At 47.1% G+C, this 125,227-nt stretch overlaps 2 protein-coding genes and 1 long non-coding RNA gene across 6 annotated transcripts; 1 reads left to right on the plus strand and 2 right to left on the minus strand.

Moving 5' to 3' along the window:
* The first annotated feature begins 20,299 nt into the window (after window positions 1-20,299).
* ACSBG1 (acyl-CoA synthetase bubblegum family member 1) lies at window positions 20,300-85,834 on the plus strand. Of its 2 annotated transcripts, none has more exons than XM_003901263.5 (14): window positions 20,300-21,440; window positions 47,780-47,880; window positions 61,779-61,999; window positions 62,486-62,574; window positions 62,880-63,000; window positions 73,746-73,826; window positions 73,916-74,065; window positions 74,382-74,558; window positions 75,566-75,747; window positions 76,712-76,942; window positions 77,674-77,891; window positions 82,173-82,312; window positions 82,855-83,098; window positions 85,148-85,834. In XM_003901263.5, the coding sequence occupies exons 1-14, from the start codon at window positions 21,310-21,312 to the stop codon at window positions 85,231-85,233; spliced, it is 2,172 nt and encodes a 723-aa protein (XP_003901312.3). In that variant the 5' UTR covers window positions 20,300-21,309; the 3' UTR covers window positions 85,234-85,834. The 2 variants fall into 2 exon arrangements, with proteins under 2 accessions (XP_003901312.3, XP_021796488.1); XM_021940796.2 differs by lacking the exon at window positions 20,300-21,440 and adding an exon at window positions 45,312-46,763.
* A 305-nt stretch (window positions 85,835-86,139) lies between these two features.
* Window positions 86,140-108,987, minus strand: IDH3A (isocitrate dehydrogenase (NAD(+)) 3 catalytic subunit alpha). 3 transcript variants are annotated; one of them, XM_021940797.2, is made up of 11 exons: window positions 108,946-108,987; window positions 101,673-101,735; window positions 99,298-99,381; window positions 96,515-96,629; window positions 94,948-95,135; window positions 94,353-94,486; window positions 93,109-93,211; window positions 92,940-93,004; window positions 91,519-91,603; window positions 90,318-90,470; window positions 86,140-87,742 (listed from the first exon to the last, which is right to left on the minus strand). In XM_021940797.2, exons 1-11 carry the CDS (start codon window positions 108,970-108,972, stop codon window positions 87,659-87,661), a joined length of 1,101 nt encoding a protein of 366 aa, XP_021796489.1. In that variant the 5' UTR covers window positions 108,973-108,987; the 3' UTR covers window positions 86,140-87,658. The 3 variants fall into 3 exon arrangements, with proteins under 3 accessions (XP_021796489.1, XP_009208974.1, XP_021796490.1); XM_009210710.4 differs by lacking the exon at window positions 108,946-108,987 and adding an exon at window positions 107,893-107,988; XM_021940798.2 differs by lacking the exon at window positions 108,946-108,987 and adding an exon at window positions 107,408-107,471.
* LOC116275785 lies at window positions 105,391-106,352 on the minus strand. Its single transcript, XR_004185088.1, has 2 exons — window positions 105,802-106,352; window positions 105,391-105,739 (listed from the first exon to the last, which is right to left on the minus strand). It is a non-coding gene; the product is annotated as an uncharacterized LOC116275785 (long non-coding RNA).
* Window positions 108,988-125,227: the final 16,240 nt, after the last annotated feature.

The raw sequence follows: 125,227 nt of genomic DNA on the forward strand, positions 1-125,227 counted from the left end.
TGCCTCCCAACTTCAAGTGATTCTCCTGTCTCAGCCTCCCAAGTAGCCGAGATTACAGGAGTGCATCACCACACCCAGCTAATTTTCTTTGAATTTTTAGTAGAGACAGGGTTTCACCATGTTGGTCAGGCTGGTCTCGAACTCCTGACCTCAAATGATGTGCCCACCTCAGCCTCCAAAGTGCTGGGATTAGAGGCGTGAGCCACCGTGCCCAGTCACTCTTCTCCATCTTTAAAGTCAGCAATGTGGCATCTCCAAATCTCCCTCTCTAACTCTGTGTTCATTGTCACATCTTCTCTCACTCTGAGCCTCCTGCCTCTGTTTTGTAAGGACTCTAGTGATTACCTTGTGCCCCACTGACAATCTAGGATACTCTTCCCGTATCAAAATCTTTAATCATACCTGCAAAATCTCTTTTGACACAAGCTAACACATGCTCGAGTTTCTTCTTTTCCTTTCTTTCTCTTTTTTTTTTTTTTTTTTTTTTTTTTGAGACAGGGTCTCACTCTATCACCCAGGCTGGAGTGCAGTGGGGTGACCGTGGCTCAAGCGATCCTCCCACCTCACCCTTCCAAATACCTGGGACTACAGGTGTGCGCTATCACACCCAGCTCATTTTCTTTTCAAATTTTTTTGTTAAGACAGGGTCTCACTATATTTCCCCGCCTGGTCTTTAATTCCTGGGCTCAATCAATCTTCCCACCCTGGCCTCCCAAAGTGCTGGGATTACAGGTGTGAGCCACTGCACCCAGCCAAACATGGACATCTTTGGGGCCATAATTCTGCCTACCACAAGCCCCAAACTTCAGCCTGGCAGCAAGGCCTCAAGCCTATGAAACTGCGTTTCCCTCCACTCAATCCAGGTCTACACCCTCCTCTCCTGGCCTGGCACTGTCCTCCTTAGTCACTCTATGTGCCTTGCACTTTTCTACCTTTTCTCCTGAGTCCGCAGAGAGGGCTGATCAAAGCTAGAATTATCATGGCCCAAAACTCAGTGCCTTCAGTCTTGGCACCACTGACAAGTCACCTTCACCAGGAAGCCACTCCCAATCCTGCTGGTGAGAGTGGCCTCTTCTCAGTCCCACACACGGCTGGTGGCTCTGACAGGTGGTGGTGCTTGGGTGCAAAGCCTGGCTCTGTCATTTGCTGCCCCTGTGGCCACCTTAGGCAAGTTAATATCTGTGTGTCTTAGTGTCCTGGTCTATAAAAAATGATAATAGTAGTTTTGATAAGGTTGCATGAGGATTGAATGAGAGAATGTGTATAAAATGCTTTAGCACAGAGCCTGGGACACAAGAAAAACTTGATTTACAAAACAGTATTGTTTCATTCGCTGTTGATGTCTAAGGCTCACTTCCTAGCTGGAGTTCCTAGTAACTGCTTATAAGTACACCTGTATTATTCATCCCTGTGCCCCCAAGGTGTTCCCTGCAAATCATAGGTGCTTGTTAATTTGTGTTGGAGGGATGGAGAGATGGATGCATGGTCACATTTATTCATGCTCATCTATCTGAGTGTGGTCAGACCACGAGGTCAGCAGAGAAGCCAGGCTCCTGTGGCCCCAAGCTGAGCAGAAGTGGCAGTTTAGCTGAGAGTAGCAGGCAGTGAGGGGGTCTCCATGGACTATGTGAGGAAGTTGGGGGATGCAGGGGTGTCTAGAAAGGCTTCCCAGAGGAGATAAATGTGGGAAGTTGGAGTGGGAGGAGGCAGTGGGGCGTCTGCCATCTCTACCTGGGCCTAGCCCTCAACAGTAGCAACTCAAGGGCTCTCCCCACCCCCTCTCTCTCTCTGTGTCGCTCTCTTCAGCCTCCATGGCCCTGCAGTGTGAATGCTCTTTAACCGAGGTGGTGAGGCCCTGAAGGACGTCAGTTAGAGATGCTGATGGTTCCTGGGGATGGGACGACTCTTCTTGCCAAGGACCCTCCTGAGTCCGCAGAGAGGGCTGATCAAAGCTGACCCCAGCTGTTCCCAAGCAGCCAGGATGGCCGCTCTTCTCCCACCTGTGATAAGGGTTTTGCTCTACCTTCCTGGGAGTGGGGGCAAGGTCTGTCTGGGTTCTGCCTGAGAGAGACCCTCATAAAGAATGAAGCTCCCAAAGTCCTACCAGGCAAGGGTGGTCTATTGAAGTGATCAGATTCCTGTTTGGGAAAAGGGAAAAAAAAAAAAAAAAAAGCTTTTTTAGAGCCTTGGGTAACATGACAGAAAAGAGCACGAATTCATTCAGCTGTAACTGTGCCCTGCACAATGAGTTCCTCTGGGCTCCTCGAGAACAAGCAGAGAAAGCCCCATTCCCACGGTCAATGCAACCACCATGCACTCATCACCCTACGGCTGCACAGCCCTCCTCTGAGCTCCTGCCCCACCCTTGGCCCTGGAGGTAGAGGCCTGGGTCAGAAATCAGCCTGTGTAGGTTCTGAAACTGACTTACTACGGGACATTGGCATGCCCCAGCCCTCTCAGTGTCCCTGTTTGCACAATGGAGGGTTATAATAATGCCTCCTGGCAGGACTGTCATGAAGCACACATGAAGCCTTGGAGGTGAATGTCTGGCATGGCTCTGGACACCAGTGTCACCTCCTTCCCCTCTCCTCCTTTGTTTTGGAAGTCCAGGAAGCAGCTCTCACACCTGAGTGCAAACTCACCTGGACACTCCTTTCTTCCCAGCAATTGCTCTCTGGACATCAACAAGGAGGGTGAGGGGAACACTCAGCTAGAATCTCAGAGGGCCCCATCCTGGCTCAGCTGAAGATGCTCCCCTAGCCTCCCATTTCCTGGCCTTAGAAGTCTGTCATTAAGACATGGGGTTTGAGCAGGGGATCAAGTTCTCCATGTTTGGCTGTTCAGCCCCTCAGTGAGCAGCACTGATCTGCCCCAGCCTGTGCTGGCCCTGGCTTCTGGCTGTCTGGGCCATTTGCCAGGACTCCTGGGCCTTGGCTCCCCATTTCTAGCCACATCCGCTGCCCCAGGCAGAGGCTGGAGGGGTCCCCAGACTCAGAAAAGATACTGCTTTCTGAGGTTCCTGATGTTGGGTGTCTGTGCCAGAGGAAGCTATTCCCAGGTGTTCCCAGGCCAGCTCTCAGGCGCTGAGAAAGGAATTTGCATATCCCCTCCCCCTGCCACACCTCCTCTGTCCCTGTCTAATCCACAAGCCCTCTCCCTCGCCCTGGCCAAGTTATTTCCTCTCTCAGGGCCCCAGTTTTCTCATGTGTAAAAGGAAGGCAGAAGGCTAGAATTGTCTCTAAGCCCTTCCAGGTGTGATATTCACAGATCCCATCTGGGCTAAGTGCTCACTGGGTTTGTGTTCAATCAATGTAGTCATTTGCAGGTGAGGAGACTGGGCTTCTGAGATGTGGAGGCCTCCCCCAGGGTCATGCAAGCTGGAACCAAGTCCTGTTGACTCTCAATCCAGTGTTCCTTCCCCAGCCTCAGGCCACTGCCCCAAGGTCAGGGGCAGCCAGCATGGGAGGTGCAGCCTGGGTAGCTGCATGGCTCTGTCATTGATGAGAACCCTGGAGAAAGTCATTCAAATCTCCATTTTTTTCCCGATGAGCTGCCTCTGTCCCGATGTCCAGAACATTCTCAGGCCCCAGGGTACTAAAAACAGTGAATACTTTTTTTTTTTCTTTTCTTTCTTTTCTTTTTCTTTTCCTTTTTTTTTTTTTTGAAATGGGGTCTTACTCTGTCATCCAGGCTGAGTGCAGTGGCACAGTCTTGGCTCACTGCAGCCTAAAACTCCCAGGCTCAAGCAATCCTTCTTCTTTCAACCTCCTGAGTAGCTGGGATTATTGGCACATGAAACCATGCCCAACTAATTTTTTTTTTTTTTTTTTTTTGGTAGAAGCGAGGTCTCACTATGCTGCCTAGGCTGGTCTCAAGTTCCTGGACTCAAGGAAGTGCCAGGCCTCCCAAAGTGCCAGGATTACAGGTGTGAGCTACTGCACCCGACAATGAATTCTAACTTAATGCTTACCTACTGCTCTAAGTACCTTCAGTAGACTTAACTCACTGCAACCTCATGAGCTAGGAATCATTATGACTCCATTTTACAAATGAGAAAACTAAAGCACAGAGAGGTTAAGTCATGTATCCAAGGTCAAACAGCTTCTAAGCGTCTATCTCATCCCAGATGCTCTAGAAAACAGAGCCCAAGGCAAAGCTTATGTCCTAAGGCTTTACTGGAAGTGGAATTCTAGGGCACAAGAGTCAGGAAAAAAAAAAAGGAAATGAGGCAGAAAAGGAAGGAAAGCAAATAGAAGCTAGTTGCATTTCTGAGCTGTTCACAGTTGCACAAGGAAACATAGCTCTTTTCTATGTCATGTAGGTGACCCAGACAGGTCCTGTGCGCTGAACTTTGGACGATTCTGTTGAGGGGAGAAAGCCGAGGAACTTACTGGCTGTCTCCTTCCTATCCCCGGTCTCTCCACAGGAGGGAGCCAGTGCAGAGTGAGCTGTGAGATTCACTCCCTCATAAGGGAGGTGGAGAGAGGGTATCCTTCCCAGTGGCAGAGCACCCCGCCCCTTCCTATTTAGTTGTTAACCCTGTCCTGCATTGCACCCGTCATCTCATGGTCCGTTTTGTCTCTGCTGGTTTCAGTTAGGAGTTCTGCCCCCTGGCAATCGTGACTCTCCATTTTATAGAGGAGGAAACTGAGACTCAGGTGACTTGGCCTGGGTCATGGAGCTAATCCAAAAACGAGTGTGTTCCACCCCTGCCCTATATGGTGCAGATCTGGAGAATACGTGTCACATGGCCCTTGATCCAGGTCTTTCCAAGTAAGAAAAGAAGGTGCCTCCTCTGCAGAGGTTGCCCAGACATCTGGGTTCCCTCCCTTCCTCCTTCTTCCCTAATGCTCCAAAGGGCTCCATCCTCCGTGATTTCCATTGCCCACTCCCAGTTCAGTCCTGGCACGTTAGACTCCTCTATGTGCTACATTCTTCTGCCCCCGCGCTCAGGAAAGCTCTGCCCTGGTGACCTATAGCTCAGAGAATCTGAGTCCCTGGGAGAAGAGTTTGAATCTCCAAAAATCTCTGGGTTTTACCTATTTTATTTTATTTTATTTATTTTTGAGACAGAGTCTCACTCTGTCACCCAGGCTGGAGTGCAGTGGCGTAACCTTGGCTCACTGCAATCTCCGCCCCCCGGGGTTCAAGCGATTCTCCTGCCTCAGCCTCCCAAGTAGCTTGGACTACAGGCACCCACCACCATGCCCAGCTAATTTTTGTATTTTTAGTAGACACAGGGCTTAACCACGTTGGTCAGACTGGCCTCGAACTCCTGACCTCAGGTTATCCTCCCACCTTGGCCTCCCAAAGTCGGGTTTTATCTAGAGCTGGTGGACACTCTGATCCCAGGACTCAAACCCCACCCACTCAATGTAGACAGGGCTGGAGGGGACACAAATGCAGCCCAGAGCCTCAGCGCCTTCCGGAGCACAAGGGTCTCCCAACCAGGCCCCAGACCCCATGTCCAGAGCACACTGCAGTGGCTGACAGAGGCCTTCTAGGGGCAGAGGAGGAAGGATGGCTGTTTCTGGGGATGGAGGTGGTGGCGCAAGACCCCCGTCCTGTGGAGACCAGGGCGGGTGGGAGGCACTGCGGCCAGCAGGGGTCAGCAGAGGCCCATTGTTCTCCTGCTCCTCCTGCACCCAGAGACGACTGCAAGGCCTCAAGCCAGAGCCCCGGGTGCCCTATTTCGTAATTTAAAAAGAAAAAAAAAATTGTCTCCTGGTAATACATACATATGATAACAATAAAGTGGCCCAGAAAAGCTGATGCTGAAAACATACAGCAATGACGCTCCCACCCAAGCCTCCGGGATTTTTTTTTTTTTTTTTTTTTTTTGAGACAGGAGTCTCGCTCTGTCGCCCAGGCCTGGAGTGCAGTGGCGCGATCTCGGCTCACTGCAAACTCCGCCTCCCGAGTTCACGCTCACGGCACATTTTAAAAACAAAAACAAAACACTTAATATCTCTTTGTTGTGGGAGGCAGGCTAATTGCTTGCCCTCAGGAGTTGAAGACCAGCCCCAGAAACAAGATGAGCGCCAGCCAATCTCAGAAAGAAAGACAGGAAGGAAGGAAGGGAGGGAGGGAGGAAGGAAGGGAAGAAAAGGTAGTTTCATATTAATTTTGACATGCATTGGGAAATATCTATATTTATATAACAAGTCCTTCAATTGCTTAGAATAAAGGCTATTTCATTTTTAAATTATAAAAGGGAGTTGAAAAATAGTAAATAATGTACAATACCCCAGAGGAAAGCAAATATGGCAAAACTCATGAAGGTGATAAAGAAATTGATTGGAAAATAGTGGTCTTGATTCTTTTTTTTTTTTTTTTTTTTTAAAGAGATGGAGTCTTACGCTGTTGCCCAGGCTGGATCACAGTGGCGTGATCTTGGCTCACTGCAACCTCCACCTCCTGGGTTCTAGCAATTCTCCTGCCTCAGCCTCCCGAGTAGCTAGGATTACAGGTGCACAGCACCATACCGGCTAATTTTTTGTATTTTAGTAGAGATGGGGTTTCACCGTGTTGCCCAGGCTGGCGTCAAATTCCTGAGCTCAGGCAGTCAACCTGCCTCGGCCTCCCAAAGTGCTAGGTGTGAGCCACTGCACCCGGCCAATTCTTGAAGTTGAAAACCAGTGAGGGTAGCAATCACTTCTATGATGGTAGAGGCTGGTGCAGAGGCATTTGGCCTTACACGCATAACAGGCACAAACTTCCACAATGAACAAACTCAGGTGGGCAAAACTGCAGTTTTATTTTCTGTAACTCAATGAAAAAAATTTTTTTTACAGCTCTCCACCCTTCCTCCTAATGGCAGGACATTTAATCTGTTCATTTTGAGAGACAGGACCTGCTGGATTTCCTAGGCCGACTAAGAATCCCTAAATCTAGCTGGGAAGGTGACCACATCCACTGTTAAGCACAGGGCTTGCAACTTAACTCACACCCCACCAATCAGGTAATAAAGAGAGCTCACTAAAATGCTAATTAGACAAAAACAGGAGGTAAAGAAATAGCCAATCATCTATTGCCTGAGAGCACAGCAGGAGGGACAATGATCGGGATATAAACCCAGGCATTGGAGCCAACAACAGCTACCCTCTTTGGGTCCCCTCCCTTTGTATGGGAGCTCTGTTTTCACTCTATTAAATTTTGCAATTGCACTCTCTTCTAGTCCGTGTTTGTTAGGGCCGTCCATGCCATCCCTCTGGATCCGGCAGGGTGTCCGCTGTGCTCCTGATCCAGCAAGGTGCTCATTGCCACCCCCGATAGGGCTAAAGGCTTGCTATTGTTTCTGCATGGCTAAGTGTCCAGGTTCGTCCTAATTGAGCTGAACACTAGTCAGTGGGTTCCATGGTTCTCTTCCATGACCCACAGCTTCTAATAGAGCTATAACCCTCACCGCATGGCCCCAGATTCCATTCCTTGGAATCCGTGAGGCCGAGAACACCAGGTCAGAAAACACGAGGCTTGCCACCATCTTCGAAGCTCTGGGAGCAAGGACTCCTGGCCCCCACCATAACCTTTTGGCGACCACAAAGGGACCCCCAAAGCGGTGAGTAATATTGGACCACTTTCACTTGCTATTCTGTCATATCCTTCCTTAGAATTTGGAGGAGAATACCAGGCACATGTCGGCCGGTTAAAAATGATTATTGTGGCCACCAGACTTAAGACTCTGTTGTGAGGCTATCTGGGGAAGGGCTTTCTAACAACCCCCAATCCTTCTGGGATGGGAACGTTGGTCTGCCTGGAGCAAGCTTCCACTTTCAATTTTCTTGGGGAAGCCGAGGGCCGACTAGAGGCAGAAAGCTGTCGTCCTGAACTCCCGGCATTAGCCAGTTGAGATCATGGCGCAGCCAGAAGTCTATTTGACAGTCACCCATGAGTGCACCCCTACCTTTTCTTCTGACCCATACCTCCTGGGTCCCCACCACAACTTTCTTGAAAGTGTAGCCCCAAAATTCTCCTTACCTCTGAATCTACTTCCTCTGATCCCTGCCTCTTAGGTAGTAATGGTCCAGGCTTTCATTTCCCTCTAGCAAGTTGTATCTCCAAAGGGATCTAAGGAAGCTCTATGCTGCATCCTTAGGCATCTAGGCTATAAACCCAGGGAGTCTTATCCCTGGTGTCCCTCCCGATTTAGGTATACAGCTCTCAACATGGGCAGTTATGTGGTACCCATTCCCCACCACCCTTGCCAGGGCCCCAAGTTTGTAATGGCTAAGAAGAGGAGAGAGAGAGAGACAGAAGAGAGAGAGAGAGAAACACAGAGGAGAGAGAGACACACACATGGAGGAGAGAGAGGCACGGAGGAGAGAGAGAGAGATAACAAGGAAGTCAAAGAGAAAAAGATAGAAATAGTAAAAAAAAAAAAAAAAAAAAAAGTGCCCTATTCCTTTAAAAGCCAGGGTAAATTTAAAACCTACAACTGATAATGAAGGTCCTCTCCGTTACCCTATAACACTCCAATACTACCTTGTTCTCACTGTAAACAAGGGCATAACCTAAAAACGCTGAGAGCACTGACAACCCATAGCTTTCCTATCAAAAATCCTTAACCCAGTAACCAGCAGATGCATTCAATCTGTAGCGGCAACTGCTCTGCTAACAAAAGAAAGTAAAAAAGTAACTTTTAGAGGAAACCTCGTTGTGAGCATACCGCACCAGCTCAGAATTATTCTAAGTCAAAAAAGCAAAAAGGTAGCTTACTAACTCAAAAATCTTAAAGTGTGGGGCTATTCTGTTAGAAAAAGGTAATTTAATACCAACCACTGATAATTCCCTTAACCCAGCAGATTTCCTAACAGGGGATTTAAATCTTATTTACCATACAGAGGTCCAACCAGACCTAGGAGGAACTCCCTTCAGGACAGGACCATAGATGGTTCCTCCCAGGTGATTGAGGAAAAAAACCACAATGGGTATTCAGTAATTGATACGGAGACTCCTGTGGAAGCAGAGTTAGAAAAATTGCCTAATAATTGGTCTGCTCAAAAGTGCGAGCTGTTGGCACTCAGCCAAGCCTTAAAGTACTTATAAAATCAAAAAGACTATCTCAACCTTGACTCAAAAAGTTACCTACACCCTTTCTGAAATGAATTTCCATCAGAACTGTTTATGGGAATGCATCTTGATGGGGCAGCTGGGTTGTTATGAAATACTCAGGAACCCAGCCCAGCTCTAGGACTCACCCCTGAGCACAAAGGCAATGTTGGGTACTCTGGTAAAGGACCACTGGAATCCAGCAGCCTGGACCACTTTCTTTGTGGTCAAATAAGGTGGGAAAAGGGGTGCAGGACTGCTACATCGGTGAGTGTAACTAATCCGATAAGCAGAGGTCCACAGGTGGTTACATACCCTGGAAAGAAATAAGCATTAGGACCATAGAGGACGCTCTAGGAGTAATGCTCATTGGAAAATGACTAGGGGTGCTGGCATCCCTATGTTCTTTTTTCAGATGGGAAATGTTCTCCCCAAGGCAAAAACACCCCTAGAATTGGGACCAATTTGACCCTCAGACGCTAAGAAACGACTTATATTCTTCTGCAGTACTGCCTGGCCACGATATCCTCTTCAAGGGGGAGAAACCTGGCCTCCTGAGGGAAGTATAAATTAATAACACCATCTTACAACTAGACCTCTTTTGTAGAAAAGAAGGCAAATGGATTGAAGTGCCATATGTACAATCTTTCTTTTCATTAAGAGACAACTTGCAATTATGTAAAAATGTGATTTATGCCCTACAGGAAGCCCTCAGAGTCTACCTCCCTACCATAGCGCCCCCCTGACTCCTTCCCCAACTAATAAGGACCCCCCTTCAACCCAAACGGTCCAAAAGGAGATAGTCAAAGGGGTAAACAGTGAACCCAAGAGTGCCAATATTCCCCGATTATGCCCCCTCCAAGCAGTGGGAGGAGGAGAATTCGGCCCAGCCAGAGTGCCTGTACCTTTTTCTCTCTCAAACTTAAAGCAAATTAAAATAGGCCTAGGTAAATTATCAGCTAACCCTGAGGACTATATTGATGTTTCACAAGGGTTAGGACAATCCTGTGATCTGACATGGAGAGATACAACGTTACTGCTAGATCAGACACTAACCCCAAATGAGAGAAGTGCCGCCATAACTGCAGCCTGAGAGTTTGGCGATCTCTGGTATCTCAGTCAGGTCAATGACAGGATGACAACAGAGGAAAGAGAACAGTTCCCCACAGGCCAGGAGGCAGTTCCCAGTGTAGATCCTCACTGGGACACAGAATCAGAACATGGAGATTGGTGCCGCAGACATTTGCTAAGTTGCGTGCTAGAAGGACTAAGGAAAACTAGGAAGAAGCCTATGAATTATTCAGTGATGTCCACTGTAACACAGGGAAAGGAAGAAAATCCTACTGCCTTTCTGGAGAGACTAAGGAAGCTACTGAGGAAGCATACCTCCCTGTCACCTGACTCTACTGAAGGCCAACAAATCTTAAAGGTAAATTTATCACCCAGTCAGCTGCAGACATTAGAAAAACACTTCAAAAGTCCGCCTTAGGCCCAGAGCAAAACTTAGGAACCCTATTGAACTTGGCAACCTCGGTTTTTTATAATAGAGATTAGGAGGAGCAGGCAGAACGGGACAAACGGGATAAGAAAAGGCCACCGCTTTAGTCATGGCCCTCAGGCAAGCAGACTTTGGAGGCTCTGGAAAAGGGAAAAGCTGGGCAAATCAAATGCCTAATAGGACTTGCTTCCAGTGCAGTCTACAAGGACACTTTTAAAAAAGGGTTGTCCAAGTAGAAGTAAGCTGTACCCTTATCCATGCCCCTTATGTCAAGGGAATCACTGGAAGGCCCACTGCCCCAGGGGATGAAGGTCCTCTGAGCCAGAAGTCACTAAAAGTCCAGCAGCAGGACTGAGGGTGCCCAGGGCAAGTGCCAGCCCATGCCATCACCCTTACAGAGCCCCAGGTATGCTTGACCATTGAGGACCAGGAGGTTAACTGTCTCCTGGACACTGGCGTGGCCTTTTCAGTCCTACTCTCCTGTCCCGGACAACTGTGCTCCAGATCTGTCACTATCCGAGGAGTCCTATGACAGCCAGTCACTAGATACTTCTCCCAGACACTAAGGTGTGACTGGGGAACTTTACTCTTCTCACATGCTTTTCTAATTATTTCTGAAAGCATGTTTAGAAATGTCACTCCCTTGTTAGGGAGAGACATTCTAGCAAAAGCAGAGGCCATTGTACAACTGAACATAGGAGAAGGAACATCCATTTGTTGTCCCCTGTTTGAGGAAGAAATTAATCCTGAAGTCTGGGCAACAGAAGGACAATATGGACAAGCAAAGAATGCCCATCCTGTTCAAGTTAAACCAAAAGATTCTGCCTCCTTTCCCTACCAAAGGCAGTACCCCCTTAGACCTGAGGCCCAATAAAGACTCCAAAAGACTGTTAAGGACCTAAAAGCCCAAGGCCTAGTAAAACCATGCAATAGCCCCTGCAATACTCCAATATTAGGAGTACAGAAACCCAATGGACAGTGGAGGTTAGTGCAAGATCTCAGGACTATCAATGAGGCCGTTGTCCCTCTATACCCAGCTGTATCTAACCCTTATGTTCTGCTTTCCCAAATACCAGAGGAAGCAGAGTGGTTTACAGTCCTGGACCTTAAGGATGCCTTTTTCTGCATCCCTGTACATCCTGACTCTCAATTCTTGTTTGCCTTTGAAGATCCTTCGAACCCAACGTCTCAACTCACCTGGACTGTTTTACCCCAAGGGTTCAGGGATAGCCCCCATCTGTTTGGCCAGGCATTAGCCCAACACTTGAGCCAATTTTCATACCTGGACACTCTTGTCCTTCGGTACACGGATGATTTACTTTTCGCCACCCGTTCAGAAACCTTGTGCCATCAAGCCACCCAAGCACTCTTAAATTTCCTCGCTACCTGTGGCTACAAGGTTTCCAAACCAAAGGCTCAGCTCTGCTCACAGCAGGTTAAATGCTTAGGGCTAAAATTATCCAAAGGTACCAGGGCCCTCAGTGAGGAACGTATCCAGCCTATACTGGCTTATCCTTATCCCAAAACTCTAAAGCAACTAAGAGGGTTCCTTGACATAACAGGTTTCTGCCGAATATGGGTTCCCAGGTACAGCGAAATAGCCATGCCATTATATACACTGGTTAAGAAAACTCAGAAAGGCCGGGCGCGGTGGCTCAAGCCTGTAATCCCAGCACTTTGGGAGGCGAGATGAAGCGGATCACCCAGGAGTCAGGAGATGAGACCATCTGTAGCTAACCACGGTGAAACCCGTCTCTACTAGAAATACAAAAAATAGCGAGGCGGTGGCGAGCGCCTGTAGTCCCAGCTTCTCGGGAGGCTGTGAGGCGGAGAATGGGGAACCAGGGCCGGAGCTTGCAGTGAGCTGAGATCCAGCCTGCACTCAGCCTGAGCTGGGCCAGACCCGTCTCAAAAAAACTCAAGCCAATGCCCATTTAGTAAGAAGGACACCTGAAGCAGAAGCAGCTTTCCAGGCCCTAAAGAAGGCCCTAACCCAAGCCCCAGTGTTAAGCTTGCCAATGGGGCAAGACTTTTCTTTATATGTCACACAAAAAAAAACCAAAAACAAAAAAAACAGGAATAGCTCTAGGAGTCCTTACACAGGTCCAAGGGATGAGCTTGCAACCCGTGGCATACCTGAGTAAGGAAATTGATGTAGTGGCAAAGGGTGGCCTCACTGTTTATGGGTAGTGGTGGCAGTAGCAGTCTTAGTATCTGAAGCAGTTAAAATAATACAGGGAAGAGATCTTACTGTGTGGACATCTCATGATGTAAACGGCATACTCACTGCTAAAGGAGACTTGTGGCTGTCAGACAACCGTTTACTTAAATATCAGGCTCTATTACTTGAAGGGTCAGTGCTGTGACTGTGCACTTGTGCAACTCTTTTTTTTTTTTTTGAAATGGAGTCTCACTCTGTCGCCCAGGCTGGAGTCCACTGGCACGATCTCGGCTCACTGCAAGCTCCATCTCCCAGGTTCATGCCATTCTCCTGCCTCAGCCTCTCGAGTAGCTGGCAATTCTTAACCCAACCACATTTCTTCCAGACAATAAAGAAAAGATAGAACATAACTGTCAACAGGTAGTTGCTCAAAACTATGGCACTCGAAGGGACCTTTTAGAGGTTCCCTTGACTGATCCCGACCTCAACTTGTATACTGACGAAAGTTCCTTTGTAGAAAAAAGACTTCAAGAAACGGGGTAGGCAGTGGTCAGTGATAATGAAATACTTGAAAGTAATCCCCTTACTCCAGGAACTAGTGCTTAGCTGTCTGAACTAATAGCCCTCACTCGGGCACCAAAATTAGGAAAAGGAAAAAGGGTAAATATATATACAGACTCTAAGTATGCTTACCTAGTCCTCCATGCCCATGCAGCAATATGGAGAGAGAGGGAATTCCTAACTTCCGAGGAAACACCTATCAAACATCAGGAAGCCATTAGGAGATTATTATTGGCTGTACAGAAACCTAAAGAGGTGGCAGTCTTACACTGCGGGGTCATCAGAAAGGAAAGGGAAATAGAAGGGAACCGCCAAGTGGATATTGAAGCAAAAAGAGCCACAAGGCAGGACCTTCCATTAGAAATGCTTATAGAAGGACCCCTAGAATGGAGTAATCCCCTCTGGGAAACCAGGCCCCAGTACTCAGAAGAAGAAATAGAATGGGGAACCTCATGAGGACATAGTTTCCTCCTCTCAGGATGGCTAGCCACCGAGGAAGGAAAAATACTTTTGCCTGCAGCTAAACAATGAAGATTACTTAAAACTCTTCACCAAACCTTTCACTTAGGCATAAATAGCACCCATCAGATGGCCAAATCATTATTTACTGGACCAGGCCTTTTCAGAACTATCAAGCAGAGAGTCAGGGCCTGTGAAGTGTGCCAAAACAATAACCCCCTGCCTTATTGCCAAGCTCCTTCAGGAGAACAAAGAACAGGCATTACCCAGGAGAAGACTGACAACTCGATTTTACCCACATGCCCAAATCTCAGGGATTTCAGTATCTACTAGTTTGGGTAGATACTTTCACTGGTTGGGCAGAGGCCTTCCCCTGTAGGACAGAAAAGGCCCAAGAGGTAATAAAGGCACTAGTTCATGAAATAATTCCCAGATTCGGACTTCCCCGAGGCTTACAGAGTGTCAATGGCCTCGCTTTCAAGGCTACAGTAACCCAGGGAGTATCCCAGACATTAGGTATACAATATCACTTACACTGGACCTAGAGGCCACAGTCCTCAGGGAAGGACAAAAAAATGAACAAAACACTCAAACGACATCTAAAAAAGCTAACTCAGGAAACCCACCTTGCATGGCCTGCTCTGTTGCCTATAGCCTTTACTAAGAATACAAAACTCTCCCCAAAAAGCAGGACTTAGCCCATACAAAATGCCATATGGATGGCCCTTCCTAACCCATGACCTGGTGCTTGACTGAGAGATGGCCAACTTAGTTGCAGACATCACCTCCTTAGCTAAATATCAACAAGTTCTTGAAACATTACAAGGAACCTGTCCCTGAGAAGAGGGAAAGGAACTATTCCACCCTGGTGACATGGTATGAGTCAAGTCCCTTCCCTCTAATTCCCCATCCCTAAATACATCCTGGGAAGGACCCTACCCAGTCATTTTATCTACCCAAACCATGGTTAAAAAGGCTGGAGTGGAGTCTTGGATACATCACACTGGGGTCAAATCCTGGATACTGCCAAAGAAACCCAAAAACCAGGAGACGATGCTAGCTTTTCCTGTGAACCTCTAGAGGATCTGCGCCTGCTCTTCAAGCAACAACCGGGAGGAAAGTAACTAAAATCATAAATCCCCATGGCCCTCCCTTATATTTTTCTCTATACTGTTCTCTTACCCCCTTTCACTCTCACTGCACCCCCTCCAGGCCGCTGTATGACCAGTAGCTCTCCTTACCAAGAATTTCTATGGAAAATGTGGCTTCCAGAAAATATTAATGCCCCATATATCTAAGGGAACCCCCACCTTCACTGCCCACACCCATATGCCCCACAGCTGCTATAACTCTGCCACTCTATACATGCATGCAAATACTCACTATTGGACAGGAAAAAGGATTAATCTTAGTTGTCCTGGAGGACTTGGAGCCACCGTCTGTTGGACTTACTTCACCCATACCGGTATGTCTGATGGGAGTGGAGTTCAAGATCAGGCAAGAGAAAAACACGTAAAGGAAGTACTCTCCCAACTGACCTGGGTACACAGCACGCCTAGCCCCTACAAAGGACTAGATCTCTCAAAACTACATGAAACCCTCCGTACCCGTACTTGCCCGGTGAGCCTATTTAATACCACCTTCACTGGGCTCCATGAGGTCTCGGCCCAAAACCCTACTTACTGTTGGATGTGCCTCTCCCTGCTCTTCAGGCCATATATTTCAATCCCTGTACCTAAACAATGGAACAATTTCAGCACAAAAATAAACACCACTTCCGTTTCAGTAGGACCTCTTGTTTCCAATCTGGAAATAACCCATACCTCAAACCTCACCTGTGTAAAATTTAGCAATACTATAGACACAGCCAACTCCCAATACATCAGGTGGCTGACTCCTCCCACACAAATAGTCTGCCTACCCTCAGGAATATTTTTTGTCTGTGGTACCTCAGCCTATCATTGTTTGAATGGCTCTTCAGAATCTATGTGCTTCCCCTCGTTCTTAGTGCCACCTATGATCATCTACACTGGACAAGATTTATACAATCATGTTGTACCTAAGCCCTGCAACAAAAGAGTACCCATTCTTCCTTTTGTTATCAGAGCAGGAGTGCTAGGTGGACTAGGTACTGGCATTGGTGGTATCACAACCTCTACTCAGTTCTACTACAAACTATCTCAAGAACTAAACGGTGACATGGAATGGGTCGCCGACCCCTCCAGAGGAAATCTTAGCTACACAACCCCTACTATGCCCTAGTTCAGCAGGAGCAGTTAGAGTGGTAGTCGGCCACCTCCCCAACAGCACTTGGGTTTTCCTGTTGAGAGGGGGGACTGGGAGACAGGACTAGCTGGAGTTCCTAGGCCGACTAAGAATCTCTAAGCCTAGCTGGGAAGGTGACTGAATCCACCTTTAAACACGGGGCTTGCAACTTAGCTCACACCCGAACAATCAGGTAATAAAGAGAGCTCGCTAAAATGCTAATTAGACAAAAACAGGAGGTAAAGAAATAGCCAATCATCTATCGCCTGAGAGCACAGCAGGAGGGACAATGATCGGGATATAAACCCAGGCATTGGAACCAGCAACAGCTACCCTCTTTGGGTCCCCTCCCTTTGCATGGGAGCTCTGTTTTCATTCTATTAAATCTTGCAACTGCACTCTCTTCTGGTCTGTGTTTGTTATGGCTCAAGCTGAGCTTTCACTCACCATCCACCACTGCTGTTTGTCGCAGTCACAGACCCGCCACTGACTGCCATCCCTCCGGATCCAGCAGGGTGTCCACTGTGCTCCGGATCCAGCTAGGTGCCCTTTGCTGCTCCTGATCGGGCTAAAAGCTGCCATTATTCCTGCACGGCTAAGTGCCCGAGTTCGTCCTAATTGAGCTGAACACTAGTCACTGGTTCTCTTCCGTGACCCACAGCTTCTAATAGAGCTATAACACTCACCACATGGCCCCAGATTCCATTCCTTGGAATCCGTGAGGCCAAGAACCCCAGGTCAGAGAACATGAGGCTTGCCACCATCTTGGAAGGGGCCCACCGCCATCTTAGGAGCTCTGGGAGCAAGAAGCCCCCGGGTAACAGTTTCACAAAAGCTCTGTCATTTTCAAGTTTAAACTTAGTCAAGTCGTAGTGTCCCATTTCTAGGAATTTATCCTAGAGATAGACTAGCTCAAGTACGAACCACACAAGGATAAGATTATTCATCGCAGCTTCATCTGTAACAGCAAAAGACTGAAAACAACCTAAATGTTCATCCTACAGAGCTGTTGAAATGCATCTCGGGCCAGCCCTTCCATGGAATGCTATACATACCCCCTAAAAAGAGAACCAGGAAGCTCTCCAGGCAAAAATATGAAAAGTTCTCCAGCAAATGTTGTCAAGCATAAGAAGATACGAAACTGTGTATGCCATATGTTAGCATTTGTATATATCCAAGATATTTCTAGAATGATGCAAAAAAATATTTTAACAGTGGTGGCTCTGGAGAAAAGAAATGAGTGAAGAATGGTGAGGAGAGGGACAGAAAAGTGGGAGGAAAATTTAATTTTTACTGTGAAGCCTTTTGTACCTTTCAAAACATTTTATTGAGGTAAAAATCACGTAACATTAAATTCACTGTTTTAAAATGTAGGATTCATGGCTGGGCATGGTGGCTCACACCTATAATCCCAGTACCTTGGGAGGCTGAGACAGGAGGATCCTTTGAGGCCAAGAGTTCAAGACTATCCTGGGAAATATAGCAAGACCTTGTCTCTACAAAAAAATTTAAAAATTAGCCAGGCATGGTGATACATGCCTGTAGTCCCAGTCACTTAGGAGGCTGAAGTGGGAGGATCACTGGACCCTGGGAGTTTGAGGCTGCAGCGAGCTACAGTCACACCACCGCATTCCAGCCTGAGCAACAGAATGAGATCCTGTCTCAAAATAAAAAAAAGAAAATGTACAATTCAGTGACATTTAGTACATTCACAGTGTTGGGCAACCATCATCTCTATCTAGATTCAAAACATGTTCATCACCCCAAAAGGAGACCCCATACTCATCAAGCAGTTAGTCCCCTTTGTACATTTTCATGTTCCACTGTATCAGTCAGGGTTCTGCAAGAAACAGATGGCCCCCTTAAAAGGGGCAGGTGAAGAACTTAATGAAGGGACAAAGAGGTGAGGACAGTGTTAAGGGAACCACAGGGGATGGTGAGGCAGCTGCAGGGAGCTAGACACTTCTGACCTGAAGGAGCTGGGGAGGAACTGTTCCCCCTGAGGCCAGAGCTGGCTGGAGGGGCTGCTGCTAGAAGGACAAGGATGCACCTGCTGCCAAAAGTGTGGCCAGCCAGGAGGGAAGGAGGGGAATAAAAACTCCAACCTTTCTTTCTCTCCACCTTCTGTCCTGCCACCACCTGGCGTTGGCCTGACAACCAGAGGCCAGAGGCTGGGAGCCCAAGGGATGCTCACACAGGGCAGCTCTGGGGACAGAGCAAGGGGAGAGAGTAGAGAGGGAATCTGGGGCAAACAGAATAACTGGCATGTTGCTTGTCTTTATTTTTCAAAATGAAATGAGCCATTCAAAAAGTTCAGCTGAATCAGACTCCACTACGGCCTGACCTTTTCAGTACCATGTCCCAGCCTTGAACTTCTGTTGCTATGTTCCCTTTATCCTGGTTGCCAGGTGGGGTCAGCCCTGTTCTCAGTGACTGCAGAATGACCATGTTCCCATCAGCCTCTGTTGCCAGCCCACCAACTTTCTCCTCCAGCAGCCACTTGACCCTCAGTTCACTGACTGCCCTGGCAAGGGGGTCTGCTGGGCCTTTTTGCTCTTAGTTCCTTGAAGCCATCTTTTCTCTGTGGCCTGTGCTGAGCACTCTGGGGGCCCTGTCGCTTTCTTGGGCCACCTCAGGTCCTTGTTATGCTCAGACCTGGAAGATCTGAGCCCAAGGAAGGTCTTCTTAAGGCCCTCCCCAGGGCCTTGCCTCTGTTTGAACTATCTTCCCCTTCTTGGTTCCCTGGATCTATAAGAATCTGAGGGAAGGGGAAGGAAGGAGTGTTGGGAATAAAAAACTTACACATTTTTCCAAACCTTCCCAGGCTTTCATCTTGACCCAGGCTTTTGAACTTCAGAGCTGAGCATTCTATGTCTTTTTCTCTGATTATGGTTCTCCTCGGGTGGGGAGACACTGACTTGTCACTTACAGTGGTGTCTCACTGGATCCCTCCAATCAGCCCATGAGCAAAGGGCTCCCCATCACCTTCTCACGTCCAGCTGGAGCTGGTGGCCACTTTGGCCCACCCCAGGCCATCACCCTCATGATTCAAGCAGTTAAAACTGAGGCCAGGAGAGGGCAGAGATCTGCCCAAGATCATGGTGGAGGGCGAGTCAGTGGGAGATTCAGGCCTTGCAGCCGGACCCCAGACCTCCCGCTCAGTGTACCTTCAACAGCATTAGGAAGGTAGCATTTGGGGGCCTATGGCCTGAGACCGCGAGTTTGATAGAAGGCAGCCCAGCTTTTTCTCAGTTACCTGCCTTCACCAGACAGCATCACCTGTGGCCCAGCTGGACCTATTTCTTCTTGGGGACATCTCATATGTATCCTCACTAACACCTCCTGTACACAATGTATATGGAATTGAATTGTGTCCCCAAGCAAATTCATGTCTACCCAGAGCCTCCGAATGTGATCTTTTTTGAAAATAGGGTCTCTGCAGATACAGTTAGTTAAGATGAAGTTCTATGGCATCAGGGAAGGCCCTACTCCAATGACCGGTGTCCATGTAAGAAGAGAAAATAGGAACATAGACTCCTATGGTTGGAAAATTTCCAACAGATTTCATATGTTGGAAACTTAACCTCAAAATTCTTATGTTGATTGGAGGTGAGGCCCTTGGGAGGTAATTAGGATTAGGTAAGGTCATCAGGGTGGGGTCCCATGTTGAAACTGGAAACTACAAGAGGAAGAGAGACCTGAGCTGGCACCACACTCTTGCCCTCTCACCATGTGATGCCCTCCACATTATGATATAGCAAGAAAACCCTCACCAGATGCCAGCACCTTAATATTGGACTTCCAGCCTCCAGAGCTTTAAGAAATCAATTTTGTGTGTGTGTGTGTGTGTGTGTGTGTGTGTGTGTTTTGGTGTTTTTTTAAATTGTTTGTTTTGTTTTTTGAGGCAAGGTCTCACTCTGGTTGCCCAGGCTGGAGTGCAGTGGTGCAATCATGGCTCACTACAGTCTCAACCTCCCAGACTTGAGTGATCATCCCACCTCAGCCTCCCAAGTGGCTGGGGCCACTGGCGCACACCACGGCGTGGAATCCAGCTACTTTTGTTTTATTTTTTGAAGATACAAAGTCTCACTATGTTGCTCAGGATGGTCTTGAACTCCTAGGCTCGAGCGATCCTCCCACCTTGGCTTTCCAAAGTGCTGAGATTAAAGGCATGAGCTTCCATACCCAGCCTATTTTCATTATGAATTACCCAGTCTGAGGTATTCAGTGACAGCAACAGAAAATGGACCAAGGCATTGACACAGAGGAAAGACAGCCATGTGAGGACAGAGGCAGAGGCTGGAGAGATGCACATGCAAGCCAAGGAACACCCAGGATGGCCAGTGACCACCAGCAGCTGGGAGAGAGGCAAAGAAGAGTCTGCCCACAGCCCCTAGACGGAGTGTGGCCCTGTGCACATCTTCATTTCCAACATCTGGCCTCCAGAGCCATGAGAGAATATATTTCTGTTGTTGGAAGCCATCCAACTTGTGGAACTTTCTTACAGCAGCCCTGGGGAATGAATACACGGTCTTAGAGGTGAGACTTTTGGTATTCAGAAAAAGGCCTTGTCCTATGTGAATTTCCCATCTCTTTATGGCTGCCTGAAAACCCACCCGTAACATGCTTCCTTCCTTTAAAAGAAGGCGCAGGTCCCGGCTTCTATTCAGATGTCCCTGGAAAGTCACATTCCTCGGTTGCCTCTATCATGTCTTCAGTGCAAATGCTTCTATAGACCATGTGACAGTTCTCAGTGTTGGAAATGTCTCCTTCCTTCCGCCGGGGTGGGCTCCCTCCTCAGATCTCCAGCCTCCACGCAGGACCTGGGGGAGGTGGACTGAGTGGGTGAGATCCCTCCCAGGGCAGCATTCGGCAGACTGCAAGTCAAGAGTGCAGAGTGTATGCAGCCAGGGGTAGCAGCCACTTCAGGATATGGGTCTGGATTTGTGCTGAGAACCACTATGGCCTTTTAAAGCCAGTGAGGAGGTTTTCTGGGGGCCCAGAAGCCCTGAGCCCATTGGCCAGACCTCCTGGGAGAAGCGGAGCAGATTTGCATCAAAAAGAACACTGGCTTCATTGAAATTCTCCTCATCTTGAGTGAAACAAAACCACAAAGAAGAGGAAAGTTTTAATTCTGAGAAACTTCACTGAGGAGCTTTTTTTTTTTTTTTTAACTTCTAAAAATAGAGAGGAAATGAGCCTCTTTGGGTCACTCTAGTTGCCGCCTCCCCCCGCCCCATGCCTGCCCCCGCTGCCCACTCAAGGCCAGCCTCTCACAGTGGGTGACTGAGCTGTCTTCAGTGGAAGCCCGAGGCAGATGCCACGTAATTCTGGAGCTGGATACGGCTGCCCACACGGGGACCCCAGCATGCTGGACAGCAGAGAGACCCCACAGGAGAGCCGGCAGGACATGACTGTGGGGACCACCCAAGAAAAATTGAAAACCAGGTAAGTCGGTGGTTGGGTTTCTGCACACTGCACCTGTGGGCCGAGTTCTAGACTTTACTCTGCTGTGTGAACTTGGGCAAGTTGCTTCTCTCTCTGAGCCTCAGTTTCTTCACCTGGGAAATGAAGGGAAGGATCTGGGCAATCCGTAAGATGGAAGAAGAACCAGTCATTTGGAGGGTTACTTTGCATAGCCAAGAAAGGCTCATCAAAGAATGAGGCACATCCCAGGGGTATGAGCTGGGGCTGCAGTGGGAGACCCGTTGGATCTCAATTGGATGGAGGAGGAATTTTTTAGTCAAGAAGAACATTTCCCTGTCTTCTCAAGGGGGCCTTTTGCCTGCAGGTGTCAAAGACAGACAAGTTTTGTTGGGGAGCCAGAGGTTCTCGCTCCGGTTTGCTGTGTGACCTTGGCAAGTCCCTTTGCCCCTCTGGGCTGTAGCTTCCCTGTCTGAATATGAGTGCAGTGGCTGAGGTTTCCCTAAAGCCCTTCCACTGTGTATATTCCAGTGATCTGTGATTCAGAGGAAGCTGATTCAATGTGTCAGGCATTCACCAATGCCCACCCTGGCCCAGGCCCTATCCATCCAGGGAGTAGGGGATCCTGAGAAGATGGGACTCAGTCCCAGCCCTGGGATGCCCTGGTCAGGAGGCAGGAAGAAGGCAGGCACGTGCGCGCACACACACACACACACACACAAACACACACACTGTGATTTGTGTCCAGAAGGGGCACAGGCTAAGGGGCAGAGAGAGGGAGGCTTCTAACTGGGGCGCCTGAGATGGACCTTGACAGTCAGAGTGGAGACAAGAGCAGTCGGCAGAGAGAACGACCTAGCAAAGCAAGATAGGAAGTATGGGGATGGGAGAAGTCTGGATGGTGGGCGCATAGAACCGGGGAGGACAGGAGCTAAATGCCAGGGCCCGAGCCCTCTGTAGTAATGGGGAGGAAATGCCAGTGTCTGAGCTTCCAAGACTATGGCCACTGTCCTGATGGGAGGTTATGGGGAAGGAAGATAGAGGGAAATGGGAACAAATGTTAACACACCTCAGAGATGCAGAGGCCCCTCCAAGGGCTGGCAGCTGGGCCGTGCCCTGGGTCTCCGGAGGACCTTGCTAAGCCAAAGTGGACTCCCGTTCTCCCAGAAGCAAGGACTCCTCCCTGCAAAGCCTCCAGGAGCATGAGGGCCAGCCCATCCCTGGGCATAGGTCAGACGCACAGAGGGTCAAGGGCCCCTGGAGGAAAGTTGGACTGACTTCCTCACCCTAGGGCAGATTCAGGATCTCCTCTGGGCCCTGGTATCCTGGCACTTCCACTCCTCCCTGGGGCTTGTGGGCTCAGAGAGCAGGAAGGCCAGGCGAGATGCTCAGAGGAGCACATCGAAATGTGTCCAGAGACCAGGCACAATGGCTCACGCCTGTAATCCCAGCACTTTGGGATGCTGAGTCGGGTGGATTGCCCGGGGTCAGGAGTTCGAGACCAGCTTGCCCAATGTGATGAAACTCCGTCTCTACTAAAAATACAAAAATTAGCCAGGTGGTGTTACATGCCTGTAATCCCAGCTACTCAGGAGGCTGAGGCAGAAGAATCGCTTGAACCCGGGAGGTGCAGATTGCAGTGAGCCAAGACCGTGCCACTGCACTCCAGCCTGGGCCACAAGAGCAAAACTCCATCTCATAAAAAAAAAAAAAAGGAAACAAATGTGTCCAGAGCAGGGGTAGACAGGCATGAGGACAGCCAGGGCCAGGGGAGCCCTTGTTAACAAAAATCAAGGTCTGCAGGATCTCAGGGTCTTCTGCTCGCTATGAGTGAGGGGCCAAGTGGGGCTCAGGAGCCCAGTGGCTTTGACGTCCATGTCTCAGGCCTATGGTGAATAGGGGTGGCAGAGGGTCCTGTGTGCCCTGCAAGGCTCACAGAGGCCCGGGCTTGTTTTGCAGACATCACTGAAGGAAGGTAGGCAAACTTGAGGCAGAACCCTAGGCTTGTGCAGAGGAGGACTCCCTCCTGAAAGGGTAAATGGGTCTTGGGACCCTGTAGGGAAAGAGAAAGGCTAAAAACCCAAGAGTTGGAGTGCCAGTTCGACTACTTTGTTGCTGAGTGACTTTGGATACATTGTTTAACCTCTCTGGGCCTCAATAGCATCCTCTGTGCAAATAAACATAAAATGCCTGAACGTCATTGACACTGCAGAAAAATTGGGTGGATTCCACCAACTGATGTGTATGAAAATGTTTTCAAAGCACAAGAGTTACCCATCACAGGCATAGTAACCCTTATAGCGATATCCTGGAATGCTCTTAGCAGCAGGCTGGAGGGCATATGCCTTGGGTTCCAGTCCAGCTCTGCTCCTAACCCATTCTGTGACCCTTGGCAAGACACCTTCTCTGAGCCTCAGTTTCCCCATCTGTCAAACAGGGAAGCCAAACCTGCTCTGACATTCTTGCAGAGCAGCTGTGAGGAAAGAACTTAATTCTTGTTAAACATTGTTCTAAAGTCAGAGAGAGCCAGGTGCAGTGGCTCATACCTGTAATTCTAGCACTTTGGAAGGCCAAGGAAGGAAGATTGCTTGAGTGCAGGAGTTCAAGACCAGTCTGGGCAACAAAGCAAGACCTTGTCTCTGCTAAAAATTTAAAAATTGGCCAGGCATGATGGTGTGCATCTGTAGTCCCAGCTACTCAGGAGGCTGAGGTGGGAGGATCACTGGAGCTCAGGAGTGTGAGGCTGCAATGAGCTATGGCCACTGCACTCTAGCCTGGACTACAGAGCAAGACTCTGTCTCAAAAAAAACAATAAAAATAAAAAATAGGCTGGGCACAGTGGCTCACACCTGTAATTCCAGCACTTTGGTAGGGCGAAACGGGTGGATTGTTTAAGCCCAGAAGTTTAAGACCAGCCTGGGTAACATGGCGAAACCCCGTCTCTACGAAAAATACAAAAATTTGCTTAAAAAAATAAAAAAAAGGCCGAGCACAGTGGCTCATGCCTGTAATCCCAGCACTTTGGGAGGCCAAGGTGGGCAGATCACCTGAGGTCGGGAGTTCGAGACCAGCCTGACCAACATGGAGAAACTCCATCTCTACTAAAAAAATACAAAAAAAAAACTTAGCCAAGCCTGGTGGCGCATGCCTGTAATCCGAGCTACTCGAGAGGCTGAGGCAGGAGAACTGCTTGAACCTCGGAGGCGGAGGTTGTGGTGAGCTGAGATTGCACCATTGCACTCCAGCCTGGGCAACAAGAGTGAAACTCCATCTCAAAAAAAGAAAAAAAAAAATTAGCCAGATGTAGTGGCACATACCTGTGGTCCCAGCTACTCAGGAGGCTGACGTGGGAGAATCAGTTGAGCCCAGGAGGTCAGGCTATGATGGCACCACTGCACTCCACTTGGGTGACACAGCAAGACCCTGTCTCAAAAAATAGGTAAATAAATAAGGCAGAGAGATCGTTGTTCTTGCCACCACTGTGATGCCCCTTTCTGCTTCTCTGCTCCTCCAGGCCAACTCCAGGAGGGAAGGTGTATTAGTCTGTTTTCCCGCTGCTGATAAAGACATACCGGAGACAGGGAAGTTTACAAAAGAAAGAGGTTTATCGGACTTACAGTTCCATGTGGCTGGGGCGGCCTCACAATCATGGCAGAAGATGAAAGGCACGTCTCATATGGCACCAGACAAGACAAGAGAGCTTGAGCAGAAAAACTCCCCCTTATAATGACCATCAGATCTCGTGTGACTTACTATAATGCGAACAGCATGGGAAAGACCTGCCCCCATGATGCAATTACCTCCCACCTGTTCTCTCTCACAACACATGGGAATTCAAGACGAGATTTGGGTGGGGACACAGCCAGACCATATCAGAAGGGCTCTATCTCAGACCTGCCCATTTGCCCTGACCTTGTGGCCATGGCAGCTGCTCCTTGGGAAAGGCGGGTCTGCATTCCTCCATAGCCCGAGAGGGGCTTATCTTCCCCCCGATTCCCAGTGTTGCAGAGGGGAAGACAGAAGGTGGAAGAAAGGGGAGGCTGAGAGCCAGAGGAGAGCTTGCACCCTGCCCTGACCACGAGAGTTCCCTTTCCTGCCACACCAGTTGCAGGGCTGGATCCGAGTGATTGGGGCAGGTGTCTGGAGGAAACAGCCAGGCCGGGGCCAGGAGAGGCAAAACCAATGGGGCCTGAGCTGACACTGGCCCTGCTTCTGGCAGCTTGTGTTCTGTGCCCTTGAGGCTGTGGCTGTAGACCATGTCCTCCATCAGGGACACGCCTTGAGCCTGCCCAGGGCATGGGTCCCGACCCTGGGAAGCCCTCTGTCCAGTGGAGACACCAGTCTCCCTGAGCCTAAGGAAGCCCATTGTGGAGGAAGGGCTTGGGAAGGAACCTAAGAAGAGGACAGTCCATCCTGGGTTTGAAAGGCTGTGGATGCCCGGATGGCAAGCAGGGCACTGTGCTGACCAAAGGCATGATTGTGGAGATGTTACGAGTGGCCATCAGACTGGTCAGGTTGGGGCCCGGCTAACTCTTGCGCCTAGAGAGGTTGACGTGGCCAGACTAAGGGCAGCCAGGCCCAAAGGAGGAGGCACTCAGGAGCTCTGGGAGGGGTGCAAGCAGCAGAAGCCCAGGGAGAGCCTGGTTTGGGGTTTGTGAATCTAGCAGCAGTGAGTACAGGCTGGACTAGGGGTGAGGTGGAGGCAGGAGGCCAGGACTTGGGAGCTCCAAGGGTCCCATCTGGCCCAGGGAGGGCTGTCAGGCTCTGAACTGACCACACTCACTCTGGGCTCCTAGCTGACTCTCCCGGCACTGCCTACCCAAAGACTGGGTGCAGAGAGGAGCCCCCTAAGAGCCAGGGATGTGGAACAGTCGCAGGAGGCAGCTACAAGCTGCGTGAGCAAGGCTGTTCCCATGGACAGAGTTTTCCCAGGATGACAGGGAGTGAGCTCTGCCTCTCTGGCGTGTGCTAGCCTAGGAGGGGCAATCGCAAGGCGAATGTCACTGAAAGAACACAGGTGTCCTTAAACATGGACTATCTGGGCTTTCTAGTGCTGAAATTCTTCCCATTCCCACTGCCCACTTCCCGTGATATTGAAACACAGTTGTTGTTTCATGTTTTGGTTTCTTTATTGTTTTTCTCTCTTTTTGATAAGAATACCTTCATTTATTCAAAATTATTTATTGTAGAATAATCGGGCATTGTGCTAAGCACTGAAGAATATAACAGAAAACAAAAACAAGTTTGTACCTTAAGGAGTTTTCATGCTCACAGGGAAGACAGACATTAACAAATAATTGTTCAATTACACTGTAATTGTGACAGGTGCCATGAAGGAATAAAAAAAAAAAGGGGGAATATAATCAATGCCACTGAATTATACACTTAAAAATATTTCAAATGGAAAATTTTATGTTATATGTATTTTACCACAATAAAAACATTTTTAAAAAATGTTGATAATTAAAAACACAAAAAAAGACAGAGGGAATATAACGAAGATCTGACTTGGTCTTGAGGGTTGGTGCAGGCTCTCCTGGTAAAGCAATATTTAAACTGAGACCTGAAACAGGAGTAGGAGTTGGTTAGGGGAAGAACTTTCTAGGAAATGGGTGCAGCATGTGCAAAGCCCCCAAGGTGGGATAGAGCTTGTAGTGTTCAAGAAACTAAAAGGCAGTGGGAACAGGGCAGATTTGGGACTATCATGTAAAAGCCACAGGAAATCAAAGTGCTGGTGTCAAGAGCCCAAGATCAAAGGGTCAGGCACATCCGTGGAAAGCGTGAGTCTCTAGGGCAAACGAACACTGGTCCTAGACTTCTGAGTACAGATCTGGATAACTTCCGGATGCAAGTCAGCCCAAGCCAGCTCTAGTCCTTGCAGGAGCTGCAGAGATTTTAGCCAGGGGCAGCAGAGCTCAAACTGACCTGAAATCAGGATCTGGGCCCAAAGCTAAATCACTGTCTCCAGGCAAGCCCCTGAATGGCAGAGTACTAGGCAAGCAGGTTTTTTAGGTCACTAAGTCCAACCCACTGTATTAGAGTATTCACATATTATCAATCTACTCTGACTTGATTACCTCCAGGGAAGGGGAACTCACTACTTACCTCTTCATCCCTGCAAAATCACAGTTTCATCTAGGGCCAGTGGTGGTAGAAAAAAAATCCTATCTCACACTGGGTCCTATAAGAGACCCCTGGTCCCAGCTCTGGCCTCCTACCCAGACAATTCTGGCTTCTTGCAAGGGAGCCTGTGAGGAACACTTTAGAACAGGGCTGGGAAGGTCCTTTGGAAACTGTAAAGGTTGTGACCATGTGAAGGCTATCTAGGGCCTAGCTCAAACTCTGGTCCCAAACAGCTGTAAAATAAGAATTTAGATGTTAGCTGGGTGTGGAGGTGCGTGCATCTATAGTCCCAGCTACTCAGGAGGCTAAGGCAGGAGATCAGTCAATTAATCAGTCTTCACCCTCCTTTTCCCATAAGTAACCACTGTTCTGAACAGCCAGCGTTCCAGCTGTTCTTGAGGATGGCATGCATGGGATCACACAGAACATTACTTGTCTGACTCCTTGCACTCATCGAAATGTTTGTGAGATTGATCAGTATTGCTAAGTATCTCAGTAGTTCATTCATCTGTACGTTTAAGTAGAATTCCATTGTATGGCTATACTACAATTTTTTTATCCATTAATCTATTGATGGGCATTTGAGTTGTTTCCAGTTTGAAGATTTTGTGAATAAAGCTGCTATGAAATTCTTGTATAAGGTGTTTTTTTTTTTTTCCTTTGAGACTGAGTCTCGCTCTGTCACCCAGGCTGGGGTGCTCACTGCAAGCTCCGCCTCCCAGGTTTACGCCATTCTCCTGCCTCAGCCTCCCGAGTAGCTGGGACTACAGGCGCCCACCACCTCGCCCGGCTAGTTTTTTGTATTTTTTAGTAGAGACGGGGTTTCACCGTGTTAGCCAGGATGGTCTCAATCTCCTGACCTCGTGATCCACCCGTCTTGGCCTCCCAAAGTGCTGGGATTACAGGCTTGAGCCACCGCGCCTGGCCTGTATAAGGTGTTTTTGTGGGCGTATGTTCTCATTTTCTTGGCTAAATCCCTAGGAATAGACTTACTGGGTCAGAAGATAGGTGTGTGCTTAAAGAAGCTGCCAGAAGTTTCCACATCTTTGTCAACACTGGGTATTGTTACTCTTTTTAGTTTCCTTCTGGTGGGTGGATAGTGACATCTTGCTGTGGTTTTAACTTACATTTCCCTGATGGTCAGTGACATTGAGCATATTTTCATGTGCTTATTGGTTATTTCCATGTCTTCTTTTGTAAATTATCTTTTCAAATCTGTAGCTCATTTTGTAATTGGGTCCTTAATCCTTTTATTATTGATTTGTAGGCATTCTTTATATATTCTGGTTATATTTTGTCAGATACATGTATTACAAATATTTTTTCCCAGTTTGTGGCTTATCTTCATTTTCTAAATTGTGTGCCTTTTTTTTTTTTTTCTGAGACAGGGTCTCGCTCTGTTGCCCAGGCTAGAGTGCAGTGGTGTGATATTGGCTCACTGCAGCCTCCGCCTCCTGGGTTCAAGCAATTCTCGTGCCTCAGCCTTTGAGCAGCTGGTTCTAAAGGCGTGTGGCACCATGCCCAGCTAAGTTTTGTATTTTTAGTAGAGACCGGGTTTCACCATGTTGCCCAGTCTGGTCTTGAACTCCTGACCTCAAGTGATCCACCCACCTCAACCTCCCAAAGTGCTGGGATTACAGGTGTGAGCCACCACCCCCGGCCAATGGTGTGTCTTTTGATGAGCAAATTTTTTTTTTATTTAATAAAGCCCAATTTACCTAGTTTTTTTCTTCTATGGTTAGTGCTATTGTGCCCTCTCTAAGAAATCTTTGCTATTTCAAGGTCATATATACATGTGTATGTGTATATATATATATATATATATTTTTTTTTTTTTCTATGTGTTCTACTATTTCCCACATGAAATTGCTTGGCTCCTTTATCTAAAATTTACCACATTTGTGTCAGCCTATTTCTGGATTTTCTTCCATTTAGCAATTATTTCTCTATATAATACCATACTGTCTTCATTCTATAGCTTTTTAAAAGTTTTTTTTTTTTTTAAGAGATGGGGTCTTGCTACATTGCCCAGGCTGGTCTTGAACTCCTGGCCTGAAGTGATCTTCCCACCTTGGCCTTCCAAAGTGCTGGGATGAACAGGCCAGAGCCACTGCACCTGGCCCACTACTACAGTCTTATACTAAATCTTGAAATCAGGTAGTGTTGGTCCTCTAACTTTGTGAATTGTTTCCCCCTACAAGATTGTTTTATCTATGCTAGGTGCAGTATGCAGCCTCTAAGATATTGCTCAATGATTCTTGCCCTCTGATATTCTTGACTTTTGAATTCTTGTGTAATCATCTACCCTAGAACATGGGCTGGATCTAGTGATTCATTTCTAACATAGAATATGGCAGAAGTGGTGGGATTTCTTTTTTTTTATTTCTATGTAATTTTTATTATGACCATAAAAATAACCCTGTAGTCAATAACAATTTAATTTTACATTTTAAAAGAACTAAAAGTGTATAATTACAAAAAGTGATGGGATTTCACTTCAGAGATTAGACTACAAAAATACTGTGGCTTTCATTTTGATTGCTCTCTTTCATTTTCTTTCTTGCTCACTCTAAGACAGACTTATGTGGTAAGGACCTAAGGGAGACCTCTGGCCAACATTCAGGGAGGGATTGACAACAACCTGCAAAGAACTGAATCCTGCCAACAATCACGAGTCTGCTTTTGGAAGCTTATTCTCCTCCACTGAGCCTTCATATGAAGACTGCAGCCCTGGTTGACAGTTTGACAGTAACCCTAGGAGACACTTTGAGCCAGAGCTAGCCTATACCTAGATTCCTAACCCATAGAAATTGTGAGATAGTGTTTGTTTTTTTTTAAGCCACTACATTTTGGGATATTTGTTACATAATAATAGATTCCTAATATACTAGATCCTTTGTACTTCTATGTAAAATGTAGAATCATCTTGTCAGTTTACTAAAAAAAGACTGTTTGAAATTTGACTGGGAATAAATTGACTCTATATTTCAAATTGGATGAATCATCTGATCCATGAACATGGTATGCATTTCCATTAATTTAGGTCTTTGATTTGTCTCAACCATGTTTTATACCTTTCGGTGTAGATATCTTGCACATTTTTTTCTTAAACATTTCTAGAAATTTTATGTTTTTGTTGCTATGAAAACTAATTTATTTTATTTTTAAATTTATTTTTATTTATTTATTTATTTATTTTTTGAGACAGAGTTTCACTCTTGTTGCCCAGGTTGTAGTACAATGGTGTGATCTTGGCTCACTGCAACCTCTGCCTCCTAGGTTCAAGAAATTCTCATGCCTCAGCCTCCCAAGCAGCTGAAGTTACAGGTGCCCACCAACATGCCAGGCTAATTTTTTTGTAATTTTAGTAGAGACGGGGTTTCACCATGTTGGCCAGGTTGGTCTCAAACTCCTGACTTCAGGTGATCCACCCGCCTTGGCCTCCCAAAGTGCTGGGATTACAGGTGTGTGCCACCGTGCCTAGCTAAAACTGTATTTTAAATTTAATTTTCTAGTCAGTTGCTGTTAGTATAAATATAACTGATTTTTAAATATTGACCATATATCCTGCAACCATACCAAATTTATTTATTAATTCAAACACTTTTTTTGGTAGATTCCCCTAAGACTTTTATGTTCAAAATTTTGGTATCTGTTAATAAAAAGTTTTACTTCTTCCTTTCCAGTATTTTCCCTTTTAATTCTTGCCTTATTGCATCTTTTAGGATCTCCAAATGTAATGTTGAGTAGAGACAGTAAGAGTGGAGATTCTTCTTTTATTCCCAATATATTTAGCATTTACAGTGATCACCATTCCTTTCTGTAGATTCATGTTTCCATCAGGGCCAAGTCCCTTCAGCCTGAATACATTTCTTTTTTTTCTTTAAAAAAAAAAAAAAGGAGCAACTTAGCTGAGTGGTTCTGGCTCAGGTCTCTCATGATGTTTCAGTCCAGGTGTCAGCCAGGGTAACAGCCATCTGGAGTGGTAAGACCTGCTTTCAATCTCACTCATGAAGTTGTTGACAAACCTGTTTCTCACCGGATGTGTGAGTTTCCCACTGCACTATAACAATTACCACAAACTTGGTGGCTTAAGACAACAGATATATATATATATATATATATATATATTATTTTTTTTTTTTTTTTTGAGGCAGAGTCTCGCTTAGTCGCCCAGGCTGGAGTGCAGTGGCGCGATCTCGGCTCACTGCAAGCTCCGCCTCCCGGGTTCACGCCATTCTCCTGCCTCAGCCTCCCGAGTAGCTGGGACTACAGGCGCCCGCCGCCTCGCCCGGCTAATTTTTTGCATTTTTAGTAGAGACGGGGTTTCACCGTGTTAGCCAGGATGGGACAACAGATATTTATTCTTTCCCAGTTCTGGAAGACAGAAGTTCAAAATTGGTTTCAGTGGGCTAAAGTCAAGGTGTCAGGAGGACTGCTTTTCCTCCAGAGGCTCTACGGCAGAATCTGCTCCCTGCCTCTTCCAGCTCCTGGTGCTCCAGCATTCCACTCTTGTCTTGTAGTTGCATCACTCCCATCTCTGCCTCTGTGGTCACATTGTTTCTCTTCTGTGCATGTCAAATCTCTCTCTGCTCCCACTTGCAAGAATACATGTGATTGAATTTAGAGCCCAACTGGATAACACGAGGTAATCTTTCGGTCTCAAGATCCTTCATTTAATTACATCTTCAAATCTTTTCCAAGTTTTTGCCATTTAAGTTAATTTTAACAGCTTTCAACTTGCTGGGTCACATGGTAACACTATGTGGATAACTTTTGAGGGACATTTTCAATTTACCACACTGGCTGTTAGCCAGAGACCTTAGTTCTTTACCAATGGGCCTCTCCATAAGCTCTTTGAGTGTCTGTGACATGGCAGCTGGTGGCTGAGGCTAGGGACAGGTCAAAGTCTTCTTTATCACATCTGGTGCCTGAAATAGGAAGACTCATTAAACTAGGATTTGGAATAGCTGGGCCCTTCAGTGTCTCTATTTTTTTTTAAATTTATTTTAATTTTTGGTTCTGTGGTACATGCGCAGATGTGCAGGTTTGTTACATAGGTAAATGTGTGCCGTGGTGGTTTGCTGTACCTATCAAACCAATACTTAAAACCTAGGTATTAAGCCCAGCATGCATTAGCTATTTTTCCTGATGTTGTTTCTCCCCCCACCCCACCCCCTAATAGGCCCCAGTGCGTGTTGTTCCCCTCCCTACGTCCATGTGCTCTCATTGTCCAGCGCCTCTATTTCTGTGTGGTTTCTTCACATGCTTGTTCATGTAGCATCACTCCAACATCACTCCAACATCACTTGTTCAAGGTAGCCAGACTTCTGATATGGTAGATCAGGGATCCAAAAAGCACGTGCCCTGAGAGAGTCAGGTGGCAACTGCATTGCTTTTTATGACTTAGCCTTAGAAGTCATATAGGTTACTTCCCGTACATTGTGTTAGTTAGAAGCCAGTGATAAGGCCAGCCCAGATTCTAAGAGAGGGAAATGAGATTCTACCTATTGTTGGGACAAGTGTTAAATAATTTGCAGGTAAGATTTCAAGCAACCTCACCAGTTTCCTGGTGACAAATCCTCCCATCTTCTATTTAAATAAAAATGTCATTTTTTCACCTTATTTTTTGAGGATATATTTACTGGAAAAGAATTCTGGTTTGATCATTTACTTATTTTAGCACTTTAAAATACTGTTACAATATCTTTTGGTCTTCATTGTTTCTTATGAAAAGTCAGTTATCATTTCTATCAGTTTCCTTTTATGTAATGTGTCCTCCCCACTCCATCTCACCTCACCTCTGCTTTGGTTGCTTTTAAAATATTATCTTTTTTAGATTATTATTTTGAGACAGGATCTCGCTGGGTCACCCAGGCTAGAGTGCAGTGGCATAAACCTGGCTCACTGCCTGGGCTCAAGTGATCTTCCTGCCTCAGCCTCCCAAGTAACTGTGACCACAGGCACCTGCCACCATGTCTGGCTAATTTGTTTTATGATTTGTAGAGACAAGGTTTCACTATGTTTCCCAGACTGGTCTTGAACTCCTGCCCTCAAGTGATTCTCCCACTTCAGCTTCCCAAAGTGCTGGAATTACAGGCGTGAGCCACCGCATCCAGCCTAACAACCAATTTTAGAATATTTTCATTATCTTAAAAAAGGAACCCTATACCCATTAGTAGTTACTTCCTGTTTCTCCTCAATCCCCCCAGCTCTAAGAAACCACAAACCTACTACAGCTTGTCTCTATAGATTCACTTTTAAGACATTTCATTTAAGTGGACTAATACAATATATGATCTACTGTGACTGACTTCTTTCTCTTAACATAATGTTTTCAAGATTCATCCATGTCGTAGCGTGTATCAGTACTTCATTCTTTGTATGACCAAATAATATTCTATTATGTGGACATACCACATTTTGTTTACCCATTCCTCAATTGATGGACATTTGGGTTGTGTGGGTGGAAAAGAAAGAGATATCAGATTGTTACTGTGTCTGTGTAGAAAAGGTAGACATAAGAAACTCCATTTTGCCCTGTGCTCACAGAAACATGTGCTGTATTGAATCAAGGTTTAAGGGATTTAAGGCTGTGCAGGATGTGACTTGTTAACAATATGTTTGCAGACAGTATGCTTGGCAAAAGTCATCACCATTCTCCATTCTTTATTAACCAGGGACACGATGCTCTGTGGAAAACCGCAGGCACCTCTGCCCAAGAAAGCCTGGGTATTGTCCAGGGTTTCCCCCCATTGAGACAGCCTGAGATATGGCCTCGTGGGAACGGAAAGACCTAACCGTCCCCCAGCCCAACACACGTAAAGGGTCTGTGCTGAGGAGATAGTAGAAGAGGAAGACCTCTCGCAGTTGAGATAAGAGGAAGGCCTCTGTTTCCCGCACATCCCTGGGAACGGAATGTCTCGTGTAAAGTCGACTGTTCCTTCTATTCTGAGATAGGAGAAAACCGCCGAGTGGCTGGAGGAGAGATATGCTGGCAGCAATACTGTTCTGTTACTCTTTGCTACACTGAGATGTTTGGGTAAAGAGAAACATAAATCTAGCCTAAGTGCACATCTGGGCACAGTACCTTCCCTCGAACTTATTTATGACTATTTATGACGCAGATTCTGTTACTCACATGTTTTCCTGCTGATCTTCTCCCCACTATCACCCTATTCACCCCATTCTGCCGCACTCCCCTTGCCTAGATAGTGAAAATAGTAATCAATAAATACTGAGGGAACTCAGAGACCGGTGCTGGTGCAGGTCCTTGCATGCTGAGTGTACGGGTCCCCTGGGCCCACTGTTCTTTCTCTATACTTTGTCTCTGTGTCTTATTTCTTTTCTCAGTCTCTTATCCCTCCTGAGGAGAAATACTCACAGGTGTGGAGGGGCAGGCCCCCTTCAGGGTTGTTTTAATGTTTAGGCTATTATGAAAAGTGCTGCTGTGAACATTTATGTACAAGTTTTTTGGGTTTTGTTTTTGTTTGTTTTTGTTTTTTTGAGGTGGAGTCTCACTCTGTGGCCCAGGCTGTAGAGTGCAGTGGCACGATCTCAGCTTACCACAAGCTCCGCCTCCCGGGTTCACGCCATTCTCCTGCTTCAGCCTCCCCAGTAGCTGGGACTACAGGCACCCGCCACCACGCCCCGCTAATTTTTTGTATTTTTAGTAGAGACGGGGTTTCACCGTGTTAGTCAGGATGGTCTCGATCTCCCAACTTTGTGATCCACCCGTCTCGGCCTCCCAAAGTGCTGGGATTACAGGCGTGAGCCACCGCACCGGGCTATGTACAAGTTTTTGTGTGAACATCTGTTTTCATTTCTCTTGGGTATATACAAAGGAGTGGAATTGCTGGATCATATGGTAACTCTATGCGTAACCTTTCGAGGAACTGCCAGATGGTATTCCAAAGTATCTGCATTCCCACCAGTAGTATAGGAGGGTTCTAATTTCTCCACATTCTTGCCAACACTGTTATTATCTTCTTATTCATAGCCATCCTACCAAGTATGAAGTGCTATCTAACTGTGATTTTTGATTTGCATTTCACGGTGGCTGATGATGTCAGGCATCTTTTAATGTGCTTGTTGTACATTTGCATATCTTCTTTGGAGAAATGTCTATTCAAATCCTTTGCTCAGTTTTAATTGGATTATTTGTCTTCTTATTGATTTGTATGAGTTCTTTATATATTCTAGATATAATTTCCTTATCACATGTATGATTTGCAAATGTTTTCTCCAATTCTGTGGGTTAACTTTTCACTTTCTTGGTGATATCCTTTGAAGCACATCAGGTTTTAATTTTGATGAAGGCTAATTATTTGTTTTGTTTGTGTGCTTTTTCACCTTATCTAAAAAAGCTCGCCTAACACAAGGTCACAAAGATTTATTAATATTTTCTTTTAATATTTTTACAGTTCTAGCATTTACGTTTACATCTTTGCTACATCTAAGTTAATTTTGTCTGTGGTATGAGGAAAGAATCGAACTTTATTTATTTATTTTTGGCATGTGTCCCAGCATTATTTGTTGAAAAGACAACTTTTTTCCCATTGGATTGTCTTGGTAGCCTTCTTGAAAATCTGTTCACTGTAAATGTGAATTGATTTCTGAATTCTTAATTCTATTTCATTCACCTATATGTCTGTCCTTATGCCAGTACCTTATTGTCTTAATTACTGTAAGTTTTCAATATGTTTTCAAATCAGGAAGTGCAAATCCTTCAACTTTGTTCTTTTTCAAGAATGTTTTGACTATTTTAGGTCTCTTGAATCTTTTGTTTGTTTTTTGAGACAGAGTCTCACTCTGTTACCCAGATTCTGGAGTGCAGTGGCGTGATCTCAGCTCACTGCAAGCTCCGCCTTCCGGGTTCACGCCATTCTCCTGCCTCAACCTTCTGAGTAGCTGGGACTACAGGCCCCCGCCACCACGCCCGGCTAATTTTTTGTATTTTTAGTAGAGACAGAGTTTCACCGCGTTATCCAGGAATGGTCTTGATCTCCTGACCTCGTGATCCACCTGCCTTAGCTTCCCAAAGTGCTGGGATTACAGGCATCAGCCATGGCGCCCAGCCAGGTCTCTTGAATTTTTATACAAATTTTAGGACTAGCTTGTCAATTTCTGCAAAGAAGCCAGCTAGGATTTTGATAAGAATTGTGTTGACCTGTGGATAAATTTGGAGAGCATTATCATCTTAACAATATTAAGTCTCTTGATCATGAGACATCTTTCCATTTATTTAGGTCTTCCTTAATTTCGTTCAACAATGTTTTGTGCTGTTCAAGTTAAAAACAGTTTTTTCTCTCTACCTTTTGGATTGAATAATTTCTACTATTTTGTCTTCAAGTTCACTTTTTTTTTTTTTTTTTGAGACAAAGCCTTACTCTGTCACCCAGACTGGAATGTAGTGGCACAATCTCGGCTCACTGCAACCTCCCCTCCCAGGTTCAAGCGATTCTCCTTCCTCAGCCTCCCAAGTAGCTGGGATCACAGGTACACATCACCATGCACAATAACCAAGTAAAAATACATGCACAATAACCAAGTATCTTAGCCACTCTGCTAAGCAATTCCAGTCAATTGCTTCCTAGGAAATCCTGTGTTGCTGAGCTGTGTGGAGAGGTGCCAAGGACCTCGTAGAGCTTCACCTAAGTTTAGGCAGTGCATATGGTAGTGGTTAAGAAGATGCGGCTCGGTGCAGTGGCTCATGCCTGTAATCCCAGCACTTTGGGAGGCCGAGATGGGCAGATCACCTGAGGTCAGGAGTTCGAGACCAGCCTGGCCAACGTGGTGAAACCCCACCTGTACTAAAAATACAAAAATTAGCCAGTCATGATGGTGGGCACCTGTGATCCCAGCTATTTGGGAGGCTGAGGCAGGAGAATTGCTTAAACCTGGGAGGCAGAGGTTGCAGTGAGCTGAGATCGCGCCACTGCACTCCAGCCTAGGCAACAGAGCGATACTCCATCTCAAAAAAAAAAAAGGAGATGCAATCTGAAGTTAGATTGCCTCGATTTGAAACTCAACCATCCCCATTACTAACTGTATAACCTTTAGCAAGTTAGTTCATATCTCTATGCTTCCATTTCCCCATAAAATAGGGATTATAATTCAGCACCCACTTGATAGAGATAATCAAATGAATTAATTTGTGTAAAGCAATTGAAACAGCGCCTGGCACATACTAAGTGCTCATCAAATGTTAGTTCTCACTTTTTAAAAAGTGAAATAATATTCCCCTAAAAGGCCAGGCTCCTTCTGCTCTGTGTCCCCACTGCCTGACCCCTTTGCCTGCCATGTTCAGAGCTGCCTCTTACTTATACAGGCTGTGGATGTGTTTCTTTATCTTCCTCTTTAAACCCTGGGCTCCTCCATGGCAGGGAGCAAGTCTGTGAGCCAGAACTAGCCCACTGCAGAGCACAATGCCCCTACTGGCGGAAGCCTCACCCCAGCTTCACCCCTACCCTCACCCTCACCCCCATAAAGTTCCTCTGGAGTCTGAGGAATAGGCAGGGTTCTTTCTTCTTCTCATCTCCCTGGAAGAAAGGTAGAGAATCACCTATCATGAGAGCTGGGACTTATAGGCCATCCCATCCACCCTTCCCCCATTTTACAGATGGGTTAAGTAAGGCCCTCCTAGGAGAGGAGTACCTAAAGTCACACTTGCGGTACTTCAAATAAAAATGACAAGCAATGGGGAGATGGTAATTTTCTAGTAGCCTTTGCTTTGGGCTGGAATTATGTCAGCTTTGAGCATCACACTGCCCTTCTTGTGGTGACCAAAACCACCAACTGGCCATTCTCTGTGTCTGTCATCAATACAACATATGAAAACACCTGGATTATGATTTAATATATGCACATTGTTTATATAAAACATTTTCCAAAAGGGTCTGATGGATGAATGGTTGGATGCAGGGGTTTAGAGGACCCTGAAGTGCCTCACTCTCTATACCTCTCCATTCTTTGTCCCTATCCTGCTCCACCCCAGTCACCCAATAGGCCTGAGACTATTGGGTATGGCTGGCTTATTAGGAGCATAAACTCTGGAACCCACTTGCCCAAGTTTATATTCTGACTCTGCTAACCAAAGGACCTTGGCAATTTCCATAATTTTTCTGTATCTCAGTTTCCTCATCTGTAAATCGAGGGTGGTGATAGTACCTCATTGGGCTGTTACAAAGATTGCATGTGTAAGCTGCATGAAACATTGCCTGACACGCAGTGCTGGGTATGTGTTAGTTACTAGCTAGTACTGTGATTATTCCTGTCTGGTTTTCTTCTGCCCCCTTGGGCCTGGGAGCCTGGCAATACCCAACTTTGCAGCCTTGTCCCTACCTGATGCAGCAGGATTCCAGCCTAGAGCCCTAGATGACCAGTCACAGATAGAAAATGACAAGGCCCTTTATCTGTGACATCTGACGAAACAGAGTCCTGGAAAGAACCAGGGACTTGCCCAAGGTCACAAAACTGAAACAGAGCCTGGGCTAGAAGCCAGATGTTCTGATGTTCTGGTGCCCAGAGAACTTTGTCTTGGGTACAGCCAGGCTGCTTACCAACTCCTTTAGGGCTCTGGAGTGGAACTTGATGTCTGACACATTTATTTGTATACAGCAGACTGTGGGATTTGGCATGACAGAGTTGGACACTATGAGCACTGCCAATTGGGTAAGAGGTGAGCTGGCTGGGCTGCCCCACCCACCCAGGCAGGAGCCAAGGTGGAGCTGAGATGAGCCTTGGGGACTGAGGCCTCTCAGCAAACACACTTCCATTGGGGTCTTGGGCTGGGGGCTTCAGTCAGTCAAGGGCTCCAGGGTACCTGCTCCAAATATGTTCTTTCTGGTGGATTCAAGGGGATATATCTTAAACCACCCCTGCCCTCAACCTTTCTGAAAGATTATACGTCCCTAGCAGATCTCTGCTCGCCCAAAACCCCACCCATATGAGCTGGAAAACCAAGACTGGGGATGGTCTACAGCCCACGTCTATCACCTTGGCCTTGACTCCTCTCCTCCGCACTAGCCTCCCACACTGTCTCCCATGAAATAATCAGACCCTTACTCCTTGCTAGCTTTCTTCCTTTAACATCATTATACCCCCTCCCCAAGCCTGGGCCCAGCAACCCTGCAAAGAATGCATCTTTGTTAATCGATCCCATCATCTCTAAATCTTTGAAGCAGGGACCATTTCCATTTTTGTCACTTTACCCCTTCGTCCCATGCAACATCTGGCACAGAAGAGGTGCTAAATCAATACTCATAGAAGGAGGGAGGATCCTCAGGGAACTGTCAGTCACTGGGGCAGGGAGAAATCAATTCCAACTTTGGGAATAAGGGCTTAATTAATATTTTTATTTCATGACAGGCCATTATGTTTTTTAAAAAAACAATATCCAGTTTCTAAATGCTAAGTGCTTTGGGAGGAGATCAGCCAGGGCAGCTCCAGGAAGAAGCATGAGGGCTGAGGTCCCTCCCAGAGGAGGTGAGGTCTGAAGAGTGTCATAGGCGGCTCTACCACAGCAGGTCAGCTACTGGGTTTTGTAAGGAGACGAAAAGAGTAGATAACACATTTCCCAAGCCTTTCTAACCTTGGAATGAGCCATGTGCTGGCGTAATAACTGTTGAGGTTTCCTTCCTTTTTTCTTTCTTTTCTTTATTTCTTTCTGTCTTTCTGTCTTTCTTTCGAGTTTCGCTCTTTTTGCCCAGGCTGGAGTGCAATGGTACAATTTCGGCTCACTGGAACCTCTGCCTCCCAGGTTCAAGCAATTTTCCTGCCTCAGCCTCCCAAGTGGCAGGGATTACAGGCATGCACCACCACGCCCAGCTAATTTTGTATTTTTAGTAAAGACAAGGTTTCACCATGTTGGCCAGGCTGGCCTCAAACTCTTGACCTCAGGTGATCTGCCCGCCTCGGCCTCCCAAAATGCTGGGATTATAAGCATGAGCCACCAAGCCCGGCCACTGTTGAGATTTTCAAACCTCATCAATTTGGACACTGTGATTCCAGAGCTAGCCGTGAAGGACATTTGAGGACATTTCTGTTGTCATTCTCTACCAACGTCAAGTATCAGTGACAACTCCATTCATTAACATCATGGCTCAGCCCTCACCAGAAGAGAGGGAGGGGGAGAAGAGAAACAAGTTCATCTTTAACTCTTCAGGACAAAGGAGAGGTCTGAATTCCTTCCTGGGATTCAGTAGGATTGGGGTTGTTAGTATAGCATGGGCTTCCAAAGTCCCGTGAGAACATAAAACAGCAAGAGAGCATTGGGGGTACAAAATGCCTTGATGCGGGTCTATGGGAGGGCTCCCAGCAGCTTCTCAAAAGGGTTCCTAATGCATCAGAGGCTCAGGACCAGTACTTGAGTCAAACTGTCAGGGTGTCTTGAAGTGGCAACAGGCAAGAATTGCTGAGACGGAATTGAAATTTGGTGAAGGGTAGAATTCTCTTGAAGTTAGAGTGCTGGCATTGACCTACCAGTTTAGGGTAGCAATATGACAGTCATTTGCCATCTGACAGGTGGAGGACCTTGAACAACCCCTGTCCCAATTGCTGCCTCTGTGCCCTGCCCCTTAGCCTTAAAATTAGGGCTGAGGCTGGGTGTGGTGACTCACGCCTGTAATCCCAGAACTTTGGGAGGCCGAGGTGGGCAGATCTCTTGAGGTCAGGAGTTCCAGACCAGCCTAACCAACATGGCCAAAATCCCATCTCTACTAAAAATACAAAAATTAGCCAAGTGTGGTGGTGCACACCTGTAATCTCAGCTACTCAGGAGGCTGAGGCAGGAGAATCATTTAAACCTGGGAGACGGAGTCTGAAAGAAGCCGAGATTGGGTCACTGCACTCCAGCCTAGGCAACCGAGTGAGACTTTGTCTCAAATAATAATAATAATAATAATTAGGGCTTAAAATTTCCCCCTAACACTGACTAGGGCTGCCTCCATTTGTTCACCTCACCTAACCCCCCCTCATGCCAGAGGCAGTTTGGAATTTGGGAGTTGTAGCTTGCAGGTAATAATTAAAGATGAGGGAGTATGTGAGCTCCGTAAGGGGGAAAGGGGGCTGAGAGGTGGGCAGATCACCAGGGACAGCCCCCAGGAAACTCCAGGAAGCAGGAAGGTGCTGGTGGGGGCTGGCTGCTGCCACAGACTGGCTAGTCCCTATAGTGAAGGAGGAGGTGGAGGGTGAAGGGGGTATTAGAAGGCACAGGGCAAGATGCAGGGATATTTGTAACCATGGAATAGGGGCTCTCCAGAGGGAATGGGGGGAGCTGGGGTGGTTAGCTGAGTTTTATGACATGCACATACTGGGTAAACCTTGTGTACATAGCATCTTGGCTTCAGAGCTGGCCATGGAGACCCCTGTTCACAATGCTGGCTCTGCCTTTTGCTGCCTGGGCAACACTGAGCAAGTTTAGTGTTCTGTCACCTCTTTTGGAAAATGTGACTATTAATAAAACCTACATTGCAGGGCCATGGAGAGAATGGGAGAAGCCAACCCAAGGCACTCAGCATAGTACATGTGCTTAGTAAAGAAAAGTAAAGAACCAAACCAAACAAAAAGACGCACTTCTCGCCCAGCCCTGGGGGACCCAGTGGCAGGAGCCATGTCTCCCAAGGCTCTGCCAAGGATGGCCGCCAAAAAACTGTGTCTCTTGCCTGCAATGGCAGGTCCTTCTCCTGCCTCCCGCCCTTCTTTTGTAAGAGCCACACAGGTGGGCAGCTGGGTCCCTTGCCATGTAGGTCAGAGGTATCTGGGGCCACACCTCGACTGCAGCCCTAAGGCAGGCTGGGGCGGGTCCCCACTCATGCCCAACCCCACTGCCTCATCACCCGGAACCTGGGGCACCCACAGCCTCTGGCTCCCATACTCAGCATGCTTTAGCTGAGGGAGCAGAAGGGATGCTGAGCCCTGTGCCTGCCAGGTGCAAGAAGGAGGAAGGTGAGCACCCTGGGGCAGCCAGACCCCCAGGCACACCCTCTACCGTGAGTCCTCTATGGGGGTCCTCAGGCTGGGAATTGGGAATTAGGAGAGAGCTGCCAGAGGCCCGATCTTTGAGGTGAGGCAGTCCATGCAGACTAAAGAGAAGCAGGCGACGCGGAGTCCGCCACACAGGGTGATGGGGAAGCCAGCGTGAATCGCCATTGCAGACTATATTGTTGCTATTGGGAGCACCAGGCTGTTCACAGGCCTGTGTGACTAGCACTATGGGGTTTGGAGGAGGCGTTGTTCTTCTCCCTGTTTGGGGTTGTTAGGATATGGGGAACTAGTTAGGCAACACCTGCCATGGAGAACATTCTCCAGCCATTGGGGAGTCAGTTCTGCTTTGCCCACCGAGCAGAGAGAGGTGAGAACTACCAGAAGTGACAGGAAGGCTGGTGAATGGTAGCCAGAAGCCTCTGCAAAGCAGGAGTCCTGGAGATTTTAGCTATTTGTTAATTAGTTGGCCATGGGGAATGGAGACCACATCCCCAAGGCAGCCACCTGCTATAAGGTTTTCTCCTTTGAATCTGAAAGTGTGGGCTTACGAGGCCAGGCTGTAAATTACAGCCAGGTGTCCCACCCCAGGAGCAGATGAGTCATGGCCAGGAAAGAGGGCAGCTGTCCCCTCGCCTAGCCAGGCTGCCAGCAGTGACTCACGCTGTATCTCTGTTGCAGGGCGGTCCGGTGGAGCTGGGCCTCTCTGGGGCTGCTGTGGCTCTCCCGGGGGGACTCCGTGACACGTTCTCTGAGGTTCTGGCTCTCTCCTGGGCGAGCTCACAGATTGCAGCCACCCCCCAGGCACCATGCCAGAGGTGTTCCTGCTCAGGTCTGCCAGCTCCATTATGAGGACCGTGTAAGGAACAAGGAGCCCACCTTCCCCCGCCTCCCGGCCCCCAGCCAGTCTCCCAGCGAAAGTAGTTGGCACGGAACCTGGCCCCCCAGACTTGGGTTTAGGGTTTTTTCATTCTGTCGGTCACCCTCTCAATCTTGCCAGGTTATCTTTTTCTTCTTGTGCCCCCAAAGGTCCATGAAAGCTCATGAGTAATAATGATGAGAGCTGACTACGTACTAAGCACTTCTTATATATCACCTTCTTGCAATAGCCACAGGATATGGGCAGAAAACCGAGGGCCAGAGAGGATCTGTGACTCGGCCACACAGCTAGTAAAGTGAGTTGTGCCCGAGTAGGCAGACAGACTGGTGAACTTTGATGCTATCCTGTTTCAAGAAAGCATTCATTGAGCACCTACTTCATACACAACAGTGGCCTGGCTGCTAAGGGCTGAGCGAGAAGAAAGGGCAACAGAAATAAATAGGAAACGGATCCTCATCCATGAAGTGTTCACATGGGAAATGAGGGCCCTCCTCAATTTATGTGTCTCACAAATAGCGACAACTTGAGAAGGTTTAGGTCCAACCAATATGTGCTGAGCTCCAACAGTGAGTACTCATGGCCAGAGGACAGAGCTGAATCAGAAGTGGCCCCAGCTCTCAAGCCGTGTGTGACCGTCGAAACCCAAACCTGAGTGTCCAAGGTCCATAGGGGTGAGAGGGTGTTGGGGAAATCTCGGAGGGCTTCCTGGAAGAGGAGCTGAAGGAGGCTTGGAAGGCTCTGTGCGCAAATGGTTCCCATCCGCTCCTCTGGCAAGGTAGGAGTAAGGAGACACCAATCCACCAAGAGATGGTTAAGAGAAAGGCACGTGCAGACGCTTCCAGGCTCTTCTGCCCCCGACACACATCTTACATCATATTTGCTCAAACACGCCCTTTGTTTTCTTGTTCCCATGCTGCTGGGTAGGTGCTCATAAAGCGTTTTTGTTTTCTGTGAAAGAAAGGAGAGCAAGGCAATGAGCTTAAAGTGTGCTTATGTGAGCTGAGGTCAGAGAATGAATCCTTGTTCTCATCCGGGTGAAAGAGGGCCACCCTTGTAGGCTCTTCTTCCTCTTGGAAATTCAAAATGCAAACAGAAGCCAGTCAGCCTCCTCAGGCCATTCTCCCACCATTATTGTCATTCAATCATGTTAGGTGACTTTTGCCAACCTCTGGAGTACCGCCTTCCAGAAGGAGCATAATTTTCCAGAATGACAGGAATAATATGTTAATCACCTTCGGCATGCTTATGATGATCATGATGACAGTAATATCAACTCACCTGTAGAATCATTTATGGCCACCTGTCGTTCCTGGAATAGCAGCAAGAATTAGGAGTAGGGCCCAAAATGTTTTTGAGGAGTCAAGATAGAGTAGGGGCAGATCCCCAAACCTCAGCTTCTTTTCTTCAAGGAAAACGTGATAGGTTCCATTGTGGAACATGTCCCCCGATATAACCTACAGTTCTAACGAGCTTGGCTGTTTTCTATTCTGCTACAAAAAGAAATGGCAATGTAGGAGTGAGATGAATTGCTAGAAGCCAGCATACTGAAAGTAGCAAGAAGTGACTGCTAGTCACAGAGGAGAGGATGAAAAACTAAAAAATGGCCGAGCATGGTGGCTCGCGCCTGTAATCCCAGTATTTTAGGAAGCCAAGGCGGGAGGATTGCTTGAGCCCAGGAGTTGGAGACCAGCCTTGGCAACATAACAAGACCCTGTCTCTACAAAAAATACAAAAATTAGCCAGGTTTGGTGGTGCGGGCCTGTAGTCCCAGCTACTCAGGAAGCTGAGATGAGAGGACTGCTTGAGCCTAGGAGTTTGAGGTTGCAGTGAGTGGTGACTGTGCCCCTGCACTCCAGCCTGGGCAACAGAGCAAGACCCTGTCTGCAAAATATAAATAAATACATACATACAAAACAAAAACTGAAAGACGACCATTACCAACAACAACGAGGGTGAGACAGCAGTCACAATGAGGAGAGGCAGATGGCCTGAGCAGTTTCACTTGTTTCTGTGTGGCAGGTCAGGTCAGGAAAGCCTGTTACTGGTTATAACCCTGAGTGAGCAGGAAGTTACTGGAGGTTTAGCATATTCTATTGTGGATGACATCTCCTCAAAGGGACTACCTCTCAAGGCCCCCATTAAGGAAAAGATCAGGCTTAATTCATTTGGAAAATTAGGTTTTGACATTCTCTTAATCATGCGCCCCAAATTCTGCAAGCATAGGGCATAGAGAGTTGAATCAGTGCCTTGGACCAGCCACAGGGATAAGCAAGATGTTCTTGTTAAACTGATACTGGCAGAGGGCCAGGGTCCACCCTCTCATTGACCATGGCTGCTGGACAAGATCAGTGTCTGAGCAACAAGAAATTTGACACTGCACTGGGTGCTGGACCTCCAGGAAAAGGCACCCACTCGCAGCAAGAAGGTGCTGCCAACAGCCTCAACCTCCCTATAAACAGAAGGTTCTAATCACAATAAGTCCGCTTGACCCTTGACTTCCTTCGGTGGCTGTCTTTTCATTTAGTCTTTGTGTAGCTATTTTAAAATCAGAACCAGTTTACACTAATTTTCTGTGGGGAGAGAAGTGCTGCTCATACCTTTTGATTAGGAGGATTTAAAAACAGGTTTGTTTGTGAGGAAGCAGTTCAGATGGTGGGACATTACAGCCAAGGACAGCCTCCTGCCTGGCTAATGTGGAGGTGGCTGCCCAGCTGGTGATCTCAGAGGCTAATTAGAGCTGCTAACTCTAACCTGGGGTGCTGTCCACCGTCTTCTGAGGACACAGGCCGAGATGGGGCAGGGACATCAACCAAGTTCACAGTCTTCCCCAGATGATCACAGTGTGGGCCCCTGAGCCTAGCAGTGTACGTGTCCCTCGTTTGCCTGAACCCAGAGCTCAGGGGCCGTTTGGTAACATTGCAGCCCAAAGTGGAGGCAGCTTCTATCTGGCTATCCCAGAGAGCTGTAACCAAGGATCCAAAGTCAGGAGGACGAGTTCTGCAGCATTCAGGCGCCTCTGTCTGCCCAGCACAGGAGACCTCGCCCCGGAAGCACGCGTTGCCATCTCTTCAGTTTTTCCACAACCTCCCTGGAGCGGGTCGCCATAGCAATGGAAGGGCTGCTCCAGCCCTGTGGCCCAGGCCTTGCTCACAAATATCCCAAGAGCGGCGCCACCTCGGTTCCCCAATCATCCCCCTTCTCCCCATTCCCCTCCCTTCCTAACCTTCTGATATCTTTCACTTTAAAACCTATCTCAGGTTCTTAAACAGACTGCTGCCAGGTGGGCCTGGGTGTGTTCACAAACTTAGTTTTGTTCGGAACCTGCAGTGCCGACAAGGAGTAAGGCTGAATGTGAGAAGCAGGTAATTGGCCCAGCTTCCTGGGAACTGGGCAGGTACGGGGCTGGCCCCACCCTGACTGACAGACAGACAGGACTCCCTGGAGCCAGGGTCCTTCCCTCAGGGACACCATGACCAGCTGCACAGGTTGCATGCTGCACAACTCCAGTGGATTCTGTTTACATATTTGTTGACTGTGAAATATGTCTCTGGAGTTGTGTAATCTTGCTGCAGTCCTGAAGTGTGTACTGAAATCCATCTGCTCAGCCATGTAGGAGGTTGAGGTCTGGCCAGGTGAGCCCTGAGGAAAAATGATGCTGAAGGGGCAGTCAGGCTGAAATGCTAATGAAAGCCCAGAAACCCATGAAACTCGGGCTGGCCAGAAGGTTAGACCCTTTAGCCAGGGTCACTGAGCCTGGGAGGCAAAGGGGATCTGGGTCAGGGGTGAAGGTACAAATCCCTGGGCCTCAGGTCTCCCTGGACCTGTTCCTGTCTTCTCCATGGAAGAGGGGAGGCCCTCACTGGGGGCCGGAATAGGGACCCCTGAGAGCACTATGAGCACCTGCAGCCCCACTTAGAGTTTCTGGGCATGGGTGGGGACTGGTGGGTCCAGGGAGTGACAGGTGGGGGCAGCCCCACCCCAAAAGTCTGCCCTCTCCAGGAGTGGTGTTCAGAATCCTCCAGTGCAGACCTCAGCCCCTTCCTCAACCAGATGGGGGCGCTGAGACCCCGAGAGAGGCATGAACTTGCCCAGGGTCACACCAGGAAGTAGAGCACAGAAGGCCTTGAATTCCCTTTCTCCCGAGCCCTCAGAGCCTACAGGGAGGCTGGGTGGGGGAAGGGTTAGCCCCTACAACCACTGAGGTCTTGTCCCTTGACCTACTGGGGTCTCCTCTGTGGATGGCCCCAGCATTTGTGGGAGACAGAGGTGCCAGTGTCCCCCTGGGTGTGCTGAGATGTGTGCCAGGCTAGAGTCCCTGAGCCCAGGCCAGTCCCCCACGTTCTAATGAATGTTTTTCCTGGTCCCCTCACCACCCCAGCTCACTGACTGACAGGCAGCCACTCTCCGAAGAGTCCCTGAACCATGCTCTCAAGCTCTCAGTGCCAGAGAAGGTGAATAATGCCCAGTGGGATGCTCCAGGTAAGCCAGCTGGGGGTTGCCGGGAGGGGCAGGGCGGGAAACTGCACTGTGCTGGGTCTGTTGGAGGGGTGGGTGGTGTGGGGGACCACCACACAGAACCGCGGGAAGGGGCAGCTGGGGATCTTACTGGTCTCCACGCTCCCAGGGACTCCACCAAGCCCCTTCCTTCATGGCCACCATCAGGGCCAGGTGTGATGGAAAGGAAAGGGGACGGGGGGAGATTTCTTCTTCAAGAAAGTTGGGAAGAAGAGAGGCCAGAGATAGAGACGGGTAGGACATCATCTGGGGCCAGGCCTTGGGAACTTGGATCTCTAGCACAGGGTTGCTGAGGGACAGGAGAAAGCCCAGATAAGCAATGCCTTGGGATTTTTGGCCTGGTTAACTGGGGCAAGGGGCAGGCAGACAGGTGCAGACTAGAAAGGTTTGTTTTGGAGGCTTGAAACATTACATATTATTTTCTTGATCTTCACCATCAAATAATGGTGCCTTCAGGAAGGCAGAGTTATTTACTCTGACTCTGAAGAGTCATCAAAATGATAACAATAATATAGCTTTTGTGCACTTTTATTGGCTGCACAACAACATTGTAACAACAACAGAAATTTAAAACAAAAAGAAAACAATAGGTACCCAGCACAGAGGGTCAGTGCCGCCAGGTCAGCTGCCCCTCTCCCAGGCCGAGTGTCTTGGGTGGCTTTGGCAGGGATCTGGCCTGAACTGTAGGGGTGGGTGTTTCCTCTCATGCCCCCCACCCTCGCCTCAGAGATAAAGGAGAAGGGACTGGGCCAAGAAGAGGATCAACTGGTTTCTGAGAATGGTTTGAAAGACACTGGGGAGAGGCCAGGAACAGGGCCAGCTGGGTCCAGGGAGCCTCCCACGCTCATCCTCCCAGGATTCCAAGGCATCTCGCTGACTTGCTGAGCCACGTGGAGCAGGTCCCACCAGCTCGCTTAGGCTCAGACACCCCAGACTTTATAATCCCTTCTCTGGGGTGCTCAAAGAGCAGGTGTTGGCACCAGGGGCCTGGGCCACAGAAAAACCCTGGGGCTCAGCAAGTCCTGAGCATGAGTGATGGCACTGGCATTCCTGCAATTCAAGGGGCAGGAAGAGAGCCAGCGTGGGGGAGGCTCCGTGTCCCTTGGAGCCCCAGAAAAGCATCTGGCATCCCCAGGGAGAAACACACAATCCCCAGCCCTGTGGGCCTCAATGCCTTCATCTGAATGGCTGTCGTCTGGCAGCCTTGCAGCAGCAGACACGCAGCATGGGCAGGTTTTAAACAAGCAGGGGAGGGAGTCCCAGAGAGGGTGCCTTCAGACAGGGCTGGAGTAGAGGCATCTGAGCAGCCAGAGGCCAGATGGGGGGCAGGGAGAAGGCCCTGAGTTTAATGGCGAGGCAGGGCCTGGGTGGGCAACTGCAGGCGAGGCGACAAGGCCATCACGATCTAGTGTATCAGGAATTTGGGAAGCTGACAGGGACGGCCAAGGTAGACATGCCCCAGGATCCTCCATCCTGTGTGCTGGGCTGTGAGGGAGACTGAGATGGACAATCTTCTTTCCTGCCCTCAAAGAACCGCCAGTCTGAGGGCAGACAGGTCCTCTGTAAAGGGCAGGGACAGGCTGAGGAAGGAGGGCTGCTCTCTGGGAGCTGTGGGGGCAAAGTGGGCCTCCTGCATTAGAAGGACCTCCAGCTGTCCTCAGAACCGCAAGCTCCCTCTAGGCCTAGAGGTCTGGACTGAGTGCTCTGCCTTTGGGAGTTCAGCTTCCAGGGCTGGTGACAAGGAGAAAGGGGCGGTTTGGGAGGGGCTAAGAAGGAACCATGGTTGTCAGCAGGCCCCCAGAGCGGAGGCCACCGAGGGATCCCAGGTGCTTCCCAGGGCAGTGCTGAGCAGGCATCATGGGCTCCCACAGACCTGGCTCGGGGGCCATGCTCTGCCCAGCACCCTCTCCTGCAGCCCTGGTGTCCTTGGGGGTGGAGGAGGAGCCTTTGCGCTAGAGTGTGGATGAGTTCCAGTTTCTCATGGATGGAGTGTCCACCGCGTGCCAGGCCTGGAGCGGAGCTTGGACTCTTTCTCATTGACTCCCCAGAAGCTTGGGAGCCCTGGGCTCTAGTCTCTGTGCAAGAAGGGGGATTGGGCACAGATTGGGAGGGGTCTTGAAGCTGCCCTTTCACAAAGCACTTTTGATAAGATTGAGAAAAGGCAACTATCCCTATCAAAGACTGTTGGGGAGGAGGGATTCGTGGGATTAGGAGAGCTGAAAGTCCTCCTTCCCCACACAGTTGTGCCCTGAATAAGAGCCAAGTCCTGTGCTAAGAGACTTTCTTGTATTCTTTCATTTTATCTTCATATCAGCAGCAGGGAAAGCATATGTATCATTCCCATTTGGTAGAGGAAATGGAGCTCAGAGAGGGTTAGTGATTTTCTCAGAGTCTTACAACCGGTAAGAGGCGGAACTCTTAACTGGCCACACTGCCTCTTTGGGACCTAGATGGCATCACACAGTCTGGTCTTCCAGGTCTGGCCCTCCCAGGTCTGGCCAGCCCCTGCCTCCCTTCCATCTAACTGCAGCCCCTGGCAGCCCCTCTGGGGAGCTCTTGGAGTCTTGTACACAGGAATCAGGGTTCACTCTGGAGCCCTCGGAGGCTCCCAGATCTCTTTGAGCTCCCAAAAAGTTTGAAGTCCTGAGCTCTGGTCCCCAGGCTGTGCTCTGAGCTGCCCTGATGGCTGTACTCACAGGGAGCAGCTGCACAAAGTCCGGCCACAGAGACACTGGAATCTGACCTTCACACAAAGGCAGCCTTGTGCTGGGCCCTGGAGGCACATTACTTTTTACTTGCTAGGCCTCTCTATATTAAGCATGAAGCCCAGCTGGAGAAGGGCAGCATCAAGACCAAAGAGAGGGAAGGGCACCCGGGGTGAGCAGTTGCTGGGGATGAAACTACTGGAGGTGCTGGCCAGGGCTGGCTCCCCACCTGCTTTCTCCCTAGGAAACTCCCACACACACTAAGGAGATTTTGAGATTGGGAAGCTAGGTGCTCAGCCCCACTTGTCTCCAGTCCAGTGAAGCCCTTTGTGGGTCAAGGGATTTGCTGGACCTCCCTCGGTTTGTCACTCCCACCCTTCTCAAACGTCGCAAGGGGTGGTGTTTCAGGCTGGAGCTATGAGCTGGGGAGCCGGAAAGAAGCCCGATACAACCCTTGTCCTCAAGAAGCTCACAGTTTGAGGCCGGGTAGCAGGAGGAGGCCGTTGGGATAGTGGAAGGCAGAGGACCTACCTGTCCCGGCAGCCTCTGGGTCCATCTTGGGTCCCTTACCCTGGTGGTCCAGGCCTGGACAAGTGGAATCCTAGAGGCAGGATTAAAAAGCTAAAATAATGACCATGGAGGAGCGTATAGAGAATATCTTGTCCACCCCAATTGTAATTCAGATGGGGAAACTGAGGCCCAGGGAGACCAGGGGTCTGCCCAGGGTTACTCTGCTGTGGTGGCCAGAACTCAGAGCTCTTGAGTCCCCGTCGAGAAGGCTGGGAGTGGCAGCTGCAGGGACCCTCTCCCCTCGGGCACAGAGGAACTGCCGAACAGCTGACAGACCCTTCTGTGATAGGTCTTGTCCTCATCTCTCTGCATGTCCTGGGGCCAATGTGGCCTCTTCCTCTTCTGTATCCCCAAGAGTGTCTTGCACTGGGCTGGCCCTCAGCTCAGGGTCCCGTGTTGGAGAGAGGGCCCCTCCTGGGGCTGGTCTCTGCCTGGCCTTTGGAGGAAGGCCTTTGGGGTCGGTGCCCTGCAGGACCATTCTCGGAGAGAGATCTGTTCGAGGTCTGAGATCCACCTCTTCCTCAGGACCAGTTATTCCTCCATCTGCACAATAAGCTACTTTTCTGCAGCCTTTCCCACAGACCACAGAAAACAGCCCCAGCCTCCTGCTCTCTGCTGTTGTGTTGTTCTCCTTCCCGGCTAATTGAGTGACTGCCTTTGCTCTTTAGACGCCTTTATTCCAGAACCCCAGAGAACACAGCTCCCTGCCTGCCCAGTGGCCCCCAGCATAAAGGGTGGATGGATAAGATACAAGCCAGGGTCAGGCCAAGACAAGTGGCAGAGGGAGGAAGGGGGAGAGGGAGAGGGAGGTGGCAGAGAGAGTACCAGCCTTGCCTGGGAAAGCCCACCCCCGGCTCTCAGCTGACTTGGCACTTGGTGGGCGGGCAGTGTGCTGGTGGTGCTGCCTTGGCAGCAGGCTGTGAGCTTTCTGGGGTCTCCACTGTGCTCTGGATCTAGTCATTGGTTGCCTTTTGGAGTCAGCTGCTGCTGGGATCTGGATGCCTTGCCGGGCAACAGAGACCTTGATTGTGTCCTGGCCTCATTCTTGGCTGATAGTGAAGCAGTGATCTTAGTTTGGGACAGAGCTGATAGTTGCACCCCTGTTGATGGGGCACAAAGGGGAGATGAGGACTATGTTAAGGACTGGCAATCATCCTGATTTCCTAAGTCCCTCCTACCCACAGGAAACCACCTTCAGAGAGGCAGGCTGAGAGGTGCCACAGCAGACCTGGGCCCACTCATATCCCTCCCTCATGCTTGGTTCTGAGCAGCCCAGCATGTGGCAGAGTCAGGGGACTGGGGCACACTCTCCACCCCCGCACCATCCAGGGAGAGTAGACTTTGGACTCCCAAGCTTCCATTCACTGAACAGCCTGCCAGCTACTGACACAAGGCAGCTGCCGGGACCAACTGAGGCCTAGTCCCAACTCTGCCCCTAACTCTGCCATGACCTTGGCCATCTCTGCCCAGTCTGGGACTCAGTTTTCTCATCTGTAAAAGGACCATCTACCTCTGATATGCTGCGTGTGGGAACTCCCTGCCCCAGCTTCCCAAGATGACCCACCTGGCTGAGGTCTCTGCCTGTATTCCTGATGCAGCTAGAAGCATCACATGCTTAATGTGATTTATTCTTTCAGCAAACACTTATTGCAAGGTCAGTGCTTGCATCAGAAGCTCAGAGTCTAGGTACAAAGGGGAGAGAGAGATGTCTTGAATACCTACAATGTGCTAAGCCTTTTAATAATAACACGTTAACACAGATCTTTTCAGTGTGGTCTATGCATTTCCGTATGCACATTTTTTGGTCCTCTTTTCACTCAATGTTATACTGTGAACATTTCCACATGTCATTAAATATTCTTTTAGTACTTTATTTTAATGACTGCATAGGAATCCATGATATGGCTCTACCATAATGAACCGAATAGGAGACCAGTCCCCTGTTGGACACTTGGGTTGTTTCCAATGGCTTTGCTAATAGACACGGAGCTGTACAGATATCCATCTCCACATTCTCGCTGTACATGTCTATGATTGCTTCCCTTGAGTAACTTCCGGAAAGTATGATTGCTAAGTGCAAGGATGTTTCTGTTTTAAACCTTTGGATATATATTGCCAGTTGTCCCCAAGAAAGTTGTACCAGTTCATGTTCTGCACTGCACTGCACCTTCCAGACAGTGGATATTGTCTATTTGCCTGATTGTATCTTTGTTGCTTCAGGTTCTTTCCTTTTAGGAGAAACCCAGGGAGAGAGGGAGGTTAGGAGATGAGTTCAGATGGCTTCAGGAGATGTGGGTTATTGTGAGGAAAGGCAGGGAGGAAAAGAAGCTTAGAAAGAGGCTAGGAGGAGATCGGGAATGGTGGCTCACGCCTGTAATCCCACCACTTTGGGAGGCCGAGGTGGGCAGATCATGAGGTCAGGAGATCAAGACCAGCCTGGCCAACATGGTGATACCCTGTCTCTACTAAAATACAAAAAATTAGCTGGGCATGGTGGTGCACGCCTGTAGTCCCAGCTACTCGGGAGGCTGAGGCAGGGGAATCGCTTAAACCCAGGAGGCAGGGGTTGCAGTGAACCAAGATCGTGCCACAGCACTCCAACCTGGCGACAGAGCAAGACTCTGTCTCAAAAAAAAAAAAAAAATAGTAATAATAATAGGAAAGAAAATAAAAGAAAAAAGAAAGAGGTAGCAGGGAATGGGAAGAATGGACCTTCCAGGCTCCCTGCTCAGGTGACAACCAGCATTGTTGCAATTCAGCTCCTCCCTGCCTTGCTGCCACCACCTGCTTCTGTGCACTGCACTCACTATGCTGTGACTTCCACCACCCCATTATCTCAGCTTGGCTATCCTGATCTCTGCAAGTCACTTCCAAACTCTGCAACAGAGAGGCTCTAATCGTCTGTCACCACCTACAGGGAGCACTCCCACTGAGCAGTGCTCCTGCAGGCAACCTTACATGCCTCTGGCCAGGGCTTGCAGCTCCAGCCTCATGCATGTGGTCAGGGTCGCAGGGCCAGTGTCCAAGGCTCAACAGCTGTGGGCAACCCTTTCTGATTGTTCTGTCCTGCATTTGGCACACCTTGCCAGTAGCTAAAACCCAGGCCCAGCCCTTCTAAGTCATTGTCCAGAGACTTCTCCTTCTTCTATAGAGAGGGATATTGGCAGAGGACACAGTGTGAGCAGAGCCCACAAGTGGGAACACATGGACGTGAGAAGATGGGGGAGGATTGTGCAGCCCAGGGTAGGAGACGCATCTGTCTTCCCTTCTTTCAGCTCTCAAGGGCGGGAGTGAGCTTGGCAGCTGGCACCCAAGGCTGAGGCCACTGAACTGTAGTGGGCCCAGGTCAGAAGGACACTGAGCAGGGCAGGCCCTACCTAGGTCTCTCAGAGGTGCAGGATGGGAAAGCAGGCTGGTGTGTCCCGCCGGAGGAGATACCTGCTCTGTGAGCCTGTCTCTGTGCTTAAGCACAACGTGTCCTGCCTCCTCATTGGCCACCCTGGGTGGCAAGGGTGAGGTGGGGGAGAGATGAAGGCCTGGATCCTCCAGACATAGTCCCTGGGTCTCCAGCCCTCCTGGGACTAGGGTTGGGCAGAGGTCAGCTCGTTCTTCCCAAAGAAGAGGGCCCTGGCCTCTGCTCGGGGCCAGGTTGCTGCTGGTAGCCAGGACTCAGAGAGGAGGGAACCTGACTTCCAGAGCTCCAAGCTGGTGGAAAAGGCAGCCCCGACCATGACCCCATCCTCCATTAGGCTCAAGGATGGAAGTCTTTAGTGAGGAGGCAACACATAGTCCTTGAAGGGCGGTAAAGTATGGATGTGTGATGGAGGGAAGGGTATTGCAGGCAGAGTCACAGCACGGGCAAAGACACAGAGGCGGGAAACCAAAGGGAACTGGGAGCAGTTCAGGTTGGCTCTAAGGAAAGGTGTGTGTTGAGGCTGGGAAAGGTAAGCGAGCCCCTTGGGGAGGGCCTGCCTTAGAAGCCATGGTATAGACATCTCCCTGTGGTCAATGAGAGCTGCTGGGGGCTTTTGAGGAGGTCAGACCTGGGTTTAGCAAGGTCACTCTGGGAGCCTCAGGAAGGTGGGAAAAGGCTGGTGGCTGGAGGTCATGGCTGCCCAAGATCACCCAGCCTGAGTCTGGCACAGGACTCGGCGGGAGACATGATAGTCCTTTCCCAGAGGAAATGGGAGATGTGGTGCCGGGGTCTTCCTTGAAGTTCACCATGAGAGGCAGCACCCCCATGGGAACAGAGCAGACTTGGGTATGGAACTGTGGGGGTTCGGATGCCAGCTCTGCCACTCAACTCTTTTGGGAGATGACAGTGGTGATGGTCAAAGAATGACATGGCACATGGCAGGGGCTCAGTAAGCAGTAAGCAAGAGATGATGGGGGCCTCAGTGAGGCCAGGGGCAGCCCTTTTCCCACCAGGATCTCCTCTTCCAGTTGGTCTAGGGGCTCAGACAGGCCCTGCTGGCTCAGCTGAGCTTGTGTAGAGAAAGGGCTGGGTCACGCAGCTGGCTAGGAGGCCTTGTCACCCTTCCCAAGAGTGACAAGGGGTCCTCCAGGGCCAGGGCTCTTGTCCCTGTCAGGAAACAGCTGGGCTAATAGGAGACTGACCTTGCAGATCTATGAACCTTCCTTCCCTTCCCATGCCTCATTCCCCCCTTCCAAGAAGGATGTGAGATGACCTGACACAAAAGCACAGGCTCCACGGAAGAAGAAACAGGAAAAAGACAGAACCATGTAGCTGATGAGAGAGGAGAAATCAGGTGAAGAAATCTGTCCAAAATGTCCATCAAGATTTTAAACACTCTTTTCCCTTGATCCGATAAACCTCCTTCTAATAATCTAAACGTAAAAGGAGGGCTGGAGGCTGGATATCACTTGAGCATCCTTCAGTGGAGAGTGGCAGAATCAATTATGATAGGGCCCAACCGTGCAGTACGACACAGCCACACAGCATGCACACAATGGGGCAGGCATGCTAATATCACCAACATTAAAGATGGATGATTTGGCTAATGGCTAGGTTTGATTTGAGTCATATGATTTAAAACATACATTTGACTGGATGCAGTGACTCACACCTATAATCCCAACACTTTGGGAGGCCAAGGTAGGAAGATTGCTTGAGACTAGGAGTTCAAGACCAGCCTGGGCAACATAGCAAGACCTCGTCTCTACTAAAATTAAAAAAAAAAAAAAAAAAATAGCTGGGAATGGTGGCATGCCCCTATGGTCCCAGTTACTTAGGAGGCTAAGGTGGCAGGATCATTTGAGCCCAGGAATTGGGAGCTCCAGTGACCTGTGATCACGCCTCTGCATTCCAGCTTGGGCAACAGAGCAAGACTTTGTCTCAAAAAAAATTAAATTAAAATTATTAAATTTATTTAAAACACACCCAGATTTCTGGTAACTTTTGGTCTCCATTCCTACTGGGTACCAAATCCTAGAGTTGAGGAGCGGCCACCCCATTTGGATGAAGTATGAATTCTTCCACCTCCACAGTCTCCTTTGGATGACAACCACTCCTTGCTGCCTCCTTGATACTGAGGCTGCAGTCGGTACGATTATCATTGCCCTTGCACTGCAGCTTTTCTTTCTTTTTAAAAAACTTTACTTTTTAAATTGACAAACATTGTACACATTTATTGTGTACAATATGTTGTTTTAAAATATGTATACATTGTGGAATGGCTAAATCGATCTAATTAGAATACACATTACTTTACATACTTCACACACCTGGCTAAATTTTTGTAGAGATAGGGTCTACTTTTTGTAGAGATAAGGTCTCTCTTTTGTTCAGGCTGTCTGGAACTTTTGGCCTCAAGCAATCCCCTTGCCTTGGCCTCCCAAAGTGCTATGATTACAAGCGTGAGCCACTGCACTTGGCCTGTAGTTTTTCTTATAATGCAAAAATATGGTCAGGCACAGTGGCTTATGCCTGTAATCCTAGCACTTTGGGAGGCCAAGGCTGGAGGATCGTTTGAACTCGGGAGTTTGATACCAGCCTGGGCAACATGGCTAACCCCTCCGTCTCTACCAAAAATACAAAAAATTAGCTGGGCTTAGTGCTGCACACCTATGGTCTCAGCTACTCAGGAGGCTGAGATTGGAGGATCTTTTGAGCCCTGGGTGACAGAGTGAGACTCTGTCCCCTGCCGACCCTGGCAAAAAAAAAAAAGAAAAGAAAAGAAAAGAAAAATATTGCACTGTTCCATGTCTCTATCAAAAGCAGAGAAACAAAAGGTGGACTCCAAGGTCCAGGTGTCTCAAGGAAAGTAAGAGTGAGCTCATTTCTTCCTGGAAAAGAAGACTGCCTCTGGTTTCACTTGCAAATCCTGGGGCACTTCATTCATTTATTATGTATTACAATACATTATTTACTATGATGCTGATACACTACCCACCTGGTCCCAGGAGCATTTTGGGTTTGCTACAGGTGATTAATACATTAATAACATGACCTCCCCCCCTGCCACCTTATTTTTCATAAAAAGCAATTGCAACAACAAAATAAAACCTAAGTCCTTGCATGTGTATTTGTAGAAAGAGGTCCTATCACTTTTTCTGTCATAGACTGCTAAATTGTTTTGTATTTCTTGGAACAACTATGCACATTTTTGTCATTAAAAAGAGATTATAGGCCAGGCACGGTGGTTCATGCCTGTAATACCAGCACTTTGGGGGGCCGAGGCAGGCAGATCACCTGAGGTCAGGAGTTCAAGACCAGCCTGGCCAACATGGCAAAACCCCATCTCTACTAAAAATACAAAAATTAGCCAGGCATGGTGGCACACGCCTGTAATCCCAGCTACTCAGAAGGCTGAGGTGGGAGAGTCACTTGAACCCAGGAGGCAGAGGTTGCAGTGAGCCAAGATCGTGCCACTGCATTCTAGCCCGGGCGACAGAGTGAGACTTTGTCTCAAAAACAAAAAAAGAGATTATAGTGGCTGGGCATGGCGGCTCACGCCTGTCATCCCAGCACTTTGGGAGGCCAAGGCAGGCTGATCACTTGAGGCCAGGAGTTCGAGACCAGCCTGGCCAACACAGTGAAACCCTGTCTCCACCAAAAAATACAAAAAATTTAGCCAGGCATGGTGGTACATGACTGTAGTCCCAGCTACTCGGGAGGCTGAGACAGGAGAATTGCTTGAAACCAGGAGGTGGAGGTTGCAGTGAGCCGAGAGCACCACTGTACTCCAGGCTGGTCAATATAGTGAGTGAGACTCCATGCAAAAAAAAAAAAAAAAGGAAAGAAAGAAAGAAAAAAGAGAGAGATTATAAATGCTCAAGTTAAAACGTTTGGCTAGGAGATCCCAAGACTCACCTCTGCTCTTCTTGGCAACCTGGGTGAACAGGTGAATACAGAGGAGCGTGAGCTTCTAGAGTGAAAGTCGCCTTTTCTCTGGTCCAGGCCTAGGAGGAATCTGCGCCAGGGGAGGGAAGAGAAGTAATAACCACTGAGCGGCAACTGGATGCCAGGCCCTGGGCATGCTCTGAGGGCCATTGCACAGGACCCTTGCACCACTTTGTGGGGGGGTCAACATTCTCTCTCTCTATTTTTTTTTGACAGAGTCTTGCTCTATCACCCAGGCTGGAGGGCAGCGGTGTGATCTCAGCTCACTGCAACCTCCACCTCCCAGGTTCAAGCAATTCTCATGCCTCAACTTCCCAAGTAGCTGGGATTACAGGTGTGCACCACCATGACCAGCAAATTTTTGTATTTTTAGTAGAGACAGGGTTTCACCATGTTGCTCAGGCTGGTCTTTAACTCCTGGCCTCAAGCGATCTGCCCGCTTCGGCCTCCCAAAGTGCTAGGATTATAGGCATGAGCCAACATGCCTGGCCCTCTGTGTTTTTCTTAAGTAGTTTTATTGAGCTATAACTTATATGCCATGAAATTTACCCATTTTAAGTGCACAATTTGATTATTTTTAGCAAGTTTACGGAGTTGCAAAACATCCCCACAATCCAATGTTGGGACATTGTCATCACCCCAAAAAGATCTCCTGTGCTTATTCCATGGTCACTCCCCACTCCCACCTCTAGCCTGGGGCAACCACTAATCTGCTACTATCTTTTCTGCCTTTCCTTTTTCTTACCTGGCTTCTTTCATTGAACATGTTTTTGAGTTTCATCCATGTTGTAGCCTCTATCCGTACTTTATTCCTTTTTATCTATTTTTAATTTATTATTTAATTTGATTTTTTTTTTTTTTTGAGTCAGAGTCTCACTCTGTGGCCCAGGCTGGAGTACAGTGGTGCAATCATGGCTCACTGCAGCCTTGACCTCCCACACTCAAACGATCCTCCCACCTCAGCCTCCCAAGTAGCTGGGAATACAGGCACACACCACCATGCCCTGCTAATTTTTTTTTATTTTTTGAAGAGATGGGGTCTCACTATGTTGCCCTGGCTGGTCTTGAACTCCTGGGTTCAAGTGATCCGCCCGCCTTGGTGTCCTCATGTGTTTACAGGTGTGAGCCACTGCCCCAGGCCACTTTGGTCCTTTTCAGAGCTGAATAGCATGCTACTCTCTGACCACATTTTGTTTTTCACTTACAAGTCAGTGGACGTTTGGATTGTTTCAATTTTTTGACTCATAAACAATGCTGTGAAGAACATCCGTGTGTAAGTCTTCATGGGGGACATGTGTTTTTATTTCTCTTGGGTAGATACCTAAGAGTGCAGTTGCTGGATCGTGCTGTAGTTTTATGTTTAACTCTTTAAGAAACTGCTAACCTGTTTTCCTACATGGCTGTACCATCTCATTCCCACCAGCACTGTATGAGGGCTTCTGTGTCCCCATGTCCTCGCCAACCCCTCACATTTGCAGGTGATGAAGATGTGGCTGAGAGAACGGTTTGTTAGGTCAAACAGCACACAGAGGCAGAATTAAGGTTTTTGAACCCAGGTGTACCTGACTTTCTGGTCTGGGCATGGACTTTAGCAAAATGCAACAGTTAGAGGCTCTGAAGAGGCAGATCAGCAGGGTCCACCAGGCTGGCATCCCGGGATATGGGGCAAGGCTTGGAGAGGGCTGAGGAGTGATTGGACAGGGCTCAGTAGCCCTTGACTCACGCCACTACCTGAGGGCTCGGGGCTCCCGCATGGCCAGTGGCAGAGGCGTTCACCCCAGGAGGTCTTGGCCTCTGCCATACATAAGATGTTCTCTCTGGCACCCTCCCCTGCCCCGCCTGCATTTCCTGCAGGCTGCCATGTATCCCGTTTGGGTCTGGATATGTCCTTGTCATCCCCACTTCTGGCGCTCCACAGAAGGAGGAATGGGCTTTCCTGTCCCAGCCCCCAGATCTTTACCTCTTTCTGCCAACCTCAGAGTCTGCATGCAACCTAAGAGTGTCAAAGAGGAGGAACAAGCTCATCTTGTTCATCTGTCTGCCTCAGGGAAGGACCGGTGACAGGACAATGGGCGAGGTGGGTCTGGCCAGCAGGTGGCAGAGCAGCCCACGTGTCCTGGCCAGCCCTCATCCCTTCCCACCATCATCATGGAACCACCACCTTTGCCCCAAGGAAAGGAGGTCTTACGGGACCAAAGGGTCCAGACCACCCATTCAAGCTTCGTTTGCAAATTTGGAAAAAAAGAGGAAGAAGGAAAACGTGCATTTATGGAGCACCAGCCATAGGTCAAAGCTTCATATACACCCTTTCTCTTGATTCTCATGTCCACCCTGAGAACTGAGTCCTCATCTTTCCCCTGAAACCGATTCAGTGGTTCAGTGGCTTGCCCAAGTCTTGCATACTAAGTAGTAAACCTCTGTTCCCACCCACCACACACGGAGTAAGCCTCTGACTCTTAAAGGCGGGGTAGTACCCCCGACAATGTCCTAAGTGTGAGCTGTGGCATCAGGTACACCTAAATTCAAATCCTGACCCTGCACTTTCTCGATGTGTGATCTTGGGTACATGACTGAAACTCTCTGAGTTGCAGCTGCCCCATCTGTGCAACGGAGCTCTCCAAACCCATGCTGTGAAGACTAAATGAGACACCTCATTTGTGAGGGAGAGTGAGCAAAGACTGTTGTTATTTCCCGAGACTGGGAGACTGGAGAGCAGGGCTGATGGTTTTCAGGCTCCTTCAGACTCTCGAGAGGGTCGTTCTCTTTGGTGCTTTGACCTTCTGTCTAGTTGGGTCTGTCCCCAGCCGGTTCACAGGAGGGCAGGGAAAGCCAGACACCCTGAAGGAGACCTGGAGTTCTGGAGATCTGACAGTTCCACTGTCCAACCTTGGGAGGCAAATTCCAGCTGGGATAAAAGAAGGAACAGAGTGTCTAGGACTTCCGTCTTTCCTCCAGTTATTTCCTCTCATCTTCTTTGCTGCATCCCTAAACTTTGCTCTTCCTTCAAGGCTGAGTCAGACCTCCTCCTCTAGGCGGTCTCCCAGCCTACCCCAGCCTACCCCAGCCTACCCCAGCCTACCCTTGCCTGCCAGCCTCAAGGCCCAGTATCCAAGGCATTTTCAGCACCAGAAGGGCTGCGAGCTCCGCCCAGGGCAGGACAAGGGTCCCCTGGGGAAAACCTCAGGCTGGCGTGATCCAAGCTGTGGTCTCCCCCTACCCCGCAGAGGAGGCACTGTGGACGACTCAGGCCGATGGGCGAGTGCGCCTACGCATAGACCCCAGCTGCCCACAGCTTCCCTACACTGTGCATCAGATGTTCTACGAGGCCCTGGACAAGTACGGGGACTTCAGCGCTCTGGGTTTCAAGTGCCAGGACAAGTGGGAGCACATCTCCTACTCCCAATACTACCTGCTCGCCCGCAGAGCCGCCAAGGGTTTCCTGAAGGTAAGGGGGCCCTTCATGGCAAGGCCTTGCCCCTCCCCAGATGTGCCTGCCAGCTCTGGGCCTCACAGGCCTCCTCTCCAACTGCCCACTGGGCAAGGCTCTTAGGAACAATAACTGTAAAAGCCATCACTGTGCGTGGAGCTGATACTCCATGCTGGGCCGCGTACTGAGCTTTTATTTGCTGAGCCCCTACCATGTGCCAAGCACTTGATACTCACTTTTCATTTGTGATCACATTCAGGGCAGGCTGGAAGTCCAGTGTGCTGGGCTGAGGGACCAGACAGACTCCTTGGGAGGGCCTTGGGAGGGGCAGTGAGGGCTGTTCAGTGACCAACCCCTTCTCCTCCAAGGGGATTCTCTGACCGAGGGGACCCTGGGAGGGTGGAGCCTGCAGGGTCCCCTGCAGTCTCGGTGGGGGCTCTGAGAGGGGCATGAGGGTCCCAGTCCCTGCCTGGCTGACCTGGCCTGTCTGCCTTTGGCCTGGAGCTCGGCCTGGAGCGGGCCCACAGTGTGGCCATCCTCGGCTTCAACTCCCCGGAGTGGTTCTTCTCGGCAGTGGGCACAGTATTTGCAGGGTGAGTGGCGGGGGCAGGGACGGGGTCTCCAGTGGGTTGGCGGTGGGTAGAGGGTAGGGGAGGGTCCTTATCTCTTTTTAGTAGCCCCCACCCATTCCCCACCATCATGCCTCCTCCCTGGGGCCTTCTGGTGGACCTGCATCTGGCGCCCTCTCTGCAGGGGCAGAGGTGTTGAGGTGCCTTGGGAGCCCCTCCTGCCAGGCTATGGGAGCTCTCTGGGTCTGGGGGCTACAGACGTGGGGGTGGGGGAAGGGGGTGGCCCCTCTGCACCTCCCCTAAGGTGAATCTTCCTGGGTCTCCTACAGTGGCATCGTCACCGGCATCTACACCACCAGCTCCCCCGAGGCCTGCCAGTACATCGCTTATGACTGCTGCGCCAATGTCATCGTGGTCGACACGCAGAAGCAGCTGGAAAAGATCCTGAAGGTTTGGGGAAGGGGCAGTGGGCATGCGGTCAGAGGCTGGGTATCTCCATGCGCCTTCACTTCAACTCACACGGGACCTTCCTGCCCTCCATCCAGAGTGTCCATCCTCAACAGCAACCCTCTAACTCACACACAGCAAGCAAGGCAGGGCAACAGCTATTTATCCATTTGACAGGCAAGGAAATGGAGGCTCAAGGGACATGCCCCAGAAGTGGTGATAAAGCCTTGGATAGGACTCCTGTCCAGCCACTGCCTCCCATGGCTTTCTCTTTGGGACAGGATCTCCCCTAAGGGAGAGCAAGAGCTGTGGGGGCCGGGGTCCTCTGGCAGTGGAAGGGTTATGTGCAGGTGAGTGGCTTAGGGCTCTGACATCTTGAGCACTCGAGTCTAGATGAGAAACGGGGTGATGGGGGTGGCGAGGGCTGCCACAGGGTGAGGGTTGAGCCAAGTCAGAGACAGTGAGGGCAGAGCAGGAGCTCAGAGCGCCTCTAGAGCCAGCAGGGTCTTTTCCGGAGTGTTGATGATGTCTCCTGATCTAAGGCCCACCCCTAACTGGCTCTGTCCCCTCATGCACCATACTGGGGTGTGCTAGTCTGGGGACACCTCTGTGTCTCAGCTGAACCCAACAGGCTTTGAGGCGTTCAAGGGCTCCCTGCATCCCAAAGGAGGCCCCAGAGACTGACTTGTTGGCTTGCCTCTGATTCTGGAGATGTCACCTGGGCTACAGCTTCCATCTGTACCTGAGGGTGGGACAAATGGTCTCCAACCTTCCATGACTATGGGATCTGGATCCCCAGAGGTGCCAGAGCAGATGCCTACCCTCATTTCTAGTGGAGAAGTTTCCCGAAGCCTGAAAGAGAAAAGCAAGCGGGGCCAGTGGTTCCCAGCAGGGCGGTGCCAGAATCCTTGGGGGAGACCCAGGCTGCAGCCCAGACCCTTGAGGCAGAACCTCTTGGAGGGCTTTGTGACTTTGAAAATAGCCAAATCAGAGTGACTTTGAAAATAGCCTCAGCTGAGGCTGTGGGCAGCCCAGGCCAAGAATTTCTGGCTCACAGCAAAATAAAATGAAGCCCCAGGAAGACCTCAGAGCTGCCCTGGCTGGACGAACAAAGGCCTCTGAGCAGGGTTTAAACCCAGAGGTGGTGTAGAGAAGCAGGTGAACACACACACTTGGGCTGGACCTGCCAGAGCTCAAATGCAGTGTGGCCTAGGGGAGGATGGTGACAGGCGCAGAGGTCAACTGGAAGGGCTGGTGTAAAGGTAACTCTTAGACCAGCGTCTGGCTCTTGGTGGGCACCTGCGTTCATTTGCCAAGGCTGCTGGAACGGGGTGGCTTCTGGGGTTGGCTGGCCATCTTTGTGCTCCTTGGCTTGTAGACACATCACCCAGGCCTCTGCCTTCATCCTCACCTGGCATTCTCCCAGTGTCTTCACGTTGTCGTCCTTCTGTATCTGTCACGGTGTCCCAATTTCCCATTTCTATCAGGACACCAGGAATATTAGATTCGAGCCCACCTTAATGACTTTGCTTTAATTTCATTATCTCCATAAAGACCCTGTCTCCAAATAAGGTCACACTTAGAGGTACCAGGGGTGAGGACTTTGGGATATCTCTTTGTGGGGATGGGGACACAATTCAAGCCATGGCAGCACCATATAAGTGCTTTTAAATCATTATGTTGTCATAGTCTTCACTTGTAAGACAAGAAAGAAAGGGGTTCTGTCTAAGACTTAGGGAGCTTTCCTGGAGGGACTGGAAAAGGCATTCCATCCAACACCTACCCTCTGTCCATTTCACACATGAAGAAACAGACCCAGAGTGGAAAAGGAGAGTCCCAGGTGGCGGCACCACAGCCCACAGTAGCAGTGGATAGAAACTGTTCATGGCACACTGGCTCCACTCAGTGCCCTGCAGACATTGCAGCAGCCCGAGAGATGGGTCTTCTCACTCATTTTACAGGCAAGGAAACCAAGGGCCAGAGCAGTGAAGTATGGCTTCCATCCCTGGCAGGTGGCAGTTGAGTGACTCTGTGCTGCAGCTTCTTAAGAGGACGCCATAAGAACCATTTGTGAGAGAAATCAAGGGGACCACACCTCTCCACAAAGCATCATTTATGGAGAGCTTATAAAGTGCCAGAGCCTGCTCTGAATACCCTAAATCAGCAACTGAGGCAGAGCGAGCCCCTCCTCTTCCAGCGAGGACAAGAAGGAAATATATAGCTGTGGCCAGCTCCTTACAGCTCTTGGAGGCCAGAGGCACTGTGAGACAAGGCTGAGGGAGGCCCCCACTCCCATTAATGTCTGGGCTGGGAATGTCAGCAACCTTAGGGTTTCAACCCTCAGCCTATGGCAGCAGGGCTGGCTTCAAAGGGGTGTGGCCCATGCTTCACCTCACACAAAGTCCGAGTTTACGAAATTCTCTTTCTTTTCCTTCCTTCTTCTCTTCTCTTCTCTTCTCCTCTCCTCTCCTCTCCTCTCCTCTCCTCTCCTTTCCTCTCTTTTCTCTTCTTTTCTTTTCTTTTCTTTTTCTTTTTTCTTTTCTTTTCTTTTCTTTCTGGCAGAGTCTCACTGTGCCACCCAGGCTAAAGTGAAGTAGCTCAATCATAGCCCACTGCAGCCTCGATATCCTGGGCTCAAGTGATCCTCTCACCTCAGCCTCCCAAGTAGCTGGAACTACAGGCATGGGGCTCTACACCTGGCTAATTTTGTGTAGACATGAGGTCTTGCTCTGTTGCCCAGGCTGGTCTCAAACACCTGGCTTCAAGCAATCCTCTGTCTCAGCCTCCCAAAGTGCTGGGCTTACAGGCATGAACCACCTCACCCAGCCTTGAAACTCTTAATAAGGTTTGAACAAGGGGTCCCACGTTTGCATTTTGCACCTGGCCAGTTCTGCCTTCGGGTTCCAGACCCCTCCAGGGGTTTGCTCTAATCCATGTGAATGTACCCAGTTTTATCCCATTTTAGGATTATTTTGAAACCCCTTTTTTAAATGGGCACTTGGGCCTACTTGTGTTTTACTCAGAAGAATGTATCAAATGGGCCCACTTCATGAATGAGGGGCTTGTCTTGCCTCTGTGGGAGATCCTTTTCTGTCTCAGCTCCTTTTGACCCTGTGTTTTCAGGATCTCTCATTCTGAACATCTCCATCCTGTCTGACTTGAATCAATACTTGAGATTGGTTTAGATTATGCCACCTAAGATGAATTGCTCAGAGAGAATGAGAAGCGCCTTCTCCTTTGGCTCCCAGCAGGGATGCTCTGGTCGCTGGCCCTTCCAGGCACCTTGGCCTTGCTGTGACTCAATTTCTTCAGGTTTGGCGGCTTCATAGAGCCCCGTGACTTGGAGGCAAAGGGGTCATTGGACTAGTTCCTGAGCTCCACTCCTCACAGCCCCACCCAAGCACTGATCCAGCCTCTCCCAGGACAGGCTTAAGATTTGCTTGAGGGCCAGGCTGGCAGATGCCTGAGCTACCTGTACCACTTGTACCCAGTAGTCATCCCTTCTCAGCCTCACCTGAGGGAGTCACACTGGCCCCACCATTCCCTCTCTTATCAGAATCCAGGGTAGGAAGGGTGGAAGACATTAAAAAGCCTCCCCACCCAGTAGGTTTTGCCAGGCCCCTCAGGGAGGCCAACCCCCTTGTGTAAGTTGTTGGTCTAATCCAAATACCATCTCCCATCCCCATTTTGCAGTTGAAGAAACTGAGGTCCAGAGTTAGGAAATGACCACCCCAGGTCAATATTTAAAAGAAAGCTTGGTTTTTTAAATGTTTGAGACAAAGTCTCACTTTGTCACCAAGGCTGGAGTGCAGTAGCATGATCATGGCTCACTGCAGCCTCGACCTCCTGGACTCAAGCAATCCTCCCACCTCAGCCTCCTGAGTAGCTGGGACAACAGGTGCCTGCAGCACCATTCCTGGCTAACTTTTGTACTTTTTCTTTAGAGAGACAGGGTCTCACTATGTTGCCCAGGCTGGTCTCAAATTTCTGGCTCAAGCAATCCAAAGTCCTGGAATTACAGGCATGAGACACCATGCTTGGTAATATGGTTAGGCTTTGTGTCTCCACCCAAATCTCATCTTGAATTGTAATCTCCAGATATTTAGGGAGCGACCTGGTGGGAAGTGATTGGATTATGGGGGTGGTTCCCCCGTACTGTTCTCATGATAGTGAGTGAATTCTCATGAGATCTGATGACTTTATAAATGGTAGTTTTTCCTGCACTAATACACACTCGCTCTCTTTCTCCTGCCGCCATGTAAGACATGCTCGCTTCCCCTTCTGCCATGATTGTAAGTTTTCTGAGGCTTCCCCAGCCATGCAGAACTGTGAGCCAATTAAACCTCTTTTCTTTGTAAATTACCCAGTCTTGGCCAGTATCTTTATAGCAGTGTGAGAACATACTAATACACCTGGCATAAAATAAAATTTGTATTATGAAAGTTTTCAAACAAAAAAGTAGAGAGAATCCCCATATATTTATCATCAGATCCAATCATTGTCAATGTGTTTTCATCACACTTGCTTCTTCAATTCACCTTTTTGCTGAAGTGTGTGAAGGAAAATCTCTGATATCATGTCACTTCATTATCTGAATACTTTAATATGCATCTCTAAAAAATATGAAATAAGCTCTTTCTCAAATAAGCTCTGTAACTTTATCACACCTAGCACAAGTAAAATAATTCTATCATATCATCTAATACACATATGATGTCTGTTTTCCAATTTTTTGTTGTATTAGACACATATGACATAAAAACATACCATCTTAACCATTTTTAAGTGTCCAGTGGTAAGTGCATTCAGATTGTTGTACAATCTCCACCAACATTCATCTCCAGAACTCTTGTCATCTTACAAAACTGAAATGTTGTACTCATTAAACAACTCCCTATTCCCTCCTGGCAACCATCATTCTACTTTCTATCTCTATACCCACGATGTCATCGCATCATTGGTTTATTTGAATCAGGATCTAAACCAGGCCCACGTGTTGCATGTGGTGGTGTCTCTTAAGTGTCTTCTAATTTAGAACAAAGCTCTACCCTTGACCAGTGTGGTCCCCAAATTAGCATCATCTGGGAACTTAGAAATGCAAATTCTCAGGCTTCACCCCAGTCTTACTGAATCATAAACTTAGTGTGTTGGGCCCAGCACTCACATTTAACAAGCCCTCTGGCGATTCTGACGCACATTCAGGTGTGAGAACTTCTGCCATAGACCCTGCAGTAACTAGGCGAGTCATCTTGTACAGGGTCTCATGTTCTGTGGTTGTCTGACTGCTTGCTTTTGCTATCAATTAACTTGTCCCTCTAACTTCTGTATTTCCTGTTAGATCTAAAGGCTTGATGCATTTCAGATTGGACTTTTTTGGCAAGAACACCCCATAGGTGGTACCATGTCCTTCATAGAGCACCTATGCTCAAGAGGCACATGATGATAGGCAGTACCACTTTCAGTGATGTTGGGCTTCAGGTCATGACCACCTTCTCTTCTTCCACTGTGAAATTCCCCATCAACCTTTCTCCTAATGGTTTTAGCATCCCTTGATGATGTTTGCCTGAATTAATTATTTTATTAGGGGTAGCAAAATATTAATTTTCTAATTCATTGGCTGGAATTCTCCAAAGAAAATACTTTCCCTCATTACCTGGGGCTCTTTGGTACTTGAGACACTCTGTTTGTACAGAGTACGTGTGATAGAATAATGATCAATTTTGGTGAATGTTCCATGCATATTTGAAAGAATGTGTACTCTGCAGTTGTTGGCTAGAAGGTTCTACAAATGTTAATTAAATCAAGTTGGTTGATAGTGTTTTAATTTTGTCTTCCGTGTCTCTGTTGATTTTCTGTCTTCTTGCTCTATCAAATACTAAGAAAGGGAATGTGGAAATCTCCAATTATTATTGTAGACTTATCTATTTTTCCTTCCAGTTCTATTAGGTTTTGCTTTATGTATTTTGGAGCTCTGTTATTAGGCATATACATGTTTAGATTATTATGTTTTCTTGATAAATTAACCCTTTATCATTAAGAAATGTCCCTCCTTATCCCTGGTAATAATTCTTGTTCCAAAACTACTGTGCCTCAAATTAATGTAGGCACTCCAGGTTTCTGATAATTAATGTTTGCATGTATATAATTTTTATTCTTTTAATTTTAACCTATCTGTGTCTTTATATTTAAAGTGAGTTTCTCATAGACAGCACATAGTTGCGTCTTGCCTTTTATCCAATCTGACAAAATTATGTATAAATCCATCATTTGGCTATTTTTTTATTTGTCCCATCTATTCTTTGTCCCTTTTCTTTTCTTTCCTGACTTTTTTGCATTTTTTATCTTGTTTTGCTTTGATATTCCATTTGATCTCCACTGGCTTATTAGTTATCCTTTATTACTATATCAGTGTTTGCTCTGATTTTACAATGTGCATCTTTAACTTATCACAGTGTACTCTCAAATATACCAGTTCCCATGAAATGTGGAACCGTACAATAGTATACTTCCACTTCCCCTCCCATCCTTTCAGCTGTTGTCATCCATTTTACTTCTATGGAGGTTATAAACCCCACAAACATTGTTATTACTCTTGCTTTCAGCAGTTGAGTATCTTTCTTTCTTTTTTCTTTTTTTTTTAAGACAGGGTCTCACTCTGTCACCCAGACTGGAGTGCAATGGTGCAATCATGGCTCACTGCAGCCTCAACCTCCTGGGCTCAAGCAATCCTCCCACCTCAGCCTCCCAAGTAGCTGGGACTACGGCCATGTGAGGCTGCAGCGAGCCGTGATTGCAACACTACACTCCAGCCTGGGTGACAGAGTTAGACCCTGTCTTAAAAACAAAAAAAAAAAGAAAAAGAAAAAGAAATAATGAAAGACACTCAACTGTTGAAATCAAGAGTAATACCAATGTATTGTGGGGTTTATAACCTCTATAGAAGTAAAATGGATGACAACAACTGAATTTTTGTATTTTTTGTAGAGACAGAGTCTTGCTATGTTACCCAGGCTGGTCTCAAATTCCTGGGCTCAAGCAATTTGCCTACCTCGGCCTCCCAAAGTACTAATATTACAGGCATGAGCCACTGCACCCAGCCCAGATGGGTATCTTTCAGAGAAATTTTTAAAGAAGGAAATAATATGTTTCATATTTACCCACATTTTTTGCCATTTCTGATACTCTGTCTTCCTTTATGTAGATCCAAGTTTATCTGATATCATCTTTTCAGCCTTAAGAACTTTTCTTTAATATTTCTTATAGTACAGGTCTGATGGCAATACATTCTCTCAGCTTGTCTTTGTCTGAAAAGGTGCTTGTTTTTCTGCTCATTTTTTAAAAGTCATTTTATCTGATTTAGATTTATGGGTTCACAGGGCTTTTTTTTTTTTTTCTTTCAGCACTTTAAAGATTTCATTTCAATGTTTTCCATTTGCATCTGGTTTTTTTTTGAGACGGAGTCTTGCTCTATCACTCAGGCTGGAGTGCGGTGGCATGATCTCGGTTCACTGCAACCTCCGCCTCTCGGGTTCACACCATTCTCCTGCCTCATCCTCCCGAGTAGCTGGGACTACAGGCGCCCACCACCACGCCCAGCTAATTTTTTGTATTTTTTAGTAGAGACGGGGTTTCACCGTGTTAGCCAGGATGGTCTCGATCTCCTGACCTCATGATTGCCTGCCTTGGCCTCCCAAAGTGCTGGGATTACAGGCGTGAGCCACTGCACCCAGCCCATTTACATCATTTCTAACAAGAAGTCTGTGATATCTTATTTTCGTTCCTCTCCACATAGTGTTTTGTTTTTCTGGCTGCTTTTAAGATTTTTTTCCTTTTTCGCTGATTTTCAGCAATTTGGTTATGTTGTATCTTAAGGTGGTATTCTTTGTGTTTATTCTGCTCAGGAGTCATTGAGCTTCTGAAATTGGTGGATTTACAGTTTTAATCCACCAATTTAAATTTGAAAATTTCTCAGACTGTTTTTCAATTAAAACAATTTTCTGGGACTCCAATTACATGTATGTTTGATTTCTTGATATTGTCCCACAGGCAATTTTTTTCCTTTTTTTTCTCTCTGAACTTTATTTTGAGACTATGTTTAAGGCTTTTTAGGCCAGGCCTTTAGATAGCCTTTACTTTGATGCCAATTTAGCCCCATCACTAAGACGTGACCCTTCTGGGTCTCTGCTTAATGACTGATGGGGTCCCTCCATGCTGGTGGGAGAAAACGAGCAATTCCTACATCAGCCGCTGTTTGACTTCCAGCCCTGGTCATTGGTCTTCCTCCAGCTTCACTGAGTTTCACCCTACGCATGTGCAGATGGAGAGCCAATCAAAGACCCTAAAATAATTTCTAGAACTCTTTCTCTATATAGCTCTCTCCTCTCTGGTATTCTGTCTCACAAATTCTAGCCACCTCAGCTTTCCTGAGTTCTGATCTTGGTCACCTCAACCCAGTAAGACAACTGGGTTCTGTATTCTCCTCTCTCTCTCCCTCTCTCTCTGTCTCTCCCCATCTCTGTCTCTCCCATAGCCCAAAAATTGCCCCTGGGCAGAAAGCTGGGGCACACTTAGAGGCTCACCTCATCTGTTTCCCTCTCTCAGGGATATCAGTCCTGAGCTGTCTGTAGTCCAGTATCTGAAATAAATTGCTTTCTCTCCAAACAAGATGGCCAATGTGCACACGGTATGGGCACTGGGACCCTGGGTGCCAGCTGGGGCCAGCTGGGGCCTGCTGGACCCACCCAACTATTCTATTTGTCCAGTTTCCTAGTATTTACAGTGCAATGATGGATGTTACTCCCTTGTGATCAGAATCAGAAGTCTCAGGAATATATATTTTAGCAAAAAATCATGAGTTCACACTGATATTTCTGTTATTTCTATAACATTTCAAATATTATATTGTGAAGTTTTAGCTTCCTTTTTAAATTTTATTCTTGTATTTCTTTTATTTTACCTTAAAATCTTAGTTCCTAATAGGATTAACATAATCCTATAGTATACATCAAATAATTTTGAAATAGTAGTATCAATATTATTACCAACAATAAGGCCGGGCACAGGAGCTCATTCCTATAATCCCAGCACTTTGGGAGGCCAAGACAGAAGGATCTCTTGAACCCAGGAGTTCAAGATCAGCCTGGGCAACATAGTGAGACCCTGTCTCTACAAAAAAAATGTAATTATCCAGATGTGGTGGTATGAACATGTAGTCCCAGCTACTCGGGAGGCGGAGGCAGGATCATGGGAGCCCAGGGGTTTGAGGCTGCAGTGGGCCATGATCATGCCACAGAGTGAGAACCTGTCTCCAAAACAAAACCAACAAAACGAAACTCCAGAAACCAATAAGACTATTGCATATAATTTGAAATTCCTTTTTGCCTTTAGAGTAAGTGCCACTAAAAAAAAGGAATCAAAGTACACTATTATAAAATTCCTTGATCTTGATGTAATTCTGTGTGTGTGTGGTTATGTTACTAACTTAGTATGTGGTCTAATTCATTTCTTTCTTTTTTTCTGCTGGTTCCTTGATCTTGGGCTAATTCATTTATTTCAGAGTGTTTTCAAGTTTTAGGAACTCATGTTTTCCCTTTCTAAAAATTTTTTAGTGATCCCCCCCACACACACAAAGATACGGCCTCACTATATTTCCCAGGCTGGTCTCAAACTCCTGGCCTCAAGCAATCCTTCTGCCGCCTCAGCCTCCCAAGTAGCTGGGATCACAGGCATATGAGCCACCACACCTGGCTTCCTTTTACATATAACTTTATTTTTCAAATGGTTGAGACAGTTACATGATTCCAAAGTCAAAATCATGTGAGATAACACTCAAAGAATTTTTGCTTCCATCCCTTTCTTCTTACCTTTATTCCCTCTCTGCCTATACATAGTGAATTCAATCAGGTTTTGGTTTAACCTTCCAGAGTTTCTTTTTTTGTTTGTTTGTTTTGAGACAGAGTCTCTCTCTGGAGTGCTGAGGCGCGATCTCTGCTCACTGCAACCTCTGCCTCCCGGGCTCAAGCGAGTCTCGTGCCTCAGTCTCCCGAGTAGCTGGGATTACAGGCATGCGCCACCACACCTGGCTAATTTTTGTATTTTCAGTAGAGACGGGGTTTCACCATGTTGACCAGGCTGGTCTCGAACTCCTGACCTCAAATGACCCTCCCGCCCTCAAATGACCCTCCCGCATTGGCCTCCCAAAGTGCCAGGATTACAGGCATGAGCCACCGCACCCGGCCTCTTTTTGTAAATATAAGTAAATACATGTTTGCATACATATATTTACATTGCACCCCTTTCTTACACAAATATAGTATACTATATGCAGATTGTAAACATTCCTTTTTTCACTTAATAATATATCCTAGAAACCACTCACTCTCTGCACGTAGAATTCTTTCCCTCTCTCCTCTGTGCTCTGCTCCTCTCCCTCTCTCTCCTACAGTCACATAGCACTACTCCATTGTGTGGCTGGGTCATGGTTTGTTCAACCGAGCCCCAGCTCGTTTGGTGGTTTTCCTCCAATGAGGAGCCATCCCCAGCCCCCTGGCTATCCCCACCTTTACTGCTCCCAAGTTCTTAGGTGGGAAACTACGGGTGAAGGGTGGCAGTTGTCCTGCTGGGGTCAAAGGTCAGAGACGGGGCACCCAGAGACATTTGCTAAGCAGGCTCACACAGGGAGATGGGGTACTTTTTAGAAGGTGACATTTCTCTTGCTGAAACCTGCTCTATTTTTCCTGTCAATGCAGGTCTGGAAACAGTTGCCACATCTAAAGGCAGTCGTGATATATAAAGAACCTCCTCCACACAAGATGGCCAATGTGTACACGGTATGGGCAGTGGGGCCCTGGGCACCAGGTGGGGTCTGTTGGGCCCACCCAGCTGACCTAGCCTGCCTGTTCCCTGCATCTGGCTACAGATGGAGGAATTCATGGAGCTGGGGAATGAAGTGCCCGAGGAAGCCCTGGACGCCATCATTGACACCCAGCAGCCCAACCAGTGCTGTGTGCTAGTCTACACTTCCGGCACCACTGGGAACCCCAAGGGCGTGATGCTGAGTCAAGACAATGTAGGACAGACGCCTGGTGTGGGGGTGGGCAAGGGGGTTATGGGTGAATCTGGGCCATGGCTCTGCCCCAGTAGCCCCTGGGAAAGCTCCTTGGGCCCCTCTGCTCTAGAAGCTGGGATAGGTAGAACAGCCCATCAGTCTGTGGCCCAGACTGAGCCCAGCAAGGGGGAGGGGAGGCCTGTCCTAGGGTTTTCAGAGCCTGCAAAGATGCCACAGGGGGCACCACACTGGGGCTGGCCCTCAGGGTGGCCACAGTTGTGAGCACCGCCAGGGCTGGCTTGTGGACGCTGCTGGGATCCATCTACTTGTCCTCCAGATCACATGGACAGCAAGGTACGGCAGCCAGGCCGGTGACATCCGGCCGGCAGAAGTCCAGCAGGAGGTGGTAGTCAGCTACCTGCCCCTCAGCCACATTGCTGCCCAGATCTACGACCTGTGGACAGGCATCCAGTGGGGGGCCCAGGTCTGCTTTGCCGAACCCGACGCCCTGAAGGTCAGTCTGCCTTTACTGTGCGTCCATCCCAGCCCGTGTGCCAGGCCACGTCCACGTGTGTCCGTGGGCCCTGAGTGTGCATTTGTGTGTGTGCCGTTCCTGTGCATGTATCAGTCAGAATTCTGTCAGCTGCAATGGGCACAGCCTGACTCAAATGACCAAACAAGAAGGTAAACTGGGCCGGACGTGGTGGCTCATGCCTGTCATCCCAGCACTTTGGGAGGCCGAGGTGGGCAGATCACAAGGTCAGGAGATCGAGACCATCCTGGCTAACACGGTGAAACCCTGTCTCTACTAAAAATACAAAAAATTAGCTGGGCGTGGTGGTGCGCGCCTGTAGTCCCAGCTACTTGGGCGGCTGAGGCAGGAGAATGGGGTGAACCCAGGAAGCGGAGCTTGCAGTGAGCGGAGATCGTGCCACTGCGCTGCAGCCTGGGCGACAGAGCGGGAACCTGATGCCATTACATAAAGTGGAGTGAGAGTGGTTCATGGGACTTGTAACACGATCAAGGACGGGTGTCCTCAGAGTATCACCAGATGGCTACAGCCCTTCCCTGAATCCCAGCCTCACAGGATATACCTGTTCTTGGGACCCTTATTTTAACTGTGAGGAAAACGTTCCCAGAAACCCCCCAGCCAGTTTCCCTCCACCAGCATCTCAGTGTCCCAAAGTGTCACCTGTCTATTCTCAAACCAAATGCTGCCGAGGGGAATGGGATTCTTGTGTCTGAGTTAGACTCATGGAGAGTTGCCAGGCTTAGGGCTGGGATGAGACTGAGGTCCTTCTGAAGCACCGGCTGCCTGACCACTGCCTGCCACCAGGGTTCTGTGAGCAAAAAGCGAGGCAACAACCATTGAGGAAACAGTATGTGCCATACGTTGTGTGCAGGTGTGTGTGGGTGCCCGTTGAGCATGTGTGTGCTGCTGGCTTGCCTGGCTGGTGAGAGGGGGCCCCTGGGCCCCAGCTGTCCCGGACCCAACAGGGCTGCCTCTTCTGGTGTGAACAGGGGAGCCTGGTGAACACGCTGCGGGAGGTGGAGCCCACATCGCACATGGGGGTGCCCCGGGTGTGGGAGAAGATCATGGAGCGCATCCAGGAGGTGGCGGCTCAGTCTGGCTTCATCCGGCGCAAGATGTTGCTGTGGGCCATGTCGGTGACCTTGGAGCAGAACCTCACCTGCCCTGGCAGGTACAGAGGGCCCACGGGCGGGAGGCCTGGGGAGGCAGTGCACTGGGTCATAACCCAAAACACAGTGAGGGTCTGATAGGCCATGCCTGTCCCGGCTCCAGTGGCCGGGCAGCTCTGGAGACCCCATGCAGATGCCCCATCAGTGACTGGGCTTGAGCTCCTATGCGTTTCCCAGGGCCTGCTGGGGAGAGTGGCTCCACCTTTGGATTCTGACTGGGAGGACTAACTTGCTTTCTCTGAAGTGAAATTCACCTCCCTTGGAGCAGCTCCTGGCACAGTCTCCTGAGGTCTTCTGTCCTCAGTAGGTGGCCGGAGAAGGGGCCACAGTGATGAGGACTTAGCCTTTCCAGCCTTTCCAGCATCCCAAGTAACCCCTCAAATGTCTCACCCTTTCTGTCTTTCTATAGCTTTTAAAATTCCCACATAGTTCTATGGAGGGTCAGTGACATAAATCTGGCTTGGTTTCAATTTAGAAGTAGTTTCCATTCCCCATGTGTCTGTGAAACGGTATGTTTCATGAGATGTGTGTACATATCTGAGCATCCACAGTTTCATCTGCACAGACATGAAACATGAACATGCATGAACAAAGCAATTGTGGGCTTCACTGGGGTCCGACGTTTGTACATGTGTATACACGAATACATACTTCAAGTCTCTGTGCATGTGTATTTTGTGTGCAAAATGGCATGTGTCTTTGTTGTTGCCTGTACACCTGTACACAGCTGAATCTGTTTGGCTTCCCGGTTCAAGACACATTTGCACACAACCATGTGCCTGCATACCTACATCTGCATGCATGTTCATGGGCAGGTTCAATATTCAAACCAACCAAGTGGAACAGACAACCGGAATGGCCGAGCCAGAGTGTTCTCACTGAATACCACCCTTTTAGTGTGTGTGTGTGTGTGTGTGTTTGTGTGTGTGTGATTTCTTCCATGAACCATTCTCCCTGTCCCACCAGCGACCTGAAGCCCTTCACAACCAGACTGGCAGATTACCTGGTGCTAGCCAAGGTCCGCCAGGCACTGGGCTTTGCCAAGTGTCAGAAGAACTTCTATGGAGCAGCCCCCATGACAGCAGAGACACAGCACTTCTTCCTGGGCCTCAACATCCGCTTGTATGCGGGCTACGGCCTCAGTGAGACCTCAGGCCCCCACTTCATGTCCAGCCCCTGCAACTACCGGCTGTACAGGTGAGGCTCAAGGCTGCCGCACACATGCACACCCATGCGCCCTTGCTGGTACTCCTTTGTGTCTGCCTGCTGAGTGCCCTGGGGACCACCTTCTCTTTGCAAGCCAGTTGGGTCCCAGAGACCTGGCCACTGGGCTATGGAGCCCCTGAGAGCCAACATTGCCCTCTTGGGCCAAGTCCCTAGCTTATCCTCCTCAGTCTAGTGGGAGTGGCCTCGGCCACTTTGTTGTGTGAGTCTGTGGTTGAAAACAGCCTGCACAGCCCAGGTGCCCCCTGAGCAGGGGTCTACCTCTGGAGCAGTTTTCCTCTGGCCCCTCCCTCTCATGGTGTGGGGTGTGCTCCAGCATGTTCTAGGAGAGTGGATGGCCCAGGGGCCAGCTAAGGTAGGAGTTGGGGGGACCAGGCCAGCCTCCTAATGGGCGGTGAGGGCAGTCAGTTCTGGGGAGTGATTTGCAGGATCATCAGTTATGATTAAATATCTCCTCTCCCTGCCAGCCTATCACAGTGCTCCAAGTTCTACCATTACCATTTCATTTGTTCCTTCCTTCCTTCATTCCCTAAAACTCTTAAATTGGCTCTATCTTTCAGCTGTAAGTCCCCTGTTAAAATACAAAAGCCCTGTGATACCTTCTAGCCATCAGTGAAGACTGAGCTGTTGGGACCCCGGCTCCCCAGTGGGGGCTTGAAGGAGACAGCTCCCTCTGACCAGTCTCCCGGCCCCTCCCTCGACAGCTCAGGCAAGTTGGTGCCCGGCTGTCGGGTGAAGCTGGTGAACCAGGACACAGAGGGCATTGGCGAGATCTGCCTGTGGGGCCGCACCATCTTCATGGGCTACCTGAACATGGAGGACAAGACGTGTGAGGCCATTGATGAGGAAGGCTGGCTGCATACGGGCGACGCTGGCCGACTGGATGCCGATGGCTTCCTCTACATCACTGGGCGCCTCAAAGGTGAGCACCCCAGGCCAGGCGCGGTGGCTCATGCCTGTAATCCCAGCACTTTGGGAGGCTGAGGCAGGCAGATTGCCTGAGCTCAGGAGTTCAAGAGCACTCTGGGCAGCACAGCGAAACCCCATCTTTACTAAAAACACACACAAAATTAGCTGGGCGTGGTGGCATGCACCTATAATCCCAGCTATTCAGGAGGCTGAGGCACGAGAATTGCTTGAACCCGGGAGGCAGAGGTTGCAGTGAGCTGAGATCGCCTCACTGCACACCAGCCTGGGAGACAGAGTTAGACTCTGTCTCCAAAAGCAAAACCAAAACAAACAAACAAACAAAAAAAGGCAAGCGCCCTGGACAGCTGCAGTGGGGTGGGGGCAGGAATTCCACTGCCACCACTGTTTATACCAGCTGCTGGTCTTGAGCCTTTATTAAGTGTCACGCACCTTTAGTGACATCATTTTATTTACTCCACTCTCCTATGGGGCACGTACTATTAACCTTAACTTGTTAATGAGGACATCCAGAGAGGTTAAGTAACTTGCCCAATGTCACCCAGCTAGTAAATGGTGGAGTTGGAAATCAGACCCCTAGAGAAACAAGGCAAGTCTTTCCAGAAGATTCAAGAGCATACATATTATGTATTTTTATATGCAACACAGATGTGATGGGGAATAGCATGCAAATTGGATATAAAATTTAAAAGAAGACAAACTTCCCACAGAGACAGGTATAGTTGGGGATGCCTCTGTGGGAGGATGTTCTGCCTGCTTCACCCAAGTTGGTGTCATGCCCGCAGCACCCACGTGGGAATCCCGCACCAGGGCTTCATGGGGGAAACTGAAGCTGAGTGAGTGGGGAAACTACTTTGTGGACGTCATGCAGGCAGTGTGCGACCGTGCCCAGGCCCCAGCTGATGGCCATGGAGGCTCGGTAACCCCAGGGAGGGACAAAAGTTCGCGGTGGCGTTTGGGCCCTGGGATGTGCAGGCTGGTGAGCCCTGGCAGGTACCCTCCAGTGAGACCCCAGGAGTGACAGGTGGCTGCTTGGATGTGCCATGGGCGCCGCCTAGTGTGCCTCTTTGTAACGGCAGATGAGGGGGACCCACATCCCTGCACGGGGGAGGATAGTAGCCAGAAAACCAAATTCAACCAGAGCCGGCCCTCCTTTCAGAACTAGTATAGTGAGAGGTAAGGGTCCAAATAGTTTTTCTCCAAATACATATCCAACTGACATGGCATCCTTTCCCCATTGCCTTGCAGTGATACCTTTGTCCTTTATGAAGTGACTGTCTATGAGAGGTCTATGTGTGGACTCTATTCTGTTCCCTTAGTCTATTTGCCTATCCGTGCACCAATACCCAGTGTCTTAATTTCTATAGCTTTATGACAGGGCTAGATATCTGGCTCAGCCCTACAACCTTGGTTGTCTTCTTCAAGATGACCTTGGCTGTTCTTGGCCATTTTCATTCCCATATGAATTTTAGAATTATTATATGTTTCCTCAAAAACTGGGTGGAATTTTGATTTTGATTTCATTGAATCTATAGATCAATTTGGTGAGGAAAATACATCTTTATAGTATTGTCTCTTCCAATTCACAAATATGATAAATCTCTCCATTTACTTGTCTTTTTTAAAATTTCTTCTTCTTCTTCTTCTTCTCCTTCTCCTTCTTCATTTTTGAGATGGAGTCTCGCTCTGTCGCCCAGGCAGGAGTGCAGTGATGCAATCTCGGCTCACTGCAAGCTCCACCTCCCGGGTTCACGCCATTCTCCTGCCTCAGCCTCCCGATTATTTAGGTCTTTTTAAGTTTCTCTCAATAATGTGTTATTTATTTATTTATTTATTTATTTATTTATTTATTTATTTATTTTTGAGACAGGGTCTCGCTTTGTTGCCCAGGCTGGAGTGCACTGGCATGATCTCAGATCACTGCAACTTCTACCTCCTGGGCTCAAGTGATCCTCTGGTCCAGCTTCACCCTCCCAAGTAGCTGGGACCACAAGTGCGACCCACCACACCTGGCTAACTTTTTATTTTTGTAGAGAGGGGGTTTTGCCATGTTGCCCAGGCTGGTCTTGAGTTCCTGAGCTCAAGCCATCCTCCTGTCTCAGCTTCCTAAAGTGCTGGGATTATAGGTGTGAGTCACTGCATCCATCCTATGTTTTCTAGCATAGAGATTTTTGCACATCTTTCCTTATATTTACTTCTAAGAATTTTTATGGTATTTTAAATGATATCACTTAAAAGTTTTTTTCAGCTCAGATGTTGCTGCAAAAAAATTTTTTGTCTTCTATTTGTTTGCTGCTGATATATAGAAATACAACTGCTTTTTGCATATTGGCTTTGTATCAAATCACCTTTTGTGGATCATTTGATCAGACCACATATTCAATCCAGTAGTGTGTATATTCTTTTGAATTTTCTATGGACACAACGATATCATCTGCAAATGACAGATGAATTTTTTTCTTGCCGTATTGCACAGGTTAGGACCTCCAGGACAGTGTTGAATAGAAGTGGTGATAGTGGTCATCCTTGTTTTGTTCCTGATTTCAGGGGAGAAGCATTCACTATCTTATCATTAGTATGTTTGGCTGGGCACAGTGGCTTACACCTGCAGTCCCAGTACTTTGGGAGGCTGAGGCAGGAGGATTGCTTGAGCTCAGGAATTCGAGACCAGCCTGGGAAACATAGTGAGATCCTGTCTCTATTTATTTAAAAAAAATTATTAAATCTTAAAAAAAGTATGTTTGCTGTAAAAATTTTTAGATGTTCTTTATCAGATTAAAGATGTTCCTTTCTAGGCTTGGTTTGCTAAGGGTTTTTAAAAATCATTTACTAATGGTAAAAGATGCTGGTGAGAATGCAGAGGGCGGTGGTGAGGAGAAGAGGGCAGGAATGAGGTAGCAATGATGAGGCATATGTGAGGGAGGCTGGGTTTTTGTCTTCCCACATTTCCAGAGTCTGTCTTTTCCTCTTCACCTGACTTCTGCTGTCCTAGACAAACCCTGATCATCTAGACACTTGCCATGGCTTCCTCTCTAGCCAGCCTGCCCCCTGAATAACCACTCTTCACCCCAGCTACCAGAGTATCCTAAAACTTTGATCTCACACCATTCAGTGATTCCCACCTACCTGCCCACAATCCAGCTCCTGAGCCAGCACTGGAAGCCTCTGAGATCTGCCGGGCTACTCTCCAGCCTCTGCCTCACTTGCTACCTGCAGTTCCCTTAAGGCCTGTGAGCTTCTGCTTTCTGTCTTGCCCTCTGCCTGCCAACCCCATTCATGTTCACCATGCAGCTGGGCCTGATGCTTCCCTGCCCTGGCCCTGCAGCCCCTGTGCCTCCCTCTGTCTCGCTGCCCCCCTGCACTGTGGGCTCCTTGCAGCCATGGACAGCCTTGTTCTATTCTGTGCCTGATGTCAGCACGAGAGACTCCAGCAGGAATGTGGCCAATCTCCATCTTTGCTAGCCCTAGATAAAATGAGGGACAGGAGTACAGTCTCACTAAAATTAGTCAATGTGCATTCGTTAAATTTGTTTTATTTAATTTATTGCCATCTAGCCTAGAAGTAAGCCATCATTACTATCAGAGAACAGCAGGCTAGGGCACTGAGTGCCTGGCAGTCTGTTGGACAGAAGGAAAGAAGGGGAGAGGACCTTCCAGGGAGAAAGGCGCAAGCAAGGGGAGAGGCATCCTAGCAGGGCAGGTGAGAGCATGGGCTCTGGAACTGGACTGGATTTAAAATCTTAGCTCTGCCACTTACTAGCATGTGAGCTTGGACAAGTTACTGAACGTCTCTGTGCCTCAGTTTCCTCATCTGCAAAACAAGAGTGTCTGCTTCATTATAGGTTGTGACAATTAAATGAATTACTGTATGTGAAGTGCTTAGCATGGTGGTGAGTGCTGTGTGAGTGACAGGGATGGTCACTTTGCTTAAGCAAAGGCAGGGAAGGGAAATGACACGGGCTATTTGGGGGCAGGAACTGGGGCTGGCAGAAGGGGACATGGATGAGATGCCTGAGCAGGCTGAGTCTTGGATGACAAGCTGAGGAGAGGGAACCCTGGATGAGCATTTGTCGTTGGGGTGCTGCCAGCAGCCCCCCAGCAGGTGTGAGTTGCTTTGGAGGGCCTGCCACTGCTTCTTGGCTCCCAGAGAGGGGGCGTCTCCAGCTGTGCTGCCTGCTGTGCTGAGGTTTCCGGGCTGTGGCTAAGGCTTGGGTTGTGGTTCAACTGGGGCACCTGGACTACATTCTGTGCCGGGGGCCTGGCCTTGCCTCCCCAGAATTAATCATCACAGCTGGTGGGGAGAATGTGCCCCCTGTGCCCATCGAGGAGGCCGTGAAGATGGAGCTACCCATCATTAGCAACGCCATGCTGATTGGGGACCAGAGGAAGTTCCTGTCCATGCTGCTCACCTTGAAGGTGTGTCTGGGGGGCTCCGGCTCAGAAGGAGCAGCCAGTGAGGGGGTCTGTGGGTCTGGCTGGCAGCCACATTCAGCACAGGGGACATCCAGATCTCATGGCTTCATTTTGGAATGACTCAAGTCCATGCTGCCTGCACTGTTGGAGCAACTGTGGCATGCGGAAATTCCTTCTGTCCCACATAAGCCACCGTGATGATCCTTTACATGTTACTGGCACTTTCCCGTTTACAAAGTGCTGCTGCCCTCCCTCGTTGCTCTCTGCAGGTACTTGAGCCCCAGGGTGGTAGACAGGCAGGAGTTATGGTCCCTGCTTTACAGACAATAACGTCACTGACCGAGCCCTTCTAATTATCAGATCACTGCTCCTTCCACAATAACACGAGGCTCAACACAGTAGCAGCTACTCATTCTAGAACCGTCTCTTTGAAACAGAGCTCACATGATTCACACCCTTGCCGACAGCAGTAAGACCTCCTCTAGGACCAGGGCTTACGTCTTGTGGGGTAAGGCTTGGTCCTCATCTGATCTCTGGCTTTTCAGTGCACTCTGGACCCAGACACCTCTGACCCGACTGATAATCTGACTGAACAAGCTGTGGAGTTCTGCCAGAGGGTGGGCAGCAGAGCCACCACAGTGTCTGAGATCGTAGGGAAGGATGAGGCCGTGTACCAGGCCATCGAAGAGGGGATCCGGAGAGTCAACATGAATGCCGCAGCCCGGCCCTACCACATCCAGAAGTGGGCCATTCTCGAGAGAGACTTCTCCATTTCCGGTGGAGAGTTGGGTAGGTTTTTTTCTTTTCACCGTTGCAACGGCTGTGTGGGAAGGCAGAGGCCATGGCAGTGCCTAGGAGGTGCCCGTTATGAAGCAGCCATGGCAAGGAGAAGGTCATGGCAGGAATATGGGTGACACCCATCTACTTCCTGTTGGAGGACACTGACGGCTCCATGCATGGGCTTGTGGTTATGTGGAACCTGTTGAATGTATAAGATATGTGCTAGAACTTTCTTTTTTTTCTTGAGATGGAGTCTCGCTCTGTCACCTAGGCTGGAGTGCAATGGCATGACCTCGGCTCACTGCAACCTCCACCTCGTGGGTTCAAGTAATTCTCCTGCCTCAGCCTCCTGAGTAGCTGGGATTATAGGCATGGGCCACCATGCCCGGCTAATTCTGTATTTTTAGTAGAGACGTGGTTTTTCCGTGTTGGTCAGGCTGGTCTCGAACTCCCCACCTCAGGTGATCTGCCGGCCTCGGCCTCCCAAAGTGCTGGGATTACAGGCATGAGCCACTGCGCCCAACTGATATGTGCTAGAACTTTCTAATCTGAACATGACATTTAACTTGGCCTTGACTATGGGACTATTTTCCCCTAAAATCACAATGGAACTACCAGGCCAACACCAAGGCCCTGTTAGTGTTCAGGCTGGAGTCACGTGGTTCTAGGGGTGAGACTACTGTGATCTTCTGGAAAGTCAGCTTGTGTGATAAAGGGATAAGGCTGTTCCGGAGCACTGCCTACAGAACCAGGAGAGGGCTCTGGTGCAGCCTCAGCTGAAGTCACTCTTGGCTGTAGCCAAGAGATGTTCATGGAGTGTTCATGGAACAGGGGAGGTAGAAATGGTTATGCCAGTGTGATTCCCTCAAATTCATTAAGGCTGAACCCAGATGCAACTGTCTACAGCAATGCTGAGCTGCAATTAAAGACCTTGAGCTTATCTGGCTGTCTGCTGCCAGCACACTGAATGCAAGGTCAGACAGAGAAGATGTCCTCGCTAAGTAGTTAATACAATGATTTTAACACAGAAAGTTTCCAGTTACACAGTCAAGAGTGAGGTAGGCACTTTAAGCTACCCAGGACCTCAAATCAGAGCTCTTTCAACCTTGTTTTTGAGGTGGTAAATCAAGTTCAAGAAAAGGAATTAGGGGAAGACCTCTCACAAAGACCACGGCAGAGGCTCCCCATAACCTGGACGTCCCCTGGGCCCGTCACAACCATCAAAGCATAATGTTGTATGAACATTCACAAAAATGCAGAGGTGATGTGTACTAGTTATCTAATACATTGCTGTGTAACAAATGACCCCAAAAATGTAGCAGCCTAAAGCAATAAACATTTATTATCCACATTTCTGTAGCTCAGGAATCCAGGAACAGCTTAGCTGAGAGGTTCTGGCTTGGCTCTCATGGGATTACAGTCACTATGAGTCGGGTGCAGTCACTTGCAGCTGAGGGTCCACCTCCGTGCTCACTTACGTGGCTGTTGGCAGGCCTCAGCTCCTTGCTGGCTGCTGGCCAGAAACCTGTGTGTGGGCAGTGGGCCTCTCATGGCTTCCTGTGTGTCCTCACAACATGGCAGCCGGCTTGCCCAGGAAGAGTGGTCCAAGAGAAAGCCCAAGACAGAAACTTAGTCTATTTTTTTAATTGCTTCAACAATTTATTCATTCAAGAGACGGAACAAATAAATCCATTTCAGAGAAAATGGACTGAGGATCAAAACTGGGTGCAGGTCAAGGATAAGGCAGATGTAGCTTATACCACCTTCCTATGTATATAAAAGAAACTGCAGTCTTTTATAACCTATTCTTAGAAACGACATACCAACCCTTCATCTATACTCCACTGCCCACAACCAGCGGTGTAACACAGGAGACTACACACAAGCCATGTGAATACCAGGAGCCATCACTGTCTTGGAGGCTGGCCACTGACTGTCCTGATTATCTGGCTTAATTCCTGAGTTATATATAGGACTCACTGAGTGTGAGTCTTTACCACACACATTCTCAGAATTCTCAGAGAATTTCTCACTCATTTCTTCTCATTTCCCTTTTAGGTCCCACGATGAAACTGAAACGGCTCACAGTTTTGGACAAGTACAAAGATATCATTGACTCCTTTTACCAAGAGCAAAAAATGTAGTCAGGGCCCATGCTTGCAGTTTCTACAGAATAGAGGGCAGGCGTTCCGAGCCTCTTCCTGAGCCCCAGGTCTCTTCAGTCTGGACACAGGCATTTCTGGCAAGTCTGTTAGATCTCCAGGTCAGGGCACAGCACTGGCTCCACATTTACCAGGTCTTACGCCAACAATAGCTGACAATTCCGACAAGCTTCACGTGTGGGTAGTTTTAATTCAGTTTAAGTATTGCTTTTTGTTCAGGTGACAAATGAGGTCAACTCTCCTTCCAGAACGAAAGGGCTGATAATTTTTGGCCTTAGTTCCAGGTAGATTAAAAAGCTGCTAGCTCACATACAGGACAGCCAGCAGCAGGCTGTGGAGGGGGTGGGAGGGAGATGGCTGATACTGCTCGTGTGCGCTGCAGGAAAAGCAATCAGTTACAACTTACCTAGTGACCTGACTTACTCTGGAATCGCGGAGGACATCGCCGACCTGTTATTCCATTACCAGGCACTCCTCTGCCACACACATGCCAACTGACTTGATGCTTAATAAAACTGCTGCTGCCGATTTGATTCTATTTAATGTATAATTTGAATATTAAACCTTTTAACAGAACTGTCAACAAGGACCTGATTTTTTTGTCAATTGAGCAGGTGGGACCAGTGCAGACAGTAGTGGGTATTTAACTCACAGGACTGTGCACAGCAGGCGTGCGAGTAACCATTAGTGCCCTGGAATAAACAAAGGTGCAGGATGGCATCAAGTGGAGCATTCTCATAAAAACAGCCAACTCTACGTTAGCCTGTCGCCACCAGACCACCCCACTTCCACTCTAAATATGGGAAGCAGCCATTCTCAGTAGCAGGCGGAGCCAAAATGACTGAAGGCATCTGAACAGGAAACAGGTAGAGAAAGCAAACATCTCAATCAGTTTTGGAATTCTTTATTACTTTGAACCCAAGAGCCACTGATAACTAGCTCAAGCCAATGAAACAGAGAAAGCAGCAGCTTAAACAAAGGAAAATACATTTAAGATTATAAGTCTGCTTACAAGCTTAAAAAGTGACCCAGACAGGAATATCATTGCTAAAAAAAAAAAAAATCCCCTTGTGACCTGGGTACATTTGGCAAAGCCACAGGTTTGCAATGTTACACAAGGGCCAAGGGAGGTCATGAGTTGTCTTTGGTTGTGGGGCCAGAGGGTAACTGTTCATGAAAATAGTGAGTGTCTGAAGATTAAGAAAATCATGCTGCAGCGGAGGATAAGGGAGAGGAAGGCAGGAAGGGAAAGGAGACACCTGAAGGTCAAAAGCTGAGCCCAAGCCTAAGCCCAAGCTCAGGCCCCAGCATGGCACAATTTTGTGAATTAACTCAGGCTGAGTCGCCTCCAGTCTTTGGAATGTCATCTTGTACTGCTGAGGCAGAGGGCAGTAATTGGTGCTCTGGGATAGGAGAAGGGGCAGTTGCTGAAATACAAAATTAATAGTCAGCATCCCGAGTTCCTCAATTGCAGCCAAAATACATGTGTTCAGGCCTTTCAGCAGTATCACCCCCAGAACTACCAGCTGCAGTGTGGTCCATTCCCAAACAGCAACGTGCAAGAATAAGTTTACAATACACTCAGACCTTCTGGCTTAAGATCAGGGGCTCAGAGGCTGTGACAACTCATGATGCTGAAAATGTATCCAATGAAAATGAAGTACTAGCTCTCTGCTTCATTAAAAGCTCTTGGAAAGAATATTAAATCTCAAGACAACAAAATAATTGAATGCGCAATACATTTGTGTTTTTGTATCCAATATATTACCTTTGTCATTAACAAAAATTATATCTCTCATTATATATTTCTCGGATCTGAAGTTTTTATTCATAATCAGTAATTTCTGTAAAGGACAAATCTGTCTCTATTTTCCATATCATTTAGAAATATACCACATTCACTCTTTGATGTGAACTTTCCCAGGAAATTTCTCTTGTGCCCATTTAGTTTTATAAGAGTGTCATTTTGTGCTATTATATCAATATCCTGTTTTATTTCCATTATGTTTTTCAACAACCAAAGAAAATAAGGTTTTTCTTAAAAAGTTAGACATTTTCTCTTATTAATTCTGTATCCTGATATTTACAGCTGAAGATAAACTATTTTAACTTAAGTGTAAAATGGTTTAGAAGAGCAAATGATACAGTCCACTCAGAGTTTACAAAAAAAAACATTTACCAGGTAGACACTTAATAAATAAAACAAGCACTTGGAAAAAGTTCTTTGAAAACAGACCTAGGGACATCCACCTGCATCTTTTGCACAGATTTCATTAAGAAAAGGCCAGATCTAAAAATGTACTGTCAAGAAACAAGTAAACCAATGCATACATACGTAGGTATTCTAAATAGAGGTTTATGTGGTGTCCATTTAGAGTGACTGATGCAAATACCAGTCGTAGAAGCATTAATCTAAATCTTTTACTCGGCGACAGATTTCCTCTGTGAAGTCTGAGCATTTTGCATTGCCTCCCAAATCTTTTGTCAAGCTCTGAGAAAAGGAAAAAGCAAAAATAAAAGATGTATCCACAAACTAAACTAAACCAAGAAGATTTTAAAGCCCTCAGTGAGATGCCACCTGGGCAAGTTACTTGGCTGCTCTTTCATTTAGTTCCTCATTTCCAAGTGAGGAACCACTCCACCACCATCTACCCAGCCCAGGAGGATCGGGATCCAATCTCATAGTGTATACAACACACTCCGCAAAGAATAAGGCGCTCTCGATGCAAAGGGAGCTTTACCAAAATTTTCCCTTTGTTCACACAATGGACCCTAATACAGATTAGTTGGTCATGGATATTTAAATAAGAGCAAATCTAAACAAGAAGTTTCATAAAAATCCTTGGGAAATATGTCTCAGGAATAGACCTGAGACATATTTTGATCTATTTTTGTTTTTATTATTATTTTTTGAGATGGAGTCTCACTCTGTTGCCCAGGCTGGAGTGCAGTGGCACGATCCCAGCTCACCACAACCTCTGCCTCCTGGGTTCAAGCGATTCTCCTGCCTCAACCTCCCGAATAGCTGGGATTACAAGTGCATGCCACCATACCCAACTAATTTTTGTATCTGATCTATTTTTGGAGGCTGGGAAACAAATACGAAGGAAATATTTAAATCACTAACTCTTCTTTTTAAAAAAAGAGATGGGGTCTCATTATGTGGCCCAGTCTGGTCTTGAACTCAGAGGCTAAGGTGATCCTCCTGCCTCAGCCTATAGCTGCAACTACAGGCATGCACCACCACAGCTGCCTAAATCATTAACTCTTAAACCTCCCTCTTTAGGAAAGAAAGCCTCCCATACAACCGATCTGTTCTACCAGCTTATCCTTTCTTTCCTGCATACAGACCCCAATATATTTAATTCTCTTTATCTTTCCATCCTACACAATAAAAGGGCTCACTGTGTAATTCAGGCACCTCCCTACTGGGCTGTAGATTATAACTTCCCAAATATAACTTTAAAGAATAAGAAAATCATATGACCTCCAATGTGACTATCACGATATAATTTCAAATTACAGAATTCTTTTTAAAAGAAGGGACCAACTTTGAAGATACTATGCTAAGTGAAATAAGCCAGACTTAAAGGACAAATGCTGTATGATTCCACTTACATGAGGTACCTAGAGTAGTCAAATTCATAGAGACAGGAAGCAGAACGGCGGGTGCCAGAGGATGGGAGGGGGAAGGGAAAGTTACTGTTTAATGGGTGCAGAGTCTCAGTTTGAGAAAATGAAACTGATCTGGAGATGACTGACAGCGATGGTTACGTTACAATGTGAATGTACTTAACATTATTGAACTGTATACCTAAATATGGCTAAAATGGTAAATTTTATGTTACGCATATTTTTCACAATTTTTGTTAAAAAGGACCTCAAATTAGGGATGAGTCTTCAAGTGCATTATCTCCTCTCACTTTGGAAATAACCCACCACACTTCTTCCACGGGCCACAGTTGCTTACGGAGGCAGAGAAGCTTGTTGGGTAAGACCCAGACTGGGTGTTAATACCAACTTGGTCATTTAGGAGCTGTAAAACCTTGGACAAATTATTTAATCTCTCTGTACCTCAGTTTCCTCATCTATAAAATGGAATTATAGCATCTATTTCAAAGAGTTATAGAAAAACTTTGCTGAGATATATAAAGAACTTGAAAGTTGTGTAAGTATTCAATTAATATTAGTTATTACTTTTATAAAACTTCTGGATTGCTTTTGTATTATAGATGCACATAGTGTGACATATAAGACTATTGTATTAGAGGCACATCTGCATCTGTATCTGCCACTAGATTCCCAGCTCCTTGAGGCTCAGCATGTTACCCTATTCATCATGTTATTCTTCACACCTTATAAGGTACACTCAATAGACGTTTGTTATGAAGAGGAAAAAGTTGTCTATAAAAATCAATGAACCTGGCTGGGTGCAGTGGCTCAGGCCTGTAATCCCAGCACTTTGGGAGGCTGGGCGGGAGGATTACTTGAGGTCAGGAGTTCGAAACCAGCCTGGCCAGCATGGTGAAACCCCATCTCTACTAAAAGTACAAAAATTAGTTGAGCGTGGTGGCACACACCTATCATCCCAGCTACTAGGGAGGCTGAGGCAGGAGAATCACTTGAACCAGGGAGGTGGAGGTTGCAGTGAGCCAAGACTGTGACACCGCACCCCAGCCTGGGAGACAGAGCAAGACTCTGTCTCAAAAAAAAAAAAAAAAAAAAAATCAATGCACCTTGCCAAGGTCACACAGCTAATAATAGGATAATTGGGCATGTACCTGATGCTGGCTCCCAAACCACTGACCTTTCCACTGTACACTGATGTCTTGATGTCAGTGCTTCTTAACTTTTTTTGGATGAAATATCTAGATCCTCACCTCAGAAAATGCACACATATGCACACATACCCCATTCAATCTGGGACTCACATTAAGAATCCTTGTTCAACATCAAATGCTTGGGTCCGCGTGAGAACTATTATCTGTCACTGTCCCTTTTACTCAGATAAAACACATGGAAGCAATGCATTTTACCCAGCATCAGTAAATCAAGATTCCTGTTACCTTTCCATCCTTAATTGTAGCAAAACATGCAGCCTCAATTCTTGCAGCATGGTCAAAAAGTCCCATGTGGCGCAACATCATCACGGCACTGAGCAGCAGGGCTGTGGGATTCGCCATGTCCTTGCCTGCAATGTCTGGAGCTGTCCCATGAACCTACACATTGGGAAAAGTAGCATCATCAGGGGAGAGACAAGAACTAACAGTCCTCTTCTGGGGAAGCTGGAGTCTTAATCATCTTTCCTCAGCAATAGAAAATATGCACTGAAAGCTACTGCGTGCAATTCATCTGATACGGACAGAAGAAATAAAGTCTGGGTTGGGCGTGATAGCTCACACCTGTAATCGCAACACTTTGATAGGCCAGGAGGATCACTTGAGGTCAGGAGTTCAAGACCAGCCTGGGAAACATAGTGAGACCCCATTTCTACAAAAAAATTAGAAATTAGCCAGGTGTGGTGGTGTGTGACTACAGTGCCAGCTACTTGGGAGGCTGAGGCAGGAGGATTGCTTAAGCCTAGCAGTTCAAGCCTGCAGTGAGCTATGATCACACCAGTGTACTCCAGCCTGGGTGACAGAACAAGGCCCCAACTCAAAAATAAATAAATAAATAAAGACTTGGAGAAATAAAGAGCTAAACTAATTTTTTTTAAGTATAAAAATATAGACCAACAATCTTTTTCAGTCAATTTTTGGTAAAATATTTTAAGGAAGGAAGGATACATAACAAATATCTGGAGGGAAATGAAGAGATAAACCAAACATATATATATGTACATATAACAAACACAGGCTGGGCGCAATGGCTCACACCTGTAATCCCAGCACTTTGGGAGGCCAAGGCGGATGGATCATCTGAGATCAGGAGTTCAAGAACAGCCTGGCCAACATGGTGAAACCCCATCTCTACTAAAAATATAAAAATTAGCCAGGTGTGGTGGCACACACCTGTAATCCCAGCTACTTGAGAGGCTGAGGCAGGAGAATCACTTGAACCTGGGAGGCAGAGGTTGTAGCGAGCCAAGATCGCACCACTGCACTCTAGCCTGGGTGATGGAGCAAGACTCCATCTCAAGAAAAAAAAAAAGCATCATTTTGTTTTGACAATTTGAAAAATGAATTAAAGCGTACTTATACAGATAACTCCTCCTGAGTTCACATGCTGTTCTGACCTGAATTCTGTTTCAGGTGTCAGGCTCCTTACCGACTCAAAAATTGCAACCCCATTGGCTCCAATGTTGCCACTTGGTGTCACACCAAGACCTCCGATCAATCCTGCACACAGGTCACTAGGGGAAGAAAAGCATTTCAAAGAATGTTTTGAAAAATAAAACATCTCACCTAGCACCCAGATTTTAGTTTTTAATTATCATTCTCCACTAAAAGGAACTAGCGTTCCTTGGATAAATGGCTGATTCCAGGGCTAAGGTTAGGAAAATACAGATGAGCTCGAGCAGCTTACTGTGTCAGAAAGCAAGGCAAGGTTCAAAGAACGAAGGGCCGTGTCAAAAGGACACAGGAGACATGGTGAAGGGATCCCCACCAGCCAAGTTAGGACAACCTAGGCATCAATATTCATGATTATTATGGATATATCACTGAATAAAACAGAAAACCATGTCCACAGCCAGGCTCAGTGGCTCACACCTGTAATCCCAGCACTTTGGGAGGCCAAGGTGGGCAGATCACTTGAGGTCAGGAGTTTGAGACCAGCCTGGCCAACATCGCGAAACCCCGTCTCTACTAAAAATACAAAAATTAGCCAGGTGTGGTGGTGTGCACCTGTAATAATACCAACTACTCAGGGGGCTGAGGCAGGAGAAACACTCGAACCTGGGAGGTGGAGGTTGCAGTGAGCCAAGATCGTGCCACTGCACTCCAGCCTGAGAGACAGAGCAAGACCCTATCATAAAAAAAAAGAAAGAAAAACAAAACCATGTCCATATTGACAGATAAACAAGAAGGAAAAACATTCTTACAGTTGTGTGCCAACTCATAAATACAGAAAAAATGGCCTTAGAAAATCACCATTTGGCCAACATCTTATCTCTCTCTCTCACTCTGTGTGTGTGTGTGTAAAAGAGAGAGAGAGAGAGAGAGAGAGAGAGGCACAGACAAAGGAGGAGAGGAGGAAGAGGAAGGGAGGAAGGAGGAAGGGAGGGAAAATGGGAAGGAGTAATAAAGTAAATGTGATAAAATGCTGACATCTGGGGAATGTGGAATCTGGGTGTTGAGTACAAGGGAATTCTTTGTGCCATTCTTACAACTTTTCTGTAAGTCTGAAATGATGTCAAAAGTTACCAAAAAATAGTAACAACCACCACCCACCTACCTAGCTATACATAACAAAACCTTGAAATCAGTCAATCAATGAAACATTTAAAAACTGGGAAGAGTGAGCTAATGATTAGGGAGAAAGAGCCCAGTGATGATTTGGCAAATAAATGAAGGAACAAGCCACCCAACATGTAATAATTCATATCACAACCTGAATTGTTAGAATTCAATTCATACGTTGTAACACTTTATTTTATAATACTCAATTGAAAATGTTAAGCCATAATTATGTTAGGATGTTTATAAGTAAATTATAGGCTAAAATAAAAAGGTTGCAGCCAGACTCACCTAAGGATGTCTCCATACAAATTTGGCATAACAAGAACATCAAATTGGGAAGGATCTTGTACCATCTACAAGGAATACATTTGTGCATTTAGTAATCAAAATCTGCATCCCCACAACACACACACTATTCACCACAAAAAGTAGCAGGTAAGTGTGAATATATACTTACATTCAAACATACTGTATCAAGGTACATCTCATTAAATTTAATATCTTTACAGTTTTCTGCAACTTCCCTGCATTTTTGTAGAAAAAGCCCATCTGACATCCGCCTGTATTTAATCAAATAAAAACTGCTGAAAAAAAAGTCTTACAGAAAGAAAAGAATCAAATCAAAGAAGTAAAGTAAGTTCAAGAAATTTAAGTTCCAGAAGCCAAGCTACCTGATCTCAATTACAATAAAATTATTTCTTAGGTAGTTAATAAAATATAAGCTGAAAATATCTTAGGATCCTTCTGAAAGTATAAAAGGGTAAAAATATAAAATAGTTTGATGATAATAGAGAAGACTATATTTTTATAGTGTTGTCTAACAAGAATGAAGAAATATCCACTAATATGATTAAAACTGCTTTCAAAGGTTAACATAATAATTTAAATAGTTTTACTGTTTTGCATGTTCAATGCTTCTCTTAGGTTAGGAAAACTGTTAACATATTCAGAGGACTTTAACAGCCTCTGAATGAGAATTTAAATGGCCAAAGTAACACATCAGGTATTGTTAGCACTACTTTAAGCCTCCCACTATTCCACTTCTAAAACGTATGCTATGTGGCCTCTGCTGATGGCCACAGCATCTGGGGACCCAGAGGCTCCAGCTTCCTTTCCTGATAACCCTCAGTCCCTCCTTGAGCTTCCAGGACCTGAATCACTATCCCCTCCTCATTTGCTCCTGTCATTCGCCCAGTGAGGCACAGTAAACAGGAGACTCCAGGCCGGGCACAGTGGCTCATGCCTGTAATCCTAGCACTTTGGAAGCCCAAGGCAAGTGGATCAACTAAGGTCAGGAGTTTGAGACTAGCCTGGCCAACATGGTGAAACCCCGTCTCAACTGAAAATACAAAAATTAGCCAGGCATGGTGGCATGGGCCTGTAGTCCCAGCTACTCAGGGAGCTGAGGCAGGAGAATTGCTGGAACCTGGGAGGCGGAGGTTGTAGTGAGCCAAGATCGCACCACTGCACTCCAGCCTGGGCAACACAAAGAGACTCCGTCTCAAAAAAAAAAAAAAAAAAAAAAAAAAAAAAAAGGGGAGACTCTGACAGAAGAGAGATGCCGGATCTTTGGATTGTTACAAAGTTCTTTTTCAAAGATATTAGGAATCAAGGAGCAAGCTGAAGAGGAGAAAGGGAGGCCCTGTCACTGCTCTCCCACAACAAAGCAAGATGGGGTGCCGGTCCCCGCAAGGAGCTCACATGATGTTGGCTTTGTGCACCGCCGTGACGTTGCTCCGGTGGTTATTCCGGGCATACTCAAAGGCAAACTCAGCAATGCGCTTGCTCGCCCCCTCGGTGATGAGCTTGATACTCTGCACAACTCCATCAACGATCTGCAAGAGAGGAAGTCCCGCCTCGCTGGAAAGCGTGTGACAGCAACGCCGTGGGAGACAGAGGGTGGGGAGTAGACAGTAACATTTGTGGCAGGCCTGCACAGTGCCAGCTAGCATGACTAATCACACACACTGTTATGTCAATGGGGTTCATATTAACTCCAGCCATAAGAGGTATTATGAGCCCCACTGCACAGATGAAGAAAGCTGAGATGCAGGAACAGTCACCTGCGGAAGAGCATCCCTGTGAAGTGAGGGATTCAAAATTCAGAGGGCATATTCCCAAGCTTGTGGCCTGAACCACCATGCCTTACATCTGTTTGAGTACTGTCAGCCAGACACCCGGTACCAAGACAAACACCCACAATTCCTCACAGAGATAAAGCAGTTCTGTCTCTGGGGTCCCAGATGCACAGAAAGCAGTCCAAGCAGGAATAAAAAGGAATCTGGAGTGAACATACCACATGCTCAATTCCACTGTATTCTCCTTCTGTGTTCTCTCGAATGGTCACAATATTTACATCAGTGTAAGGGGTTTTATAGCCTTCGATAGAGACACATGGTCGAACATTTGCATAAAGGTCAAATGTTTTGCGCAGCAGTAAATTCATAGATGGGTGACCAGCTGCTATTGGGGTCTTCAAAGGGCCTGTTATACAGAAGAAAACTCAGATGACACTAGAAGGCATTCTGGTCTCAGCTGTGACCTACTAACCCACCTAGGCTACCTTGTGAAATGTGTTCTGCCTCTAATTCACTCTCTACCTGAGACTCAAATGAAGGAGGAAAACTTCCTCATGGGAGCTTTCTGAAACATGAACTGCATTTCTTATCTTAAGAACTTCCTGAGGATCAAGCATTGTAATCATGTGCTTGACATGATCTAATCTTTACCATCAACCTGTACAACAGCAACTCTGTTACTGTCATTTGAAAATGAAGAAAAAAGAAAAAAGAAACTAAGAATAAAAAATTTGCCCAAGCCTTCTAGCCAGTAAGTAGCAGAGATGAGATTCAATGTTGGTTCTGTCTGTGGTTTTAAAGCCTATGCTTGCCGGGCGCGGTGGCTCAGGCCTGTAATCCTAGCACTTTGGGAAGCCAAGGCAGGCGGATCACTTGAGGTCAGGAGTCCAAGACCAGCCTGGCCAACATGGGGAAACCCTGTCTCTACTAAAAATACAAAAATTAGCTGGGCATTGTTGTGCGTGCCTGTAGTCCCAGCTACTTGGAGGCTGAGGCAGGAGAATAGCTTGAACCTGGGAGGCGGAGGTTATAGTGAGCCGAGATCACGCCACTGCACTCCAGCCTGGGCGACAGAGCAAGACTCTCAAAAAATATAAAAATAAAGCCTATGCTGAATTTAAATCTACCCCATGCTAGTATTTTTGAATCATGGGCTTAAACATGTATTAATTAAAATAATGATAAAAATGTAGGCCAGGCACAGTGGCTCAGTCAGGCCTGTAAACCCAGCACTTTGGGAGGCAGAGGCAGAAGGATTGCTTGAGCTTAGGTATTCCAGATCAGCCTGGGAAACATAGTGAGACCGAATCTCTACAAAAAACTTTTTTAAAAATTAGCTGGGCATGGTGGCACACCTGTAGTCCCATCTACTCGGGAGGCTGAGGTGAGAGGATCGCTTGAGCTCAGGAGGTCAAGGCTGCAGTGAGCTGTGATCACACCACTGCACTCCAGCCTGGGCGACAGAGCGAGACTCTGTCGCAAAAAATAATTAAAATAAATAAATAAATATACAAATGTAAAAATTAAGCAAAAGATACATATAGTTCAAGATTAAATAGAGATACTGTCATTTGGCATCATCCAGTAATACTTTAATGCTTTTACTGGGGGAAAAAAATATCCCAAATGAATAAAGCATCTTACTGTGAGTAGTTTCTTCATAAAAGAATGGCTTTACTTTCACAGAAGGCCAGGCCTTATTCAGTTTAAATGCATAAATTTTCAAAACTATGTAACCCCTGTAGTGGAAATCTGTAAAAACCCCGGTCTCTACTTCAGTGCTACCTTTCAAGCCCATCTTGTTCTTATCCATGGACTCTTTAGCCTCTGAAGGGATCATCCACTTTCCTCCGGGTCCTTGAATGGCAGTGACGTTCCGCTCCTCCCACTGAATAGGTGCCTAGATGCCACATTACAGAGCACAGTGAGCTGGAGAGACTTAAAGGAAACTGACATTCATACTGCAATGATGAACAAACTTATTCAACTTTCAACTTTGTTTTTGAGACAGAGTCCCGCTCTGTTGACCAGGCTAGAGTGCAGTGGCACGATCTTGGCTCACTGTAACCTCCGCCTCCCAGGTTCAAGCGATTCTCTTGCCTCAGCCTCCCAAGTAGTTGGGATTACAGGCGCACGTCACCACACCCAGCTAATATTTTTTGTATTTTTTTTTGTAGAGACGGGGTCTTGCCAGGCTGGTCTCGAACTACTGACCTCAGGTGATCTGCCCACCTCAGCCTCCCAAAGTGCTGGGATTACAGATGTGAGCTACCATGCTCAGCCCTTTTTCAACTTTGGATGTGACTGCTAAAAACAGTAAAGGTCCAGAAAGTTCCTGGCATGCAAGAAGAGATGTCATTCTCTAGCAGGCCCAGAGGAATTCTCCACATTACCTGTGCCCAGTCATCACTCCCAGCCACCACCTGCCCACTTATTTGTTTTCCACAAGGGCTCTTAAGAGTGGCTATAATTAGAGTATCATAAAGAACAGAGGAATATGGTTCACAGAAACATTTTATAGTACTGATACATGGATGAAACTTAAAAACATCATGCTAAGTGAAAGAAGCCAATCATAAAAGACCATATAAGATTCTATTTATATGAAATGTCCCAAATAGGCAAACCTATAGATATAGAAAGTAGATGAGTGGTTGGCTGCCTAGGGCTGGGGAGGAAAAAGGGGGAGGAGGTAGGGAGGGAGAGAGACGAAATGGGGAGCGACTGCATAGGGTATGGGGTTTCTTTTTGGGTGAGGAAAATGGTCCAAAATTAGATTGTGGTGATGGCTGCATGACTCTGTGAATGTACTAAAAACCACTGGATTGAAAGGTGCACTTTATAAGGATGAATTAGGCCCAGCGTGGTGGCTCAATGCCTGTAATCCCTATACTTTGGGAAGCCAAGGTGGGTAGATCACCTGAGGTCAGGAGTTCTAGCCCAGCCTGGCCAACATGGTGAAACCCCGCCTCTACTAAAAATACAAAAATTAGCTGGGTGTGGTCGCGGGCACCTGTAATCCCAGCTACTCGGGAGGCTGAGGCAGGAGAATAGCTTGAACCTGGGAGACAGAGGTTGCAGTGAGCCAAGATCACGCCATTGCACCCCAGCCTGTGCATTAAGAGTGAAACAATGTCTCAAAACAAATGAAAAATAAAAATAAAAAATAAATAAAAGGATGAATTATATCTTGATAAAGCCGTTTTTAAAAAACAATATTATATTTTAAAATATATATATATAGGCCAGGCCCAGTGGCTCACACCTGTAATCCTGGAGGCCAAGGTGGGCAGATCACCTGAGGTCAGGAGTTCGAGATCATCCTGACCGATATAATGAAACCCATCTCTACTAAAAATACAAAAATTAGCCAGGTGTGGTGGCATGTGCCTATAATCCCAGCTATTTGGGAAGTTGAGACAGAAGAATCACTTGAACCCAGGAGGTAGAGGTTGCAGTGAGCCAAGATCGCTCCACTGCACTTCAGCCTGGGCAACAAGAGCAAAACTCTGTCTCAAAAAAAAAAAAAATATATATATATATATATGAAGTATAGAAATATATATATGAAGTATAGGAATATATATATAGGAATATAGGAATTATGAAATCCAAATCAGATCCCATATATATATATATATGTATTGCATAACCTATGAATGTACCAGTTGAAGGTATAAACAAACATCCCTTTCTCTCTACCTACATCCTTCATGTGTGTACACACACATTTAACAGCCAGCACATTGAGCATGTCCTAGGACAGAAGTTCAGAGACAGACACAGTGCTGGTCACAAGCAGCTTACAGCTGAATCCACTTACAGAATTTTAAAATTATCTACCTGTATCAAAGGCTCAGCTGTTAGAAGTAATAACACTCCATTCTTGATAACACATCAAAAACTTTATTTTAAAGAGATTATTTCAAAAGCGCCTATATAGATTATTTCAAAAGCGCCTATATAGATTTTTGAAACATCAATTCTAGTTTTTTTTTTTTTTTTTTTTTTTTTGCAAAAAGGTGGGTGATTTGGCAGGGCTTAAAAGATCTCAAACCCAAGCAGGACTTAAAGATCCACAAATACTACAGTACTACTTTGATTACTTTACATACAACTGATGCCAACGCAGGAGTTTAAACTATCAACAATAGGAGCAGCCAGCCAGGTGCGATGGCTCACGCCTATAATCCAAGCACTTTGGGAGGTGAAGGTGGGAGGATCGCTTGAGCCCTAGGAGTTCAAGACCAGCCTGGGGAATAGAGTGAGACCTCATTGAAAGAGAGAAAGAGAGAAAGAGAAGAAAGGAAGGAAGGAAGGAAGGAAGGAAGGAAGGAAGGAAGGAAGGAAGGAAGGAAGGAAGGAAGGAAGGAAGGAAGGAAAGAAATAATGGCAGTAGCAAACACTGAGATACACACTGTTAAAGTGACAATCTGTGGAGATGAACAACAGACCTTACTAAATTTCATAGAAATGTGTACAATGCATCCTAAAAGTTCACAGAATCCAACTGGCTAAGAAAACTTTTCAGTGAATCATCATTAAATGTATTTTTTAAGTCCACTTACTTTGGCAGCATCAAAAATCTTCATAACTGCAGCTGAAATTTCTGGGCCAATACCATCTCCTGGAATTAAAGTTACTGTCTGAACCTGAACATAAGAAATCATCAAAGAAGACAATAAGAATTTTTATTTTTGAAGGCTTAAAAAAGAATATTTTGACAGAGAAATCCACTTTATGAGATGTCTCAGAGAGATTCAAATGTTGTTAAGAAAACAGATATACCTCCCCCAGGGTCATCAAAGGGGAGGCAGGAATCAACAGACAGAGACTCTGCAATCCTGCTCTTACCTGAGTTCAGAGGTTTTAAAAAGAACCCAAATGATACTCTTTACTTAAACGAAAATAAATTAAACTATCAAGTAGATTTCCTAATTGCTATTTCTTTCAGACAAGCTGCAAAGAGACCAATTAATTCAAACCTTTAAAACCAAAGACAACAACAACAAAAAATTAACCATGTTCTCTCACTAAAATTTAGAGGGTTTCTCATGAAGGCAAGTGTTTTCCTTTCCTTTTCATTGTGATCCCGGAAAGCTTCTCATGCAACTTCTTCTTCAGTCTTGCAAAACACTTTCAGACACATTTCTAAAATATTACTGAGGTCTGTTTTGGTACTCAGGGAAAATCAGACTTTTTATCAAGAGAGCTTCCATTTTTTTCTTAGTTCCGCTATAAAACTGTCTGCTTAAATCTAAGAGTAATCTACATAAGCTTGGCAAAGTTGATCTGCAACTAAAAAGAATAATATCCGTCATCATACCTGCAAAGCCTGAGTCACACTTAGAATGACAATTATTGTTTTTATAATGTAACAGCAATGATTTACTCTAAGGCTTCAGGCAAAACGAAGCCAGCATTTCAAACGCAGAAATAAAAATACGTAAGGGAGAAGATGAGCACCTCTTTTTCCATTTGGGAACCATATATTTTATTATCTTGGGACTTCACCCCACCTAGGGGCTTGGCTTTTTTTCAATTCTAGTTGCTTGAACTGCATTTAAAAAAAATCACTAATTCAAGTTTCCTTGGTCCTTTGCTTCCAATGATTGTCTGCCCAGATTGGTGGACTAATTATTTCTGATTTTTTTCTGTACAACTGAAGAGACATTTTTATTTTTTTCATCTTTCTAATTTTCAGTTTTTATTTTTTAGAGATGAGGACTCACTACGTTGCCAGGCAAGAGCGCAGTGGCTACTCACAGGTGTCACCACAGCTCACTGCAGCCTCGAACTCCTGGCCTTAAGCAAGTCTCCCACCTCAGTCTCCCACCTCAGTCTTAGCCAGGGCTAAGGCTCATACCAGTTTTCTCAGGTTGAAGAAATCTTTAAAAAAATAAATATATTATCTTATTTCTTCAAAAATAATCTCCTCCATCAAGCAAATTTTTTTTTTCAAATAAATCGCCTGAAAATTAAATAATAGCAGACAGCAATGATCATCTTATTCGCTTTCAGAATGCGTTTGAAATGCTAGCATGGCTATCCTCCAGCTTGAAGTGCAAGCCCTATCCTGCATTCTTGGCATAAGCAGAGCCAAAAGAACGCTTTGGCTGCTTCTTCCTGTTCTCCCAACATGTAATAATAAATGTCATCAAGTCAACAGAAAATCTACTTTTCTTCCACAATACAGAAAGTAAATGGAGGAAAAAAAGTACTATGGTCTTATAAATCTTACATGGCATAGATGTTATATGGGAGTATAGGAATTATGAAATCCAAATCAGATTCCGTAAAAGGCGGGGGCGGGAATAAAAACAAATAGGAAGTCACTGACCCACAGTCTTAGAATGTTCCAAAAATGTGGTATCAGCTTTTAAAGCACAGAACTCTGATGCTAGGAATTCTAAAAGCAGCAGATTTAATGAACAACAGATGATCTACTACTGCGATAGTCTACAAAGCCTATATAAGGAAAGTACAAGCCTATAGGGCTGATAGATGTTCGAGGCATTCCTAATTGGCATTCCATCTACTGGGTTTAGGGAAGCTCATAAAATAACAACGCAAAGCAGGTTTTGAAGCTTCTCAACAATTTTCTCTCAACTTGTACAAGTTTTGAAAAAAGCTGTCTCACCGAAACAAGATTGTGAAATAAAATAACAGGCTCAAGGGTACTTTCTATCTATTTTTAATAAGGCTCCTTGAAGATATTAATGTGACAAACTTACATAGCCAGCTGTCAGACAATTCTTTCAAATGTGCAAGTAACCTAATAGATTTGTGCATGTCAGTCAATAATTTCAACATACATTATAAATACGGCCAATTTTCCCTAATTTTAAATGAATGGAGATAAAATGCTGTGTAATAAATATATTAGAGCATCTTTCTTGAGAAACTTCTAAAAGGAAAAAATAAAAGACATAATTATACTCACACCACCAGTAAAACCTCTGGTCACCTGTTTTGGGTTGTGGAATGCCCCCAGCAGCCGAGAGACCTATATTAATATCAACAGAGAGACATCATGCACAGAATTAAACCACACACAGTAAAGAAGAGCGAGGAAGTCCTGATGGTTGGTAATGCTGCAACTTGGCACAGATATATTCAGTAGCTTCCCAGGAATACAAATCTCATGTATTAGCTCAATGTGGCAAGCTATCTCAGATTTGAAAGCCTAAATACTCAAATTTTTACTTTAGATTGACAACCTAAGTACTATATATTTCAAAGTCAATTTAACTAATATAAGTTGTCAAATAAAAGATGTTGAAGATAGAATAAACCTACTTTTTCAGCTCAAACATACGGACTTTTCTCAGATGAGTGGATCATTTTGTGCCAACATTCTTGACCATCAGGTCAATTTAAGGGTAATATATACTCTAAGAAAATAACTATTAATTTTAGAGCCAGGATGTTCCTCATGAAATCCAGAGCACAACTCACTTATTTCTTGTTGTTTTAGGCTTTTTGAGACGGAGTCTCCCTAGGTTGCCCAGGATGGAGTGCAGTGACTATTCAAAGGCACAATCATAACTCGCTACAGCCTCCAGCTCCCGGGCTCAGGTGACCCTCTTGCTTCAGCCTCCTGAGTAGGTGGGATTACAGGTGTGCACCACGACACCTGGCAACTTGCTTATTTCATAAGGGAAGACACTGGTCCCAAAGAAGAGGATTTGCCTAAGGTCACACAGCGAATAATTGGCAAAATGGAAACCCACATACAGGTCTTCTGACTCCTGGTCCAGTGCTCCTTCAATTATACATTGTATCTATTCTGTGAATATTAAGAAATTACACTTTATAGTAAAATCTAAGAAAGTTTATTTAATACCATCTGATGCCCATGCCATACAGAATAAAGATTTTAAATAAATTATTGTTTCTTCTAATAATATAGGTAATGTGGTCATTACTGTCAGTTTGCTGGGACTAGGAAAAGATACAAAAAATAAAATAAAAGTTATCCAGTAATCCTACCACACCAAGATATTACCACTGGTACGTGTTTTTTTTTTTTTTTCTCTCCAATTAACATTATCATATACCAGAAATATAAATTTTAAAGGTTTATTATAAACTTTAATAACTTAGTCCTTGAGAACAGGTACAAAGTCATACTACGTTACTATAAACAATATAAAAAAAGAATCTACATAGACCAAAGGTATTAAAATGCATTAATTTTTTTTTTTTTTTTTTTTTTTGAGACAGAGTTTCACTCTTGTTGCCCAGGCTGGAGTGCAATGGTGCAACCTCGGCTCACTGCAACCTCCACCTCCCGGGTTCAAGCGATTCTCCTGCCTCAGCCTCCTGAAAGTAGGTGGGATTACAGGCATGCGCCACCACGCCCAGCTAAGCTTTTTGTATTTTTAGTAGAGATGGGGTTTCTCCATGTTGGCCAGGCTGGTCTCAAACTCCTGACCTCAGGTGATCCACCCACCTTGGACACCCAGGAGTGCTGGAATTACAGGCATGAGCCACCGCACCCAGCCGCATTAAATTTTTTTAAAAGCAACTTTTTCTCCTGCTAGATACATGAGCAAAGACACATTTGTTGTACCCTGTCTTGATATTTTTTTCTGGGGTCCGAACCTTTGCTGAAATATTTATTGGCATCTAACAACCAATAGCCAAAAAAGGTATGAATGAATTTTATTCTCTAATCTTCTGGTATCTATAGTGATGACTCTGCGTTGAAAATAAGACACGGCCAAATCCAAAAGAATACTCTATGCCAAAACCATTGGCCAAAATGTTAATCCTAGGGCATGATTCATCCACCAGCGAGTGGGCTATTAGAAGGGAGGCCATTTAAAGGCTACTTTGTGACAAGAAAATGGGCACGTGTCCTTTCTTCTCTCCCTGAACAAAAAAGAAGGAAAAGACATTCACACAAAACTCATGTCCTTGTGACAGAAGACCCAACCAACCAGCCTGGGCAACAAAGTGAGACCCTGTCTCTACAAAATTAGCCAGGTATGGTGGCGCACACCAATGGTCTCAGCTACGTGGGAGGCTGAGTCGGCTTGAGCTCAGGACTGCTTGAGCCCAGGAGTTTGAGGTTTCTGTGAGCTATGAAAATCAGCCTCTGCACTCCAGCCTGGGTAACGGACCAAAAAAAAAAAAAAAAAAAGGAAAGAATGAAAAGGACCAGACCAAAATGACTGATTTTAACATGTAAACCCATCCTACCTGCGTATGCTGGGGGCAGCAATGGAAACCCAGGAGCGTAAGGATTTGTGTTTTGTTCACTGTTGTATCTAGTGTCTAGAACAGTCCCTGGCTCATAGAAGGTAATCAATAATTAAAAACAAAAGAAACTGAGTCCAGCCTCAGTCACATCTCTACCTGAAGAGTTTCCAACCCAGCAAATAGCATTAATACTTGCAATGATCTTCTTTTCCATGTTTGTCATCACTCTTGCATGATCTTAGAATAAAGTAGTACCGCACCTAAGTCATCACAACGACCCAGAACTTTAAGTAAAATAAAACTTCCCAAACCACCCTTTAAAGGTTACTTTGTGACGGACAGAGAATAAAACTGACATGAGGCTGGGTGCGGTGGCTCACGCCTGTAATCCCAGCACTTTGGGAGGCTGAGGCGGGCAGATCACCTGAGGTCAGGAGTTCAAGACCAGCCTGACCAACATGAAGAAACCCTGTCTCTACTAAAAATACAAAATTAGCCGGGCGTGGTGGCACATGCCTGTAATCCCAGCTACTCAGGAGGCTGCGGGAGGAGAATCACTTGAAGCCGGGAGGCAGACGTTGCAGTGAGCCAAGATCGCGCCATTGCACTCCAGCCTGGGCAACGAGAGCAAAACTCTATTTAAAAAAAAAAGAAGGCCGGGTGCAGTGGCTCAGGCTTGTAATCCCAGCACTTTGGGAGGCTGAGGCGGGTGGATCACCTGAGGTCAGGAGTTCAAGACCAGCCTGGCCAATGTGGTGAAACCCTGTCTCTACTAAAAACACAAATATCAGCCGGGTGTGATGGTGGGTGCCTGTAATCCCAGCTACTTGGGAGGCTGAGGCAGGAGAATCACTTGAACCTGGGAGGTGGAGGTTGCAGTGAGCCAAGATCATGCCATTCCACTCCAGCCTGGGCAACAGGATCGAAACTCTGTCTCAAAAAAAAAAAAAAAAAAAAAAAGTGACATGAGTTCTTTCTCCTCTCCCAGCCCAAAAAAGAGGAAAAAGACATTCACACAAAACTAGCTTATGTCTTTGTGACAGAAGATCTGACCAATCAGCCTAGGCAACAGAGTGAGACTCCTACCTCTACAAAAAAATTTTAAATATTAGCCGGTATGGTGGCACACACCAGTAGTCCCAACTACATGGAAGGCTGAGACCTGAGACGGCAGGATTTCTACTATATAGAATACTCATATACTCATATATATATATATATCTCACATCATTTTATTTATATAAAACCTGTAGAGATAGGCATTAGTGGCACTTTTCAGATGAGGAAACTGAAGCCAGGTTGATGGAGCCTGGACCAAAACCCTGAACTTTGGACTTCAGGTCGTGGGCCATCTTAATCTGTAACTCATTTCCTTTTTTACCTCCGGGCTCCAACTTAAAAACATGTAAATAATGTTGTACACGGGTTCTGAGATGCGTTAAAAAAAAAAAAAATTTTTTAAGACAGAGTCTTGCTGTTACCCAGGTAAGAGCATGATCTCCACTTACCACACCTCCACATCCTGGGTTCAAGCGATTCTCCTGCCTCAGCCTCCTGAGTAGCTGGGATTACAGGAGCACGCCACCATGCCCAGCAAATTTTTGTATTTTTAGTAGAGATGGGGTTCCAACATGTTGGCCAGGCTGGTCTTGAATTCTCCACCTCAAGTGATCTGCCCCCCTTGGCCTCCCAAAGTGCTAGAGTTACAGGCATGAGCCACCATGCCTGGCCACAAACAATCAATCTTAAATGGAAACTCAACAGAGGAACTGTCCTGATTGAAACCGGCATCCAGTTCTGCACCTCCACCATCCAGTTCTGCACCTCCACCATCTGCACCTCCACCACTGCATCCAGTTCTGCACCTCCACCATCCTGGGGTCAGCCTCTGAGCCACCTTCTGCTCCAATCCCTAAAGTGAGAAGCTGGCCCAGAAGTCAAATGACTCTGCCAAAGGTCACACAGGGAGTACATGTCAGAGAACCTCATCGTCTGACTCCACAACCCAACACTTTCTGAATACCTACTATGAGGGTTTTTTCGTGCAGATCACACTAAAGGCAAAACAAATTTACCAGCACAATCATTATCAAGTGTTGCTTTAGTGCCTCACTGTGAAGGCAAATGTACCTACCAAAGATGAATTGGGTATTTAATGTAAGTTCAGAGATTAAAGGACTGAGTTCAGTTTTCACAGTGACACAGAAGTTGCTTTACTTTTAGGAGCAAATGTGACATAAGCCTTATCAACACAAGCAAATCTGGGTCTGAAGAGCGTGACAAAGTAGAATCTAGTTATTGAACAAAAAAGCCAGTTAACGCCGGGCGCGGTGGCTCACGCCTGTAATCCCAGCACTTTGGGAGGCCGAGGCGGGCGGATCACGAGGTCAGAAAATCAAGACCATCCTGACTAACACAGTGAAACCCCGTCTCTACTAAAAATACAAAAAATTAGCCGGGCGTGGTGGTGCGCGACTGTAGTCCCAGCTACTCGGAGGCTGAGGCAGGAGAATGGCGTGAACTCGGGAGGCGGAGCTTGCAGTGAGCAGAGATCGCGACACTGCACTCTAGCCTGGGCGACAGAGCGAGACTCCGTCTCAAAAAACAAACAAACAAACAAAAAAAACAGTTAATGATGCCCATGAAAACCACTGTCTGTTGGATGACAGATAAACATATTGATAAGAAAGCTTCAGATTTTTGTGTTCCTTCCGTAAATACCAAGTGCTTTCGCATACATTATTTTATTTAATACTCAAACAACTCCGTGATGTTAAGTATAGATATTCACAGATGGGCATATTAAGGCTTAGAGATGTTTAGCAATTTACTTAGGGTCACATAGTCAATCAGTGGCATTGCTAGGATTTAAATCTGGGACTCCTAAATTCCAGTACAGAGATCTTTTCATTAAATAACAGTGCATCTCTGGACCTCTCTTTAAACCGAAAAAAAGAGAGAAAAGTAGTATCAAACTTATAGAAAAACGTTAAATTGTTTATGGATTCCTAGGGGACCACCCTTTCGTAGCAACAGGAGACTTGAGGTCTGATGGCCTGTACCCATAATTTGTTATGTGACCTTGGGAAATGGGAACCAAGACACCTAGGTTCCTCTCCCAGCTGACACCGACCTCCTGTGTGACCTTGAGCAAGTTCTTCTTCAGGCACAGGTTAGGTCCACTGAGAAGCTAAGGAACCGCATAGATGATCTAAAACCCTTTCCAGCTCCGGCATCTGAGCTGTCAAGGAGAGCTAAATCTGGGAATCCAGATTGCAGGATTCCCACCAATGAAAGGTAAAAGGAAGGCTCTCCTGGTCTCTCTCTGAAGGTTCAGATGGTAATTCCAAGGTGTAAGATGCCCTATATCCTCTGAAGGGGAAATAGCTACAAGAGCACTAGAGGTCTGACTGGGAAGAGCGCCAAAGGGAAAACAATCTGATAGGGAAAAGGGCCCCAGGATTCTCTCACCTGGGAAAACCTCCCAAGCTCAACGCCAGTGCCCGTGGCACCTGCGGTTCCCCGGCCAAGAGCCGCAGAGACAGCGGATGAGAGGTCTGGGCGTTGCTGAGAGGATCAGTCCGGCAGCAGGGCCGCAGCCAGGGCAGAGGTTCCCGTAACTTTCCCGGGCTCGGCGCGAAGCCTGGACTCTGGCCCGGGCGGATGCGGGTGACGGCAGCCGGGTCTCGGCAGGAGCAGGACCGGCGCCCCCCGCCTTGACCTTGACGCCGTCCCCGCCTCTGCGCTGCTGACCGGGCCCGGGGCGGCCCATAAACTGCGAGCCGGCCACGGAGCGCGGGGCACGGGCGGCCAGGACCGGCTCCTAAGCTGACCCCGCGGGCCGCCACCGCCACCCTGTCTGGCCTGCGCGCCCGCCCACACCTGGCACGCGGCCGGCTCTCCTGCCAGCCCTCGCGACCAGCCTCCCTGCCACACGCCGGCCTGCCAGCGCTCACCTTGGAGATCCACGCGGGCCCAGCCATCGCTTTCCCTCCTGGCTCCGCGGCGACAGCGGCAGCAGCAGCGCCCTCCCCACCCTCGGAGCCCGCCCCTGCACGGCCACGCCCCCCAGGAGCCCCGCCCCCGAGACCGCCTCAGGATGGCTTCGCGCTCGCTCGCTGCCCCGCCCCTGGACATTCCACTGGCCAATGGCCGGGCTCGTCTCTCTGTGACTTTCCTGGCTGAGCGCCAGGCGGACCCGGAAACTGCCTAGCCGGGATCTCAGGGAAAGCTTCCTCCTCTACTCCCTGGTTCATTGACTCGCTGTTTAGATAAGACGTTTGTTCCACACCTACTAGGTGCTGATTAATCTTCTAGGATCTTGGGGATATAGCGCTTCTCATAGAGTTTACAATCCCGTGGAGGAAGACACATAATTTTCTCATTCCACAAATTTTGATTTTTATTTTTTTGAGACTGAGTCTCGCTCTCTCACCCAAGCTGGAGTGCAGTAGCGCGAAGAGGTTCACTACAAAGCCTCGACCTCCTGGGATCAAATAATTACTAAGCCCAGCGATCTGCTCGCCCCAGGCTCACAAAATGAGCCACTGTGCCTGGCCGAATTTTATTTTTTACCAGCTTTATTGAAGTACAATTTATATATCATAACGTTTACTCAAAGTGTACAGTTCGATGATTTTTAGTATATGTAAACAGTTGCACAACCATCACCACAATCCAGTTTTTGAGCATATAAAAATGTTCCTTGTGTCCATTTATAGTCAATCCCGCTCCTGTCATCAATCCCAGGCAACTACTAATCTGTCTTTTTAGCTCTACAAATATTTCTGAGGGTCAACTAGATGCCAGGCACTGTTTTAAGTGCTGGGGCTTAGTGTCCAGTAGGAAAGACAGGCATCAATCAAGTGTCACACACATATGTCATTAAAACTGTTGTGCCAAGAAGCAAAAGAGCAAGGAGCTATGGCAAGGCAAAATCAGGCAACCTGATTCAAACCTAACCTGGAGATCAGGGAATGCTTCTCTGAAGAAATAACATCCATACTTACCTTTCCCCTCGTCCTCTCCCTGTCCATCACAAACTCCTGAGCTCCTCTCCTGCTGATGGCCAGGCCTCTAGCTGGGTGCCAAGGGAGGTCAGGTGTTTAAACCAGGTCTCTGCTACCCTACCCTGGGAAGGGTTCTATCCAGAGAGGAGCTGCCCACCCACCCAGAGAGGTGATGAGTGCAGTAGAGGAGTGATCCCAAGCGCTTTTATGACCTAAATAATAAACTGCAGCTAAGTCTGTGGCCTTGTCAGGAAGGAGGGCTTTTATCAGCCCCTTTCCATTGGGCCTCTCCCCCTCATCAGGCCCTGACAGTTCCATCCTGAAGTGTTCTCCCACAGTTCCTCCAACCCCAATGTGTCACCCCTGCCCTCCTTCAGGTCTGAGCACCTCGGGCACAGGCTCTTATAACAGCCTCTTCACCCGCCAACCTGCCCTCCCGGTCTTCCCCTTCAGGCACAGCTCTGACCAGGGCTCGCCCTGGCTCTGAAACCCCCTGGCTCTCCCTTGCACTCTCCTCTCACACCACTGTCTTTTTTCAGCCTGATTTCCCACCACCCCTTCCAGCCCCAAAGACCTGGAGCGCCAGCCAACTAGGACTGCTGGCCAGCCCCCAAATACTTCCCATATTTTACCTCTCTGTGCCTATGGTCATGCCATTCCCTCAGCTTCAATGCCCTGTTGCCCCACTTCTACTGGCTGAAATTCCAGCTCCTTGTCAAGACTCAGCTTACATGTTCGGAAGTAGTAAAAGTTGTAAAAGCTCCCAAGACCCACAAATGTGTCCCCCTCTCCCTACTCAGAGTCCTCTAGCCCTTGGCTCCCACCTCTCCTGGGAAACATCACATTCTCTTCTGCTGTGTGCCATTGAGAAGATATGCTTTGGGCCAGGCGTGGTGGCTCACGCCTGTAATCCCAGCACTTTGGGTGGCCGATGCAGGTGGATCACTTGAAGTCAGGAGTTGGAGACCAGCCTGACCAACATGGCGAAACCCTGTCTCTACTGAAAATACAAAAATTAGCTGGGCGTGGTGGCACATGCCTGTAATCCCAGCGACTCAGGAGACTGAGGCATCAGAATCGCTTGAACCCAGGTGGCAGAGGTTGCAGTGAGCCGAGATCATGGCACTGCACTCCAGTCTGGGTGACAGAGCGAGACTCTTTCAAAAAAAAAGAGAGAGAGAGAAGATATGCCTTAAGTCCAGAGATAATCTTGATGATCTCTTATGACTTCGTTTCTGGAACAGACACTGGTACACAAGGAATACTTGCTGCTCAGTGATTGTGAAATAAACATTGATTGACTTTGTCCAATCTTCATTTAATCTTCACAACAACCCTATGAGAAAACTGAAGTACAGCTAGTAAGTGATGATGCTGGCATTCACACTAGGAAGCTTCCTAAGTATTAAGGCAGTTCTCCTACCTGCTAAACTTCCTCTGAGGGCCAGTCCAATCCTACGAAGGCTTCCCAAGCCAGTCTCTATGAAGTGCACTGTGAGAACAAAAAATGAACAAGACCCACCGCTGCCCTCCAGATCTAGCGAGGGAGAAACTCAGAAGTCTCAGAAGCAGGTTGGGTGGTGATCAAGGAAGATGCCACAATGGAGATGGCATTTGAGTCAGTCCTTGAAGAGGTAAAATGTCAGCAGCTAGAGGGACATGCAGGAGAAAAAAATGACCTCACCTTGAGCTGAGATCTGTTCCCTGAGTCAGCCCTTGGCTCCAGAAGCCCCAGTCACCATTCCTCGAACATGTTCTAGAATTCCTCCAAGATGCAGATCACTCTCCTCTGGAAAAGCCCTTTTTCCCTGTCCCTTGCACTGTGTAGTGCCCAGAGATACCATCAGCAAGGTATGTTTGGATAAGATGGTGGGAAAACTTTGCCACTCAGGAGAAGAATCTAGAAAGTGCACCCTTATCTGTAAAAACAAGCACTATCCAATCCAGGTGTGCTTCACTCTAAGGGAAAAAAAGGATTTTAAAATCAAGAGGCCAGGTGCGGTGGCTCTCTCCTGTAATCCCAGAACTTTGGGAGGCCGAGGCGGGTGGATCGCCTGAGGTCAGGAGTTCGAGACCAGCCTGGCCAGTATGGTGAAACCCTATCTCTAAATTAGCCAGGCGTGGTGGTGTGCGCCTGTAGTCCTAGCTACTCAGGAGACTGAGGCAGGAGAATCACTTAAACCTGGGAGGCAGAGGTTGCAGTTATTCAAGATCGCGCCACTGCATTCCAACCTGGGTGACAAAGCGAGACTCTGCCGCAAATAAATAAATAAATAAATAAATAATAAAATCAAGATAGCAATTTTTAAGTGAACAAATCAGCAAAACAGAATATAAGTATTCACATACCAAGTGTTTCTTTTTTGGTACAAAAGAAACAAATTCATTTCAACAGTTTTCCTACTTGATTTAAAATATTATTTTCATTAAAGATATGATTGGCAAAGGGTTCATCCCTTTCTCTAAGTTAGGAAAAGACCCAACAAATTGGTGAAGAAGGTATGAGGACTTTAGTAAATAAATGGGAAAGGGGGGCCGGGCGCGGTGGCTCACGCCTGTAATCCCAGCACTTTGGGAGGCAGAGGTGGGTGGATCACAAGGTCAGGAGTTCAAGACCAGCCTGGCCAAGATGGTGAAATACAAAAAATTACTACTAAAATGCAAAAAATTAGCCGGGCGTGGTGGCGGGCACCTGTATTCCCAGCTACTAAGGAGGCTGAGGCAGAGAACTGCTTGAACCCGGGAGGTGGAGGTTGCAGTGAGCTGAGATCACGCCACTGCACTCCAGCCTGGGCGACAGAGCAAGACTCCGTCTCAAACAAAACAAAACAAAAAACATAGGCCTGGTGCGGTGGCTCATGCCTGTAATCCCAGCACTTTGGGAGGCTGAAGCGGGCAGATCATAAGGTCAGGAGTTCAAGACCAGCCTGGTCAACATAGTGAAACCCCCTCTCTACTTAAAATAGCCAGGCATGGTAGTGCACGCCTGTAGTCCCACCTACTGGGGAGGCTGAGGCGGGAGAATCACTTGAACCTGGGAGGTGGAGGTTGCAGTGAGGTGAGATTGCACCACTGCACTCCAGCCTAGGTGACTGAGTGAGACTCCATCTCGGGGAAAAAAAAAGAGAAAAGGACCTGAATAATCAATACACAGCCAAAGAAACTTTTAAATAAATGGTCGACCTTAACAATAGTCAAATGCATGCAAATTTCTTAAAAAATTTATTTTTATTTTAAAATATTAATAAAATGCAATGCCTTATACCATCCAATGTATAGTGCACTGCTTGGCTGGCCTTATAAATTTCCACAATCTCTTTGGAAAACAGTTTAGCAATGTGTCTCAAGAGACACATTAACTGTTCTTACTCTTTCACCTAGTAAATCCATTCCTGAGAATTAAACTCTTGGGGGAAAAAAATCCGGGAAAAAAAAGCCATCAACACAAAGATATTCATTATGCAATTATCCTTAATTTTGAAAACTAAAAAGAAAAACAAAAACAGTCTAAATGATTAACAGAGGAAATGGTTATGTAATTTAGGGGAAATGAATGAAATGGACCATCATGCAGCCTTCAAAAGTGATCAGTGGCCTGGCATGGTGGCTTACATCTGCAATCCCAGCACTTTGGGAGGCCGAGGTGATCACTTGAGGCCAGGAGTTCAAGACCAGCCTGGGCAATATAGCAAGACATTGTCTCTACAAAAATACAAAAATTTAGCCAGGCATGGTGGCATGTACCTGTAGTCCCAGCCACTTGAGAGGCTGAGGTGAAGGCTCGCTTGAGCCCAGGAGTTAAGAGGCTACAGTGAGCCATGATTGCACCACTGCACTCCAGCCTCTGTCATCCCGGCTGGAGTGCAGTGGCACTATCTTGGCTCACTGCAAGCTCCGCCTCCTGGGTTCACGCCATTCTCCTGCCTCAGGCTCCTGAGTAGCTGGGACTACAGGCACCCACCACCATGCCTGGCTAATTTTTTTGTATTTTTAATAGAGACGGGGTTTCACCATGTTCGCCAGGATGGTCTCGATCTCCTGACCTCGTGATCCACCCGCCTCGGCCTCCCAAAGTGCTGGGATTACAGGTGTGAGCCACCACACCTAGCCAAAAAAAAATTTTTTTAAGTGATTTTTATGAAGACTTTAGCATCTTGGTAAATGTTTATGGTTGAATGTTCAGAAAAAAATCAAAATTTAAACTCTTATCTATGTTCTCTTATAACTTCTTTTTATATGTGAACAAAGAGTAGAAGGAAACCTGCTCCCTCCCACAGAATTCCCCCACCCAATAAAATTCAACTCCAGCCTCCTAGTTGCTGAGGCCAAAAGCTTGAAGATCAGCTGTTTTCAAAATAGGTTTAGTTTTGGACATTTTTCCCCTTGGCAGCTGCTGCCACCAGGGTCCAAGTCAGAGTCATCTCTTGAGCCACCAATGCAGTGGCCCCCAAACTGGCTTCCCTGCTTCTGCCCCTTAAAATCCATCTCCTGCCAGAGGGATTGTGTTCAAACATAAGACAGACACATCCTTTTCTGCCCCAAACTGCCAGCGACATCCTCTCTCTCTCCAAGTAAAAGGCAATGCCCTGGAAGTGCCCCATAAGGCCCTAAAGGGTCTAGTCCTGATAGCCCCTCTCTGAGCTTCTCCCCCACCACTGTCTCCCTTGAAGCCAACCTACCTCCTTGCTATTCTTTAATCAGGCCATGCTTCCTCCCACTGCAGGGCCTTTGCACTTACTGTTCCCAATGCCTGGAATGCTTTTTCACATGGCTTGTTCCATCAGCCACTCTCCATCTCCCCTCTCCCAGTCCCTGGCAACCACCAATATCTATTTTACATCCCAATGTATTCACCTACTCTGGGCATTTCATATAAACAGAGTCATACAATATCTGGTCTCTTATGTCTGGCTTCTTTCGTTTAGCATGATGTTTTCAAGACTTATCCATATCATAGCATGCATCAGTCCTTCATTCCTCATGACGGTCAAGTTATATTCCATCACATGAATAGACCACATTTTATTCATACATTCGTCAGTTGATGACCGTTTGTTTTCGCTATTATGCATGACGCTGCTATGAACATATGTTTTCTTTCTGATTTCCTTTATTGTTCTTAAAATGTTACTTGTCAATAAAAATTGTGTTCCTAAAAAGTCCTTATACCTCAACCTTCTAGCAGCACATGTATTACCTAAAATGCACACCACCTCCACTGCCCGTGCCCTGTCATACGTCATTAAAGCCCAAAATTGCATGCTTCCCTGGAGGAATGAAAAGATGTCTGAGATGAGTCTTCAATCAAGAGATTTTTCCCTTTGTCATACCTCCCTGTTAATAAACAGGAGACATGGCAGAGCCTAGCGGGAAGGAGCTGGGCCCTGGGGAAACTCGCTCCCAAATGTTCCACTGCAGTGACTTCAGGCCAAAAAAAGTTACCCTGAATACTTGTGTTTCCACAGATGGGTTTTACTGTGTGGTCCCTCCAGCCGTCATTGCTGAGCCACCTACTATGTCAGGATGCGACAGGAAGTCAGAGGGGCTAGAGATGAAGCATTTCTATCCCCTACCTTGGAGGGAGCTCCTAGCCTCTGAGGGTCTGAGCAAGTACACAGATCGCCACAGCAGCAGGGAGACACCTCATGGGCAGCTCTCACTGGTCTATTCATCCTGCATGGAGAGACTCAGCAATGATTACTGATTAAAAAGATGAATTGTTACTATGACTTTGCACTTCCACTCTTCCATGGCCTTGAGAGAGAAATCAAGGCCCACAGAGCCACTGGCCCTCAGGCCCCGCCACCTAGAAATTTCAGGGCTCTCCAAACTTTCACAATGAAAACTGAACTCATTACTCTCCCCAAAACCTGCCCTCTCTCCTGTGTTCCCATCTCAGCAGAGGGCCTCATCACCTACCTAGGTGGTTACCAAACCAGAGTATCAGCCTCAATTCCTTCATCACTCATTCGAAAAAGATTCTCTGTGCATCTATGATATTCCAGACCCTATGCTAGGCACAAAGAAGAATGGAGTGACCCAGGGGAGGTGAAGTCCCTGCCTCCTGAACCTTAGAGTGGTTCTCAATGCTGCCAGATGCTCCCTTTTTATAACAAATATTTTGAATATCCTCTTTGCCATCCTGAAATGAAATTCATGGATAATCTAAACCACTTATACACATAATGAAAAAACAAAATCAATATAATGCTGCTACTGTAATATGAAAGAGAAATAAAAGGAATACTGTAATAAAATAATGTGTTTCAATACATAAATGCTCAGGCCTAATACTCTAAAAGACATTATGAAGCAGTCACATGCTTGCATCTACTTTTAACAAGTTTGGATTTGAGAGAGGTATGATAATATTCAGGCCACAGTTTTTATCTTTGACATTTAAAAATAAGAGCTAAAAAAGTAGATATTAATAGACCATGAATCACAGTGATGGTGACATTCACAAATGCAGATGAATACAGGTGTGCTGTATGGCGTCAAGCAAAAATCTTTTTTTTTTGAGACAGAGTCAAGCAATCCTCCTACTTCAGCCTCCCGAGTAGCTGGGAATGCAGTCATGAGCCACCATTCCCAGCTAACTTTCTAATTTTTTGTAGAGATAGGGTCTTGCTATGTTGCTCAGGCTAGTCTGGAACTCCTGGGCTCAAGCAGTTCTCCTGCCTCAGCCTCCCAAAGTGTTGGGGTTACAGGTATGAGCCACTGCGCCAGGCCAGGTGAAGCAAAATTCTTAGTTGCTACAGGCATCTGGGTTAATTTCTTCTTTCTCAATCACAAATCATGTTGCCATCTCCGATGTTACCTCCAAAATGGTGATCAAGTCTTGTTAAAGTTTTGAACAAAGTAAATTTTATTCTTCCCTTGATTTGTATTCCTGGACAATTGAACATATGTTAAGATCACACAAAAAAGAGTTTGTTTATAAAACAGAGTTGCGTTCCAAACTCAGGTCATTATAAACAGGTTTGTTTCCTACAGGAGTATCTGATTGATCTCCTCAAGGTCCTGCAGGACATGAGACATTCTTCACTCGGCAGGATTGTCCCAGCATTACAGAACATCAGCATCCCCAAAACCCAGGCACTAAGTGGAAATAGTACCCTCTTGTCATTGCATCCATAAAACACCCATATAGCTCAAAACATTCCTTAGGGAGCAGTATCCCTCCCGTAACAACACTGATCTAGAGGGTAAATATTCAAGCAGTTGATCCCAATCCACTGAAACAAATGCTGTAATATGGATTCCAGGGTCTGTGGATCCTGTAAGCCTGGGGTACCTCAGGAACTAGGGGAGATGAGACAGAGTGTCATGGGGGTAACAGCAGAGATTGTTACAAGCAGACAAGACTTAAGGGAGGCCAATTTTCCAAACAGAAAGAAGAGAAAGAAAAGGAGTGCCCGGCAGAAAGGATACCAGGAACAAAGGGCCAGGTGGGAAGAAGTAGAGAAAGGCAGGGTCCAGACCACATGCACCTATCATGGCAAGCAGCTTGGACTCTGTCCTGGGGAGGTAATGGGGCGCCATCCAAGTCACCATGTGCTTTACTCATAAGTGCATTATTTTGCTTAATGAATGTTCACCAAAAGATTTGTCCTCCAGAGGCCCATTTGGAGATAGCATCTCTGGAGCCAGCCTAGAAATAAGGAAATAAATGCCATCAGGGGTGTTGATCGAATCAAATTGACCTGACTTATCTCCCATCTGTTTATACTGCAGGGACTGGCTTTGCTCTATCTGCCTAAGTCCATGGGTCAAGTTCAGAGGATGCTATAAAAACAGTGATAAAACTTCCTTCAAAGCAGATAATGACTCCCAGTCCATCTCTCTTCCTGGAGTAGCTGAGCCTTGGGCTGCAAGGTTAATGGAGTAAATACTTGAAAGCCTATTCTCATAGTCTCTGGGGTGGACAGAGGAATTAGCTGCCCCTTATAAAGGGACAACATTTATTCTCAGTGTAGGTGCCAGGGCAATAGTGGAAGATCCTCCAGGCAAACCTGGGTCCCAGTTCTCACATTGACATTCTCCAGATGTGTGAATTTGACCTTCCATTCTCTCACCTGCAAAATGGAGTTGTTAACACTCCCACGGAGAATTCAGAAGACTCTCTGATTAATGTGACACCTTATAACATCTTTAAAGATGTTTGAGTAAGCTGAAGCTAACAGAATGACAAAAGACTTTGATATACTTTGGATATTTGTCCCTGCCCAAATCTCATGTTGAAGTGTAATCCCCAATGCTGGAGGTGGGGCCCGGTGGAAGGTGTTTGGGGCCAGATCCCCCACGGCTTGGTGCTGTCTTTGTGATAGTGAGTTATAGTGAGATCTGGTCATTTAAAAGTGTATGGCACCTCCCCCTTGCTCCTGCTTTCCACCTGTGTTATGCAAGCTCCTGTTTCACGTTCTGCCGTGAATAAAAGCTTCCTGAGGCCTCACCAGAAGCCATGTTTCCTGCACAGCCTGCAGAACCGTGAACCAATTAAACCTCTTATCTTTATAAATTACCGTCTCAGGTATTTCTTTATAGCAACGCAAGAATGGCCTAACACAGACCTGCTGAAGCGCCCATTCTCCTGGGCTAATCAGAAGATCAGAAGATGCAGGGAAATTGATTAAATCAGAACCCTCCCTACACAAACTTCCCAACAATCCTCCAAACACAGAAATGAACATCTAATCATTCAGGGCCTGCCTCTGAGGAACCCAGAGTAGCCTGGGAGAGCCAGAAAGATAGCTCTAGAAGACAGTTCATATTATGACAAGATGCTTCAGAGACATCAATGTGACCTGAGTTGATGGAGCTTGGGAAAGGTTAAGGGATTCCCAGGTAGTTTTTGTTCCTTTTGTGTAAACCATGATGTCAGGCCTCTACAGACACAGGAACCCCAGTTCACTGGGATTCTCCCAGAGGTCTTGCAGAACTACCTTAAGTGTGATGAAGAACTCTTCTCAGTGCTCTGAAATGATGAGCATCATCCATCACTTTCATCCCAGTGATGATGAAAGCAGCCTGTTATTAAAAAGTATAAGAATCTGGCCAGGCGCGGTGGCTCACACCTGTAATCCCAGCACTTTGGGAGGCCGAGGTGGGCGAATCACCTGAGGTAAGGAGTTCAAGACCAGCTTGGCCAACATGGTGAAACTCCATCTCCATAAAAACAAAACAAAAAAACACACACACGCACACAAAATTAGCTGGGCGTGGTCGTGGGCGCCTGTAGTCCCAGCTACTCAGGAGGCTGAGGCACAAGAATCGCTTGAACCTGGGAGGCCAAGGTTGCAGTGAGCTGAGATCACATCACTGCACTCCAGCCTGGGCGGCAGAGTGAGACTCCATCTCAAAAAAAAAAAAAAAAACAAAAAACCAAGTATGAGGATCTTAGACATTTGGGGTGCTATTTTCACCCCACAGACACCCCCACCTTCCTCTCTGATACTGAAAGCTTGGCAAGTATAATCGCCCAATGGGTTCTTCCTACCCGCTGCAAAAACAAAACCATTATATGTTGGCTTAGTTAACACATTTTTATGAAAAATAATCATATATTTGAAAACAAAACTAGTGAGAAGAGTGGCATTGTTTTACATGCTTGCAAATGTCTTTAGAGCTTGGCTTAATAGAAAACTGCTCAGGCTGGGCGCAGTGGCTCACACCTGTAATCCCAGCACTTGGGAGGCCGAGGCGGGCAGATCACGAGGTCAGGCAATCGAGACCATCCTGGCTAACATGGTGAAACCCTGTCTTTACTAAAAATACAAAAAAATTAGTCATGCTTGGTGGTGGGTGCCTGTAGTCCCAGCTACTCGGGAGGCTGAGGCAGGAAAACAGCGTGAACCCGGGAGGTGGAGCTTGCAGTGAGCAGAGATGGCGCCACTGTACTCCAGCCAGGGCCACAGAGCGAGACTCTGTCTCAAAAAAAGAAAAACAAAAAACAAATAGAAAACTGCTGAATTCCCGCATTTGCTTCTTCATTCAACCTGTTGCAATATCACACACCCACATAACTTCTGGAAATCTTCACTCTACACTTGTGAGAAAATGAGAATGAAAAAGGCAAATAATGTCTCAGTATTATTATGAGATATTGTTGCCCTTGCAGACTTTCTGCAAAGATCCCAGAGACCCCAGGAGACCCACGATCACACCCTGAGAGAGGCCATTCTCGAAGCAGCTGGGACTTTACCCAGAAGCCCACACTCCAGACACCCTTCCATAAGGGCTTCAACTGTCTTGATGCCATTCCAGCAGCAGAAGGTCTGTTCATTAGCAAAATGGATGGCTGAAATAATTGTCCATTGATCAAATGAGTGGTATTTTAGATACCTGCAGGGTTGTTCAAGTACCTCTGCTCTTACACACACAGGACATAAAAACCTAGGGAGTTTTGATGGGGTGTAGGTCTTAGGAGTCCGTCTGGTCTCAGATTCAAGTTTCTGGGTAAGGATGCAGTTGTCTGATCCCAAATTGAAGGTTGTTCAAATCTTGCCCCTTAAATATTGTTTGCATCTTCCTTGAATGAAATCCCTTCCCCCTTTTGAGACAGAGTCTCACTCTGTTGCCCAGGCTGGAGTGCAGTAGTGCAATCTCAACTCACTACAGCCTCTACCCCTCAGCCTCCCAAGTAGCTGGGACTACAGGTGTGTGCCACCATGCCCAGCTATTTTTTGTATTTTTTTTTTTAGAGATGGGCGTCTATGTTGCCCAGGCTGGTCTCAAACTCCTGAGCTCAAGTGATCCTCCTGCCTCAGCCTCCCAAGGTACTGGGATTATAGGCATGAGCCACTGCACCCAGCCTGAACTAAATCTTTCAAGAGGGAAGCTTATTGAAATATGCAAAAGGTCAGGAGCTAGGCCTTCATTGAGCTCATAGAGAAGGTTATATGCCTGTTGGGGACCTGCTTGCTGATAAGTGATGGTACAAGGTGTGGACTTCAGTCTGAGACTTGCTTGCCTCAGATCCCCTCATTTTTGTTTTGTTTGTGGAAGGAAACATAACACCCTTACCTATCACTCATTACTGGAGATTACTGAGATCTGCAGTAAAATGAACCTAGTTGTGGATGAATTGGTTTAGGTCATTTCATGATAGATATGGCCATAACAGGAGAGAGGTGAGGGGGGCTTGGATCACAGTGATAGCAATGGAGTGCTAAAAAGTGGCTGGCTTCTAGATACGACTGGCTGTGCTAATGAACTGAGTGTGTGGGGTCTGAGGAAAGGAGAAAAATCAAGGGTGCCTCCAAAGATGTCAAAGGTACCCAAAAGAGTGTGTGGGACAGGATCCAGAAGAAGCAGATGTGTGGGGGAAATTGACCCGCTCCTCCCTCAACAACAGGACAGTCACCATCCAGTTGGGGTCCCATTTGAGCCATCCAATAACTTCTCACATCCAGAGTAGCTTCTGGGGAAGGCTCTAGGGCAGGTCAGGCTCCCGGAAGGGAGAAAGGGGTTTCATTCTGTTGGCTCTGTACTAAAGGACTAGTCACTAAATCCTCCGGTAAGAAAATATTTTTCAAGTCAGAATATTTGGGGATCTAGTTGATTCAATGTTATGAACAGGTCCAGGAAAATGTACTCTTTTAAAGGGTGTTAGTTTTACATTTGCTAAGACCATGTGCTAGACCCTGGGAGATTCCTCTCTGTCTGGGGATGCAGATGAACATGTAATCCCAGCTCTCCTGTTTCTTAGTGTTTGAGAGGGAAAAATAACCCTCCCCATGACAAAAAAAAAAAAAAAAAAAAAAAGTCCCAGGGTGTGTATTTATTTATCCACCAAATATTCATTAAGAACCTGCTATGTGCAAAATGCTAGAGAAACAGAGACAAGCTGTTCAGTGCTAGGATCTAGGTCAGGTTAAACTAGGGGTGTGTGTGTGTGTATGAGAGACAAAGAGAGAAAGAGAAAGAGAAAGAGACTGAGGCAGACCTGGTAACTGCTCACACACTACAAATCACAGCCATGTCAGGGAAGACGCCAAGATCACAATGCTTTATAGGTAAAGATAAGAGTAAGATTTGAATTGCCCCTAAGATAGAGAAGACTCCCATGAGCCAAGAGGCCCTGAGCTGATAAAAAATAGAGGTGGGATAGTAAAGGATTTGAGTGGAAGACTGGGGAATGACTCACAGGGCCCACAGGGCTGCTAGAAGGCAGGCTGCAGGCTTCATTTACTTTAAGAGATGGTCCCACCAGACCTTGGGCTGAGGGATCTTCCATCTGTCATTAAGATCTACCTAGATTCAGGCTGAGATGGACGGATCATGAGGTCAGGAGACCGAGGCCATCCTGGCTAACACAGTGAAACCCCGTCCCTACTAAAAATACAAAAAAATAGCCGGGCGTGGTGGCAGGCGCCTGTAGTCCCAGCTACTCGGGAGGCTGAGGCAAGAGAATGGCGTGAATCCGGGAGGCAGAGCTTGCAGTGAGCTGAGATCACACCACTGCACTCCAGCCTGGGCGACAGAGCGAGACTCAGTCTCAAAAACACAAAACAAAACAAAAAACAAACAAACAAAAAGATCTACCTCGATTCTAAGTCTTAGAAGAACAACTTGCAGATTGAGTTGTTCTGCAATAAATGCTACCAAGTGCTTGTTTGTGATGCAAGGTCATCTCGATCACAAACTGCATCTTCATCGCAAACGAGCACTTGGGCAGCAGGTCAAGATGACCTCTCATCCCAAAGCAGCACTTGGTAGCATTTATTCCTGTTTTATTTCCAAATTTTAAAATAAACTTCATTGTGTGAGTCAGAAATGAAAAAAAATAACCTAACATTTAATGAGTATCTGGCACCCCTGCTGCCTTTTCCTGTTATGTTATTTATACGACTACAATTGACAAGGAGTCAGCCCCCTTTAAACAGTGGTAATCACGTTTCCCTGTCCTAGACTGTGTGATCGAGAGAAGAGTCTGGCAGGGCACGGTGGCTCACGCCTGTAATCCCAGCACTTTGGGAGGCTGAGGCAGGCAGAACACTTGAGGTCAGGAGTTCGAGACCAGCCTAGCCAACATGGTGAAATCCCGTCTGTATTAAAAATACAAAAATTAGCCGGGTGTGGTGGCTCACACCTTTAGTCCCAGCTACTCAGGAGGCTGAGGCAGAAGAATCACTTGAACCTGGGAGGCAGAGGTTGCAGTGAGCTGAGATCATGCCCCTGGGCGACAGAGCAAGACTCTGTTTCAAAAAAGAAAGAAGAGTCAGGGCCCAGATTTAAATCTACCTATTACCAGCTGTGTGACCTTGGGCAAGTCACCTTCTCTGAAACTGTTTCTTCATCTGTGAAATGGGACAATAATATGAAACTCTACAGACTGAGGAGGCTATTGTGGAATAATCAAATTTAGTAAACATAGCACATCTAGTACAATTCTGGGCACTAGATAGGTAATCAGTAATGTTTCATTCTTCTCCCTTGGCCCATCCTCCCTTCCAGCAAACACACACACTCTGTTCCTCAGGGACCACACTCAACATCAGGGAGCAGCTAAAGCACAAGATTTTGAATCAGAGAACGAGGTTAGAGCTTTGCTTTGCTACTTCCCAGCTGGGTGGCATCTCTGAGTTTGGCCTCTCTGAGCCCGAGGTTTCTCATCTATAACATGGGAATTGTGTCCCTTGCCCCTCCTCACAGCATTGCTCAAGAGAGAGCTTCAGATAGGCAACGGTAATAATGATCTAAAAGGATTTTTTTTTTTTTTTGAGATGGAGTTTCGCTGTTGTCACCCCGGGTGGAGTGCAATGGCACAATCTTGGCTCATGGCAACCTCTGCCTCTCAGGTTCAAGTGATTTTCCTGCCTCAGCCTCTTGAGTAGCCGGGACTACAGGCGCACCACCATGCCAGGCCAATTTTTTTTTGTATTTTTAGCAGAAATGGGGTTTTGCCATGTTGACCAGGCTTGTCTCAAACTCCTGACCTCAGGTGATCTGCCTGCCTCGGCTTCCCAAAGTGCTGGGATTACAGGTGTGAGCCACTGCACCTGGCCTAAAAGGATTTTTGAGAGGAATTTTCTAGTCTGGTTGGTTGCCTCTATTTCTCCCCTATGAGAAGAAGGGCTCCCGGGACTGAAAACACAGTCCTCTTTGTAGAGGTTCCAGATTTTCTACCTGGAACACCTGGTATGCAAATGAGCAGCATGTTAGCAATTGTACAAGTATGCACCAGAGCAGGATCTGGACACACAGAATTCTGGCCTGTTCATGCACAATGTGGAATCTAAGATGGGAAGAAGGAAAACTTGTGTAATAGTGGTTATGCGGTTTCAAAAGGGTTTCCTTTTCCCCAACTCTAACATGGGAGAAAGGGGAGGTACAGAAGAATCCTTTAAATGTGCCTTCTCTGCTCTAAAATTCCACATTCTCTGAATCTCTGGGGATAAATCCTGCCTTCTTTCCCATGGGTGAGGCCCTTATTGCATGCGTCCACAATGAAGAAAAGATGGTGAGGTGACCCCTGAAGGCTGGTCACCAATCCCCAGGCTAATGAATTGCTTCTTACTCCTCTGATAGCAATTGATGGTGCCTCTGAAGACTCTTGTGATTTCAATAGGGTGACATGTCTGTTTAGCTGATGGCTGCTGTTCTCACCAGGGAGTGGCAAAACAAGGTTGGAAAACCCCAACCAGTAGCCTCAGATATAAAAGAAAACTAAAACCACGAGGGATCATCTGCCAAACTTGGAGCCCTGTTCCCATCAGAACCCACAAGCCTCAGCAGCCTAAGCAATCATTCTCAAAGTGTGGTTCCAAGACCAGCTGCATCAGCATCACCCAGGAACTCTTTTGATACCCACATTCTTAGCCACCCCAGACCTACTAAATCAGAATCTCTAGGGGTACAGCCTCCCAAGTAATTTTGATACATGCTCCCAGGTGGTTTCAGAACCACTATCCTAAAGTAACAAACCATGCATTTTAAAGCATAAAGTCTTGATCTCACCCAGGCATGGTGGCTCACGCCTATAATCCTAGTACTTTGGGAGACTGAGGCAGGAGGATCACTTGAGCCTGGGAGTTGGAGACCAGCCTGGGCAACATAGTGAGACTCCATCTCTATTTTATATATATAAAAATTAAAAAAAAAAAGTCCTGATCTCTTCAAAGTCCACTTTCAGTTGTGGAATGGTATGTTGAGCCAGTGCCTGGGTCCAGTCCACGTTCTAGTAATTCCTAGCTGTGGGACCCTGGGCAAGTTACTGAACCTCTCTCAGCCCATCTCTTTGCCTATAATATGGAGATAATACCTACTGATTCAGTTGTTCTGAGTTTAGAAATATCAGTTGTATGGGCTGGACCCCAAAAAGATAGCAGTGACTCCATTTGGTGGATGGGGAAGGAGTTCAGAACATGCCACCACAACATATGCTGCTCTGGCATATTGAGTATTTGAGTTAAAGCCACTTGAAAAACAGCAGATGCAAGAAGGGCACTCTTGATCCTCCTTCTTTTTCTAAAAAACAAGAGATGAGGCCAGACATGATGGTTCACATCCCATAATCCCAGCACTTTGGGTGGGAGGCCAAGGTGGGTGGATCACTTGAGCCTGGGAGTTCAAAACCAGCCTGGGCAACATGGCAAAACCCCATCTCTACATGAAATACAAAAATTGGCCAGGCCTGGTGGCTCACGCCTGTAATTCCAGCACTTTGGGAGGCTGAGGCGGGTGGATCACTTGAGGTCAAGATTTCGAGACCAGGCCAGTCAACATGGTGAAACCTTGTCTCTACTAAAAATACAAAAAAAATTAGCTGGGCGTTGTGGCATGCGCCTGTAGTCCCAGCTACTCCGGGAGGCTGAGGCAGGAGAATTGCTTGAACCCAGGAGGCAGAGGTTGTAGCAAGCCAAGATCACGCTACTGCACTCCAGCCTGGGCGACAGAGTGAGACTCCATCTCAAAAAAAAAAAAAAAAAAAAAAAAAGAAGTATTTAGGTTTTGCCAGTTCTCAGGGTCTTCATTTCCTTATGAGGGTTTCCACGTTGTGTAAAACTTGTGTTAAATCTGTTTTTCTCCCCTTAATCTGTCTTATGCCAAATTAACTCTCAAGCCCAGCCAAAGACCCTAGGAGGGCAAAGGTAAAGTCCTGCTTCCCTTACAATGGCATTTGCTTAAAAGCTCCAGAAAATGTCTTGGCCTTTGTCACACTTCTGTGGACACAGTCAAGTCCTTTAAATCTTCTCAAGTCTCACGTTTGTAACCAAGGGCTCAGAGAAAGCCAAGTAAATCCTGACCTGCTCCCTAAGGAAACCAGAAGGTCTGAGAT

The sequence above is a fragment of the Papio anubis genome, chromosome 7, assembly GCF_008728515.1.
Source record: "Papio anubis isolate 15944 chromosome 7, Panubis1.0, whole genome shotgun sequence".
Taxonomy (NCBI): Eukaryota; Metazoa; Chordata; class Mammalia; order Primates; family Cercopithecidae; genus Papio; species Papio anubis.

What these genes read in the sequence shown, in the direction of transcription:
- IDH3A (XM_021940797.2), bottom strand. Translation starts at nt 108,972, where the DNA reads ATGGACAGGGAGAGGACGAGGGGAAAG. An exon ending in GGGAGAGGACGAGGGGAAAG is followed by an intron (nt 101,736 to 108,945) that starts GTAAGTATGGAT and finishes ATATTAATATAG; the next exon opens with GTCTCTCGGCTGCTGGGGGC. An exon ending in AGATTTTTGATGCTGCCAAA is followed by an intron (nt 96,630 to 99,297) that starts GTAAGTGGACTT and finishes TGTGGCATCTAG; the next exon opens with GCACCTATTCAGTGGGAGGA.
- ACSBG1 (XM_003901263.5), top strand. Translation starts at nt 21,310, where the DNA reads ATGCCACGTAATTCTGGAGCTGGATACGGCTGCCCACACGGGGACCCC. An exon ending in CATCACTGGGCGCCTCAAAG is followed by an intron (nt 77,892 to 82,172) that starts GTGAGCACCCCA and finishes TTGCCTCCCCAG; the next exon opens with AATTAATCATCACAGCTGGT. An exon ending in CATTTCCGGTGGAGAGTTGG is followed by an intron (nt 83,099 to 85,147) that starts GTAGGTTTTTTT and finishes TTTCCCTTTTAG; the next exon opens with GTCCCACGATGAAACTGAAA.